Below are 129,617 nucleotides of genomic sequence, written 5' to 3' on the forward strand. Positions count from 1 at the left end.
CTGCAGTCCAAAACAAAGAAAAACCACCCATTCAGCACATAAAAGCCTCTGATCCTTCCTGCTTTCTCTCTCAGTGAGTGTAAATACACTGTCAACAAGCAAACACACACTCATTACCCCCTACAAAGACAAACACAGCCTATGTCTGGTACCGTTGTTATTATGGACGCTCACATGTTGAAACACTCAGACAACTATTCCTGTGTGTTTGTTTCTCTCTCTCTGTGTGTGTGTGTGTGTGTGTGTGTGTGTGTTTTGTTGTTTGCAGTGCTCTGTCTTTTCCTGCTGGTGGTGGAAGTGATTTGGAAAGAATGCAGTGGAAAGGGAGAGGCGTCGTGGCCATTAAACCAGCGGGATTGGGCCTCAAATGAAAGCGCGGTGCTAACGAGGGCGGATGCTAATTGAAGGGCCTCCTGCTGTGGGGGTCTCACACACACACACACACACACACACACACACACACACACACACACACACACACACAGCATTCCTTTCTACAGAATTCACAATATACATACATAAACTGTATAACCGTACACTGTTTTCCTTTCTTTCTTTCTTTTTTTGCAAAGAACTCATACTGGGATAGCAGAATGTAAACAGTTCCCTTTCAGTCGATTCACTCGGTACAACACATAAGTATGGGATATCACGCCCTCGCGTGTTCTGGCTAAAGAAACCTTTATTCACGCCTTTAAAGCAGATGACGTGTGATGACACGCGGACGGCCCCGCCTGCCCATATAGCCGCTGTCATCACAGTCATCCCTCAGTTCTTGCGCTCTTCACCTCGCTGAGAACACCTCTGCTGAGTTGGGCTAGCTAGCTGCTGCTAGTTAGCTCCGTTGTCTGCTGACTTGAACTTAGCTTAACTACCCTTGTTTGTGCATTGCCATGGTTACCGGTAAGTTGGCATGCGTTTACATGCATTGCCATGGTTACCGATCCGTTGGCATGCGTTTACATGCGTCGCCATGGTCACCGGCCTGTTTACATGTGTCGCCATGGTTACCGATCTGTTTACATGCATCGCCATGGTTACCGGTCCGTTGCCATGGTTACCGGTCCGTTGGCATGCGTTTACATGCCTCGCCATGGTTACCGGTCCGTTGCCATGGTTATCGACGCATTGCCATGGTTACCAACGTGTTGACATGCGTTTACATGCGTTGCCATCGTTACCTGCCCGTTGCCATGTTACCGGCCCAATGGCATGGTTTACATGCGTTGCCATGGTTACCGGCCCGTTGCCATGGTTACCGGCCCGTTGCCATGGCTACCGGCCCGTTGCCATGGTTTACATGCGTTGCCATGGTTACCGACGCATTGCCATCGTTACCGGTCCGTTGCCATGGTTATCGACGCATTGCCATGGTTACCAACGTGTTGACATGCGTTTACATGCGTTGCCATCATTACCTGCCCGTTGCCATGTTACCGGCCCAATGGCATGGTTTACATGCGTTGCCATGGTTACCGACACGTTGCCATGGTTACCGGCCCAATGGCATGGTTTACATGCGTTGCCATGGTTACCGACGCATTGCCATCGTTACCGGTCCGTTGCCATGGCTACCGGCCCGTCGCCATGGTTACTGGCCCGTTGCCATGGTTACTGCCCATTGCCGTGGTTACCAACGTGTCGCCATGGTTACCGACACGTTGCCATGGTTACCGACGTGTTGACATGCGTTTACATGCGTTGCCATCGTTACCGGCCCGTTGCGATGTTACCGGCCTGTTGCTATGGTTACCGGCCCAATGGCATGGTTATCGACGCATTGCCATGGTTACCAACGTGTTGACATGCGTTTACATGCGTTGCCATCGTTACCTGCCCGTTGCCATGTTACCGGCTCAATGGCATGGTTTACATGCGTTGCCATGGTTACCGACACGTTGCCATGGTTACCGGCCCAATGGCATGGTTTACATGCGTTGCCATGGTTACCGACGCATTGCCATCGTTACCGGTCCGTTGCCATGGCTACCGGCCCGTCGCCATGGTTACTGGCCCGTTGCCATGGTTACTGCCCGTTGCCGTGGTTACCAACGTGTCGCCATGGTTACCGACACGTTGCCATGGTTACCGACGTGTTGACATGCGTTTACATGTGTTGCCATCGTTACCGGCCCGTTGCGATGTTACCGGCCTGTTGCTATGGTTACCGGCCCAATGGCATGGTTTACATGCGTTGCCATGGTTACCGGCCCGTTGCCATGGTTACCGTCGCATTGCCATGGTTGGCGGCCCGTTGCCATGGTTACCGGCCCGTTGCCATGGTTACCGGTCCGTTGCCATCTTTAAATCTGCTCAATGATTGTTTTAGAAGTAAAGGGACACTTTTATTATTGTATTCTGGCAAGAATTTGATGTTTACAGCTAAAACATATTCCATTTATCTACTAATTATCAATGCATTTTCTTAAAAGGTTAATTTTAGTGGTGGCACTAGAGGTCAGTCAGTCAACAGCCAAATTCAGGCAGCCTGACTATGAAACTAAATTTTTTGAATCACCCAACTTTCTTGCATGTCTGTGACCATCTGTGTTTTTCTCATGACTGGCGTCTAAAGAAAGAAAGAAAGAAAAAAAAAAGGCTTTTCCCACAGAGAAGAAAAAAAATCCACTGTGGTACATTTGTGAATGTAATATTTGTGTATTGTTCAGTCTTCATTGAGACTGACAGAAGAAGGTATTGATTCAACTCTGCACTGGTGCTGTTGTCTGCAGTCCTGTATTGGATTGCACAGCTGTTGTTGCTTTTATTGTATCTAAGCCCTGTACATAGGGCATACACACTTCGACTTCAGGGAACACAAACACCATTTATCATGGTCACCACAGCTACAGACTGTAGAGTAGGAGAGAATTTGTGTGTGTGTGTGTGTGTGGCTCTCTTCAACCACACACACTCACACAAATAAAGGCCTGGCTTAGTTTCAAATGCTTAAACTGCTTTTTAAATATTCACTTTGTTCACAAAAAAAAAGACAAGATTTCTGTCTTTACACCTTAGCTCCTTCTAATAAGGAAATTTGCTAGCCAGAAGTTACTGTAGCAAGACTCTTCTGAGAGAATCTAGCACTTAGTTGAGTGGCTAAAACATTCAGGAGTTGCACCTCTGCAGTCCTCCAACAGCACGTACACACTTCTCAGCTATACTTAGACTTCAGCGCAGGATTTCCCCCTTAAAGGATGTAAGATATTAATGGGCAGGTGGCAATCTTTTCTGACTGCTGTAGTATGAAGAAAAGGCTATTCCTGTCATAATGCCCAATCAGGATACAGACCATATTTTATTTATCTATATATCTATATATATCTATATATATATATATATATATATATATATATATATATATATATATATATATATACACACAGGTTTTCTTTGTGAGGAAGGCATCAAACAGAGGGGATGAGAACAAGAAACCAAAGGCTCTCTCATCACTCCACTGTTGTGGACATTTTTGTATTGGATTACAGTCAACTGACAGCCTGAAGCAGTGAGAGAAAAGCGCATTGATGTTTCTCACACAGCTGCTTTGCTTTCACATTCCAGCACCGGCACCAACAAACTAAGACTTTAATCGAATGAGTCGAAGCCTGTCTGCCGTCATTCCCTTCTCAGCTGAAGGATTCAGCGCCTCTAGTGCCTCTTTGAGTTCCAAGTGGATTCAAACCAGACGCAGTCAGTCAGGCTCAGGTCTGCCAGGTACACTGTGAAATGTGCAAAACGTTTAACTCCACCAGAGGCTGGTCATCAAGCCCTGCTTTCATTTTTCTGCTATGGAAACCTTGAAGCAGTGCACTATAAAAAGGTTTGTGACTGAATATATTTCACCAGTTTTTTTCTTCTTAAAAGATACTTTATTTTGCATGGCTTTGAAAACAGCCAATCAGGCAAGCATGTGGATCAACTGTCCCAAAAGAGAAAAGCTGCCATTTATTTAATGCTTTCTTATATTCAATGATTTAGGACTGAACTTAGACGATCAAGCAAGTTACAAAAACTTTAACACAAGTTTAAAAGATTACAGTAAGAAGTAACTGAAATGTATATATTAATGTGGATGTGTGCAAGTAATGATTGTTTTCATTCTATGCCATGACTGCCTTATACTAAAAATGCCTTATTTTAACAAGTAATGGCTCCTGATTAACCTGTGAGTTAATTTATTGACAGTGCTGTCCAAAAGTCTTGAGCCACCCCTCATTTCTTTATATTTTGCTTCCACTGAGCCAGTCTTTCTTGACTTTTTTAACGCGTTCTTGCGCAATAGTGCTTTTGTCTTCCTGAAGGTCTTTCAAAGGTTTTATTTGGATATTGGCTTCTTCTTCACTAATTTTCTGTCCGTCTACTGTTCACTGAAGTCTCATCAGAAATGGTCTCAGTGCAAGGTAGAGAAACAGGGAGGAAAGGCAACATTACACAGGTTTTTATTCAAATCGTCGTGTTTTGGAGCTGTATTTGCAAAAGTATCATCAGACTGATCCACCATGCAGTTCCATCAGCTTTTTTAGCATGACATTGATCCCAAACACTCTGCCAAAGAACAAAAGGCATCGAATATCCAAAGAAGAGTTTTGAACGTCTATCAAGAAATCTGGAGAACTTTTGCTGAAGACAAAAGAAATTACAAGAAAGCTGGTCCCACGAAATATTGACTTTCAAGCTTATTAGAACTGTACAAACTCCTTTTTTTGCCTTATGAACTGTATGTTAACGCAGGCTTATAAATGTTTCAAAAAACTGCTGCACATATTTCCCATTTTCAAACAAAAACAAAGAAATGTGGGGTGGCTTAACACTTTTGCTCAGAACCTCTGAATGTAAAAATGTAAGATACAACCGATGGCTCTGCCTTTGAACCTCAATATCACTTTCTTGAATCTCTCTCCCACTTGTCATTAACTTTATAAATCCACTTTCCACGGGTAAAACACATAAAATGTAATAGATTATTATTATTATTATTATTATTATTGGAGCCTTGTGGTGGCATTACATTTATGCAGAAATGTTGATGAAGTTTCAAATAATAGAGTTTCAAAAATGTTCTAAATGAGCATCTTCTAGTGTCACACACTTTGTTGTACATACTGATATGAATAATTTATTAATTCACATTGTACAGCCCACAATTAACTATCCATCCCACTCCACCAATTAAAAACAACCATTCAGCTTAAAATCCTTCACCTGTGAAAAAAATAATAATAAATCCATCACACAATCTCAGTCTCTTTACACTTTCAGTGGCACAGAATTGCTCTCAAGGTGATTTATCAATATATATTTTTTATCTAGTCTTATTTGTAGTTTTGGTCTTCGTTCTCTTGTTGGCAGAAAACACCCAACCACCAACCCGCCATCTGTCCCCGCTGCTAAATACAGGTTCAGTAGAAAATGTTGGCCAAAATTTGCTCCTGTCCCAAAACTGGACCAACTTAATGTCCTTCTGCTCGGGAACCTCCAGGGTCCTCCAATCACTCAGCTCAGCCCCCAGAGAGTTTCCATGCTACAAAGAGCAGATGAATCCTGCCTCTTTAAAGACTGAGTTTCAGTGGAAGGCATAGAGCAGGAGGAGAATGGTGCAAACGCCAATCACCGCGCCAAGGATCAGAGAGTCCCTTCTCTTTCGCAGGTTGATTCGCTGAATGAGGTTGTTGATAGCTGGGAAACGGTCTGAAAGAGTGTAAATTAAGGAAAAATACACAAATATGGGATATAGTAACCTCAGTAACACTATTACTGGCTACATTTCTATAAATCCTAATAAGAAAGACCATTTTCTATCAAATATGTGAGCGCTAATTTTTGAATGTCCTATACTGATTTCAGTCTAGAAATCCTTTAAAGATAACTTTAAAGGAGGTCATTTGGTTCCCCGCATACAACACTGCACATGTGCAACATAAAGGATACTGGCCAGAGTATTGACCTTGCTCTGTATGGATTTCAGCATGCCCCTTTGGAAGGTTACGTTCTCCTTGGTCGCCATAGCAATGCTGAAGAAAAAGAAAGATGTAGCAAAACAGATGAGTAGAGAAAAGTGACAATCCTTCATGTCTTTGCTCTTTATTAGTAATGGAAAAGTACCTCTGACTGTAGGCGAGTTAGAAAATGTAATTTTTATCTTTTCTTTTTTTACTTTGGTTGTCTCCACCAAACATCGTGGTGCTGTAAATCCCCTGTGTCATTCAGTACTGTTTCTAAACCTTTTTTTTGTAAACCAAAACTACAGAAAAGGATTTAAAGGGTAAAACCTAAAATTGTGATCATTCCTGCTCATTCAAACACTATTCCTCCCTCCTACATGCAGTATCTTTATGAGATGGTTAGGCACCTATAAGGGCAGTACAGATGTGCTGTGGTATTGTGCTTCTTGTTCTAAAACTTGGGCCTCAGGAATCTTCAGAGCAGCAAAGTGCAGCTGAGCAGTTGGCAGGAAAAGTTTCAGGCTCTATGTTACACAAAATAATCAATACAAGCTTCAGAGCCCACCTTCAAGCACTTTGTTCAACTTTTAGTTGTAAGAACTAATCCCTAATAATCATTTATTTCTCTTACAGTAACCTCTCCACAGCTGTACCAAAAAAGATCCACAAACAGGTTCTATAAACAATAACTAATGGCTAGATGCCAGCAGCAGTGGCTGCGAGTGGTACTGGTTTGCTTATGCAAGGAGAGAAGTTACTTTAAAAAGACATGACATGCTGAGAAGCATCATTTAATCGGTTTAAAGATGATGTGACATCAGCCAATTATAAAAGCTTTTAGACCCGTTTAACGCCCCTTATATACGACACAATGAATAATATACTATTTGAACATATGTCATATTATAGAAAGGAAAATTTTTGATTCGAGCAAAAAATGTTCAATTATTCTAAATTTTCACTACATGTAGGATTATGCTAGTATTCAGACTGGTGACAAACAGAACTAGTCATAGGGGACCAATTCCTCCCATCTCAGAGTAAAAGATCCCCAGAGGATGCCGGTGAAAACAAAGTAAATGAAATCACCAGTTGTTTACTCTTTTGGCTGGTAAACATGATGAGCTGTGTGTGTGTGTGTGTGTGTGTGTGTGTGTGTGTGTGTGTGTGTGTGTGTGTGTGTGTGTGTGTGTGTGTGTGTGTTTCGACTGAGCACTGAGAGACTATGACCACTGTGTTCGTCTGAACGTGTTGTGCGTGTGATGTGTGAGCACGGGTGGGTGGGGTCTTAGCATCTCCTGTGGTTTGGAGGTTGCTGAGGGGACAATCTGCAGTCTTGGCCTGGAGCTGTGTTTTGGGGATCATGTTCTCCTCAGTCAGGAAGAATCACTTTGCTGATACCAGCAACCTCGACTAGTCAGTGTTAACCGGCTCATGAGAATCAGAGCTGGAGGACAGAAGTGCACTCTGATCAGTCAGTTTTTGTTTTTTGGTGACCTAAACGAGGAATGTTAAACTGTCCAGCAAACTGTTGAATAAAACCCCAGATCACAAATTATGATAGTGCCTCTTAATGCAATATGTGCAGCAAACAGTGCCTCTTCTCCTTGGACTGAGGTCATTAAGATTAAACTAACTACATCTACAAAACTTTTTAAAAGGATAGCCTGTAAACTACAGTTCATTATATTTAAGAAGATAACGTGTTATCTGTCACACCTGAGAGAACTGTAATTTTTAAACCCATTTTTTAACTATAGCCAGAAACCAGAACAATACTCATCTTAAGAGACTTTAAATTATATTGAAAAGAGCCAGCCACATTATAAAGGGGAAATCAATGCAAAGCAACAATGCTCTGTGAGCACATACTTAGCAACAACAAACAAGAAGAAATCTTTGTAAGAACCAGACACAGATGAATAAGGGAAAGAAGGGCTTACCTTATTGTGTCATCCATCAGTCGATCTGAGCTATAGACAGTGAGAAGGAGAGAAAAACGCAAGGGAAGGGCACTGGTTAGATATTGATACAAGCACTGCAGAATAAACAAGGAATCTGCATGCTTGATTTGGCAGAATTTGTATACTTCCTGACACAAAACCAAAGGCCATGCTACAGTATGGTTTGGTCTGGTCAAGCTGTTGGAAGACTGATATACTTTTTCACAAAAAAAAAAAAAAGAAAGAGTTGTGGTAGATTCTGTTAAATTAAAAAACAGAACAAAACTTGCACAGTTTTGAGTGTCTTTTAAGATCTCCTCCTGTACAATCTGTGAGTCTCTGAGCTTCTGTACTGATTTATCATTAAAATGGGAGCAAACGCCAGCAAATTGTACACTCATGCGCCAACTGCAACGGATCCGTTGATGTTTGCAAGGGCGACAACACCATTATATTTGGCCCATATAGCAGTGACTGAGTTGCACCAAAAAGGCATTAGTCTTTTTTTTTTTCTCTTTTTTATTTGTTTTGTTCATTTTCCCCTCATGGATAAATCAACTCAGATGCCCGGAGGTTAACGTTCTGCATCACTGCATAAAAGAGGGGAAAGTGGAAGGCACTGCTACACTCCTAATCCCACACAAACCTCTTATGCTGTAACACTTGTTTTGTGTCTCAGGTTGCTCATAAGCAAAAAAGCTTTCAGCGGTTTATCTTCTAATTGGAATCAATTTGGATAATGTTCCAGAGAACTAAAGTCAACCAAACAAACAAAACTGCAGGGATTGTATTTCATAGTTCAACAGTCATTCATCTTCCATTCAGCAGCTCCACATCCTCCACCTGCATGCTCAATGTGCGGTTTCCGTTAAGCTCTTAACAATGTTGAGATGAAGTAAGAGAAGGCGGTAAAAGATTTATACCTCACTTGCAAGATGCGAGATCTTCCTGATTGCATCACAGTTTTTGTGATTCTGTCATTCTCTCTGTTGATGGGCAAACATGAGAGGAAACCACCAAGAGCTGGAAAATGTGGCAAAAACTGTAGTTCCTCTAGGTTACTAGCAATTAGGGCAACTAAAGACTATTTTGGTAGCTGACTAATCTGCCAATTTTTCTTTGACTAGTGGATAGTCAGTTATCTTATAACTTTTATTTATGCTCCCTGTGGGCAAACCTCCCGTTCTAGGTTCCAGTACCTCACTTGCTCAAGTCTGCCCACCTGTGAATATCACTCTGTTGTCTTGTACCACAGCAAATCAAAATAATGACCTACGAAACATATCAGTTTACTCAGAATAAAAAGGAAAATGCACAGTTTGTGTTTGTGTGTGTGTGCACGCATGCATCTGCATCATAAACTTTTAGAGCGCTTTTATTTGAATAATATTATGGTTTGCTGCGAGGTCAAGTCAGTCTCAGATATCTGTGCTTCAGTTTTGATAAACTATTACTGGGTACCAATTAGCAGTCCATTTCTTCATCTGTGACTTGATAGAACTATTTTCTGCTCCAGCTGACTTTTATTTTGCTTTGCAGTGAGTGTTTACAGGAAAGGTGGTAAAGAAAGCCAAGCCCAGACATAACAAGGGACCTTTTTTCACTAGAGCTCCCTACTATCTGTGGTATTGAAAGGTAATATGTCTTATTTAACTTTTTGTCTTCTAGGCAGCGAGTGGGCAGGACCAATTGGACTATAATGCATATTCACAATGTGGGCTGTGCATCCTTCTGTTCTTGGATCACAGCTGCCCACACTGGCACCAACCTGCTTTTTTTGGCAGTAGTTTGTAAGATCGTAACTGCATTTGTCTGACTGAATGAAATCAGTTACAGGAGGTGAAATGATAACTGGCATCTAACTTCATTATGAGTTAGATGCCAGTTACCATTTCACTTAATAAATGTATTATGGGAGCTGGTGGGTGGACTGAAGAAGACTGCAATTAGGCAATTATGCAGTAGGAATAAGACTTTATAGCATTAGAAAAAGACCAGAAATTATATTCTAGGATCTGAGATTTTAAAACATATAAAAACTTGAAATAAGTATTTGGTTAATAAAATATTAAATTAATTGGTGCGAATAAACACTGTATGTCTGAAAGAGGCCAAAAAAGAAGAAGAACTTAAGAATGCAATATGGACAGAGACTGCTTAAAAGATGGAAGGAGGTGCGACAAAAAAACGAAGCCTTTAACTGTCCTTCACCTGACAGTGTTCTGCTGATAAATAATGAGCTGAAGAGGAAAAAGAGAAAGCTCGGGATCCGCCTTGATTTATGGAGTTTTTATGTGCAGAGATGAGATGTGGCAAAAGATTTATGCTTTATATCCTCCATAATCATTTTGCAGCTATAGTGGTGAGCTTGATTGTGCCATTTATGTATATTAGAATTTCTGTGGTTTCAGCTTTGAGTGGGGTTCTTTCTGTTTCCCTTGGTCAGTTGTTTTCCTGCCGTCATTAAGTCACTCATTAGCTTCCAGCTAATTGCCCTTTCCATTTTGATGAATCAACCCATACTGTCCATATGATCTGCTGCGATTCACAAACAAATGATCACACAGACAGAATGCTTATTGACAATTATGTACACTTTGGTTTCATCTGAACAGTATGTTAAAAAAAAATACTACATGCATTGCAAAATCATGGCTACAAGGATTAAAACAGTACTGCCCACAAGTCCTTTAACCCTTGTGTGGTGTTCGTATTTTTGTTACTCAGCCAGTGTTCATGGGTCTGGTGGACCCGCTAGAGTTTTGGCTTTCCAAATTAACACTATCAAACAATTTTATGTTAAATTACTCAACAGATGTTTACTTCATCCCAATTACAAGACATATGAACAGCAAACATGGTTAATTTTTTCCCTTTACCTTTGTTAGATCACATTTATGAATTAATGTGCTTCTCGTTTTTCTTTTATATAAAATGTTATAAATAAATCAGTTATAATCAAGTGGAGTGAGTGGAAAGACACAACACATTTACACGTGAAAAAATAATTAATTGTTTAATTTTTCTTTTGAAAAAAACTGAACACGGGTCTCACAGACCCGAACACCATACAAGGGTTAAAGTTGTCTCAAGCCAATAGTCCTTTAGGCTTTCTGAATGTCTTTCATAGTTTCTGTTTGGCTGCTTTTTCACTCATCTTCAGTCAAATCCTTGTACCTCACCCTTTTCAGAGGAAGGTTTTTTTTTTGTCTTTTAAGCCACTCAACTGAAAAAAGCACCTAACTAACCTAATATGAATCAGTATTGTGTATACACATAACAGTCGACTTAGCAAACCACTTTGTTTCTAGCAGCTTGTTGCAAATACACATTTGTTCAGCTCAGTCTATGAAAAATGCCAAAGATAACAAAGTTTGATACACACAACATTGTATTTTGCATCAACACGATGATTCCCAAAGAGCTCTTAGCCAAAAACCTGGCCTATGTCAGCATGGTGTGCCTCCCCAGAGCCTGTACCACAACATAATTGATGCAGCGTGGGATCGTCCTGACAGAGAAAAGAAGAAAAGGCAGCCAATATCCAAAGAAGGGCTTTGAATGACCTCCAAAGTTTACATCAAAGTTTAGTTGAAGGGCCAACAGATAACATAAACTGCATGCTCAGTCATCCTGGTAAGGAAATCCCAGAAAGTTCATTCTGTTCATCTGGATGTAGCGTTTCTGGTAGGAGAATCATTTGTCAATGAAGCTATGGTACACGTTTTGCTACTGAGAAGTCCCACTAAAACATTACCAACATTAAGTACTGAGAGGAAAATCAGAACATGCCAGTAAGCAGCTAAACACTTTCAACTCACTGAAATGAGTCTTCTCTCCCAAACCGTAAACAATCTTGATGTTTAAATTGCTTTCACAAGGAAATGGATATGAAATAGATCATAATGGACTGTTTTGTGTGAGCTAGTCAGTGAATATGGTTGATATGGATGATAGATTTAAAATAAGCTGTGGTATTGTCCTCATATCATTACAAAAGTGTGAAAAAACATAAATTAACTGACACAAATTGGTCCACAAACACTTTTGTTGGGTAAATCTATAATTAAATCTCTAAACGTCCTGAACTAGTTCTGTGGTAAGTTGTAATGTGATAGAAAAAATACGAGAAAGCACTTCACCATGTATCCATGGTGCAAACTTAAAAATCGGCAACAGGCTAGACAGACTAAATGCAGGCATCTTGAAGACAACAGAGTGACAGAGAGACTTTGAACACCTGTTTAAAATGCTAGGTGGAAAACCTGAAGAGTTCACCATGATCAAGACCTTGCAAAAAAATTATAAAAGAGATATTGGCATGATATACTGGCCACTACAGTTTTAGAAGTACCAGCCCTGGCTATTTGAGTATTTTCATTATTAAAATGGGCAATTAACTGTCCTTGTTAAAAGAAAACAGATTAACTGGACAACTGTGAAGATAACTAACCCACACAGCCTAAGCACTGTAGTTGTAAAATACCTAACTCTCACCAAATTACTATTGTGTACTTTGCTAAATTACCTAAGTAACTTAGCAAAGTACACAATTATTCAGCAACCATGCTGGCCTTAATGATTAGCAAACAGAAACATTCACAAATTGCAGGTTCTTTGCAGCTGTTGGATGTGGCTCATGGATCGTGCGATTTGATGCCCTTGTTCGTTATGCTGCACTAACTTTTTAATTTTTTATTTGTTATAAAAATGCACAATTTGAATATGTCTTGTTTGATATGTAGATGATATTTAGATGCTTTTTCACTTGAAGCAAAGCATCACATGCAATTCTCATGAGCCTGGGAAACAGAGCTTACACATTTAGAAACAGGCAGACTATAGAGCCTAAATGGACACAAAATGATGAGTTGTGACAGTATTTACTGAAATAAAGACTCAGAGCATATCTTAAAGCTTAATAACTCAACTTTGTGAGTGAAAAGAAAAGCATCCAGAGAATCATCATTGGATTTCCTTGTGAGTTTGAACTAGAAGTCCTTATGTGACCACTACCATTAAAGCTGTTGCAGCATGAACTTTTAATGGACTTACCCCTCCCTCCCTCCCTATCTCTTGTTTATTTATGAAGGCTAACCTCTATGGCAAAGAGAAATGGAAAAACAAATCTACAAGGATGGAGAAAGAACCAATGATGAGGCGAAATAACAGATCAGCAGCATTTATAGTAGCTTTAATTACTAAATGGCATCAAGTTACACTTGCCAAAGACTATTTACAGTGTATAAAACCTCACCACTAGATGTCAGTAGATTATAGACTGGATTCAACTTCATTCAAGTTTTTTTTCTTACACCTTCCAATTTAAGTACATAATCCTAGCTATAGTTGCAGCTTTAGTCAACCAAGAGAGATCGAAAACATTAAATTTAGACTGTACCCAGTAATAGTTGTGGCCAATCGGTGTGTTTCTACTACTGTTTGTGTGTTAAAAAAAACAAACAAACAAGCAAATAAACAAACAAACAAAAGAATATTCTTTCACTATTTGGTTTGCCATCCTGTCTTTAAGTCTGACGTCATTATCCATTTCCGGGTCCAAACTCCGCTTCAGGTCCCACAGTCAAACGGACAACGTGGCATCACTGAGAGTTAAAAATGGTCTAAATTCTTTCATCTTTAATAAAATGATGAGTGTGGCTGCTCTACCAGGTGTAACAATTAAATTTAACATCCAGGCATCCACGAAAACAGAATTTATGAAGTTTAACGGAGTTTGAAGTTAGCAGGGAGTTGGCTCGCTAGTTTCCATCTAAAGATAATATAGCATGTTCTGACTGAGGGATTTCAGAAAAAATTAATACATACCGCTCTGCTATCACTTCTGACATAAACAAAGACAAAAAACTAAACAGCAGTGACGTTTGTAGGGTTACTTAAGTTGAGCAAGCTGGTATATAATGATGTGGTAAGTGGTGGCTAGCTACACAGTTATGGTTAGCATAATATACTGTAAACACGGTAAAGCTGGAGGATGAACGCTAACTTTTTTCCACTTGATTCAAGTTAATGTGAGGGTTTCCAATGGTTAGGGACAAATGTAATTGCATGGCAGGATGCTGTAAACGGGCCAAACTTCAGTCAGGAGAACAACTGAGATAATCCATCCACAATACAAGGTTAGTGATTAATATTAGAGGTGGGAATCACCATACATCCCACGATACGATATTATCACAATACTTAACGCACGATACGATATTATTGCAATTTTTTAAAAATATTTTGCGATATTCAGATTCTGTACATAAAGGTAAGCTTTATCAATATTCATTTTATCTAATATCAAAGTCTCACACTCAGTCTTTCTCTCATTTCAGTCAGTTTTATTGTTGACAAACTGAACGGTTTGTATTACAGTCTAGTCCAACTTAACTGAATGCAACCATCTGGTACAATTATAGCTATTCTGAACTATGCAATTTATGAAAACTATGCAGCCCATTCAGCAACTGAAGAATTTGAAAGTAAATTAAAACAAAATATAATTTTACATTAAATAAAAAAGTTTTAAACTTAATTAAAATAAAACATGTCTTAAATTTAGTTTATCGCTGCCAAAAAAAAAAAAAAAAAGTTAAACACATTTGGACAGTGAAGGAATGTCAGGATTCTTGCTCAGAAAAAGGAGCTGATCAACATGCTCTGAAGTCAGAGCATGTTCCAGTCCACAAAAACTTTTTTTGTAACAAAATATCGATTTCTGCTGTCCCTGTATCGATACATTATTAGCAAACAAAATATCACGATACTACACAGTATCGATTTCCCCCCCCACCCCTAATTAATATGTTGTTGTATTTGCTGGTCTGTAGTTATACTGTAAGGTTTTAAAAACCAATCTTTAAAATGTGCTGCCGAGAGAGGCCAACAGTGATCACTTAATAAACGCAGAGTAGTTTGGACCTGGAAGCAGGGTTTATACATCATCACTTAACAACTGGATTTGGTTAAGAAAATCTAACCAGTCCACTGTTTATATGCCAGATGACAAGCTTATGTAACCATTTACAGGAGGCTGTAAATCTTTGTGAAAAGAATCCGATACAAGTCATGGAGTCAGAGAAGCTCACTTCTTCCTGAGGACAGCAATACTGAGGTGAGATGTTGAGGATACAATGAACTTTTCTGTCGGTTAGCACCGCTGTTAGCTATTGTTATCCACTGTTACCGAGCATTAATGAAACTTGTTTTTTTTAACTGGACTCAAATTATATTCTCACATGAGAACAAATACGAGAGTTAATTCGCAGAGTGTCAAACTGTCAGTGAGAAAATGTGATTTTTAAGACACTGAAGCCTAACGTTAGCTGGCATAATAGCTTACAACCAGCTACTGTTGTTAAAGCCGGCTCATTCGTAGCTGCTGAAAATGAGTAATTGCAACAATATCTAGAACACATAAACATGTTTATACACATTTTCATGTGTTAGAGGCTTGACTTCAGCTCAGGTGATGAATCTTGAGGTGAGGAGGAAGAGGATGATTTTTTTTTGTAGATGCTTGCCACATTGTCTCCTTTCTTTATATTTTCACTCCTATGGTAAAGCGGACCCCTTCTCAGATGATAAAACATAGGTATGAATCTTCATATCTGAAGGTGCAGTCATGAAATAAATAAAAGTTGCTCACTGATATTTGTTTCAGTGGGTTCTCTTAAGAATCAATAGAGATTTGCAAGCATTTCACTCACTGCAGTAGCTTGTAGATTAACTGCAAGAGAGCTGTTTTATAGGCTGCAAATTGATTAGTCTTAGCTGACCAGTTTGGAAGCCTCAAGCCATCATTTGCCAATTTATAAATGGTTCAAACACAGTCATTACACAAGGCCTCCTACTTACATTTTCCACGCTAAATTATTGGGGCAGCATGATGAAGCAAAAAAAGTTCAATAAATTAAAACAGATCATGCAGCTTTACATAAAAGAAACCTCATTATTCATGCTACTTTTCCATAAAAGTCACCTTTGACAAGAGATCATCACAGACTGCGCCAGGAAAGTAAGATTTTCACTCAAATCTCTCATATTTATCGGGTATCTGTGGATAACAGTGATACTCACCAACACATTACATCCCTTTTCTCTCTTTTCCCTTTCCTGTTTTATGGCTTTAATAGGATCAATCAAGTGTAACTCAATCCTCATCTCCAGTATCCACTTTCCCTCCCATCTATGCCAATGGTAAGGGGAAGCCCTATAGATAGTATGGGCTGTGGTTTAATAACAAAATTTAATTAACAATATCCTGATCAAATGCAAATGACAAGCAAAACAGCCTGACTGCTGAGAAAGCATCTCAAATGGTAATGTTTAGCTGTGTGTGTGTTTTTAAATAATCTTCATTTTAAAATAATTTATATTACATATTCAGTTAAGATGTTTGGAGCCAAAATATTCTTCGACCCACTCAAGCACTTGAAGCATTAACTTGTCTCCCTCATGTGCTAAAATGAGCACACCTAAATATTCATTTATCAGCCACGAAATAGAAGCCATCTCCAGCTATTATGTCACAGGAGTACTGTCTGGTACTGGGATGCTGTTAAAGCATCCATTGTGTTATATGGGTTGTATGATACATCCACTGAGCAGTTTCTGTGGTGTGGTAAGATACACTGTTCTCTGTGGGACGCCAACCCCATCAGGGGGTTGCTCGGTGTCCAATAACATGGGCAGTAATGCGTTAGAGTAGCATCCATATGAATGCTAGGACCAAATGTTTCCCACCTGAACAATTCATGGTAATGAAATGTCATGTTATACAGTTCAGCAGTCAGCAGTACCTATGTGATTCTTGAAAACCACTGAACTTACACAGGCTGAATTGTACTCCAATTAACCATCAAATATTGAGTGTTTTGTGAACGCTAGAATACCTCTGCTCATTTTTTATTCTGTTTAACTCAGCAATACCTTTGATTATATCCTTGAGCTCTAACAAATGTGTTGAATCCATTTCCTTCCTCTCAATTATTTACATCCATTTCTTTTGGCCTGCAGTCCTCTTCTTCTTCATCTTTATTTGCACATTGCTATATATCTTGGCATGTTGCTGCCACCTATAGGTCAGTATAGAAGAGTCACAGCATTTGTAGCACCGCATTCCATTTCCTTCTGGACAACACAAAAGAAATGGGGGACGACAAAGAGAAAAATAGACACAGCACACCAACCACTCATGGCAGATGGTCGTCTTCTCTGAGCCTGGTTCTGCTGGAGGTTTCTTCCTGTTAAAAGGGAGTTTGTCCTTCTCACTGTCGCCAAACCGCTTGATCATAGGGGTCATATGATTGTTGGGGTTTTCTTTGTTGTATTATTGTAGGGTATAGCTTACAACATAAAGCGCCTTGAGGTGACTGTTGTTGTAATTTGGCACTGTATTAAATAAAACTGACTACAGACCTACAGAATACAGAGATGAAGGAGCCATGGACACTTTCACTGCAGTATTAAATTTACTGATACTGTTTATCAGTACCATTAAATAGGTGCTATAAAGACATACCGTCAAAAAACAAACAAACAAACAAATAAACAAAAAACACAGAGACATATGGTACACCCTAGGCCACTTCCACTCCCAGCAGAGCTTCGACAACATTCCATTGGTAGACTAGGGACATTGAGTCATTGCTGAACCTGCTACACAGAGCTGTGGCTGCAAGGTAGTTGGTGTCTGGCATGGGTGTAACCCCTGAACCAAATGGTCGACACTGAAGGTGAAGAGCGTAATCGAACTAAAGAGGGAGTCCTAACCTAGCTTGGTTAGCCTGTGGGACTTTGGAGGCAGCCGATAGTTACCAACAGGCCAAGCAGAACACATCTCGGGCAGTGCCTGAAGCAAAAACTGGGCTGTGGGAGGAGTTTGGAGAGGCCATGGAAAAATACTTTTTGACTGCCTCGAATGGTTTCTGGAAAACAATCAGTTGACTCAGGAGGGGAAAGTGGTGGTCTACCTGCACTGTGTATAGTGTGGGTGGAGCACTGCTGACTTTAACTAAGAATTTTGTTGGACGGTAAAAGATCTTTGACAATCCAAAGGTCTGATTGGCAAACTGGGGTGGTTGTTCCCATCTTTAAAAAGGGGGACCAGAGGTTGTGCTCCAACTATAGGGTGATCACACTCCTCAGCCTCCCAAAAGCTATGTCAGGGTGCTGGAAAGTAGAGTATCTGAGGTTCGACTAACAGCTGGTTAGTCGAACCTCGGGATACAGGAGGAACAATGTGGTTTTTGTCCCAAATAACTGCCCTGGTCACGGAACACTGGACCAGCTCTTTATACTCTTGAGAATGATTGAGGGTTCATGGGAGGTAGCCCAAGCAATCTACATGTGTTTTGCGGACTTGCAGAAGCCATACCCTCTGAGTATTCTGTGTGAAATGCTTCGGGAGTATGCGTGGTCGGACCCGTTGCCAAGACCCATTCGATCCCACAGAAACTGTTGCTTTGTCCGCATAGCCAGCAATAAGTCAGACTCGTTCCCAGTGGGTTTTGGACTTTGCTAGTGCTGCCCTTTGTCACAGATTCTGTTCATTTTTTCTGGAGCAGTTTGCAGCCGAGTATGAAGCGACGGAATGAGAATCAGCACCTCCAAGTTTTACGCCATGGTCGTCAGCTAGAAAAAGATGGAGTGCCCACTCCGGGTCAGGGATGCGTTATTGTCCCACGGAAGAGTTTAAATATTTCAAGGTCTTGTTTAGGAGTGATGGGCAAGGGGAGTGGGAGATTGACTCAAAGCGAAAAAGCAAAGGTCTCGATTTACTGGTCGTCCAACGTCCCTACCCTCAACTATTGTAAAGAGCCTTGGGTAGTGACCAAAAGAATAAGGTTCTGGATCATATTCATATCCAGGACACGTTGGACAGATAATAGCTCTCGGCTGCCCTGGGAATCTCTTGGTGTTTCCTCAAACAAGCTGGAGGAGGTGGCTAGATTAACATTTAAGATACCTGTTAAATACAATTTAATGTTGTTGAAACAGGAGCGTTACTGACCTTCGTGCTAGTTGCTTCGTGTTAGTTACTAATTTAAATGCAAATTTATATTTAACTGAACATATAGTAAAAAAGTGTAACTGCTTTATTTCAAAGACATAAAAAAATCCATAAAATGCTATGCGATTAAAGTTATTTAACTAGACCACACTGTATTTTAAAGGGTCATTACATAAACATCAATTTCAGTATATAAATATTAGCCATGCATTGTGGGAGCAGGTAAAGCCTGTTAGAAAATGAATGGAGAGGTCTTTGAGAGGGAATAATTGCAGCATTATTCCTTTGAGAACTTGATATGGGAAACAAATGCAAATACTAATCAGTCACACTGCTATGTATTGGCCATGTAAATAGCTCTGTGGTAAATTTGTGTTTCGTTTCTTTGTGTGTGTGTGTGTGTGTGTGTGTGTGTGTGTGTGTGTGTGTGCCCTGCTGCTATCCAATTTTACTTTCCATGCAGTGTGCATCTAACACCTCTGGCACAAACACAGGGAAACGCATAAAAAAAGAACCACATGCTGTTCTGCAGGGGTTGAGAGTCAGCCAAAAGATTGTGGGATACTAAGGTTGCTAGAGATCAGGATTTGATCTTCTCTGTCATGCATGCTCATATAAGACCTTAAGTTATGAATTAACAGAAGAACTTCACATCTGCTATGAAGTAAACGCATGAAGAGAACAAATGAATGTGTCAGAAAAAGACATTTTTATTTGTTTTTCCCAAATCGTGGGCCTGCGCCATCAAGGTTATTCCAGCTTGCTTTCCTAAAAAAAAATATCGGACTATTTCACATTTAGGATGGCAACCTTATTCTACTTTTAACTGCTATGGTTAAATAATACAAATGCTTTGGGAACTTACTTTCTCAGATGCTCATGCTCCTTTAGGAACAGCTCTGTTCTTCTGTTGTTGACCCCAGAACCGCTCTTGTATGTCCTAAAAAGGCAGGCAGATACACTCGTGAATAATACTTTTTTTTTTTTTTTTTAAATGAATGGTAATTTTCAACATTTAGGCAATGTCAGATTTACTTGTGTGTCAAAATCAAGTTTTCAAAGTGTAGATAAGAAATAAATCTAAAATGACAGCCCAAGTTAACAGGCGACAGCCTTGATCCCAATTCTTGTCTCTGTAACTTTGCATACATCAGAATCAGAAGTCAATCAAAAAGGAGCAATCTGTAAGGCTGCCAATGTAATTTTCACAAGCAGATTGCCACAGGGTACCAAAGGCTGGCTAACTTTCAAAGTGAGGTGACAATCTGCGTTTTATCCTGCAGATCTCACTCTTCTTTGCAAGGACCACTAAAACACACAGCATATACAAGGAATATAAAAATGTAAAGGCCTTGTTCCTTAAACTGCACATTAGCAATGTGATAACAGCGTTAAAGGTGTTAATCGCTTTACTGGTATGGTAGCGCTTTACTAATTCACACAAACTGCTAATATTTGTAGCATATATGGCTATTGCATACAGTGATTATGTAATGATTAATTAATCAGAAAAGCCAGACAGAGAAGGTAAGCATTTTAAACTTTTTTTTAACGACTTGATTGTCTTTCATGGCTCTTTTTGTGTTTCTAACCCATTCTTTTTTTTAACACTGCATCAAATATCTAATTTCCTTTTTGTATTTTCACACCAAGGATGCCACCCTTTGCAATAATAATAATTCTTCAGACTAAATATTGCGTTTCCATAAAACTATAAGCCATGATTGGCCAACTGCCCAAGTAGGTCTGAGTCTGAGAAACTGCAGGGACATTTAAAAATAATGATTCCTTAAATGTGTCATTTTTGTCAGATCTTTTGAATTAAAGCTGCTGCAGTGAAAGCAAAATTCAAAGAACTGTTTTCCTAGAGAAAAAAAAAAGGAGAAAAAGAGATTTTTTTTATGGTTAATGAAGAAACGGAGAAAGAACCGTGCTCTCCTCTACTGAGCAGTCAGAAGTGATGAATGGGCGTTGCACCACTCACAAAGTAAACACAGCAAACCCATTCTTTTCTGTTTGATGAATCTCTAGCTATCAGCAGCCCTGAACTGCTGACTCCCATGCCTTCTTCGTTTCTGGTCATTTAACACTGCCCCACCCTCTCGTCGAGCAGGGGAGGAGGAAGGCTATGAGCACATATAGTACACCCCAGAGTGACTGCCTTGAGCCCAATCTGACCACCCTAGCAACTGGGCTGATGCTTCTGTGGGACCAGAATTCTTTGTACTGACAGACCGATTCATCACTCCGGCGAGGCTTTTTAAAAGGGCACCAATGTAAATCATAGAAAACTGTCATTTTTGTTGCTGACATTTAAAAATCAAAGCAGGAGAAGAAGGGTTGTTACATCTCAGCTCAGCTCTGCAGCATGCTATTACTATGAATGTGGTGTGTGTGTGCTTCAGTAGTCTGTAAGCACAATGCAAGTTATTGATTAGGTGTTTGATATATGCCTCACTGTTTCATTTGAGTGCTTGTATCAATTAGATAGTTTGGACTCCTTCTTGTTACCACATGGAAAACATATTCTGAAACGTGTGCTGGTCCATTTACTTCACAGCCAAGAGCTCTACTGCCCTCTGCCTGACAAAAGAGAAAATGCTTAGCTGCACCAGATATTCCATCACTGTATTAATGTCATGATATTTTACACATTTCTGTACTGACCCCAAAATTGTATTTTATAAAAGCATCTTGTAACTACGTTAGTGTTCAGATAGGCCAAGGCTTAAACTGTGCTGCCAAGAAGACAATGTAAAAACACAAAGTCCAGAATTCTGTGATCAGGAAATTGTTTTTGCTGTTTTCGACAACAGAATTTTGTCATATATTTTCAAGTCACATCTTATTGCTTTCTGTCTATTATTTGCCAGTATTGATACTTAGGATCATTCAGATAAGGGGTGGTCTCTTTAATTAAAAGTCATTTTCCGGTTGCTAGGCAATAAGTTGCCACATCATGCTAGAAAACTGTATGAAAATGCATCTTTTGCACTTAAAAGATCAGACAAAGGTGCTTTTAAAGTGGTGAAAAAGCAGAAAAAACATTAAAGTGGAAAAAAAACCAAAATAAAAACAATTGGCCAAAAAAAAAAAAAAAGCTCCACCGATGTCCTATGTAATGAAGTGGCTCCTAAAATAAAGAGATACATTTGCGTCCTTAAAAAAAATATTACTTTCAGTGATTTCAAATGTAATGAAAATCCTGATTAATACTTTATTAAGTAAAGATTCACACTATATTTGATAACCTCTCCCGTCCTCTGTTAAAACAGAGAGAATAAAATCATGCATTTGACTGCTCCTTTACTGCTGCTGGTGGTTAAGGCATCATTTTCTAGCAGTGTCTGATTCACTACAATATCTGTCATTTCATCGGTATTTTACCTTCTTCTTGTGCTGGACTCAAGACACACTCGAGGGTCCAATGACTTGATACAACATCTCGTGACACAAATTGGTATTACACAAAAGTCTGCTTAGTATCCTGTACCCTATCCTTAGTTTCATAATTTAAATGAAAAACTGCACCCAATGCTGTTTAATCTGTTGTTTTTTCACACTCAGGTCATTCTGGAAAAATGTAAACTATTTTAATTTATAGTAAGCTCCTTAAGAGCTTTATAAATTACTTAATGAATACTACATTTGTATATTTATACATAGTTAAGTGAGTGTATTCCTATTGAACATGTATGCCTGCCTGCAAGACGCCTCTGCATGAGAACTCTTCTCTTTGTACTCTAGATGGACAGGGAAGGATCAATAAGAATCCTGCAGTGCTCACTGTTTGCCATCATCAGTGCCTTCACAGATCAATAAGCCACTGCAAAAAGAAGACTCATGGTCTAGGGAGACCTTCGTTTCAATAAATTCCCTCAAACTGTGCAAATCTGAAGAGAGGATGCACTTCCTCAATGCAAGGCCAAAGTGAGCACGAATCTTCTATTTGTTCAAGAACATGCCAAATGGAAGTGAAGTTTCAATTACCGTATTCCTCTCAGGAATAAGGTCTACGACATAAGAGCAGTGCTTGACCGTTTTTATTGCTCAGCACCCTTTCAGATCAAAACACAAGAAAGCATGCGTGTGTAGGATCTTATCATTTACTATAATATAATATACAACAACAACAACGACATTAATAAAAATAATAATTAATTAATTAATTAAAACATTCCCACACTGCTATAAAAGCTAAATGAAATTAGAAGGTGCTGTGGCTGAGTACTCACTCAATGTCTTTCCTGACAGACCCTAGAAGGTCTTCCCTTTCCCGGATGGCCAAAAAGTTGCCTTTGGTTTTGTGGAATTCATGTGTGTAGTCCTTCGAGGAAAATAAAGGTTTTTTTGTTTTGTTTTTAAAAAAAAGGAATACAGGAAAGACAGACAAACAAACAAGTGGTAAACAGGACAAAACTGAACCACTAAGGCTAGGTTCACACTGCAGGTCTTATTACTCAATTCCAATTTTTTGATCAAATCCGATTTTTTTGTCTACTTCTTCATACTACAAATAAAATGTGACAGCAAACGCGCTTTAGTGTGAACCCTCAAAGCGGCCTGCATGCACAAAAGAAGACGTCACACACAACGCGCTCTGTTTAGACCCAGACCAAACAGTATTGTTTGACTGATGGCCGTTAATATAAAGACTTGTTTCAGACTTCACGTTTCTCAATTTTGCTTTAAGTTATAAAGTTATTTTGTTATTTACATATGGCCTAATAATTATCCTTATTGCTGTTTTAGAGGAGCGGTGCTTCAAAGGATAGTTGCAGATTTCTGTCAGAATCTGCAGATTATACAGTACAAATAAAATGTTCACGTTTCTCCAACGTTGTCTTCCCAACAGTTTCACTAACATCTGCAATGGACGGCCAGGAAGCGTTCGCGATGTCTTATCGGGCGCTTCTCCGGCACTGATAATTGGTGTCTGTCTTGTGTCAGTGACGTAGAAGACGGATTTAATGCGACCTGACCATTCAAGCAGCAGTCCCTTTCTAAAACATCAGATATGTATCGGATTCAGCACCACATACGAAAGTGACCCAGATCGGATTTGAAAATATCGGATTTGTGCCATTCACACTGTCACACCATGATTGGATATGGGTCGCACAGGGTCGAAAAAGTCAGATTTGATGTGCTTTCGCCTGCAGCGTGAACGTAGCCTAAGACTCAGTATGTGCTTTAGAAAGTAGTTCTTGGGCTCTTCATTGAGTTCAGTAACTATAACTGAGAAGAAGTCGCTATGAAAGAAAATGATTTCAATTAAATAAAAATGTTAAAAAAAACTATAGAAAACAGATGAGCGACAGGAAAAAAGGAACAAGACAGGAAACCTGTAGGATGTCCCTGTGCCTCTGGAGCGTGTGCATGAGAGCAGCGTTGAGAGCAGCTGCGCCCGGAGAGTTGGTGTACTCCGCCATCTTGTCATTCACTGCAGTCAGCTGAGAGAGAGAAGGAAACAGAGTGGACGGATGGATAGACACGAAGGACGAGGCATATTTCCATTTCTGTTCTTATTATATTCTTTTTGCCGTCCTTTTCCACTGACCTGAGACAATTTACTTACTTTGGCTAGCAACTGTTCAATCTCCACTGACATGGTGTCAAACATCCTGTCCTGGGTAGAGTTGTTTAGCAGAGGTGTGGTGTCTGACCTGAAAGGAAAAATAAGATGGAAGAATATTAAGAATTTTTATTTAAAGCAGCTTATTTGTAATTGGTTTTTAACTCACATAAAAAAAAATCTTGTACTGTTTTCTTGTGTTTAATGGATAAGAAATGTGCTTTATTTCATAGCAGAAATTACACATTCATCAAATAAAGAATTTAAAGCTGTTAGTAAAAAATAAATAACTGTAATCAAACAGAAGTAAGTAATCAAGTTTTTTTTTCTTGATTGGTAATGTTTCAAAAGCCTACTTGGTCTCAAAATCCTTAAGGTCTGCAATAAAGAAACATGTAGTTTTTGTGTTAGAATATTCCATTCAAGCTACTTTAGGGGTGGCTGTAGATTAGCTGATTAACAAATATGCATTTTAACAATTACAATTCAGGCTAGATATGAAAACTCTGAATGATGAATATAATTAAAAATAATAACATTTTGACTAGTAACCCATTTTCAACTCCAATAAAATAAAATAAAAAACATTAAGTTTAAGCTTTGGAACCAATCTTTGCTTTCATTATATCTTTATATCTTTTTACTATATCGTTGTTTTTAAGAATAATATTAAATATGTGATTAAATATGACAACAATAAAATACAATAAATACATCTTTACATTTGGTAAAGATTTATTGCTAAAAGAATATTAATTGTTTCAGCTTTTTAGTAGTTATTAACTCTGCGGTTGAGTGAGAAGCCTAAATCTTACGTGTCTCCTCGACGTCCATCTCTGGAGCTGCTGTAGCTGGTGCATAATTTACTGAAAGAGACCAACTTCAGGTCAAGTTCGTTCTCCAACTGTCTGGCCTGCTTTCGCAGATCTGTAACAGAAGCAATCAACCCAATGAAATACTTAAAAATAACTAAAACACCATCAATTAAGTATTGCCCCAGAGTAGATGATTGATTGATAGATAGAGAGAGATAGATAGATGGTCCATTCAACTTTTTTGTAATGCTATTTTCTTAATTAGCAACTCAACATGAAGACAACTTGACTCTACTGCTTAGCTGTGATGTCTATTTTGTCTGTTGCTGACTGTGCAGAGAGTGTATAGTAGAGTATGAGAGCTATGTAGAACAAAATTTCACCATGACAAGATTTTCAAAACTGAAAATCTTTTTGTGCATCTTCTATTAAAAATATTTTATATCAGATATCCAAAAAATGTAACACTGAAACCTATAAAGAGGAATAATTTATGTTAAACACTAGGGCTGGGCCCTATCATACCGTTCACGGTAATACCGGTATAATGTTGGGCAATGATAAGAAAATGAAATATCGCGATAGAATATGGGTAAAGCGTGCATGCGCAGTGCCTTTGTTTTCATACGCACCTGGCAGAAAAAGCATGGCGGCGACAGAGAATGAGAAGGGCGAAAGCAGATCGTTGAATGAAACAGATGAACCAGAATTGGTTTGTAAAAATGGTTCAGTGGTGTGGAACTGGTTTAGCTTTCGTCCGTCAGATACACACCAAAGCACTATTTTTGGTAGAGCATGCTAGCGGGCTGTCGTTATTACCGTGTTTTTTGGAAAATAAGTCGCTCTTAAAATCAATCCTTTGATTTTCTGAAAAATTGAAGTGCGCCGTATGTATGAATTCTGGTTGTGCTTACCGTCAGTTATATTGTTATTGCAAATTTCAAAATATATATCGTGATAAATATTTTTGGCCATATTGCCCTGCACTATTAAACACTTTCTAGCCAATTTGTTTAATACACACATCCAAATACTCATTAAAGCAAATATCATAATAAGAAGAATCAGAATCGTGTTTATTGGCCAAGTATATGTGCAAACACGGTTCCGGTAGATGGTGACACTCTCAGACAATCAATTAGATAAGATAAGATAAGATAAGATAAGATAAGATAAGATAAGATAAGATAAGATAAGACTTCATTGATCCCACAACGGGGAAATTTTTGCTTCAATTCAATGCATTTAGGCATAGTCAAGTCAAGACATAGTCAAGACAACCTGTTGAAGTTCAAATTGTCAAGGAAGGTTATTTGTGTGACTTGAATGTGGCATGGTTGTTGATGGCAGATAGGGTGGTCTGAGTATTTCACAAACTCACACTCAGGATTTTTCCACATGACCATTTCTAGGGGTTACAAAAAAATGGTCCAAAAACATAAAATATCAACATAAAATATCAAGTGAGCAACAATTCCCTGGCAGACAATGCCTTGTTGAAGACAGAGGAGAATGGGCAGACTACTTCAAGTTGACAGGAAGGCAACAAGAACTACTTAAATAGAAAACAAAAACAATTGTAAGAACCAAAGTATGGAGAAGAACATCACTGAATGCACTATACATCAAACCTTAAAGCAGATAACCTACCTACAGCACACTGGGTGTCATTTCTGACAGCTAAGGACAAAACAGGGTAGTAAGATTACAGTTCACAGGTTCACCAAAGATGGACAGTAGAGGATTGGAAAAACGTTGCCTGGTACATGTGTCTTAATTTCTGCTGCAACATTAAAATAGCAGGATCCTAAAAAAACAGGAAAACATGGCTCCATTTGGCCTTGAATCAATAGCTCAAGCTCATAGTGGTGTTATAATGGTCTGCTGGCTATTACCAGGTCCCTTATCTCCAAATGAGCATCAATTACTAAGTGTTTTATCCTATTGTAAAGTGTCCTTGGGTGACTTGAAAGGCGCTCATAAATAAAATTTATTATTATTATTATTAATTAAATGCAGCAGCCTACCAGAGTCTTGTTGCTGATCATATCCATCCCTTTATAACCACAGTTTTGATGGCTGTTTCCAGCAGGATAATACACCATTCCACAAACCTCAAATCACCTTAAACTGGTTTCCTGAACATGATAATGACTTTACTGTGCTCAAATGGCTACCACTGGCTTCAGATCTCAATAGAGCATTTTTGGGATGTAGTGGTACAGGAGATTCACAAATTGGCGCCAACTGTGTGATGTTTTCATGCGAATATAGACCAAAGTCTCTGACCAAAGTCGGGTCCAACATGGTACTACGAAGGTGAAATGTCCCATGAGCAATTTAGTTGTTTTAGTTGTGACTTGTTCAGGGAGTACCCCGCCTCTAATCCAGTGACAACTGATACAGTTGTATCAGTTGTCACCGGATTGGGGGGGGGGGCAATTTTAAAAAATATGCCATTTTGTTTTCTGCATTAAACATCAACAAAAAAAATCTCCTGTGCTACCGAAAGCTAAAGCAACAAGACCGTTATAGCAACAAAGCTCATTCTTTTAACACTACATTAACCAAGGGGGGGAAAATATGAAAACGCTATCTGCTCACTGCCGACAATTAACGAAGCAGCTGACACACTCGATGTGCCAGGCTGATAAGCTGTTTAGATCAACGACACGGCTTAAACCGCCGAAGGAACAGAGTTAAATGAACTTACACGGCGTCTAGTTCGCTAGCTTGTTGGGAGCTAACTTGGTATTGTAGTGGCATGTATGTTTTTAAACCATGTTTCTTACAGCCAGAGGTGGAGTGACAGGGGCAAATTGATTGCTGATATTATGAAAACGGTAAAAAAAAAAAAAAAGTGCTGTTATAATACTACTTGCTGTAAACAGGCTCGAGTGTTGCCTTACCTTCCCAGTACGTGCTGGTTCCTATTCCTGCCATCTTTGTTGTTCTGCGACGTCACCAAAATCCGGGTACTGTCACGTGTCAGCAGAAAACGTACAGGACGTACCGCACGACCGCGTCAGCCAATCAGCTACAACACAGCGTCACCTAGAGACCAGTAGCAGCCTGGGCAGAGTAAGGCTGTGTCCCAATTCAGGGTCTGCACGCTTGAAGTACGCATTTCAAGTGCGGTTACGTCACCGCCACGCGACGACGGCTGTCCCAATTCGAAGTGTACTTCAAATGCATACTCCAAATGCGCCGTCGATTTCACCAAATATCAAGCGTGGTCCGGTGCACGCTTCGTGGTCCCATATATCCAACAATTCATAGCGCGGCGGTGGGTGTGGATAATTTTGCCGCAAAATACGGCAGAAGGGAGCGGCCGAAGAGGGTTTTTTTTCCAAACTTTATTGAACTTATAAAGCGAACAGTCAGTCATTCCAGTTCAGTTTGTACAGTAGATATACAAGGCAAATAAGAGTAACAATATACAGTACAATGAAATAAGAAGGATAAATAAATAAAGGATAAAAAAAGACAAAAAAAGGGGGGGGGGGGATGTGACAGACTTCATAACAACTTTGTACTTGAAAGTTGTGACAGCATTAAACATTTCTGAATGAACTCCAATCAATGATAAACCTTTTTTATTGGAAGTTAATTTAAGAGAGTTTAAGTAATATTCAATTTCAATCAAAAACAAATTAATTGATGGGGTTGAGTTTTGAAATTTACAACCAGCAAGCCCTGATCACATGATCTCAGGGACCTGCTGGCGATGTATGGATATTAAAGATCTCTGATATATGTCGGTGCCTGTTCATCCAGAGCCCTTAATGTTAAAGTCATATTCTTAAAGTGGACTCTGAATTTAATGGGGAGCCAGTGCAGCTGGATCAACAGGTGTGTGACATGAGAGTACTTGGAAGACAAGGTCAGAAGCCTTGCAGCAGCATTCTGAACACCCTGCAGACGTTCCCAGGAGGCATTACATAAACAAGTGAACAAAGAATTACAATAGTCCGAACGAGATGAAGGAAATGCGTGTATGACAATTTCGAGTTCTGAGCATGACACAATGGATTCAGCTTTGCAATGTTTCTTAAAATATAATAACAGGAGCAAACCAGAGATTTAACATGAGCGTCCAAAGTCAGAGCTGAGTCAAAGTTTACTCCAAGATCCCTAGTAGAGGATTTGGCAAATGTAGCAAGAGGACCTACATTTTCCATAACCTTGGGCACAAATTTATCGGAAGCACAAAGAAGGACTTTGGTTTTCTCCTCATTAAGTTGAAGAAAGTTATCAGCCATCCAACCTCTAATGGAGTCTATGCGCCTATGCAAAGTAGTTTGGAAACATCTTGGGGCTTAAAGGAGATATATAACTGAATATCATCTGTATAGTAGTGATAAGAAATTCTTCTTAAGAGTGCTCAGAAGGTGCTGAAGAGAAAGCAATTACAACAACAACAATAAAGGTCCCAAACAGGACCCTTGTGGCACACCTGGCTGTAGCTCAGGCAGGTAGAGCAGGTCATCTACTGATCGGAAGGTTGGTGGCTTGATTCATGGCTTTCCGCTAGTCTACTTGCCAAATATCCTTGGGCAAGATATAAACCTTTTACATTACATTACGTTGGTGCATTCATGAATGCACTAACAGCTTGGGAAAAGTGCTTGTGTGAATGGGTGAGATTGAGTGAATGAATTAGTTGTATAAAGCACTTTGAGTGCTCAGAGAAGAAAAGCATAACCAAGTGAACAGTGTTGGGAAGGTTACTTTTAAAATGTATTCCATTACAGAATACAGATTACATGCCCCAAAATGTATTCTGTAACGTATTCCGTTACGTTACTCAATGACAGTAACGTATTCTGAATACTTTGGATTATTTAATATATTATCATGCTTTTTACAACAACGTGAATGTACTATTGCTGTGTGATTTATTACTGTTACTGAAGGTCAGCGACTTCGAACTGTAGTAAAGGGACCTCTGACTAATACGGCGGGGTCCCTGTCGGCTGGTAGCCGAAAAATAGCTTTACTTTGTTGTGTGGGTCAACTTTTCTTGCGAGAGACAGAGAGAGGCGTTGAAAGGCTGCTCCAACGGAACTTATTGTTTCGGAGGAAAACACGAACACGGTGTACAGTCGAGTCTTAATAGCTTACTTACAACTGGGCTCGTCAGGCTCTCTTCTTGGCTGCAGTGGTTATTATTATATTTACATGCTTCCAGCTCCCGTTTTTCCTCGATGACAACTCGTACCTTTCCACTCCCCTTTTTCTCCCTCCTTGCGCTCACAGACCCATAACGTGTATGGCAGTCCATTCTCCCTGCAACACGGACTACACTGCCCATGAGGCTACATTCTTTAGAGCTATGCTTGTAGCATTCTGCCTGTTAGCTTAGCACAACAACAACAACAACAAAAAGGCGCTCTCTCACCCAGGAAACACACAGTCGCAGAGAGAGAGAGAGCGTCGCCCTGTAACCATGGCAACCGTAACGCTGCCGCCTGGAACAACAGAACGTAGCTGTCAAACAAACCCAAACAGTCCTGACCCGCGACAATATCAAACAGGAAAGTACCGCAGTGTAATCCATTTATTTCAACAAAGTAACTGTATTCTGAATACCACCTTTTTAAACGGTAACTGTAATGGAATACAGTTACTCATATTTTGTATTTTAAATACGTAACGGCGGTACATGTATTCCGTTACTCCCCAACACTGCAAGTGAATCATGCACAAAACAGAGATTTGAATGGAAAACTGTTCTTGAAGTACACAGATAGAGAGAGGGTTGTGCAGGAAGTGCGATTTTATTGTGGTGGAAGCAAAACAGCGAAAGTAAGAGGGAATTCATGATGGTATTTATTAAATGTGAAGTGTAATTTTGATCTTCTTTTGCTGCTTGTTCAGTCAGTTTTGGTTGAAGAGTGACAAAACCTGCAGCTTCAGAATTTGTGAGATGTTGGCTTTCAGCCACAGCGGCATGTTGGGCGAGAAAGCCGACAACTCACAGATTTTGATGTGTTGGGGCCCGCACTTTGTGTTTACATGTTTGTGTGGAATCTGTTTGCCTGCTCTCATTTGCTGTTTTAGCTGTTTGGTGGTTGTTGAAATAGCTTTAACCTGAGATTCTGGCGATTCTTACAAAATACATATTTATTCAAAAATCGATTCAAGATTTAATGAATCAATATCGCATTATTTAAGCTATAATTGATTTGAACTGGAAAATCTTTTTTTTTTAACCCACTCCAATGAAATATTCACACCAGGCCATCTGACAACAACAGCCATGCCACATTTATTCATCATTCTTCCTCTGTTTGGTTTCAGCAGGCTGTCTTGAGGATGTTTGCATGTCTAAGTGCTTTGAGTTGCTGCAAAAGGATGATTAGATTTGTGGATTACTGCAATGAATAGTGGAACAGATGTACCTAATAAAGTGGTTGCTAATTACATGTAGCATGACTTTGCTGGTCTATACATCATGCTTTGTTCTCAGATTGCCTGATTGTATAAAGTTTTCAAAAAAAACTACTCTACATTAGGCCTGTGTAACCAAGGTAACATCTGACCCCACTTCCGGAAATCCCTTTATTGTGGCGGGAATGAACTCTGCATAAGTTTTGGATCAATCTGCTGCATCTCCCATGCTCTCATCACTGCTGCTGCTTCTGTGGTTGGTGTGCTTGTCAGATATTGGATTGGAGGAGCACAGCTAAAAACTTTTAAATATTACTCTTTCTGGGTCACAAAATAAACTTTTAAGTTATTTTCAAGCAGAGGCGGAGCCAGACATTTTATACACCCGGGGCTTAGCCCTAAAAGGTAGTATGCATGTGAGATGGGGGGGTGTTAGAAATGACTGAAAGATTTATTTGGCTGTGTTTTGAGTTTTGTTCAAAAAAGAATGACTTCATATAGGGAAAAAAAATCACATATGCAGGACACCTTAAACTAGTTTGTTAATCAAGCAGCAAGGCAGAACAAATCAAGACACGAGGACTAAACCCCAATTCAACCAGATCCAGAACTGATCGGGAATTAAAACAGGACTACAACAGTTCAAACTCAGGACTACTTTAGGACGTAACCAAAACAGAACCAGAATCAAAACTGTGAAAATCATCATAGACCTGCACTACACTTATTTTTTAATTCTACCAAAGAACACTATTTCGATTGAGAAGTTTATATAATTATTTAGCCTTGTTGTGCAAACAAGCCTGCATAAATTAATAAATATAGAATTTGAAAAATAACAAACCTAAAAAGAAACACTAGGTACGAGATACACGTTCTGTTGAGTTTTGGTAAACAACCATGTGACTAACATGTCTGTCTCACCTGCTCTTGTTCCATCTCTGTTCTGTCCTCATTCTCTCTCTCCCTCTCTCTCTCTCTGCTCCTCTCTCTCTTCCTCCCTCTCTCTCCCTCTTTGTGCTGACAATCAAGCCAAACACCAACATCATCAAATATGCAGTTGAAACCAGATATTTACATACTCTTCAGATAAAAACACAAATACTTTTTTAATTGTAACATCAAATCAGACTAAATGTTTATTTTTTTAGATGGATAAATATAAAAAACATATTTGTTAACTTTAAGAGTAAAGAGAGAAATTGTCTGTATTCCTTAATTGCAAATGGCACCAAATTGTATTCAAAATTGAGCCACACTTATGGAGCTCCACAATTCTTTTCCTGGTGTTTTGGTTGACATCTCTTGATTTTCCCATGTCAAAGAAACAGGCTCTGTGTTTTGCCTTATTCGCATCCACAGGTGTGCCACCAATTTACTCACATGGACTCTACTAACCTATCAGAAGCTTCTTCAGCTCAGAATGGAATCGTCTGCAGTTTTCTTATTAATTAACAATAAACTTAGTGTACATGTACTCCTAAATTTGATAAAAGTGATAAAAAAAAATAGCTCTCTCTCTTTATTCTGACATTTAACTAATTCAAAAGATATTTCAATATTTATTTATCTAAAACAAAAACGTTTACTCTAAATTGATGTTTAACAGTAAAAAAAAATCTTCTTGTTTTTTCCATAAAGTGTATGTAAATTTCTGGTTTCAACTGTGAATATACTGCTGTGTGTTGAAATTCCTCTTGTTTTGCATACAGATATACTGAACAACATACTACTGTATATAAAATAACAATAGAAATAAGGGGCTTCTTTCAAAGAAAAAACTCAGGTAAATGTTAAGTTCATCAGTAAATGGTAAATGGCCTGTATTTGTATAGTGCTTTTACTAGTCCCCCCTAGGCACCCCAAAGCACTTTACACACCCAGTCATCGACCCATTCACACACACATTCACACACTGGTGGAGGCAAGCTACAGTTGTAGCCACAGCTGCCCTGGGGCAGATTGACAGTACAGTACATAACTGAAACCAATTTAGAGTGCTTTATTAAGCCGTGGAGGGTAACAACTGAAAATATCAAATAAACACACATGTAAGCTAAGACTTTCTAAAAAAAACGGCATTGTTGTTCGGCTTTTCACTTCGCAATTTGTTGTTTCACTCGAGGAGCAAGTAACATAATATGGGTCAAGTGATCAGTTTGATATCAATCTTTTGTGATACACAGTCATATTTACATTATTTGTACAGTACGAATGATTTGCTTTAGTAACTGGTAGAGTTGGATGTCTTGAGACCGGTCTTGGTCTTGGTGTCTCAGATCGACATAGTGGTCGGGAGATTTGGAGTCAATAGTACACCTTAGACAGGTTGCCAGTCTGGCGAAGGGCTAACACAGAGACACAGACAACCATTCGCTCTCACATTCACACCTATGGGCAATTTAGATTAATCAATTAACCTATCCCCACTAACTGCATGTGTTTGGACTGTGGGAGGAAGCCAGAGTACCCAGGGAGGACCCACACAAACACGGGGAGAACATGCAAACTCCATACAGAAAGGCCCGGCCTGATGGTGGAATTGAACTCAGAACCTTCTTGCTGTGCAGCAACAGTGCTAACCAATACGGTCTGTAGCTTTTGTTTTATACAGTTGTCAGTCAGGCATCTAACTATGAAACAAATTATACTCCAAAAGGGGTTCTGAAAAAATTACCCAGGCTTAAGCCCAGTAACCCCCCGCCCATGCGTTCCATCGGTACAAGCTACCACCACGTGCAGGTATCTGGGAAATAAATTCCCTCATTCCTTTTTGGCTCAGTTTTCCTCGACAAGGGAATTTGACAAGTGAAAAATCCCCAGTTTCCTACTAATTTAGTGCAGCAAAAAAAACAAACAAAAAAAAACTGCCTCATGATTAAGTTACTCTCATTTCTCTATCATACAAGTAAACACAAAAGCAACGTGTTGTGAGAAGTTTTATTTGATTGTGTTCTGTGAGTTTTTGTGCACATCACAAAGAGGATTTTAAATGTTTTGTTGCATGTAGTTTCATGGTTAACATTTTACAATTACCAACATTATTTACAGTTGATTCCAGTTCATATAAAATGTTCACACAAAACTGCCCGACTGTGGCACGCACTTAACTTCAAAGGTGCCACTCTCTCTCACACACACAGTTTAAGAAAAATAATGTACAAAAGTGTCTCCCTACACAGATGTCAAGAAATCTCTTCTCAAACTGAAAATCAGGGCACATTCTTTAGAGAACACACCTGTATTGCTTCAAACTACTGCCATGTAAAGAAATCACAGCGTGAATTTCCAACCCAGGAGATACTTAACAGATCAAGGATCCAGCGCAGTGATTTGAAATGGTGCTGCTGGGGACTGGAGCCTGTTCCAGCTGTCACTGTTCCTCACACAGTGACAAAAGGGTCTCTGATGGACTACCAACACAAAAAACTTCAAACTCATAATTATCTCAATCACTGCAATTTAAAATAAGTCAGGAAAGATATAAGATTATAAAACCTTTATATGGTGTGGTATGGGTGTTTTAGACAGTCATGAATGGTCAAACCTGGTTTTCATTCTGTGATCAAAATATTTAGTACAAAAAAGGCAAAAAAGCCAAATATATTCAGATAAAAACTCAAATCATAAAGATTACACATAGTGATCTGTGATCAAAAGGTGATGGACACAAAAGTAGTAAGTTTCCATATACAGAAATTATCTTGCAAACAAACTTATTGTTAAAACAAAAAGGAAATAAAAATACATTCTTTTTATGATTACAGATTTAAAGATTCATTGTTTTTTGTGGCCAAAAATTAAGGGTGATTCTTTCCAATTTGTGCAAGTCCCTCCAACCCACATCACCCCCCACCGTACATATATCAAGTCCACACTCCACTTTCTGGTAAACATTTCATTCAAGCCTTGTAACATTCTCCCTGATGGTTCCACTCATCTTTGGAAGGGAGGGGGCGGCAGAAGAAGGAGGCAAGAAAAAAAAAAAAAGTTTCTCTTTCACTCCACCTGAGTATAAGATGGATCAAATTCCAGTATTATGGTATTATATTTCCAGTATGTTACTTTCAGCCACACATTACAGCCTGACTGAGACTGTAAACTTTATGGAAGCCAAGGCACAGAACTGGATTCAGTCTCCCAAAGGCTTGGACACAGAGAAATAACCTACTTTCTAATTCAAAGCCGTTATAAAAATAAATACATGGTGCTCACAGACATTAGTGAAGAGAAACAAGGAAAATAAACGCACTTTTATCTAAAGTTATTTGGACATTTCGGCTTGATGTCTCAGCCGGGCAGGATGTGTGGTCGTCTTACAGGATTCTTGGTTGGCTCGGATAACAACAACAACAACAAAAAACACAAAACAAAACAAAGAAGCAAGCTGCTGTAAGGGCTGGATGACGACAAAGGTGGAGTGAACCACTTTTTCCACCCTCCTTTTGTTAATTTCTTCCTTGCTCCATATGTTGAATAAGTTGATCAGAGAAATCTGCAAGGAAAAAGAAGAAAAGCAGCCCCTGCAGTCCAGACACTGACAGGATGACAGGGAGAGGGTCCTCAGAATATACTGGTGTAACAGAAATAGTCTCCATCCCCTTCATACTGGCCATAAAAAGAGATGGAGGTCAAGTTCATGGTGGTCCTCGTGGGTCAGGTGTTTGATCTTTGGGAGACAGCGAGGAGGGGGCTGAGCTTCAAATAAAACACTTAGCAAACAAAAACTTTTGCTGTGTTCCTCAGATTTTGTTGGCATACAACGTCTCCTCGTCGCTTTCGCTTTCGTCCTGAAACTCGTGGGCAAGCAGGGACTTTTTGGAGCCCATAGAGGTGAGCCGGACCTCGTCGTCATAATCGTCTCTGTGTTGGCGCAAACGGTGGAAGCCATCTTTTTGGCGATTAGACTTAGCGGCACACACGCACCAGATGATGCACGCTGTCACCACCAGTGCTGTCATGGTGGCGGCTGTGGGGAGGAACAGAATATTCATGCATGACTTGGCATTATGTATACTTTGTTCTTAATTTAATAAAATTACACTCTTTCTCAAAAGAGCTGAGATCTACAGTAACTGCCAGTGGATTTTACCACCATTAAGACTTAATTTGAAATACATAATCTACTGAAACACTGAAAATCTATCTTGTTCATGAACAAGGAGCATAATTCATGCGACGTCAGCTCTCAGCAGGTGACAAAAAGCTGCATTATAAGACATGCTTACCTGCACTGGCTACAACAAACTCTCTGGGAAGGCCAAAGATGTTGTTGTCCATGTCAAACTCTATGATGATGGAAGTAGCAGCTTCAAAGGAAGATACCACGACCTAAAAGATAGAAGAAATATTTAAAAGTTAGATAGCAGAAAGTTGTCAAACATAAGAATCACTTCTCTCCTGTAGTCATCAGAGGCTTCTTAAAAAAGTCAATGGTCATGTCAATCAAGGCTCTTCAAACAGATTTCCAGGATTTCACAAACAACTCAAAAGATATTTGAAGCATTTGGACCTCAAAGTTTCATTAGGGTTTTTTTTTGTTGCTTTTATTAAAGGACTTAAAACTTGCAACAAAAAGAAAACATCGAGCTGTTTTGTCAGAGAGGTAAAGTGTTTTTAAGCACTCTGCTGAAGCTCCTTGGAAGTTGGGCTTGTTAACTATCTAATCAGCAAGAGCTACTCGCAGGTGCGCCTGCTTTGTATAATCTGGTGCAGGTTGTGTCTGATGTCTGAAAAAGTGCTAAAAATCTCAATTTACTCACCCCAGAGGTAAATTACAAGAATCTCAGGACTTACTTTTTGCAACCTGCTTGATTGTTTTCAGCAGCAAAGAAGCGATTTCATGATCCAGTGTAAAGAAAAATGGGAAAGCTGTACTTAGTTAGGAATTAAGGATTAAAACCACATTTTCAGACCTTTTTTAGTGATGTTGACTGAAAATACACCAAGGAGTAAGTACCTTAATGGTTTCTTCCCCCCCCAGTAACCGTATATTTTTGTTGCAATATATATGATAAACACACAAAAGAACCTGAAGGGGCACAACCAAAACTGACACCACTCTTCTTTGCAGAGGTATGAGATGCGTCCCTATGGTCTAAGGCAGAGTATTCGGTGTCCTAAGAAATATGGCGAGACGATTAAGGAGAGAAAATATTTGCTGGCTCCAGCTTACGATTTGCACCTTGTGTGGGAGCAAAAAGAAACGGACCACAAAAAACCCTTGGATGACAGATATATAAGGAATGCCGCCGCTCTTCCAGATCTTTTAGACCTGCCACGGAGCAACAGAGTTGTCACTACTGAAGAGGGAAACTCCAGTGACGAGCTCATGATCCACGGTTTCACAGTGCGAGACTACCAGCAGATTTATCACTCGGTGGTGGATCCCTTGCTCTTTAAGCCATGCGGGAAGCTCGCAGCCTACAGTCTGGATCTTGGACACACCATCAAGGAAAATCTGTTTAGAGAGCTGGCCTACCCCATGCTTCAAATGGCAGAGCATCCAAAAGGAAAGGTGGAGGTGATGGAGAGATTTTGTCTACTACGTCCCACACCTTGCATAGATATAGACCATAAATGAGACCTGTAGTAGAGTTATTCTTATTTATGTGTCTTTATGTTGCTTCATTTTGTTCATCTGCAACCCTTGCGTGGGATGATTGTAATAATCATATTTCTAATGTTTTTGACTAAAAGCTTCAAATGTTTTAAATGAAGCTCCTCATGATAAACCTCTGAACAACAAATAATTACCGTGTGTGCGTCTGTGTGTACAGCAGTAAACTATTATATTATTCTTCCTGCGAGCGAGTACATTCTGTTGAAGACAGTACCTTCTGACGCTGGCGTTGGTAGCCTTCAGCAACTGCTTCAATATTGTGAGTGCCAGGAGCTAGCAGGGCATGGAAGTAGCCACCTTCCACAGTAAACAGTCTCACTCCTCCGTTCAGTATAACGATCGCCCCAACAATTGGTTTTCCACTCTTGTCTCTCACTATGCCTCGCACACCTTTATGGATCTGGAAGGAGCAGAAACAAAGAGAAATGCGTGGCTGTATGACAGTTCATTAAAATACAAACTATGTATTACAGCAGCCATAACTTGTAAAATAAATAAATGTCAATGTCGCTGCAGTTGCCTAATAAAATCATGCATCATACCTCTACCAACATGCTTAGCAGAGACTTCTTGTTCTCAGTCCAGAGTGTGGCCAGCTGCTCAGCGGGAGGAAACAGACAGCAGCCAGTGTACACTGTGATTTCTGGACAATGGCCAAAGTCCATATTGAAGTCCTGGAAAGGAGATGTGGACATAAGCTGATGCATTTCCTATGCTTTACTTCTCATTTTCACTTGATCAATAACTCCAAATGAACTTCAAGATTCTCAGAATTGTCAAGGAAGTTTTCAAAACAAACACTCTTGACTCCATTTCCAATTAAATATGAAGTAGTGCCTTTTGTTTTTAGATTGTACACAATGACATGATGGATGCCAACTTAATTACAGAAAATGACAGCACAGACACACACTTACCTTCATGCTTCCCAGATGACTTTGTCTCTCCGCTGCTCTCATAACTCCATCTGGGATGTTGCCTAATGAGTAAAGCAAAACTTGGCCATTAACCACTTATTTGCATGACCGACATGACAAGCATATGTAGCAGTCGTATGACTTACTCTGCCCATTATTTGAACATTCAGTGTTCCCAAGGTGCATTTTGGGGTGATTGCTGGCATAGACAGTTGCCAAATACTTCAAGGTGCCTTCATTGTCAACTGAAAAACAAAATAACTGATTCAATAATTAAACAGTGAAACCAGCGATTTTAAGGAAACTGTTTTCAAATGATTTATTTATCTGCCTGCAATGGGGAAAACATGGTTCTGCCATCAGCTCTACAGACCATCAGTTACATCTTTACTATCACCAGGGGGCAGTGTCACAAACAACTGGTCTGTGGGCTGCTCTCACTTGTGCGCTTGCTGGTCCTGCCAGCGACAGAGAGGAGCAAAGTTATGAGATAACAAAGAGCTGAAGTGAAACAGAGTGATAAAACAATGAAAAGTGTCCACTGCAGCAACAATCTGTGCTTCACCTTCTGTATTTTTTTTTACTTTGATATCTTAGTCTCCAAGGTGTCTTGACCACTTTCATTTTTCCAGCCTAGTTTTCAACCAGTCAGCATTCAACCTATACATAGGCCCACATACACTGACGTGCTTGTTTTTTTGTGACTGATACTGAAAGGCACTGACCACCCCCGTGTTTGGAAAACAGTGCATCTTTTGTAAATCACCCATAAAACTAACAACACCTATGAGCGCTATTTGGATATTGGGTCACATGCTATTTTTCCCTGTTTAGTAAATCTTGCCCACAGATGAGCTACAGCAAGCGTTGTTGGGTTTCTGAAAAGGCCCACAAGGGATGTTTGTCTCATTCACATGTCACTTTCTCCAAACTCAAACAATTTTATTTTAATGTTTCCTGAATCTCATATGTGTGAAAAAGTGGTGCCCAGTGTCACATTGCACTCATGCAGCATCAGCAAAGAGCTATCCTGGTGTTCTCAGATTTTTATACACAATATACTTTTGTTTCTTGTCATAGTGGTATTACCAGTCTGGACAGGCTTGTCATAAGGATAAGTGGCAACAAGGGCGCCTCCATCAAGGGCTACAGACAGAGTGAAGCGGTGGCTTTGAATGAAGTTCATCATCGCTCTGGTCTCAGGTTGGGGATCCACCAAACGCTGTGATGCGTTGCCTGTTAAAGAGGACAGACAGAATATCTTTTTTTTTCTTTTTTCTTTTGTAAATGGTACATGTAAACGTCAACCATTTCTTTTTTACATTCAAAAGAAATCTTGACTTGAAGAGCTGATCTTTTAAATCTGTTTTTCATTTCAGCTTCACACATGCAGAAATCAAGACAACTGACCAAAGAAGTCTGTGTCCAGGTCCTTGCCATGAGCGTTGGTCAAGCCCTGGGTAGATTTGCACTGCTTCTCAACAGCCTGTTCTCGTCCGTCAGGGTTTACAGAAGGAACAATGAATATGCGAGTCTCGTTGATCAGCTGGAGAAGGATAAGGAACAATTACAGTCATATATTCACAGGTACTAAATGTTCATTGAGAAATAAATCAAGCTTTGGCTCCCTTAAAGCCAAAACGAGCTGATAAAAATGCTGTTGTTATAATAATAAAGAGGTCTTAAGGCACACCTTGGTGATGGCTGGGTTTTTGCCATAGTTGATGCACAAGAAGGCAGCAAACTCCAGCAGCAGCTCTGTCCCCACTGGGGCATTACCATGGATCCCTGCTACAAAGCGAATATTTGGCTTGGACGGTTCAGATTCTCCTGGTTTGTTAGAGATTTCCAAAGCCCATATGGTCCTATACTCCACACTCTGGCCCAGGCTGGACATAGAAAAGAAAAAAAAGAAACAATATAGGTCACTGCAGTAAAATAAAGACTGGTTCAGACTCACAGTTTAGGGGAAAATAAAATCTTCTTACCTGTGTAAATATGTAATGTGGGGAAAGTTAAGCGTGAGGCCTCTCAAGAAAGCCGACATCTCTTTGGAGGGTCGGTAGCGGAAGTTGCTCTCGGTGGCTGTGTTTTTCACCAACTCATCTAAACCCTGGCCTACAGAGAGCTCCTTGATTAAGCTCTGAAACTCCTTCTCAGATGGGTTCTGTGTGGGTCGGGGGCCACTGGAAGAATGACGGTTACCCTCTGACCGCACAGATGTCAGTCTGAAGTCCACCACCTCCACTCGATCCTTTGAGACTGTGGCGTAGATCGTCACAGGCTTATAACTAGACAACATAACAGAATAACAGAAATAAAGGTCGCAATAAGACAAAAACATACTGAAACTAGATTTCATGTGGCTACTATGTTTTCCTTCTGAATAAAGCTGTTACCCATGAGCAGAGGCAGTGATAGCGTAAGTCCCAGGGACCAGCAATCTCCAGTAATCTCCAGTCTGAGCTGTAGTAATCTTGTGGTTTATCTTCTCGACACTAATGGTGGCATTGGGAATTCTCCTACCATCCCACATATCTGAAACTGTGCCCTTCACCCCAGTGTGAACCTAAAGACGCAAATGCCCACAAAAACATGAGTGAATGCAAAACTACGCTGAAGGTTCAGGATAATGTTGAGATCTATGTTTACTACCTGGTGTATAAACTGAAGCAAGGATCGCCGGTTTTGATCCCAGTATTTTGGGAGGTCCTTGGCCAGAGGATATTTGACACAACTCAGCTCAATTGTCACCTCGAAACAGTTTGTGTTTATGTAGTTCCAGTCTTGCATGCCACCTGGAAAAAACATTCACTCCTTTTTAGAGTCATATCAAGAAACTGTGTGGGTAAATAATCTGACAATTTCATAACAGAACATAAAAAAATAATTAAAAAAAAGTTATTGTGAAAAATATAAAAATTAGGGAATTCTTTTCTACATTAAAAATATACAATTTACACATTGATAGAATAAAAATCAAATTTTCTTTTATTCCGGTGAAGAGCCCAAAACCTACTTTAGAACTACAAGTCACCATAGTGCCTTTAGGCTGCACTGCGTTGTCTCAGGAACACTTTTTTCCCTGCCTTCTTGCCAGAAAACATAGTTTAACTACTACTGATGCAGTGCCAACACTCTCTCATGCAAATAGCTGACCACTCTGTTACTAAAGACATACTGAGGGCAAAGTAGAAAACTATCCCTCCGGTCTTACCAACAAAAAACTGAAATCTTCTCTGTAAAAACTGAAAGCTGAGTACCCCAGGCTAAGAAGGAGAAAGACCACCCAGCTTGGTATCAGCGCACATCTTAAGGGCGGCATACGTGACAGTATAGCAGCAGAAGTGCACATAACATGGGGTATATCTGTGAAGGCATCATTAATGCCTTTCTTTCTTTCCTTTCTTTCTTTGCCAGGAAGAATTCAAGTAGATCTTAATTAAGGCTAACCTCTTATATAAAAGGGTTGCGTGAATTTTTAAAAACATGGAGTATGCCAAAATTAATGAAAGGTGTAAGCATACCAGGAACACTATACCACTGGGCACCATTGGTTATGCCATCCTTAAAATAGTCATTAGGGTACAGGTCCTCACAAGGGTGTCCTTGGTGCATCAGAGGATTTTCCTGCATACAAGTAAAACCAAACAATGATCACTGTTGTTGTCAAGTTTTCAAACAGTCATTCCACAGATTTCAATGAGCTTCCATTAGTACTAAAAGTTGAAACTATAAGCATCAGGCTCAAACAGCTCCCACAGCAACGGTGTCCAGTTACCTGTGAGTAGGCTCTAGAGACCTGCTGAAAGACCTCGTCATCAGGCGACTTGCTGTAGTAACTATTCCCATCTTTGTCATCATCAAAGGGGTAGTTGACCACCAAGGACCCTGAATTGCACAACAAAAATAATACAGCGTAAAACACACACATACACACAAATAATAATATCTGAATGTGTGGGTAGGAAAGAAAATGTAGTCTGTGAACATAAAATTATTTTTTGTTACTAAAAACACTAATTATCATAACCATAAAATATAGAAAATATTTACAAATTTTAACAACACTTAGCAGATCACCACATTCAAAAGCTGGCCGCGACACTGAAACACCACTGTACAGTACGTGCCTCCGTGGAGGTTGGCTGACAGGACGAAAGGGATGCTCTTCAGCCATTTCATCGCAGCTTTAGTCTCTGGCTGTCTGGGTTCTGTGATGTTGGCGAACTGATCGGGAAAGTTGCGGTTCAGGTCAAAATTGTTGGTGTTGTTACGCCCTTTGTAGCCATTTGTATCACCTGTCAGGAAACAAACACCGGTGAGCAGCCATCTACATGCATCCATAACCACAGCATATGCACATCCTCGGCTCCTCCTCCACAACACTCCCTTACATAGGCAAACAACAGTAGCTGTTAGCAAACACAGGATATGCCCTGTCAAACTTTCCCTTAAGTCAGACACTTATGTATGACTTCATACACTTCCTTTTGTGGACACTTACGTGCTCACAAAGGGAAATGAAAGCTATTTTAACACAGACGGCATAGCATGGAAGGAGATAATATAATTCTGCCGAGAAGAACAGCTACTCCTCATATGTCTCTCTCCAGGGTCAATTGCTTCTTTCTTTGTGACCACTAAAGATATCAAGTATACACCAATGTGGTGCGGTCAGTTTGTAATGCAGTTTCATTAGCAAAGGCAGTAATTTAATAGTTGCCACAGACTCAAGGAACGCTTAGTCAAATTACTGTTTAAGGCCTGTAAGGTTACACCTTACGTATCAAAAAGCCATAAGTAAAGCCTGTAAAGAGCTCTACAGAATATGCACATGACCCTTTTACTTACCTTCCTCAGCTACCTCGTAGCCATCGGGATTCATCGAAGGCATGATGTGAATGCGGGTGTTGTTGACCAACTCGGTGACCTCTGGGTCAGTACCATAGTTACGACACAGGTACTCTATGAGGTTGAGCATTAACTCGCGACCCACCACTTCATTGCCGTGCATGTTGGCCACATATTTAAATTCTGGCTCACCTGGGAGAGTGTAACAGACAGAATGATGCTCTCTGGTTTGCATTTGATGTTTTTCAAGATTTACTGGTATAAAAAACAAAACATTAAATCAAATATCATCACATACCATGCTCATGAGTGACAGGGTTGTCTGAGATGACCATCACATACAGCTCACGCTTTTCTACAGACTGTCCAATAGAGTAAAGATGGGTAATAGAAGGAAACTCGCTGCTGTACTTCCGTAGAAACAGCTCCATGTCTGCATAGTTGTGATGACGGAATTCCTGTGGCTGGTTGGCCAGTTGGTGTGAAGTTGGAGAAACAGAAGTAACCACCGGAGTCTGGGTGGAGCCAGAAGAGCTGGTAGTGGAACTGTCTGGATGGCTGATGGACTGCACTGAGGTTGTAGCCACAGTGGTGCTGCTACCTGCTGCCTCACTGACCACAGGTGTCAAGGTAAAGTTAAGCTCTTTTGCCTTGCCCTCAGAGACCTCGACACTGCTGACTGTCACTGATATGTACCTGTACAGTGAAAGAAGCACATGTTGAAGAGATTTAATCTGTTATACAACACAACTTTCCACTGAGTGTACCAAAAGAAAACCATTTCTTTTAACCAAGTTTCGATCCAATTATGTACGTCAGGTATGTTTTTTTAGGAGTCATGTAGCTTGCTATGCAGGCAACGTGTGTAAACATAGATTATATTTAGTATTTGTTCTTGTATTAAAGACAATCACAGGAAAATATTAGAGACAGTAAAATGTTATGTTTAAGAATGTTTAAGATACACACTATCGGGACAAAAGTTCTGGCCCGCCTACATGTTACACCTACACGGCCTCCTTGGCAATAGAAACGCATGCAAGTCCCTGGCACACAGTTTTGTGCTGATGTTAATGACGCAGGAAGTTAACAGAAGGTTGGAGACTTAATTTTACGATTCAGTCACTCAGTGACCCTATTATGTAACTTTTTATCCCTAAAGTCTTAAGTAATAAATAATAATAATAATAATAATAATAGTAATAAAGTCTTAAAGTAATAATACCACTTCAATTATTCAAGAGGAAATAAATTTCACTAACTGGTTTGTTGCAACAGTTGTATCCAATTGTGGCTGGCTTAGAAGCTGTTTTTTAGAACGTACAACATAACCTGTGTTAGTGACCAAAACCACTACCAGCATTCATACTTTTGCGTGATGTTTTACATGTTATCCTGTAGTCACGTCTGGGCTTTTATATGCGGTACCAGATTGTTTTTGCCTCATATGAGCCCTTATATTGAGGATATGATTAACTTTCCTTATATTGAAGTGATGTGATTCTCTCAAAAAACTGCAGCAAAATAGCAGCTAGAAATGCATAAGACTATTCAAGAGCAATAAGCCAATCACAATAGCTGTGAGCTTCATCGACAAGAGGTGTAGTTACATTTCCAGGCAGGTACACTAAAGGCGTAGGGGTAGGGTTTCAGTGGGGTTTGCAGCTACCAGCATCATATATACAGGGTGGATTTAAAACAGAAGAACAAATTCTGTCTAGATAGCACACTATCATTCAGTCAACTCCTTAGACTAACTCATTAAAAAAAGCTGAATTCAAAAATACTTTTGTCCATGTAGGGTATGGTCGGTAGATGCCTCTGTTTTAGTGAATAAAAGTTGACCTGAGGCAACATAAAAAGACACACGTAACTTACTACACAATACTGGGTGTTAGTTAGCCCGAGATTAAGAAATCGTTTTGTTTTGCGGGGTTTTAACTTCACATTAGTCTAACTTGCATTACTCTTATATATACCGTATTTTTTGGCCCATACGGTGCACTGTTGATAAACTGGTCTGTTTTCATTCATAAGGCGCACCAGGGCCCTGTGCTTCGTACGTCGCTTACTACATCCAAGATCAAATGAAACATCCAAGACCAAATCATCGCGCTAACTCTGAGCTCGCTATTCCGGTTCCCCGAACACACCTGTTGTTGACGATTAGTATAGCTGGATGAAGTAATGTGAGATCACTGGGTGGCCCAACAGGGGCTACGCATCGATAGTAGAAACATTGATCGGCAACCCTTTGATTGGTCGGCGAAAATGTCGAAGGAGCGCGCTCGGTATTTTTCGGCAGCAGAGCAAGAACTCTTGAGTGAGGGATTTCAGGAGTTTCAGAGTTTAATTAAAACGCAAGGGAACACTGCAAAGGCTGCAAAAGCAAGGAGAGAGGGCTGGCAGAAAGTTGCTGACAAATCAAACTCGTAAGTAATTCAATAATAACAATAATAATGGAGTGGATTTATATAGCGCTTTTCAAGGCACCCAAAGCGCTTTACAATGCCACTATTCATTCACTCTCACATTCACACACTGGTGGAGGCAGCTACGGTTGTAGCCACAGCTGCCCTGGGGCAGACTGACAGAAGCCAGGCTGCCATATTGCGCCATCGGCCCCTCTGGCCAACACCAGTAGGCGGTAGGGTAGATTTATCATATCACACCATATTATCCAATATTATATTATATTATAATATGTTATATTATATCCCCTTTCACATTAGAGCCACAACAGGACCCACTAGAACATGGGAACAAGTAAAAGTGAAATATAAGAATATTCTACAGAATGGTAATATTTATCACTTATATTGCTTGTCGTCTCTTGGAAAGAGACCCTGGAATACTCTGTTTGCAACCAAGAAAAGGGCAGAGCAAAAAAAAAGACAGGTGGTGGTCCTGCACCCCCTCGTCAACAAGTTGGTTAAGTGAATAATACCCTCACGGGAAAATCGATATCTCTCTATGAGCACACTGTCGCGCTGAGCTAAAGGATCCTGTCTGTCCCGCAATATACGCTGAATTCTGAGGACTCTCCTTATCAATCTTGCACCTTCCGCAATGGGTGGCTCGCGTAAACGGACAGGACATGGCTGCGACAGGCTTCCCAAATCCACCTTCGCTTTTATAGCCGTGGTCTCTCATCTTGATTACACGAAGTAATTTACTATTACTACTCTAAAATATGAATTACATCTGTAATAATCACATACATGTAATAGAATGTTAAAAGTACATTTCCCTTTTTTAGGGAATGACCTGTATGTATCTGTGTGAAATCAATAAAAGGATCAAGTGCTGCATTATCTTTAGTTACATTGATGTTATTTATTTATGGTGAAACAGTGGTGGAATATCGCTGTTGCTTTCGTATGAATGACGCGGACATACCTGCGTGGCCGCGATCTAATCCTGTTTACATAAAGTAAACCTGCTCCCCAGCAGGTTTACGCTTACGGCTCTGTTGCTATGACAGCAAGTCCCGGATGGGCTTCGGGGAACCGAACGATCCAGGATCACGCGAAATCGTCAACAATCTCATCCAGCTAACTCACTTAGCGCGGTACGAAGAACAGGCCCCAGATTGTAAGGCGCATTAAGCGAAACAAGCAACAGCATTCGGCCTCCAGCTTCACTGTTTATTTTATGCTAACATAGCTTTGCTAGCGATCACGTAGCACATCATGATATATCAGCTAACCCAACTTCAGTAACCCTACAAATGTCACTGCTGTTTAGTTTTCTGTCTTCATTTATGTTGGAAGTGATAGCAGGCCTGTACGTTTTACTTTTTTCAGAAATCTTTCAGTCAGAACATGCTATATCATGTGTAGGTGGAAACTAGCGAGCTAAATTGCTGCTTCCAACTTCCAACTCTGTTAAATTTTATAAATTCTGTTTTCATGGATGCCTGGATGTTAAACTTAATTGTTACACCTGGTAAAGCAGCAACACTGATCATTTTATTGCAGATGAATGAATTTGGACAGTTTTTAGCTCTCAGTGATGCCGCAGTGTTCGTTTGACTTTGGAACCTGAAGCGGATGACCCAGATTACTCCGCGAGGCTCCTGACTATGGCAGCCGTAATGCTCAGACAATCCATCAAACAGTGCGGCTTCGTAGCTTACCAAAGTCGCAGTAAAACATTTTTTGACTGATTTTTGAGTGCCTTGTAAAATTTAAAAATCAGTTCGAGGTCAGTAGGCACAACCAGAATTCATATATAAGGCACACCGGCTTATAAGGCACACTGTCGATTTTTAAGAAAACTAAAGGATTTTAAGTGCGCCTTATAGTGCGGAAAATACAGTAAGCAAAATCAAGGTTGGTCTAACCCAGACCTTCCCAAAGTGTGGGGGGCGCAGAGCCATTGCAGGGGGGGCGCGGTATGAAAAGGGGGAGAAAAAACCGCCAAAAAAACCGCTTGGACACTGCTAGCAGGGGGCGCCCACACAAGCGCAAAGCAGGGGATGAAGCATAGCTGAATATGTTTCCAAACCAATTTCATTCTAAGCCAAAGACTAGAAAATATGGTGAAGCATATCTGCCCTTTGGTTTCACCTGCACAAGTGCCGAGGTAGGTCTCCCCTGCAGAATTGCTTTTCCCTGCGTCAGGAGCAGCGCTGGGCTCTTCAAATCACGGACAAACAGTATCCCACATTCTTCATTTTTAGTTCACAAACACTTCTCATAATGATTAACTACTCCTGTCATTTTGGAGATGTTAGGTCTTTATACAGTAAAGTTACAGCGGGATACAAATAACATCAGGCTGATCCTGCCACGATTTGTTTCCCCTGTCTAAATCACGTATTCCTCATCCACACATTAACACAAAAAAGAAGTTTTAAAAAAAAATCTCCATTTTCAGTGATTCGAAACACCGTTTACATGTGGACGAAAGCTCCAAACGCATAGAAACAGCTGCGTTTTCAAAAATACCCGTGTAGGTGTGGACGTAGCGTAACAGAGTTAGTAGTTTATTTTATTACTACCTGTAATTTATTGCAGTTTACTTGTATTTGCTTAATTGTTTACTAAATGTTTGAGGTGTGAAATAAACTGCAATAGAGCAAAATATGGGTGTGTATGGTTGGAGGATGTGTTTGTGCGCGTGCGTGCGCACGCGGGGGACATTTTTCTTGTAAAACAAAGGCGGCCCTAGCAAAAAAAGTTTGGGAACCACTGGTCTAACCCAACAAACGAGTCTAAACTCTATCAAAAAAAAACCCTTGGTAGCAATCAGCAGGGAGCAATCTGCAACCTCTGGGCCGTCACTGGTCACTGAACTGAAACTAGAGATCTGGCCCAGCATTAAGTGTTTCCACTAATGAATAACCTCTGTTTGTAAAAAACCTGTTATGTGCACTCACCCTGGAGCCACAGCTGTTATGTTGTATGTTCCTGGTAACAGAAGGCGGTAGTAGTCCCCATATTCCCCTGTCGTCAGGTTGTGGCGAACGCCTGCTACCACAATGCTGACATTGCTAGGGACAGCACCACTAACTGCATCTTTCACATAGCCACGAACACCGATGTGCACCTGGAAGACAGCAGTAATATGAGTGCAAAGAAACCCTCAGTGGTTATAAAATCACTGGTTTGACTGAAGTTGGTATTAATCTATAAAACACTTGTAATAACGTGATTTTTTTAATTCACTGAAAATACCATCTTTGTGGCTTTAGGCTAATTTTTTTTTTTTTTTTTTTTTTTTTTTTTTTTTTAAATTGTATGCATTTTCTTAAATGACCATTATGATTTTCAACAAAAGTTAAAGAACCTTACACTTGGCTTAAGTGGAGAAACTGCATGACAGAGATGTTGACTGTGCTATTATTCTTTTATATAAACAAACAAAAGACACATCTTATGGACAATTTATTTCTTATGTACCTGTTCTATGTAGGCTAGCAGGGATTCCTTGTTTAGATCCCATTCCCTTTGGAGCTCAGAAGCAAAAGGGTATTTGCAACAACTCAGCTCCATGGTGATTTCCAGACAGTTTCCATGAATGTAGTTGTAGTCCTGCATCCCTCCTGGATAAAAGAAAAAGAACATAAAAAAACATGTACATAAAAGCACAAGTTAGAAACAGCTAAATCGATATTAAAGTCACATTTAAAAAGATGCATGCAAATGATGCAAAAATTACATATTCTACATACTATGCTACCCTGAACGGTAATCCAGCAGTGCCAGAACTGTTTATTATACAAGAGGATCTGTCTGTAAAAGTTCAAGACTGTCTTTGTCCCCCTCAGTGCCAAAGTTTACAGAGGGAGTTAGTGTGGCAACAAGCCCCGACATCTGGGGTTTGCAAGGCACCTTGCAGTCCAGTAATGCAAACAGAAACACATACAGAAGGGCAGGCTGTTCATCCCTGTGGAACATGAGCAGGCAGTCAGATGCTTCCTGGCTGCAAGGTTTCCATGACTCCTGGCTTGGTGGCCCCGGGAACCAAATGCAACAGACACTTCTGCCCCCAATCCTGTATGCCAATGATGTGCGGCTGCTTGCCCTACCAAGTGCCGAGAGTTGTTGGTTTGTTGTTACACATTTCATTGTTTCTATATGGGCTTCGTTTCTCTTTTTCCCCCTCTGCCCTCATCCTACACAGTTGAGCCAGGGGGTCTGTCAAAATTTCTATAAACCAGCTTACACCAGCCTCAGTGAGGAAGATGCAAACCACAAGACAACAGAAAATGCTTGCACACAAAATTTGTGATGCACAACAAAGCCACATGCAAGTAAATCTGAGAAGGAAAATGTACAAAAAAAAAGCGTATGGAAAGCCCCTACCTTGTCACAATACTCACCACCACTTTAGTCTACACTACTTGCAATCATTTTCTTAAAAATACTACTTGCTTGTATAACCCACTGAGTATCTTCCAAATAGCCCTACTGCTGACCATTTTATAAACCTGGTCTGCTTGTCTGTTGTATTATTGGCTTTACTATGTTACAAAAAAAACACAGTAATGAAAATCTCAATGAATCTCTTCCACCCTAAAGACAGATGGTGATATGGTACACTCAACTCAGAGAGCAGCCTTGGAAAAATACAAGTTATTCTGAGTCATCCCTCGTGAAGCGACAGCTGTTTGGCTGCCCGAAACTCAGAGTGTCTGCCAGTTCACTCAATGGAAGCTGAAAAGGGACATACCAAAACAAATGCATTTTTACGGCTCTATAACCTTATGTTCGTACCAACCACTGAAAGATTCCCTTTCTAATACACAGTCATTGCATAAGATGAGGGTCAAAATATAGTCATCATTTGTGTGTCTACATGGTATAAACACAAAAGTTTATTTTGTAAAGGGGGTTCAACAGTCTAAATAAAGAATTCCAAAGACTCCAAAGCTAGTCTTTAATACAAAGCTTCCTTCTTGCTGCAGCTAAACAAGTAAACTATCTGAAACTGTGACTTTTAAAGCTACCAGCCAGATTTGACTTTTTAATAGGAAGCATGGCCTCTGGGCTTATTTGGAATATGGGTGGTGTATTTAGATGTGTCAGGGTAACGCTTTAATCACTGTGTTCACAACAGAGAGAGTAGGGGCATTGTCAACCAAGCAGCAAACAGGTCTTAAAATCTCTCACCTGTTAAAGTAGAATAATTGCAGTAAGTGGCATTCCCCTGTTTCAACTATGTCTAAATCCAACTGCCTACAACAACATGACAAAAATAAGAAGCTTGTCTTTGGTCATAAGATGTTAGCCAAGTCTCGCTGTCTTTCAGGCAAATCACTTAAAGCAAACATCCTGCATATGCAGGAGTTGGATAAACACACAAAAAGGCCTAGAGCAGCCCCAACCTTACATGTCCTGTCTGTACCGGATCCAGTGACACACCCTGAACTCAGAGTGCTGATTTAAGAAGCTGAGTCAAACATTTAAGATAGCAACCCAGGGCATAGAGTATAAATGTCAGGTGACTGGGTTTTTTAAAAGTGTGGTTATAAGAGGCGTGAGTGAACTCAGACACTGGCAGAGCAGTCAGATAATCGTGGCTGTGGAGCGGTATTTTCATGCAGTAAAATTAGATTCAGGACCTTGTTCTCTTGTAAGTGTCTATGCAGCGACGCGTTTCTTTCAGCACAGACAGCAACTAAATGAGCCAAAAATATTTCAAACAGATAAGACCCTGGAGACAGCAACGCACATCATCAATAACACCAGATCTGGTTACATGAACAAAACACAGTTCAAAAGTAAGAGCACGCGAACAATAGACCGTGTCAAACGATTATAGGTCATGATTACATGTTATGCACAATTATTATTTCAAGCTCTGACTCCCAAACAACAAATCCCTTGTACCTGATTCCTGGAGCTTTGCCTGGATGACTAATTACGTCACACAATGGCCTGACTGCTTCCATCATCTGCCATTAGTCCGGTTTTAGTCGTGACATTTCATCCACTGTGGCATGGCAGACAGATGAACCCATTGTCAATTCAAAGGTTGTTCTTGGCACCTCCTTCATCAGTGAGATATGAATACTATCGCTGCTAAGAGGTTCAATAAGTGTCTCATACTAACAATGTGAACCTCCACAGAGTAAATAGTGGATGTTTCAGTCAAGGATCCATAATATTTAACCTGAACATTAATTTTTCTTTCACTGTGTTTCTGATAAGTACGAGGATATACTGCCTGCTATTTAAGCCTTTAAGGTGATGATTTAGTGTTTCCTTTTCTCTAAGTGGTAAACAAATATTGTTCCATTTAATGACAAACTGAAACAAGAACAAATAGTGCTTACTTTTAAGCCATCTTTATATTCAGAGTTTCACTGCATAGACTATAAAATCAGCTGGGAAAATACAGGTGCATTCAGTCAGATGTATCTTAAGTATTTTTGCTCAAATAGCTGGCTGACAGACACTTTTATAAACATAACCTTCTGATTAGTAGATGACCTGGCTCTACCTACAGCCACCCAAGTAAAAAGAGTAAACGACACGCTAGTTACACAAAGCTTGAGTTTAATCAAAGCAGTTAATCTGGTTGAGGCAAATCCACCGCTAACCTGACATCTACTACAGCACAATACAGAGGAAGAGCAGTTTGGTAACCCGACGCTCCAGACACATCACCAACTCCCAACCCCTCAGACAAGCCAACAAAACAAAGGTTGAGAGGAGCATGCTGACTGAGTTTCTGGCCCTCAGGTTCAGAGAAGAGCTTGTTTTCAGCCTAAATTACACTGAAGTCAAGGAAACAAAACAAACTGCTTTTAGTTTGGTTCATGTAAGAAACTGATACATGCAGTGTATTGACAACTGAAAAGAGTCAGCCCACAGAGCCATAAGAGGCCTCCAGCTCTAAAATGTTGCATAATTACAGGCTTTGGCAGACACAAACACGATGAGCAGTGCACTTCTGGTTTTGGAGTAGGGTCAAAATCCCGAAGCACTGTAAGCACTTAAGCTCTTTGTGTTTCAAAAGCACTAAGCATAAGACCTCTATTCTGTTATATGTACATGTATTAAAGAGGCTGTGAACTGGCTATCATGTGTTAAACAATGCAGCGAAATAAATGAACCCTAGATGAACACTGCGTTATAATGTGTTTTACAAAGACGTCTTGCTACTAGAAATCAGGAAACAACTGTGGGAACTTTTGGAGGCAGTTATTGTGAAGTTTTATCTAAATTAATTTTAAACTCAATGATCACTGGGACAAAAAAAAAAGGAAGAAGAACAAAGAAAAAAAAGAAAAAGAACAAAAAAAGAAAAAAAAAAGCTTACCCCCCCACTGAAAATTATTTTTCAACCGCCATCTTTGCATGAATTGTTGCATGGATTTTGGAATGCCATGTCCCGCTATTATAACGGCTCTGTTTTAACCAAGCTTATATTTAATGAAGAAATAAAGAGCCTTAAAGAAGGTTTACTACGTGCCATTTCTGGAATGTGGCATAATGTTTTCTCTGATGCAAATGCAGATATTTTGCATGCAATCTATCATGGAAGAATCTTTAAAAAAATCTTTAAACTTCACAACATAAATAGTTTGTTTATCTGTTTTAAGTGATGGTGCTGCCTGGATACTCTATATCTGCACTATCCTTCACATCTCTAGAAGATTGCTTGCCTGCAGTGCATGTGTGAAGAAAACTGAAATAATCTCTAAGCCAGACCCTTCAAACAGCTTGCAGCCTACATACAATGCAAACAATGCAGCTGTAACAGAAAACATTCAGCTTGCAACCACACTCACCTGCTTGGCAAAGTAGACTTTCCAGAACAATGACTAAATAACCATCTTACACAACAATCAGCTTTCATTCAAAGAAACAACATACCGGTTCCACTGATCTCCATGCCTTCACACACACAAAGTGTCTCAGTTTGGACTGTTATGTCCTTGTCCAAAAACAAACAAGGACATCATACGTTTAGTTCTAGCAGAAACAAATATTATATGATTAACGAAGCTCAGTTTATTCAGCTGAATCCAGTGAGATAACCTCATTTACCCTGATAGATTATTGAGGGCGTTCTGCCCCGCACAGATCAATAAGAGCAAAGAAACTTGGCTGTCTTACCTGGCACGTCGTACCACGCCGCTCCATTAGTAATGCCATCTTTAAATGTTTCTTCTGGCATATCAGGACAGTGAGGCTTACCGGTCTTCATTACAGGGTGGTTCTGGGAATACACCAGGGCCAGGTGGCGAAACAGACCATCGTCCGCCGACGGGCTGTAGTGACCTTCTTGATCGTGGGAGGCTGAGTCATCAAAAGGGTAACTGGCAACCACAGTGCCACCATGCAGGTTCCCTGACAGCACAAATCTAAGGAGATAAAGACAGATTTATATCACTAGCTTTAAAGCATAAAATTCACAGTGCTCCAAACTCTTTGTTACCATAACATTCATGTCTCTACTTGCCATGAAGTAAAGAAAGAATCTAACACTAAAAAGACTGTCAGCCTGAGTTATGAACAATTGACTTGATCATGTTTGACTGCTGACACATCAAATTATTCTTGGCTGAATATCATGAACAACTATAAAGAATAAGGACTTTAACCAACCCCAGCTTTAACGCTAGAAAGGCTCAACATATGGACATGTACATTAAATTAGGATGAAACTGTGAACCTTTCTGTATAAAAAAGTGATGATGAGAGAAATGCCTATAATGTAGGATGACCTGAGGTGCATCCCCCCTTTGCAAAGAGCTGTGAAGCTAGTGTGACAACTTTTACTCTGTGAACCTTGCACTTCCTTGTGAATGATGGAGTTGCTCTTTGATCTCCACAACTAGCTAGACAATAACTGGAAACAGATTAGCTAAAGTATCAAAGCCACACGAGTCAAAACCTCAAATAGCTGGACAAAAACATCTGGTATCTGCGTGTTTAAAACAAATAACGCCAAAAATACTGACTTTTTCTCCTGGATCCATCTCATCACTGCCATCACCTCGGGGATATTAGCTGGATCCACGGTGGCTTTGTCGAACTGGTCAGGAAAGCTTCTGTTTAGGTCCTTATTTTTGGCGTTATTTCGACCGCCGTGATCACCACTGCAGTCCCCCTCTGTGGACTTCTCAAAGCCGTCGGGATTCATGCTGGGCATGATGTAAATATCCGTGCTGTTCACCAGTTCAGTGATGCGCTCTTCCTCCCCGTATTTGGTTAGCAGGTACTCCACTAGGTAAACCAGCACCTGTCTGGATATGGTTTCGTCGCCGTGCATGTTCCCAACGTATTTAAATTTAGGTTTCCCCAGTGACTTCCTGTCGGGGTCCCTGGTGATCCGCATCACCCACAGCTGCCTGCCCTCCACGGACTGCCCTACAGTCGACAGGTTAGCTATGTGAGGGTATTTCTGGGCTAACGACTGTAAACGTTTTGTTAGTTCATTATAATTGTAGTATATGTCGTAAGTTTCTACCGCTTCCTCCGTAGAGGCTCGGGCGCTTCTTGTGCCGAGCAGTCTGTCGTCGCCAAGAGACACGACAAAAAGGAAAAGAAAGGCGAAAAGTGACACCCGTAGTTTCAGCGTCATCGAGACATGTTCCCAGTTAGCCACCATGTTGACCTGTCTTCTACTTCTACACCATCCGGAACTGCTAACTGAACAACAAACACTACACTCAGATATTTTGGTATTTGGCTCCGCACGGACGGACGTCTTTCCGCTGCCACAGTTGTTCTGGCCTGCCTGTTTCCATCTACTTCCGTTCACCTCACAGGGTCGGAGCTTCGTGGTGACGTCAGATTTTAAGGTGGTCCGGAGTAGTTCCGCCTTTGATCCTTTAAAGCCCGAAATAATTGCCAGAAAAATCTATTTGTTGAAAACGGTGTTTATTGAACCTGGCCATTAAAAAAAATATTGAATAACAATTTATATATATTAGCTTTAATTTGTATCGTACTTGGTACATCCGTCTTTTTTGGTCATTTATTAAAATAAAAATGCTAAAAATGTAGAAGAAAATTCTGTATAAGTCCCAAAAGCACTCAACAACTCATCAAATATACTACATTTGGCTTTAAAAGGGTTAATTTTACTGGAATGGGGGACTGATATAAAACAGAATACCGTCTATTTTGTACAGTTTTAAAGCATTTTAAATTCATATGGTATTTTGATCTCTTAAGTATATTATTTCATACATTGAATTGTCTTTTTTATTTTTATATTATTACATATGGTTTTTAATTTATTATGTGGCCATTATGGGCCTCGACTAGACAAGAAGGAACTGCTAAAAGAAAGGGAGGTCTGTTGTCCATATGAACACTTTATCTGCAATCTCTTCACAAAACCAATGTTTAGAGCATAGAAATCAACGCTTTAGTGTCTGGAGAACAAAATTATCCCAATTTGTCAGCTGTTAAGCATGGGGGGGTAGGAATATCCTCCTGTGGGGTTGTATGACCACCACTAATGGGAAAGAATGGATGCTACCAATATTAGCAAATTCTGGAAAATTGCAATCCAAAGCATCTCTCAGAGCCTTCAGATTTCAAAAACACAAACTCTCCTCACATTTCCCAGGCTAGGATGTACATGCAGCCTGGAAATCTTTCAATACATGTATTTTTCACCTTTCAAAGGTTCTGAGGACACTTCAAAATGCTTTCAAAGTGCTTTGTTTTCCCTGAGCTGGTAGCAAGTTGTCAAAGTTTTTGAAACCCCCGAGGTGTTTAACTTCAGACAACTCTGGCTAAACTATAACTGCAGAGGTTAAAGCTGCAGCGGCAAACTAAACTAGATCTAATAGGTTTAGCATAAGGGATCTAAGAATTTCAATGTGTGGTTTACTTATCTGTGCTGTTGCTTCCTGCTGTTAGTCATTATAAGGAAGTCCCAATGTGTCCTGATTTTAAAAGCTGAATTTATTTTTCTAAGTAATTAGTCTCATTTCCACATTAAAAGATTCAAGAAGATGCTCGTGCTTTCCAATAATTAACCAGCTTTAGTACTGGCTAATGACACTCCTTAGGCAAAATACTAAACCTTGAGTTGCCCCTGATCCGAGTGTGAGTGCATGTTCATTCATTCATTCATTCATTCATTTATTTGTTCATTTCAGGCACAACAAGAATACATATATTGAACATAAAGTGCACAAAACAAAAACAAAAATTACCTGAAAAGGAGTGGGACGAAGAAAACTTATTAAATCCCACCCCTATACTCACTCATCAACAAAAAACAATAAGCTTCCCGCAGCTACGCCCATCGTTGCAACCAAACAAACCATCAACAGCCCCGGGCACATGCAAGCATCTCAACGGCAGCTCGCAAACAACAAATAGAACCTTCATAACTGAATACAGAATATATATTAATTATAAATTGCGTTACCACAGGTAACAGGCAATAATAATTACATAGTGACAAACACACATACATATACATACATACATATATATCTACACACACATGTACATATATGTACAATCATACGCACACACTTTTTTTTTTTTTTAAATTCATACCAGCAATGTTAAGAGAACAGACATTACAGAGCACAACAAAACCATCATTGAGTATACTGTGACCAGACCAACTGTTTGTAGAGGAATTTAAATCTATGAATATTTTTGCATTGTTTCAGTTGTAAACTCAGACTGTTCCAGATTTTCACACCACATACAGACACACAAAAACCTTTACAGGTTGTTCGAGTTCTGGGTAATTTGAATTCTCCGAAGCCTCTCACATTATAAACCCTTTCTCGAATTTCAAATATAATTTGTAAATTTGTAGGTAGAAGTTTATTAAAGGCTTTGTATAAGATTATAGATGTATTGTAATTAACCAGATCCTGGAATTTAAGTAACTTTGCCTGAAGGAAGAGTTTGTGAGTATGATCTAGATAACCAGCCTTGTGAATAATACGCAGTTCTCGTTTCTGTACTGTGACTAATGGATTAGTTGTATTTTTATATGTGTTTCCCCACACTTCCACACAATATGTAAAATATGGAAGAACCAGGGTACCAGGGTATGTGATTGGGTGACTTGTACTAGAAAGCACTTGTGAGTGCTCAAATGGAGTAGAAAGGTGTTATGTAAGTATAAGTCAATTTTGCTTCTATTAAGGCGTAAAACAAAACATGACTACCAATATACCTACTATCCTTTATGTGCTCCCAGCTTCTTTTCACTGCAAATAGTCACAGTTAAACAGAGAAGCCTAAAGCAAAGCTCGCTGTTTTAAAATAAATCACAACTGAGCACACCAGAGGTTAGCAGCAGACTCTTTATTTAAGTTGCCTTCTTCTGTCTTTATTGAACACTGGCAGCACCACAGTTATCCACAAATATGAGGAGCAATGACTCTGAGTGACATCACCACCCTGCTGCTGCCTTGAGGCCTGTTTTTAGCGTCCTCCTTTTCTTTCCTCAGCGGGGCATCAGTCAGGAGCTTCTCTACAGTGGCCTGTTTTTAACTTTCTTTTATTCTTCTCATGTTTTCTCTTTATTTTCATTTGGCAACAGACAAGAAAAGTGTCGTAAACATCTCGATGATAAAGCACCAGAAGGTGCTGGAATGATTGGGTTAAGGGTGGAAGAGGAGGAGCAGGAGGGAAGATCTGGAGGAGGTAAAGAGCGAGAGGCTGGGAGAGGAGGCCGCGGGGTCTCATTGCTGGATTCGACGCAGCGACTGCACCTGGAAGGACTGAGCGTGGGAGCCCCACTCTCTGTAATGTTTGTACTCGCCACCGTGATGGTCACACTCCATGATGTACTGGTAACCACGGTAACCTGGAAACTGGTAGCACACCCAGCTGGTGGTGGAGGAGGAGGAGAGGGGAATTTGTGGTTTAGACAGCAAGTGAAATGAAATGCATTTAGAAAAATATACGTGAAGCTACAGGAGGAAAAGACAACAGTTGTATGCCAGTGGATAAGCCTGGAAGCCACTATCAGCTACAGTTTTCTTCACTTGTTCCAATTTTAACATGTGTGAAGCCTGTAAAGAGTAATACGAGTTCCGATGTCGAGACTTACGCGCCGCTCTGAACTTGCATAGATCCGATCTCGTTGTTGCCCCAGCCCATAGCCTGCAGGGAAGGATAGTCATCGTTTATCTCCCACTGGCGCCCCATGAAGTTCTCCTTCTCAAATAGCACCATCTTGGACTCCTTGTGATTCTGTGCGAGCATGAGTCAGCCAGAGAAAACAGGCAAAAGAACACATGATGTTGGTGATAGGTGTAGTAATGAGGTAGCAACCTTCCAGGCATAAAAGAGTTGCATAATAATCATTAAAATTGTGTGAATTGGGCCCAAAATCTAATAATTTACAAGTTGCAAGTGCACTCCATTCTATTTTAGGCTGCACTCAGCGCCTTTATTAGTCACTCTATCGAGCTTTACACACACATGAGACCATTTCATGAGACAAATACTTTTTTTTTTTTTTACATTTTGTATAGATGGAGAAAAAGCAGAAGCTGCTGATTTAGGACAGAAACTCACAGCAGAGCAGATGGGGCGGAAAGACATCATCCTCTCAATGTGGTAGGCGTTGCTGCCGCTCCATGACTCCCAGTAAGGGTACTCTCCCCTCTCCAAAACAAACTGCTGGCCACAGAAGCTGGAGTGCTCATATCCTGCCCAGCTGCCACGAACAAACAGAGAGACACATGAATGCATCGCTGGATCACAGGAACACAGACCAATTAGAAGACATCAGGCAAATGTTTTGTATATTTTAAAAAAGCTTATAGTGAACTTTAAATAGTTATAAGTGAGGGCTATAAGTAATTTCAGATGTTATGTTTTGAGTTTAAATACTAACAGATCTTTCAGTATCTTTCTAATAAATGATAAATGTGTTTTAGGTCACACTCTGGTTTCGAGATTTTCTTTTCTCTGTGGGTGACTTACGCGCCACACTCCACCTTCAAGGATCGAATGTTGTCAACGCCACACTCCATGATGTTCTGGCAGGCTGAGGTAAACTCCAGACGCTTCCCCTGGAAGTTCTCCTGGTCATAAACTGTGATCTGGAGCGGACACAAATGCATACATGTAGCATGCACATGTTGCACGCACACACTGATGTGTGCACAGATGCACACGTCACACATTTATCAGGCCAGGCTTGATATTTAAAAGCATTATCTGCTTTTGTTGTTGATCCATGACAAGGGCGTCAGACTCACTTTCCATGGTCCCAGTGGGTTAGGGTTGTTTAGAGCCATGCTACTTTGTGTTTCCGACTTGATATACCTTCAGAATGAAGAGCAGGGAGTGTTGCATTTATTAAACATACAGCTTATCATTCACACCACTTAAAACAATAACGAGCGTTTCTGCAGTTTTTATGCAAAATATAAGAGGATCTTACAGACTGTCATCATTTTATGTGTCATGTTGGTGTGTCTTTTTTTGAATTTGACCAAATTTTATAACAAAATTTACAAAGTTCATTAATTAGAATGTTTTTGACATATATAACAATACTGCCTTTGTCATACATGTTTGGGCTTGAAACAGCTAACTATGGGAAATTCTCCACACTTGATGAAACCACGTTCAGATGTAGACACAGTGCATACATGTCCTCCCTGTGTGTCGTCAGTACACCTTTGCATATGCATGTCTGCTCTCTGTCTTTACATTCATGTGACTCAGCGAAATCCACAAAGAGGAAAAAAAAAATGCAAAAATGTAAGTGACAATAGTCTGCACAAGGTTGTATAGGCTGAATGGACTGAGATAGAGGGCTTACCTGACCGGCCCCAAAGAATAGCTGTTCAGTGCTCACAGGGGGCTCCACAAAAACGATGTCCTGACCTCAGAGTAAACGGACCTATTTATACATGTTGGTGCTGAAAAGCAGCTGGGCCTGTGGGTCGGGGCAGGAGTCAGCACATTGCTGCTCCGTGCATTGTTCGGCGCTGAGCTGCTGGGCTTTAGCTGCAGTAGGACTGGATGGAGGGCACGGTGCCCAGTGCAGATAAGCACAAGTTCCAAATGGTCCATGACCGGTGGGCCGGACCAAGTCCTGGCACGGCCTAGTCTGATAACAGATAACAGATGTTCACAGTCCTGGCAGAGACTGCCCTGCAAATAGGAAAAGCACCACAAGTAGAATTAAGTTAGAAAGCAAAAAAATTGAAAAAAGATAGGCAAGCTTAGACTTTTCATCAGTAAAGGTTTTTCAAAATCTAGGGGGACATAAAAATTTGTCTAATACAAAAGATAACTTGTCTCTTGTTTACTCACAAGGGCTTTCCAGAATGCGGTGTGCTCTGTCTCAGATTTGTACATCATGTCCGCTTCTACTGACCCCACGTCTCCGATCCTTTCACCTCTCCCCTCTCAAATCAATGTGCACGCATGCTCAGTCATGCAGGCAGACTGTCATGGACAGAGACAGACATGCAATGGCTTCATTCATGCACTCACACATGCATGCAGAGCTTACAAAGGACACACAGAGAGAAAACCATTTACACGGGAACAGCTGACCTTCCAGTGTACACTCATCTTCTCCTTGCATATTGCTATTACTACTGTTAATAATAATAATAATAATAATAATAATAATAATAATAATAATAATAATAATGATAATGAAAAGGAGCCAAAAATTGCTTTGCACTAAAAAGTCAAAGGCTGTCTGTGAATAGGTGGCATTTCACATGTTATTATTATGCACCCTAATATAATTTTGTCTTTAAGGCAGAAAAAATAAATAATAATTTCTGACTTAATTTCCTGCAAAGATATTCATACAGGCGGCATCAATTACACTCTTTTTGTGAAGATTAAAGCTTCACATCCTGCATATTGTGGGTCAGTGAGGAAAAACTAATGCTTTGAAGCAGAAAACCTGTTGGAGTTTTATCTAAGAAACTTTTGGTTTAGCATTTGAATAATTAACCACTTGATTAAACATGGACACTGTGAATTCTTTTTATTTTAAGTGAAGCTGTTGTGCTGATCTAACATTCAAGGCTGAAGAGGTAAACCATTGTGAAATTACTTTCTCAAATGTCAAAAAGATACAAGTACAGTGTTGAAATCAGTGTAACCCAAACTAAATGGAAAGAAATATGTCACCAATACAGAAAAGGCTTGGGATCACTGTCCTGTTGAATGACCAAGCTTCAGAGAAGTTTTATCTGTCTCACATTTGACTCTAGATCACTTTGATATACGGATGAGTTCATGGTTGACTCAGTGACTGCAAGATGCTCAGGTCCTGTGAGGGCAAAACAACCCCAAATCATCGCTCATCCACCACAGTGCTGGACAGTTGGTATGAAGTGTTTGTGCTGATAAGGTGTGGGGGATTGTCTCCAAACATGGTGCTGAGCATTACGGCCAAACTTCTTCATTTTGGTCTCTGTTGAAAGGAAATTGATCCAGAGGTTTTGTGGTTTGTTTTCTCCTGGTAGCCATACTGGTTCAGTCCTTTTCTGATAGTACTGTCATGAACTTTAACATTTAACATGCTAACTGAGGCCTTTAGTGTCTGAGATTTAACTCGTGGATTTTTCACAGTTACTCTGAGCATTGCACAGTCTAGTGCAAATTTGGCAGGACGTCTATTTCTTGGGAGATTTGCAACAATCTTGAATGTTTTCTTCATTTGAGTCGTTTTTCTTTCCTTCTTTTTTTCCTTACTGCAGAATGACTCATTTCTAATTCTTTGAAAATAGCCTTAATTTCACATTTATGGGCAGCAACAATTGCTTTAAGATCATTGTTGATGTATTTCCTCCTTGGCATTGTGTTAGCACACACCTGAATACTACAGACCACCAAACTGCTAAAAGTCCCACTTTTATAGAGTTGCTCACACTTGCTGTAGTTGTTCACTACAGCGAAATTGATTTGCAGTATGTCCATACAAACAAACAGACAACCAACACATCACATACACACACAAAAATAATATAATATAAGCCTGAGAAAACAGCCAGTATCAGGTCTGAGTTTTGTCAGTGTATGTTTCCATGTTCCACTTTGAAGGTTCATGTCTGATGTCAGTGTATTCAGTTTTGCTTCCCCTGTCTCGTCTTGTCAATTACTCCCAGCTGTGTTCCCCACCTGTTTGTAATCTCCCTGTGTTCTTCTGCGTGTATTTAAGTTGTGTCTACTCGTGTACCAGTTGCTGGTCTGTCTGTGTATCCACCGTGTGTTCACCCTGCTGTCCACCTTGATATGCCTCTGCTCACCCTTTGTCATGTTTGTGTTCATGTTTGATACTTTAGTTTCTTACACTTTAGGTTATCTTTAGTTCCATTCTGCCATTTTTCACCTTGTGTTTTATTTTTACAACAAACCTCCTTCGCACCTCCACAAGTGCCTGTGCTTGGATCCTCCTTTATTTTCTCCACACGGCTCATCCCATTCGCCGTGACACTGCTAAGGACTAGAATTATGTTTTCATTGTGTCCAGATACATAAAACCTTAAAATTGAAAGAGAGAGTGCACTTGCTTTTACCATGACTGTAAAAGAAAATGACACCGTGTTTTTATTTTAATATAGCAAACAAAAATACATTTAATGTTTCTGGTCTTTTGGTCATTTCACAAGTCATGTCAAGAAGCTGCCACTCTGCAAGTCTGCTGCTGTGCATGTAGAAAATAAAGCGTCTGTATGATACAATCATGGATGCATGTCTATCTGCATGACTATAGCCTGTCGACCACCCAAATGTTCCAAAGAGTGTCCGTTTGCCTGCCTATACAAAAGCTACTGCAGTCAGCATATTAGAGACGTGGGGCTCAAAAGCTTAGACTGCATGCACGAAGCATCAAAAAAAAGAGAAAAAATGAAAGTGAAAGCCAAAAAAATATATATCACAGAGCAAGAAGTGAAAATGAAATGAAAGACAGAAAAGAAAAAACATGAGGAAAAGAAAAAGCTTTTTAAAAGAAAGTCATGAAGAGAAGTGACAGCTTCACACACACAGGACAAACACCTAAGTGTGTGTGTGTGTGTGTGTGTGTGTGTGTGTGTGTGTGTGTGTGTGTGTGTGTGTGTGTGTGTGTGTGTGTGCAGACTTTCTGCTGATGGCAGTGACTGTCCCTGGTCCCCCACAATGGTCCAGGACAACAAAAGGAGCAGCTGAGTCATCATGACTTGTCCACGGATTAGCAGCGTGCCCTTTGACCCCACATTGTGAGCCAGCTCACAGCCAATGAGAAGCCGGAATCCTGCCTCTGTAGACTTGGTTTGGATGTGAATGTATATATATATCCCCTCTCATAAGGTCGGCGTCCATCACTTTCTCTAAAGGTCGGCCATTCCTTCAATTGTAACTGTAAGTTTTTCCTCTTTCTAACTTTTAAAGAACTGCTAGACTCGTTATTTGGAAATGTTGTGTTTGTTTTCCTGTCTACTGACACCTTGGACTCAAAGAACCAACTAGGGACTGCCTCTTCTCTTAAACCTTAACTCTGGCCTGAACAGGAGGAATATTGACACAGAATGCAGTTTACGTGTTCATTTGTCACCCTGAAGTTAACATGAATGAGAAAGATAAGAGACTGCGCCCAGTGCTTTTGTCCTTAAAAAGCCGCTCAGGCCACTATTGACAGATTTATGGATGATCATTGAATGTTCTTGCAGTCCTGGAATATTTACACAGTAAATACAACTTTAAGGTCAAAATCTGATAAAGTGAGTTATTATAACTAAGTTAAGCATTAAAAACTGATCAGCCTTAGATTTATGTTCACATAATAACGATGTGTCTAAAATGCTTGAATATAAAGACACCCATAGTTTATTTTTTTATTTTATAATGAGCTCAATCATTTTCAGAACGGATTTTTTTTTTATCCTTAATGAGCAGCTTGACTCTACTTAAACCCTGTTTTTGTTGTTGAACTGGTGTGGCTGAAGTTCTCACCTTGATCCCAACTGTGATGTCACTGCTGGATGTGCCAGAAGAAAAACTGACTTCAAATTATGTGTTTCAGTTTGCTTTGTGTTGACTCGTTTTATAGACTGCAAAAGTAAAACAAGCTATATCTGAAAACAGCCATTGGATAACTCTGAGAAAAACCTACTTTTAAATGAATAAGCATCAAGGATCTATCCAGCGAATCTTTAGAAAAAGAAAAGAATAGTAATCTTTGATTTTAAATGACCACTATTTTAATTTAATTGCCGTGCTGGAGTTTATGCCATGTTCCAGCAGTCGAGTGGAAGTAATTATCCTCTTCAGGATCTCTAAAAACAGCTGACTGACTTCATGCTTCTTCCCTCTAGAGCTGATCATGTCTCACTCAGGTGCTCAAGGCAGCATAGGCAGCCACTCTGCCATTGGGCTGCGCAATCACAAGGTACTACTACGGTTTTCTTTTTAACACCAAGAGCCCTAAAAAAAACATGAAAACAAGTAATTATGTATCTAAAGTACTGTACTTGAGAAACTAATGCTTTCAGTGTGTTTTTGCTTTCCAGATATACCTCTATGAATACGAGAACTTCCAGGGACGTAGAATGGACCTGTTTGGAGAGTCCCGTAACCTGTGCGAGAAGGGCATGGAGAGAATCGGCTCCATCCGGGTAGAGATCGGACCGTAAGTCACTGACCCCGTGTTAGACACACTGTGAGTGACAGCACACTTTAGGTTGCCCCTTTTCCTTATCTGTTTGTCCGCCTCTCCAGCTGGGTCGGGTATGAGCAGCAGAACATGACCGGTGAGATGTTCATACTGGAGAAAGGAGAGTACCCCCGCTGGGACACCTGGTCCAACAGCTACAGGTGCGACCGCATCATGTCAATCAGACCTCTCCGGATGGTAAGTTGTGGTGGACATTTTTCAGCCTGTCAATTTTTGGTTTAGTCTCTGGTGTCCGCCTCACGTTGCAGCTCGTGTCCATCTATTCTTTCTTTTGTCTTTTGCTGGCTCAAAGGAATTTATTTTTTTTTTGTGTGTGAGGGGAGGGGTTCACACGTGTATTTATAGTCTTCTTCCATTTTTGGATGAAAGGATTCATTAGATGTCTTTTTTTTGCAGCTGTTTCATTTTCAACTATAAAAAACCCCCAAACAACAAAAAGTATTCACTGTTGTTTTTCAAGGATTTGATTTTATCTTCTAAAACATTTATATTAAACAACCATTGTGTATTTATGCATACATCATTTATCCTCAGTAATCATAATAATGCTTTGGTTATGTTTTTTTTTGTTTGTTTTTGTTTTGTTTTGTTTTGTTTGTTAATCTAGAATAGAAATATGAACATTTACACAATCTGCGACAAACAATGTATTTCTCCAACAGGACCCGCAGGACCACAAGATCTGCCTGTATGAATGTGCAAATTTTGAGGGTCGTAAGATGGAAGTGTGCGACGAGGATGTTCCAAGTTTGTGGTCTTACGGCTTCCAGGATCGTGTTGCCAGCATTCAGGTCACCGGTGGAACGTAAGCCATTTCTAGTTATCTTTTTTGGCTAATTCGACTCAGGCTCAGTGGCAACTCCCCACTTGGTTTGAGCTCTCTGTTTAGGGCATGTTTTTTGGGGTGATCGAGGGGTACTGTTCACCCTGACTGGAGGGGGATTGGGCCATAACTGGTAGACTTGATGACCTCACTGAAGGCCGGAATCCAAAATGCCTCTGTCAGATAATATGGATGATTTATAGCTTTAGTGTATTTGGGCTCTTCAGATTCAAAGATTCCAGAATTAGTCAAAAGGCTCCTTTTCATCTGTAGTCTCACAGATCGGACAAAAATAATAACCAAGAAATATAACACACCATCAGACAGTGTACACCTGTATAGCCCATCAAATACTTAAAATTACAACATGGAAATCCACAGTGCAATAAGAAAAGACAGAACAAATAAATATGAAAACAGATGTAAAATACGAAGCACTGGGAGGTGTTGTCTTATACAGAAAATACCTTTGTCATTTGTATAGCAACGTAGCTGAAAACTGAAAGCTAAAGCATTGTAGTTAACCTCTGTTTCTGTCTTCTTCACATAGCTGGGTGGGTTACCAGTACCCTGGCTACCGTGGCTACCAATATATGCTTGAAATGGGTCCTTTCAAGCACTGGAATGAGTGGGGAGCCCACCACCCCCAGATCCAGTCCATCCGCCGCGTGAGAGACATGCAGACGCACCGCAGGGGCTGCTTCGAAATGACCGCATAGAGGAGTCCAGTTGACTAAAAAGGAGGGAATAGCAAGGGTGAAGTCATGCTGCTAAAAACATCCCCTGGAGATCCTTCAGCAGCCACATGGCCACACCAGCTAACAGCATTTTAATATTGTTTCCTGGTAGGATTTGGAAGTATGTGGCGGGGTGAACGATTCTGAATGGGATGAAAATTTCTTATTGTCACAGACTCTCAGAGTAACTGTAACACAGGTTTAAAAAAAAAAAACGTAGCAAAGCTCTCTGTCTACAGACCTCATGGAAAGATTATATGATTTATCTGAACAGGGGATTAAAGGGGATTAGTGGATTTAATGGTTTGTGTTTATTAGTTTGTTTCAATGCTATTTTTCCAATCATACCTGCAACTCTTTGATTTTATTTTTATTTACTCGATGATGTATTTCAAGCTGAAATGATGTCACTAAGCCTGTTCATCACGGAGCTCTCCTTCTCCTGGGATCCATAGTCTAGTCTAGAATAAAGGTACACATATCATATCTGCTTACAAAGTACTACCATGGACAGCTCTCAACCCAACACATGGCCTGCAGTTATTTCTCCAGGCAGAGGGAGGCACCATATCCTCATCGCAAAGCAACAGACTCAGAGCCTGGACGGCAATGCTGGTTAATCATTAAAATAGACTTAAAAGGAAGAAGAAGAAAAAAGAGCAGTGCAGAGCTGTGGGTTTGCTGATGTGAATATCTTTTGGCTGGCCTGTTTCACCTCACTGATGGGGCTGTCCAGAAGGTTTGCATTTTAAATGTTCTCAGGGATGCTGGCATCTGGAAAGCAACTTTCCAATGGAAAAATAAAAGAACTGTACCTGAAAGCAAGTCTCACTGGGCCTACTTTCTTTTCCCTCTTGTTGTTGTTTTTTTCTTCAGATGTTGCTGATGTTCGATGCTGCTCAGACTGGCTATGAAACAGCAGTCTGAAGTGCCTTGCTTTGTCATTCAGCTCGCTCTTTTGATTTTCCAGCCTGGAACTCAAGTTTTTTGTTTCTGGTTCACTCTCAACACATTCACTGGACCCTACCTGCTGACACACAAGCTTCAGACAAATGTGAACACGTGGATCTTCAAAGCAGACAGTGTCAAAGCACAATCTAGACCATATGGTCTAAATAGTTCTGTGACTATACCGTGACATTGTTTGGTTTGCCGGTCGCTCTGCATTTCTATCTTGATGACTCTCTTCAGCTGTGCAGTTCCAAGCCTCAGCACCGATTATATTTCGGAGGCTAAATAACTGCCCTAAAAAACAAAACAAAAACAGACAGCCTTGCGTTGTGTAGCTTGCACATTCGAGCTCCGCCGTGCACTTTAGCACCTCTGTCTCTTTCCACACGCACCATCCACAATACGCACCATCCACAATACGATTTCCAGCGGTTATTCCTGACCCCCACTAACTTCCACGCGGGAGGTGCCAGAGCTCATCTCGGAGGTGCGAAACTGTTATTGAGCAAAAAGCCAACCGCGCACGCACCGGCAGCGCATGACGAGGCGCGCAGACGGACAGCCACGCATCGCCGGTCGCTTTAAAGCCGCAGGATTTGGATTAAATAGCTGCGAGAGAGCCGATGAGGCTTGGAGGAGGAGGGAAGGAGGGAGGGAGCCGAGGGCTGATTTTTATCTTTTACCGGATCGAGAAGGGGAGGAGGCTCGGAGAATGAGTTATTCTTGTAACAGAGTAGAGCCTATTTGCTGTACGGCGTATTAGCCATCGCGTAACTAAAGGCGCAAGTAAATCGGCTCCTGCGGCGACGACGCCGAGAACATCAGAAAGCCTCAGTTCCTGCCAGGTCGCGTTCCGAACAACCCTCTCCTGCCGGACATGAAAGTGCAGCAAGGCTGCAACTCATCAGACATGGGCATCCCGGTTACAACCGAAGAAGAATTGCGCAAACACACCGTAATAACGCCCGAGGATGTGCTCGGGCTACAGAAGATCACCAAGAGTGAGTAACCCGCCGCAACTCGCACGATACGGGGGGATGAGTTCAGCCTTACTGTTAGATGGGATTAGTGCAGACCCATGTGCTCCTTCCTTGTTCGCGGTGTCTTTTTTTGTAAATGTGCTTTCCTTGTTGACAGATACCATGGACAGCGACTCTGACATAACCTCCGAGTGTTATAGCTTAAAAAAAAAAGATTAACCACTTGTAATCAGTGTGCGTTTCAGTCAGTGTGCAGTTGTAGATTAGATGTCTCGTCCAATTGCAGATGTATTTGCCGTGCAAAGTTTGACTGGTACTACTAATGCATCAGTGTGTGTGTGTGTGTGTGTGTGTGTGTGTGTGTGTGTGTGTGTGTGTGTGTGTGTGTGAATGCTTCCAGTTGTTTTGTTTTGTTTTTGTACCTCTGTGTTTGACTGTGTAGGCACTGAAAGAGACAGCAGGTGAGTGTAGGTGCTTCTAATGTGCGCCTCTCAACTCCCACTGCAGGGGAGGGGGGCCTGAGTGATGCTTACTACTCCCTCACCTCAAGATACCTGTGGCTCTGAGGTAACAGGTGGCCGGAGAGGTGATCCACTGATTATAGCTCCTCTCAGACAGTTGGAACAAAAACAAGACAGTGATACCATTAACTTGTTGTTTGTCATATATAACTGACACTTTCCACATTATGTAATGGAAGCAGGGAGGCCACAGAGGCTCTCCCCAGCACCAGGCCTGCTTTCCCAACACTTTAATAAACTTGTGCTGGAGAAGGGGAACAGTGAAAGCCTCTCTCACGTGTCTTCTTCTCACAAGGATGTTTCACGCAGGTGCTTTTAGTCCATCTATTGCATCTCTGTGGTGATCAAGGATGCACTATTATGAAACTGTACAATTTGTGGAGGTGGCTTGTGTGAAAACTTACAGTATAGTAACACTACTCGAGGCCTGCGACAGTTAGTGTGAGCAAAGAAATGTGATTAGCTGATTTTACTTTAGTTTTTTTGAGCCTCATCTTAACAACTTTAGGAGCAAATGTGACCAAACTGTTACTAATGACTGGAATATCCATATGCAGTATTAAAAGACTGTGTGATGAAGCACTAAATCACACCCCAACTCAATGAGAAAAAAAGATGCTAATCTAAACATTAGAGTTAAGATTTCCCAACTATTATCATGCAACAAGAAGGGATTTCAACAAGTGACTGATCTTTCGACAAAGTGAAAAGGCAAACAAATCCAATTTTTTTGCCTTTATTTTTATTTATTCAGTTCGGTTTAAGTCACGCTCTCATTCTTTTCTCAAACAGTCACATGGATTTTCATCCAGTAACCCCTCAGAAGAGGAGAGGCAGTGCTCGGCCTGCATCAGCCTGATAATTCCTAAATCACTCGTGATGGTGCGGTAATCTCCGCTCTCCACTGACATGTAATCTGGATTATGTCAGAATGGCTGTAACAGCATTCTGCAGTGGAGCCATACACCTCAGGTAATTAATGACCCTGGAGACTAGGAATAAGCTTACAAATGTGCTTGCCACTCATTCATTTATTGAGCTGCACCCTGTTATAGACACGCGGTGTGGCTGTAATCCTCGATGGTGAAAGATGACTTTTTCAACCTGTCGTCAAGCCCTATTTCACACCGAGGTGTCCAAAAGTGGTTCCAAGTCCTCACCATTTAACAAAAAACACACACACACATATCCCACAGATAAGCACAGTTTCATATAATTTTGGCTATTGTTTTCTGCTGCAAGGGAAAGAAAATCTTTTAGAGAAAAGGCGTCTGCAGAAAATACCGCAGCCTGCTGTGTAAATGACTTCTCCTTTTGTGCTTTTGGGAAGGAAATGCCACCATTTTGGGGCAGCCCATCTCCAGTCTGTCATGGTGGTTCAGTGCTGATAAGCAAGGCACAGCGCCTCATTGTCACACAGGCAGAACGGAGAAGCAATATAATCCAGGCAGATGAGAAACAGTGCTGTGACATGAAAAATGGCACATAATCAGTTCACTGTTTGCATTACAGATGATTTATGATATGGCTGCAGACGGACATACTGTAAGCAGGCTTACTGCTGACACTAAATTAATGTTGCGCTTGCAATCCTGTAACCTCATATCAAGAATTACTGATGGACAAGAGCGGTGTGAAATATGTTATTCTTGGTTATAATCAAACACAGATTTCTGAAAAAACGGGAGACTTAAATTTAAAATATTTGATCCTGTTACAGACATTTCTGGAAACATTCTATGTTTATTTAATTCTCTATTGTAGCCACTTTCCTGTCATCCACCATGTCTAACTATGTCTCCATGTAAGTGCACTTGAGTGCCGCAGAAAGGCAGTCAGGATTTCAGGAAAATTGTGCCTCTTGCTGAAAATGCATTTAAATTTCCAGCTGACAATTTAAAACATACAGTCCACAGTGAGATTACAGCTACCTGAGAGATCCAGATCCCTGAAATACTGCTGTTAGCAGGTGGATTCAGACAGAAATGACCCTTTGTTGGAACGCTATGGGAAGGGTTGTGACTGTGGGTGTGTTTGGTTTATGATATCAGTGTGCAGCAGTGGATGCATTCACTGTTGCACACCAAAACCATAAAAATACTGAATCAGTCATTCATTACACCTCAGTTGTTTAAACAAATTATAGCTGATTTGAAATGGTCTCTGTCAAAAGTGCTCATCCTCCACACCTGCACTGAATTAACTGTATTTAACGTTTACCTTTCCTTATATTCTGCTGTTGATACAACCAATATACATAGCCAAACTTTCAAACACTGAGGTCATGATCAAAGATGGGCTTACTGGTTTTGTTCTTCAGCCTGTTGTTGCACTGTACCTGATATGGATGAAAGAATGGAGTGCTAATTTATTAGCTAATGCTAGTTAGCGCAGTTAGCTGCAATCATAAACTGACAGCTACAATGCAAAGACACCCATACAGGCTAATTAGTGCTAATTTGAATGAATGAACATAATGATGGATACACTTCATGGATTTGCTTCATGGATTTGCTTGGATGACAGAGCAACCAAACAAATCCAACATAAATGCTCCAAAAGACACAAATACAGTAAAGAGGTTCAGTCTAATGACTGTTCGATGCTAGATGAGGCTGTAGGTGGTCTGGCGAGGAAGGAGCGGCTAGCAGGTCCAGCGGGCATGTGGTGTGGAGGTTTGCCGGACAACTTGGAGGCCAGTCAGTTAAACAGACTAACAGATCTTTATTTGGCTTTAACAGAACAAGACCAGACAAGCCAGGTCTCCACAGCTCTACCCTATTTGTACCTTAATGAGAATAAATACGTATTATTTTCTCTTAGTTTTTAGGTACAGCCATAAAGCTGAAAACCAGGCCAAAGAGACTTCAAAGCTATCACCACAGTGATTTTAAATTAGAAACATAAAATGGTAGAAACAAAGGCTTCAAACCTGATTGTCCATCACTGCTTTCATTACCTGTTGAAGATCAGGCTTTGGGTACTGGGCTGGGGTCAGCAAACATTCAGATTTAACATCATCCTGGGTTCTTTACTACACAGCAAAATCTCCAGTGTTAAATTAACACTTTTGACAGTGTTATATGTTTAAAAGTAACCTAGTCAGTTTTGAAGATTAACAATGGCTAACACTGAGCAGTGCTGATTTTCTAACACTGGAATATTTCTAACATTTTGAGTTATTTTCCAGTGTTAGAAAATCAGCACTGCTCAGTGTTAGCCATTGTTAATCTTCAAAACTGACTAGGTTACTTTTAAACATATAACACTGTCAAAAGTGTTAATTTAACACTCAACAGTGTTGTATTTAACACTCAGAGGTGTGGACCCATATAGACACTCTCCAGTGTTAATTTAACACTGGAGATTTTGCTGTGTAGCTTTGCATTAGCATGTTGTCTCTGCAGGTGCTTGTGAAGCAGTATAATGCATTTGTTTCTGTCTTGGATGCAGTTTGCACTTTACCTTCTCTCTCTTGCCCTTCTGGGAACTAAAAATAAAAGTAATGTCTGCTGTAGACTGCGCTGCTATTTTCCTCCTGCTACACATGAACTTTAAAAACTTTATCCAAGCGGCACGCAGATAAATGAAGACCTTTTGTAATGACACAATTGCAGCTAGTGTAATTACTGAATTTAGTACAGTATTGCATTACATTATTGCATTGCTGTAAGCTTTTAGACTTTGTAACCTGTTGGAGTCAGTCTTGAGCAGCACACAGAGGAAGTGAAGATTTAGCCACTTACATGCTGGCTTTATTTTTCAGAGACCAGAGACGGTCCAGTCAGACCCTTCTAACACAAGCTTTTAGAGTCCATGTTGTGTTGGCAGGTTAGCTATCAAAGCCATGACTTCGATCACATTTTATGGTGCTTAAGTTTCTGTTTTGTTTTCATAGAGAAATCATAATGTACCACAATTCTTCTTAACAACCATGACATCCACAAAACAGCTGAAGCAGACAACCAGATAACAGCACAACTTTTAGAACTGTTTCTTAAATATGATAAAACAGCGATCATTTAACACAATTTTTGCTGGGTACTTACATTCATCATGTTACCTGGTAATGTGAAACTGTCCAGACTGCTTATGCAATTCAAAAATGCCTCAGCCCAGATCTGAACCCAAGCCCTTTTTGGCTGTGAGGTAACAGTACTAATCACCATGCTGCTCTTAAAACCACAATGTCCATTATGAATAGAATGACCACTAGATTTTACCACTTTTCAAGGTGACAGCTATCTTTAGTTGAGACAAAAGCACACATGCACGCAGTAGAAGTTTAGTTTGTGTTGACTTTTTTGCTTTCGATGTTGTTTCATTCATGTCCTAATTAGCCTGAAAAAGGAGATTGGTCAGTTTAAATCAGTTCGTCTGTGCAGGTTTGAACATGGTAATCGCACTCGGTTGCAGACCAAAACAACCGCACCAAGACCACCTCCTCCAAAGAGTCTCAGTCTCCAGAGCGGTTTGTTTATGGTGTGAACATGATCCCACCCTGATACTACTACTGTGTACTATAGATGAGCACAGGTCCAGAATACAGAACCTTCTTCCTGTATTTACTTTTGTAGTTCCCGCCCCAGACACATCTGGCCAATGAGCGGAATGAACATTCTCACGTGGTTAGTTTGCTACAAGTTTACAAGTAGCTTTGGACCAAAGTAAGCAAACTATAGGTTTGAAAACACCCTTAGAGAGCTTTCATCCAGCTGTACCTGTTGTAATGGTCTCGTGAAGGATGGATGTAAAGTTTGGAACCTGACACTTCCCTTTTTCCAAAATACAGCCAGGTTTAAAAAAAAAGTTATCTTCAGTGTAAAAAATGACACCTTCGTGGGAAGAGAGGAGCATGACCACACTAGATGCTTTCTTAGACTGTGGGTCTTTTTACTCAAAGGATCACTTGTGTGTAATTTTGAATTATCCAGATGATTTACTCAAAGCGATCTTGCTCCTTTTACATTAATGGGCAATCAATTATTTGGCCTTAATAAGTCTGGGACACAGAGCAGCGCTTTATCTACATCGGGCGGGATTTCCACTCTGTGATGTGTGCCAGCACAATGGATACAGTTTTAATTAAAATTGATTGGTGCAGCCGGTTCTTAATCTCCCATGCACAGCTGTCGCAAGGTTATTCTTTCGGAGCGATCTGAAGCGCAGAGAGATGGCTTTTGAATCCACATCAGTCACCGGCACGGTCTCGTGAGGTGTCCCTCACATGAGTTTAGGCCTAATTTTTGCTTAAGCAATTGGATTATGGTAAACGTGCACTTGTGAGACGGCCATCACCCTGTATCGGGTCTAACATGGTTACTGATCAATAACCTATGACTCTGTGCTTACTGGCTGGTGCTGGTATTTGTGTTAAGTCATATAATCAATTCTGATTGCTTGTGGATGACAAACCGTGAGAGCTGAAATAGAAAAATTACCACAGGTCAGGGTTTGGTGCTGAATAATTTTAGTTCAGTTGTGTATGCGAAGATGCCACCAGAACCCTCGTAGTGTAATAAACCTTTAGTTTTACTTGAAGATGAATTTAGACTCCCCAGCATAGCTAAGCTAAATGACAATCATCAGTGGAGCATCTGAATAAGTAATTGGAAAATATTCTGCTTATTCAGTAACATTAATATTTTTTCATGCCCCTTACAAATTGCAATCAGCAGTCTAGAAAATTTACTGTGGCTTCAAGAGACTAAACATATGCTTGTAGCCATTCATGCTGGATCTCTGCTCATTTTCTCCTCCTGATAGGAAGAATTTTCTGAAAGAGCTACATCAGATTAAAAATGGGTGATCCTAAACAGGATGTAGTCAACTTTACTCTTTGCTTTTCTGCTGAGCTGGACGTCCTTTACAGATGAAACCTTCTTTCATCTGTTCCCTTTAGGGCTCGCCACAGAGGTGCGTGTCCTCCTTCATCCACAAACTTCTTCTGTGGTCTTCCTTTTTTTCTCCTCCATCTTTAACATTCGTTGTCCAATACTAGTAAAAAAATGGGCGTTTTCTTCTTTTTACACCATCACTAAAATAGGACACTGCACTACTTTCAACACAATCACATTAATATCAACAACAAGAGCTTTTAACTTTTAAACTGAAGAAGTTACTGTCCTTTTGATACACTCATTTCTAATTTTATCCATCCTGGTTGATCCCAATGAAAATCTTCACATCTTCAGCTCAGCCTCCTGTCTTGTTGTCAGTGCCTCCATCTCCAAACCATACAACAACACACAGCTCAAACCAGATATTCACATACACTTCAGAAAAAAACACAAAAACATTTTTTTCTTTACCATCAACAATCGAATGAGAGTAAACTTTTTTGTTTTAAATCAATAAATATTAACATATTTCCTGTATTTGTGAAACATCAAAATAAAAAGAGAGAAAATTGTTATGTATTTTTTACTTTCTTTAAAGCCAGAAGTATACATACACTAAGTTTATTGTGTCTTTAAAGAAAATGAAAACTCCAGATGATTCCATTCTGAGCTTGAGAAGTTCCTGATAGGTTAATTGAGTCCATTTGAGTTGGTGGCACATCTGTGGATGCATATAAAGGCATACCCCAATCACAGAGCCTTTCTTTGACATCATGGGAAAACAGGTCCACAAGTGTGGCTCATCTTTAGGTGCAATTTCCAGATGCCTGAAGGTCCAACGTTCATCTGTTAAGATATATAAAAAGCATGGGAACGTACAACCAATCATCTGGAGGGAGACGGATTCTGAGTCCAAGAGAGGAATGTTTCTTTGATGCGAAATGTGCGAATCACCCCCAGGACAACAGCAAAAGACCTTGTGAAGATGCTGGCTGAAACTGATACGTCAGTGTCACTATCCATAACAAAACAAGTCCCGTAATACCAAAAGCTGAACGGTTACTCTGGGAGGATAAAAGCCATTACTTCAAAACCACCATTAAAAAAGCCAGACTACAGTTTGTAACTGCACATGGGGACAAAAATCTTAATTTCTTGAGACATGTCCTCTGGTCTGACGAATCAAAATTGAACTGTTCGGCCGTAATGATGAAAAAGGGGGAAGCTTCGAAGCCTCAAAACACCATCCCAACTGTGAAGTATGGAGGTGGCAGCATCATGTTGTGGGGCTGTTTTGCTGCAGAAGGGACTGGTGCACTTCACAAAATAGAGGGCATCATGAGAAAAGAAAATTATGTGGACATATTAAAGCAACATCTGAAGACATCAGCCAGGAATTTAGAGCTTGGGTCTTCCAAATGGACAATGACCCCAAGCACTACCTCCAAATTAGTTACAAAGTGCCTTAAGGACAACAAAGTCAAGGTATTGGAGTGGCCATCATAAAGCTCAATCCCATCGAAAATTTGTGGGTGGCACTGAAAAGGCGAGTGCGAGCAAGAAGGCCTACAAACCTGTACCAGTTACACCAGTTCTGTCAAGAGGAGTGGGACGAGATTCCAGCAAGCTATTGTAGAAAGCTTGTGGAAGGATACCAAAAACGTTTGACCAAGTGAAACAGTTTCAGGGCAAACCAAACACAAAGGAAGTATATGTATACTTCTGACTTTGATGAAAGTAATAAAAAAAATACATAACAATTTTCTCTTTCTTCATTCAGACATTTCATAAATACAACAAACACGTTAATATTTATTGATCTAAAACAAGACCCGATTTCATCTTTGAGGGTAAAGAAAATGTTTTTGTGTTTTTTTAAGTGTATGTAAATATCTGGTTTCATTTGCAGCAGGCCTCACTACCATCTTGTAAATCTTCTTCAACTAAAGGAAAAATAAAAGTATTTACATTAAAGTAGTGTTAAATTTACACGCTGTGTATATTGGGAGAAACTAGAGCCCCACAGTGTTGACTTATGCAGGCTATTTGTTAGATGTTTGCTGTGCTGAACTTCACTTTTTACCTATTATAACGAAAGAATTTCCCAGCTTTGAGATAAAAAATAAATAAATAAATTTTTTCTAATGTTATCTTAACGGAGGGACACGGCTTGTTACATATAAATTAACCTACAGTAACATTGCTAACAGGTTTAAATAGTTAAAATCTTTCACCACATGTAATTACTCTGCAGTAGACTAGTTATAGTGATTATTTGGTACTCTGACGTTGCATTTCTTTTTCAGTGTTACCAAGATTTTGTTGCATTCATGAAATTCGAGACCTAAAATAACTAAAAGCGTTTAGTTTGCTTATGTTTTATTATCAACAAAACAGAACAATTTTAAAGAAAAACAAACCGTATAGACCCACTTTAAAACAGAGTTGAGCCATTATGAGTTCTTCCCATGCTTGTGCTAAGGAATTAAATTATAAGTAATGATAATAAGTTTGAGAAACAGATAAAAGTATTTGCTGAAATATAGGAAAATAGTAAAAGACACATTTCAAATTAATTCTGACAGAAGTCCAGCCACAGGTAAAGTATACCAGCAGCATCGGAGATTAAAGCAAACAAATCTGACCATCACTGTTAAGTTTCTTATGACACTTTTATTTTCAGTTCATAGCTAAGGACACTAAAACAGGACGTGTATAGATGTGCATCCATGCTAGCCACTGATACGGAGGTCTAGAGAATTTAAGAGGATCATTTTCTTAATCTAGTTTTCTTATCAGAGCCAAAGGGGGCCACTGGAGACAGGTGGAAGGGCCACATATGGATCCAAAGCCACAGGTTGGAGGCCCATACTATAAGAGTTCAAATATTCATATCAGTGTGCTGCTGAATCTGCTGCTTTAAGCAGTCTCTATCTATTTGCAAGGTGCAGTTTTACAAGTTACAATAAAAACATCAGTAGTTTTTTTAAATATGTTTTTATATTTTGAGCTGTTTTGTTCTGCAGTTTAATTTGAGCTATTTTATGCACTTTTTAAAATGGATGATGTCCATGAAGAGAGGTGGAGTGTGTGTGTTTACTACCAGGCAGAGGTTATATCATACTCCATACTGAAGTGGTTCCACCTGAAGAACAGATGACCTACATTCAGTATACATGTGTGCACTACCCTACAAATCAAACCTGCTGATCTTTGAGGATCTTTGCCTGCTATCAGCTGAAACACTCAGTTTATTTAAATGCAGGTTGAAGACTCACCTATTCTTAGCTGCATTTGAATAAAGCATCAAATCCACACTTTTAAGCTTAAATTTCAAAACTTACATTTTAACTACAGATTTTATCTACTGTTTTTTTAAATCAATTTTAAATCATGCTTTTTATTTGTTTTTGATTTTTTAATGTCTCTGTAAAGCACTTTGAATCACCTTGTTGTTGAATTGTGCTATATAAATAAACTTGCCTTGCTAGCAAAAAAGAGAAATTATATGTTTAATTTCAGCATTTGCAGTTTTTGTAGGGATTTTACTTTTTTATTCTCTGAAGGCTAGTTTAGGCATAAAAGCTACTCTCAGCTGTTCTGTTACCACAAGGGGTCGTTCCATTGGGTAGCACCGCATGTTTGCTCTGCATTGGCAGAGTTTTATGCCAGATTCCCTTCCTGAGGCAACCCCAGAAGGGATTTGTGCCTCCAGCTGGAACCAAACCAGCATGCTTGCAATTGCCAAGCAAATGTTTTAACCACTGCACCATAGCTAGGCATAAAGGGTGGAAAAGGAAAACAGCTGGCAGAGGTAACAACAATCACTCCTTGTAGTAAGCTAGGTGAATGCTATCATCTGTTTTCACTCCAACATCTTAAAAAGAAAACAATGGGAAAAAAATTCTCAAATTTTCATTGCTTTGTGTGCTTTTGTGTGTGTGTGTGTGTGTGTGTGTGTGTGTGTGTGTGTGTGTGTGTGTGTGTGTGTGTGTGTGTGTGTGTGTGTGTACATAAAGTGCAATCAACATACATAAAGTGCCATTTTTCAATATGCCAAAAACTGGAATGCTAATATATTTGTGGGGGCAAAATGCCCGTCCCCACGAGTTTAAAGGTATTTTTGAGACTCAAAATGTGGGTTTTGTGTCAGGGTTACAACTAGTTTATGGTTAGGTTAGAGTTAGGCATTCATTTCTGATGGTTAGGGCAAGTGGCTAGGGAAGGCATTATGTCAATTGTTTGTCCTCACTAAGATATGAAAACAAATGTCCACAAGATTATTTGTTATATCCACCCCTGAGAAGCTACAGACGACTCTGCTATTTTTATCCAAATCCGCCACGTGAACCAAAGTCAAGTGATTAGTGCACAAGCAAAAATTATGCAGGTAATTAAAGAACTTGCGTAACAAAATTGACATAAATATTTGATTAGTAACTAATGTGATTACTTAATTTAGGAACCATAGTGCATTGCAGACGAATGTAAAGAATTACCACCAGCACTGATCATAAGATACAGGAAGCCCCGGATCTTTTCCCCCCTCTTTTTTCTGGTTGGAGAAAGATAAGAGGAGAAAAATCTCATCTGCATTCAGCTGCTCAGAATGCAACCTCTCCATGAACCTCACCATTTGTCAGTTTGCCTGCAGGTTCTGTTAACTGAGAGACATGAAACAACCCGCCGCACTCAGGTGCACCATACATCATTACGTGAACTCCAACGTGTAATGCTAATGCCACAAGCAGCCAAAGGCTATGGATTTAAGGTGAAAACATGCAAACATGTTTTGCATTTTCCTTACTTGTGTTCTTAGATTTATTCAAAACAAGGTCTTAAAACTAATCAAAGGCCACGCAGTCAAAGAATGAGCCATGTGGAGTCAATCCCTGTGGCTGAAAGTCTGTAACTCCGGGCTAATCTCAGGGATTAGGGAGCTATAAGTGGCACCCGTCAGACAGGCTCTGGGAGTCTGAACGCAGGAGCACAGCATGACTCTTGACTTGGTGCTAATTTTACTCTCTGTAGAGGTGCTGCTGCCTCTTTTCAGGACTCTGTTGACAACTGAAAATTCATGTATTTAACAAAAGCCTGATGTTAGTCTAATAGCATGAGTCTGATTGTTATCCAAGAAATTAGATGTGTCGAGGTTAGAGTAAGATCCAAAAGGCAAAGGCAGAATTAAAGGCAGCCTACCTGAGCTGGAAGATAATGACATGTTTCAGCAAAATGACAAGTACAGTAAGGTCTCATGTCACAAGTGGAGTCACTGTTTTCACTGCCACAGGATGTCTAATTTCTCCTGCACTTCAGGCACATCCTGCACAAACCTCCATAGGAGGAGGCCTCAGGCATACCTCCATTGGATCCCAGACGTGGTGCATTTCGTTTGCATACGACTGATGTCAAATCCGAGATGCTTTCCTTTGATTTGCTGCTGCACCTTGTTGTTGTGGAGCAGGCAGGTGGAACAGGAGAAGGAAAAAGACTGGCTAATCGAGCTAGTGCTCTATCACAAGGAGCGTTGCTAGGTGACAGTGTTGAAGGAAGTGAAGTGCAGCACTTTGTGTGTGTGTGTGTGTGTGTGTGTGTGTGTGTGTGTGTGTGTGTGTGTGTGTGTGTGTGCAAAAAGGAAAGAAGAGCAAACTGACGAATAGAACCATCATTTTAACCACATTTTTATGGATGTCCTGTCTTTACAATGATGGACGGTTATTTTCTTGTACTTTTTTCCTTGTTAGTGAGATGCTGTGTACAGGTTTCCTTTTTACAGCACCAGTGAAGCTACGCGTTCAACAAGTTTTACTCTCTGGACAAAACTTACTGTGTGTAAAGCCTAAAATGTTCTATTTTAAGCTTATTCTTATTCCCCAGGTGTTAAATAATGCTGTTTTCTGAAAGTCACTTAGAGGTACATACAGTGCCCTTTAGCACTGTGTATTTGTGATGCGCTGATTGAAACAATAGTTAGACGACGGTCACTTCCCAATCCTCACATATGGATGCTTGCTCTAGACCTCTGTGTCACATTGACACAGAGCATAATTTTTTAAATGTGCAGGGGTAATCTTCATGGCTGGAATATGTTAAGATGCTGGCTTCAGCAGTAGTATTTTTCTTCCCATTAATCAGCAGTTACGTAACTTACAACAGACTCCTGAAACACCCCTCACAGGACACCTTAAAGAAAGCAGTCCAATGCCTTTAGACTGGTTGGGTAAACTCCCACACACCCTTAAATATCTTCCAAAGATACAACTGGTGGAGTAGCCCCCGAGCAGGATGAAAACCATCTAGAGCAGAGTTAACTCCTAACTTAATTGCTTTCACAGACGATATATAAATAATTCCAAATGTGCTATAGTAGGTAGATTTGCCCCAGCTACATGTTTTCAGAAACCAGTCTGAGACCTATTTGTTTATACTGTACTTCTCTGTCTTTTTTTATTTCTTTTTCTTTCTTTCTTTTTTGGTGTTCTAAATATGTTTCACAAACTGAAAATGACATTTTTCCTTCAGTTTGTGTGTTTTTCCCCTCACACCAAATTTTGTGTTCTCTAAACACCGAGCATGTGAAAGGGGTATATTTTATGACTACTACAAATCTCTGAAAGGCAGTCACCCATCATCAGTCAAGCTGCTCCATGTGCAGAGGCTGTGAAATCAAAGTGTGTTTTGTAGTGTGTAGTCTGGGCTTCATGCGACCGTAGGAGCACACAGAAGTGTGCAAATTCTTGCACTGCACTGGATGAAAGTGATTTCATTGGCTTTGCTATCAGATGAAACGCTCCATCTGTCTTTTTCATCAGGTTTGGCAAGAAGCCGTCTCTGATTCACCAAGTACATCTATCAGTCATCTGTCCACAAAGACAGCAAGTTTAGTAGCTGTTACAGAAAATAGACTTAGAGCACTCGTCAGACAGATTGTGAGAAAAGGAAGGGCTATTTCACCAAAAATGATGAGTTCAGTTTTCCTTGAGGTTGTAACATAAAAGATTCTTACTGGACAGAGGGAAAGAGCACTGACTTTGAGTTTTCAGTCAATGTTCGTTCGATCAAAACAGCCAAAGGCGTTCTAGCAATGTTATAATATACTGTGAGTAAACTGTGGGAATAGTTCTGACCTAATCTTTGATTTTGTATGTACAGTACTGTGCAAACGTTTTGAACCACCCGTCATTTCTTATATATTTTGCTTCCGAGGAGCGAGATATAGTTCTCCAGGTTTTCTGAAGTCCTTTCAGCGTTTCTTTGGACATTGGCTGCTTTTTCACATAATTTCAGTCCAGTCCTTGTACCTGACCATTTTCAGAAGAATGTTTGTCTTATGAAAAGTTTTGGTTCAAATCAAGGAAGGAGAGAGGCCATCTGTAAAACACGGTAAAGGCTGTTATGGTTTGGAGCTGCATTTCAGCCAGTGGTGTTAGAGATCTTGTAAATATCGATGTGACTATAAAAGCAGAAAAGTATCATCAAATTTTGATCCACGGTCCAGTATCATTTGGAAATCATCTGATGGCCAATAGCTTAATTATTCAGCATCACAAACATCCTAAACACACTGCCAGTGCAGTAAAAGCATACCTGTCAGAATAACACATAGATGAACACTATCAGTCATGGATTGGCCTCCCCAGAGCCCAGACCTGAACATTATTGAAGTAGTATGAGATCATCTTGACAAAGAACAGAACAAAAGGCAGACAACATCCAGAGAAGAGCTTTGAATATCCTTTAGGAAGCCTGGAGAACTATTCCTTAAAGAAATTACAAGAAAGTTTAACAGGAGAGTTCAGACTGTGCTAAAGAATAAAGGCGGCCTTACCAAATACTGACATTCAGGCCTATTAGCATGGTAACTATCTGTGCCTTATATGCAGTATTTCCATATATGTATGCTGATGTTTCAATAAGTCATTGCACCTATTTCCTGTTTTCATAGCAGAATATAAAGAAATCAAAGGTAGCTCAAGACTTTTGAATAGTGCAGTACGCATGCGAGAGTTTCCTTTTTAAGTTGATGGTTTAACCGTCGGAGCAGGGTAACACACCGATGGACTTCAGTGTAACATACCCAATACATCCTTCACTTTGAAAATAATGTCAAAGCTGCAATTACAGTAGCTATTTTAAGCTTTGGATCCTGAGTGTAAACACTTTCCTCTCTGACTCTGCTGCATCCCTGAAATAGTCATTTAGCTCAGGACCCTGACATGCTGTCATATTAAACATGAGCTGTAAATGGTTTGGGGGAGGTGAGAGAGGTTGTAGATACTTATGTTATTAGTGTGAGTAACCCAAACAAGCATCTAATCTCTGCAGCATGAAGAGCGTAGTTTTGCACTGTGTTAGATAACAGTATTTGATTCAGCTTTCAGCCAAGACGACGATTTCAGTTCTTGGGTTTATTTCAAAACGACTCCATGCTAATCGCGTCTAGGCCACATAGCATGCAGGCACTCTTTAAATCCTATGTGAAAGTTGCATTTGCAGCAGTAACATTAGGCTTATAGTAATGTTCCCAGTGCATATAAGCCCCTCACATTAAAAAACCACAGCACTAGAGGACGCTGCAAATAAACACACGCTATCTATACTCTCACTGTTTCAGAAAGTAACCGAAAAAAAAATTTTTTTTAAAGGCAAAAATCTCTTGATCACGCCGTTATTCACTATGAAAATGGAAAGTCACTCCAGTTTCAGAAAACACAAGCAATATAAAAATGCTGCAAAAACACACAAAAGTACAACAGACATAGAAAAAAAAACCTCATAGAAAGGGGAAGCATTACCATGACGGACCAGCTGCGGAAGTGACAAGCTAACGGTAACTGTTTTAGTGACTAAACCAGGGGGTTGCGTTCATTCAGCCATTCTGTTCATGGTTTAGTGTCAAAGTATCCACATTAATCTATTAATAGCAAATTCATTTTTTTAATGATCAAATATCCCAAATTGAATTACACTTAATGTTTAATGTGGTAACTGAATCCCCCTGGACTGTAGCTAACTCCGCATGACATTCCAGAAAGCTTGCACAGATTCCCAACCGAAAAACAAATGATGATTTACAGAATACACAACTGGGCTCCCAGCATCAAGTTTTTACAGCTGTCTTCTTCTTCTAAGTTTTTTTTTCTTTTCTTTTTTTACAGTGCAGTTCACGTCTGAAGCTGGTCCGTCACATAATTGTCTCCCAAAAACACTTCCGTTTTGTTTTGTCTGCTTTTTGTGGTGTTTTTCCATTTTTCTTAAGTTGCAGTTTGTTTGACTTCACAGGGCCACCGTAGAAAGATGACACGATCTCATTCACCTAAATATCAAAGCTCATAAAGTTTTTAACTCTATGCAAATTGTGAGTTAAAATACATGTCAGATGTTAGCATTGGTTGGAGTGTGAAAGAAACTCTAAAGAACCAAAGAGACTGTCCTTAGAAAAAATAATAAGGTCTGTTAAGTCATGGGTCTCACTTCACCACCTGTGTAAATCTCCATTAAAACCGTGCAAAATAAGGGATTTTCTTTAACTCCGGCATAACAGCATTCAGATTTCTTCTTTTTTAAGATTATTATTACTTTATCAATAAATTGATTGATTGATTATGATTATTATTGGTGTTCAGTAAATTTCACATTAAGTGTTGTGTGTTAACCTTTATGAAGAAGTCTATAAATACCTCAGAGCAGGTGGCTAAAGCCTGTGTGGCCCATCTGCTCCTTAACCCTCAGAAGGAAGGAGTCAAAGATGTAACTGTGCAGGTGTGTGTGTGTGTGTGTGTGTGTGTGTGTACAAATACATAGATCCGTTCAAGTCAGGTGATAACGCATTTAGTGTAACTTATGTTTGTCTTTCTTAATGTATCATATGAAAGGCTCAGAGAGAAAGACCCTTCAACACTTACGCAACGTAAACAGCTAATAATACTTGCCCTTACCATACCCTAATGAGATACAGTGTGTGCATTTGTGTCTGCGCTTCTCAAACAGTCAGTCCATGTGATGGTAAAACACAATAAGCCTCTTAGATCTAATCCTGCCCCGTTGGGAAGGCAGTGTCTCACACATGCCACGCACACATACGTGCACACATACGTGCACACATAGCGCCAACGTGGCCAAATCTGACAGTTCTTTGGTTTAATGCCATCAAAATCCTGAAAGAGAAAAGTGATAAAAAAAAACCATTTATTGTTATTGTCGGAAAGCAACCTGTTTGGTCAACAATATTACAGGACAGTAAAAAAGTCATCATCATCATCATCATCTTTATTCATTAAGCATTCTAAAACAACCACAGGTGATACAAAGTGCTGAACATTGGAACAAAATAATAAAATTATATAATACATTAATAAAAAAACAAATGAAAGCAAAAAGCAAAGTAATTAATTAATTAGTTAGTAGCTAATTTAATTACAAGAAAAGCTAAGTCTCGCTGAGGCTGAAAATCAAAGGATAAAATTGGGGTTAAGACGTGTTTTAAAAGTGGACAAAAATTCTTTATCGTAATTTAGATTTTCAGCACATGAGAGCAGCAAATGAAAGGTAACAGCATCCGAAATTATATGAGAATGAGAATGTTTGCTTTGACCCAATACAATGTTTCTTTAAAAAAAATAACAATAAAATAAAAATCAACAACACACAACAAAAAGGAGAAACTGAAGACATGTTAATGTAATGTGGCATATAAAGGCACAGGAAGAGAGGAGAACTGCTTTTTGCACCATGGGAGGTCTCCCACCAGCCTGAATTTACAGCAGGAAAAACCAAGTTGTGGTCCAGAGCCATCCATAAGCTTCAAAAACAGCCACAACGAGGCAAGATTTACAGTGCTGCTTTGGTGTCCGGTTGTAGATCCTAAGCAGGTATGCAACTGATGCAGTTCTCCAAACAATAACATGTAGCTTTGTTGTTGATGATGCCCTGCATAGGTCAAATACAGAATAGTTGAAAAGTGCAGTCCAGAGCAGGAAAGTGGAAGGCAGATGTGTTCCCCATGAAAGAGAAAACCTTTGGTTGGCTCTAAAAGGCCCCTGAAAAGTCTAGAGAGGAACAACTAGAGAGAGAAAGCGAGATCATATTTCTCATATATGCGCTTCTCTTTATTATTTCCCAGTGTAATCCAGAATTGAATCCTTCTCTTCACATACAAAGGCTTGAATGATTAGGCGACATTGTCTGTGCTGCTCATAGGGGACTGTCAGATTGTTTGGGGCTTTCAAGGTATAAAACCTGAAGCAACTGTTATTGTTAGCTGCCAATATGAAAACTAAATACAACTGAAATTAATTAAATTGAACTGAATTGGGTGACTGTGGGAAATTATTTTTGTTTGTAACACCGCTCCCAGGTGATTGTAGGATCCTTATCTTACAACACAAAGCACCTTTGCTTCTCTATATAAATGCATGTAGAAGTTGATCTGCAAAGCTGTCTGTAGGCTCTGCATAGAACCAGAGCAAAACTATGTTTAAGCCATTAAACTTCAACTTTAGTTAAAAGTTAAATAAAGAAAAGCTATTTCTAAACAACCCTAACATACAACTCATGCATACAATAATAGGATCACCATATTGTTTTCTGTATTGTTTTGTAAGATTTCTTTATCTGAAGGTAAGTATATGCATACTCAAACCAATCACAAAAACAATTCAATCACTCGCCAGAAATGAGACTACATAACTGCCGCTGTCAAACCTGACTCTGGGCGTATCTTCCGGTGCACATAAGTACAAACATATGAGAGATTAGTGAGTTGCTTTGAAAGTTAGAAACTTTGAGTAACGTGTTTAGCTTCTGCTTTGTGTGTCTATCCTTTTGAGCGACTCAGACAATTCCCTGAGCTCAGCGTGACCTGAACGTCTGTCTTGGCTTTCACTGAAGTAGCTGAAGTAGGGAGTTTTGTATTGTGACTTCTCTCGGCGCAGAGGAAGATAAAAACGTGCAAAAATGGCTTTCCTGGCACCGCTGTGATGTTACACCGGTGACTATTCTTCAGCGCAGAGCTGGCTTTTATGAATGTGAGACCGGTTCGGGCCTGCCTGTAACAACAGATATGACTGTTTCTTGGAGTGTAACAGAAGTCTGTGGTTAACTGACAGTTGGTTTTGTATCATGTACAAAACAACAGAAGAACCTAAGACACATTTTTTTCTTTTTTTCTGTCTTCAGATTACCTCTGCTCTCCAGAAGAAAACGTCCACATGATCGACTTCACCAGATTTAAGATCCGTGACATGGAAACGGGGACTGTCCTCTTTGAGATCACCAAACCTCCGACACCAGGTGAGCTCCAACGTGCAGAAACTAGATAACACATTATATGGCAGGTCCAAAAACCTTCCAGTATGTCAGATGGTTTATTGGTTCATCAGTTTAATAGGAAAAACCTGCACGCATATGTGCATAGCTCAAATAAGCCGAGCAAGGGCTGGAACTCAAAAAGCTGACTGCTTTTTGTTGTTTTTATTCATCTTGTCTTCAGCTGGTGGTAAAAAGCAGTGTGACCCCAATGCCGGCCGTTTTGTCCGATACCAGTTCACCCCGGCTTTCCTACAGCTGCGGCAGGTTGGAGCCACGTAAGTCCCCATGTGGTGTAATATCCGGTCAACCCTGCTGCTCCGACTGAGGGAACGTACCGGAAGTAGGATATGTGTAGGCTCTGGTGTCACAGGCAGCAGGCTGACAGCGATGAGTGTGAACAGAGTGGCCCAGCCCATCTGCTGAGTCGGGCACCAAGTAGCCAAAACTGCTCATCATGAGACTGAGTGCAGATTTCAAACCAACACATCAACTGACTAATCTAAACTGGGATTAGCCCTAAATTTGTATCATTATTATTGGTAGTAGTATTATCATCATCATTATTATTATTATTATTTGGATTATGTGTGTGTTAACCTGTAGAGTAAATGGTTTTAGTGCATTTGACAGCTGGATGGATGGACCCAAAATGTAGGCCTGAGAAAATGGAAAGTAAACTCAAAATCAGCTTTAATGCTGTGTTTTTACTAAAATACAAAATAATGCAGGTCAAGAACAAACTTGCCAAAACTACAACTCTTCTAAGAAAACACGCAAGGAGGAAAGACTGAGACAATAGATATACACCGGAGAGGAAACAGGTGGGAGGACAGCTGAAACCAATCAGAGATGGCGCGACAGGGGAAGTAGAATTAAATGCAAAGCACTAGTGACAGGAGACTATCAAAATAAGACAAGAAATAACTAACACTGAGACCAAGACTCAAATATACAATTATATAGTTAGGGCTGGATCCCTTTGTTAGTGTGCAATATGCTTAGGCTGCTGGGGACTTGGGACCATGATGCACTGGGTTTTTCTTCTTCATTCACCTTTTTTCACTCCGCATTTAATCATTAGTTATTCATCTCTGTGTTTCCTACAATGTGCCTTTTGTCCTGTCTTCTCCCCCTCGTCCTCAATTGGTCGCAGCAGATGGCTTCCCTTCCCTGAGCCTGAAGTTTCTTCCTGTTAAAAGGGAGTTTTTCCTTCCCACTTTCGCCAAGTACTTGCTCATGGAGGTAGTCTTTTTGTAGGTATATATAAAGCACCTTGAGGTGGCTGCTGTTGTAATTGCTGTTCTATATAAATGAAATTGAATTGAAAAGAGGTCAAAACATAAGATGGAAGGAACAGAATTTGGAATACAAAAGGGAATTTAAAAACCTATCGTCAGCTAAAACAAGCAGGGAACTAAAGGCACAGATAAGAAATCATAAACACAAGGAAAGTAAAACTAACAACATAAACAGAGAGCTCCTATCTGAAAACCAAAAGGAAGTCATAAACCCACAAAACACAGACCAAACCTAAAGGTCTTTGCAACAAAGGGTCAGAACTAAAGTCGTGAAAACAACAACCAAGATTGAAAAAAAGGTCCCATAAACACTAAGAAATACAGCAAGCTAAATATCAATATTATAGAGTATAGAAACATAAAACAAGATAAGAATACAAAATTATAGAAAACCCAAAACTCCCCAAAACTCAAAACCCCTGACAGTCTTCATTTTTTAATTTTATAACTTCGATTTATCCTTTTTATCATTTCTAATCACATTTAATTCACCAAACTATGTTTTTTTTAAGCCTCCTTTATGGGTGTGCTCCAGAGCAAGCTAAACAAAACCAGGCCTTCTTTGCATTACCGGGCTTAACAAAATGTGAAACCTCAGTCAGAGATAACAGGTATCACGACTATGATTATCGACTCTCTTATTTAACTCAGACTTTCTGCTTCAGGCTCACATAAAAGTTTGACGTGTTGTTTCGCTCTTCTTCCAAGCAAAAAGGGGATCGATGGCACATGGTCTGCTCCAATCAGAGACATTATCAGAGGAACAGGTGATGGAGATGTAAGCAGAATGTAAAAATATAACAGTAAAGAATAATTAAGACAAGAGAGCAGTGCAGTGTGTTGTAAGTAAAGTGATTTGCTCGTCACAACCGCATAAAAATAATAAAGCTAATGTGTTTATTTTTTCACTGCTATTTATTTCTAATGTGAAAGCTACTTGTTAGAGCTCTGAAGCAACCAATGCAATTAAACACTAAAGGCTACTCAGCGTGTTCAGATCTGACACTCTCCCATAACCTAATAAAGGAGACTTGCATCCTTTCTGCTTCCATAGGAATTAAGAGGCTTTAGTAGCAGCCAGGTGCTGCTTATCGGATGTCTGTGAACTTCAGGCCCTCAGACTGTGCTGCATTAAAAACAGACATGATTCTGTCAGGAATCAGGAACTCTTCCAGAAATCGTTTTCTTTGATCACAGTTTGTTGTGAATTCCACAAATCAGTCAAAAAAGACATATCCATCCATAATCTAGAAACACCACCATATTCTTCTCCTAAAAGTCCAGCAGCTGCTCTCCTCAGTTCCTACATTTTACAAACTGTTATAAGAAGAGGTGATGTTACACGGTGGTGAACACAAACCCTGTCCCAAATTTTTCCAGAGGTGCTGCTGCCATCAAATTCAAAACAAGCTTTTTCTTAAGATGTTACATTTTCTCAGGTTAAGTACTTGATATGTTTTCTGTGTTCTGCTGTGAGTAAAATATGGAATTTCTGAGATTTGCAAATAATTGCATTCAGTTTTATTCACGTTTTAAGCAGCCACCCTTTTGGAATTGGGTTTGCAGATAATCTAGATTGATTGTTACTAGGCTTTTCCCTTGTTGCGTTCTTACAACTGTTATCATAAGTGTCAAAAGCAGCGACAGCAGTTTGTATTTCCATTCCCTTACTCGTTGGTGGGTGTATTTTGTCCACTTTGTGTCTCTGCAGAGTGGAGTTCACGGTTGGTGACACCCCCATCAACAACTTCCGTATGATTGAGAGACACTACTTCCGCGATCAGCTGCTAAAGAGTTTTGATTTCGAGTTTGGCTTCTGCATGCCCAGCAGCAAGAACACGTGCGAGCACATTTATGAGTTCCCCACGCTGTCCGAGGAAATGAGTGAGTGTCACACACTCCGACGCACTCGAGACAAATACCCCCGCCCCATGTTTAGATGGATTTGATGTTTTAGAACGCTGTGTGCTGTCTCTCTCCCTCTCTCAGTGCGTGAGATGATCCTGCACCCTTACGAGACACAGTCTGACAGCTTCTACTTTGTGGACAACAAGCTGGTGATGCACAACAAGGCAGATTATTCCTACAGCGGAGGGCCGTAGGAAAGCCTCCATCCTGCAACCCTCCACCATTTCTCTCTTTCTCCTTCCCTGTTTTAGACATTTTCGATAATCCAGCTATCACTTCAGGACCAGAAACAGATGAACTGATGGACAAATCACTGGCATTAAATACTCATGTCTCCTTCCCTGTTAAGCTCCATGCATTTCCATTCAGGTACTGAGCTGCCCGGCCAATCAGATTTCTCCCTTTGCCTCTTTTTTTTTTTTTTTTTTGCAGAAACACTGAATTCTGCAAGTTTTATCCTCAGTTTGCATCAGCGTGCGTGAGTGAGTGTGTGGGCAGCAAACACATGCGGTGTCTGTACATAGTGTTGCTTTCTGTCTGTATATGTGGGTTCCAGTTTCTCATCAGGAAAACTTTTTTATTTTATTTTGTGTGTTTTGGAAGAGAAACCGAAGTCAAACAGACAAGGCGGAAACACAGAATGAGACAAAGGAGGAAATGAAATTGCCCTAAAAGCAGTAAGAATAAAAAAAATCAGATGTATATTTACAGTATATAGTTTGTATAGGAGTCTCACTGTATTTGTACTGCAGAGGTTCAGCAAAGTCTTTGTAGTGGCACACACATCTGAATGATTCGGTCCTCCTCCTGTGATCTGCCATCGTTCAGTTGAATGACGGCACTGTGTACTCTGTCTTTGTGAATGTGTCACTTGTTGTCATATATTTTCATGTCCGTAGTACTACTACTACTGTAGTGCGTGAGGAGTATTTTTTAAATAAATAGCCATTTTGGAAAAAGTGTCAGAGAGTTACACTAGCCCAAAGTCAGATACCAATTTTGATATCCAGTACGATCTCTGTAGTACTGAGCACTGTGTATACTTTAATTACAATAAATGTTTTAAGCAAAAAAATAAATAAAAGTATGTAAAAAAGTTTTGACAACCAAAATTCCATAACTGCAATAAATGTGGGATTTTTGTGGGACCTTGATATTTGCTGGGTTTTTTTCATTAACAGTGAGGTTCACTCCAAATACACCCACTAAAAAAGAAAAAAGACCTAAAGTTGAGGTACAGACGATACTATTGACTGAACTTGATTACCTTTAAATGGACTGCAGTGGTTTATAAATTCCCTAGACTGCAGACTTTCCATTTAACATCCTCTACACTTTAAGATCCGCAGGTCGTTTGTGTGCTTTTACTTGGAATTCTTCTTCCTTTGACTTATTTGATGTAGAAAACAGTCAAATGCACACAGAAAGTAAAGCATGTCCAAAGATTATTCCTAACACGCAACAAGCAAAACGTGTTTTTGTCGCCATCTTCTGTAGCAACAGTCTTACTGCACCGTTATTATTGCATCTCCCACTGTATCACTCATCAATCATCAGCATCTTTTCTTTCTTTTTTTCCCTCTCAGCACATACTGTGCATGGTTTGAGCCAGTGAGTACATGATACACAGACTCTGGTCAATGGTGTATAAACATGAAACAACAAGGGGTTTTTTGGACACCCAGAGGCAGTGGAAACCTTTCAGAGCAAAATTAGCAACCATGTAAGGTCATATTTCCAACCACCTGGTTTCATCCAAATATCTATCATCGACAGAATATTCTAACGGTTTCCAACTGTTTTCTTCTAATAGCAGGTAAAAGCAGGTGTAACTAATCACATTAATGAAGCTTGGTGCTGTTCTGCTTAGAAACTAAGCCTTCATTAACGTGATTAGTAACACCTGCCTTATCTTGCTGACTAGTTCAAGTCAAAAACAGCTGCTGTGAAGAAGGTTTGTTGTGTTTGTTTGCTGCTTGTTGCTGATCAGGGAGTGAGCCGCAGGAAGAAACAATGAACCAAAACACATGCACTTTGTAAACCTCTAATACTGAATAGTCTAATTCATCAGGAGCTATAAGAAGAAATGGAGGCGGAAAAATGTTTCAGACAATAACTATACACGAGCTCTTCTGTCCTATCAGCTGAACTGTGACTGCATGCAGTGAAAATCTCAACAACCAATTTCATCAGAGTCTGTTGCAGCGATGGCTTCAACAGTGGCGTGTCTAGAAAATTTTTGTTGGGGGGCCAGGTAGGGACACAGATTTGGAGAAGGGTGGCAGACGTAATTGGCAGATAATGTTAAAAAAAATTCTACCAACCGTTAACCATAATTCAGTAACCCTATAAACCTAATAACCAAATGCACTTTTAACTCTTATTAGAATGAGATTTTAACCACTACGGTGCAAAGTTTTTAGATACTCTGTTGATAAAGTACAAGAGATACAATCAGTGCTTTGTCAGTGCTTATTCAGCATTCAAGGACAGCAATATTTGCATAGTATTTTTACTGACATATAGTGCACATATGTTTTGGGCAAAAATATTTTTGAATATTAAAATACGAAAATTTTTAACATACAATTGGGAAATTAGCCAATGCAAAACTTTTTCTGCCTATTAAAAAAAGAAGATAATCTTCTCACAAACTGGTGTTTGATTTTGAAACAGGAAAAAAGTGGAGAAACAACTGAAAAGACTAACATTTGAATAAAACCTGAAAGCAAGTAAATACTTTCTATGCTGCCTTATGGTAAACTTTGGTAATACTGATGTATAAAGAACAACACTGGCTGATGATGAAATACAGTCAGCTGGCATGGTGACACTGCCAGTATTAACCTGCAGGGCTGGACTGGGACAAAAAATTGGGCATTTTGACTACAGACCAGCCCACCAGGTATTAAAGCCATAAAGCCTTTGACTGAAAACAAATGCTGTTGTGACAGTGATGTACAGTCTTGTTGGTATATGTATGATTTCTATACATTTTACGTCAGATAAAAACTTTGTTCGCAAGATTCAGATAATTATTTAATAAAAGCTAGATATTTTAAATGAGAATAAGAAATAAAAATATTTCTTTGTGCCTCCCTCTCCCTGTTAATGCCCTACCTGGCCCCCCTGGCAAAACTTTCCTAGACCCGCCCCTGCAGTTACCAGCTGTCAGCTGCTTAAAAAAGGAGCCTGGTGTTATTTGTCTCTCAGAAACAGTTCATAACTTCAACTCATTCATGTCACCTAAAAGGTAAACCTGTTTCTCCATCACCTGTTCAGCTCTGATGCTTCAGTAAGGACATCTCCTGGTTTCATCTTCATGTTTCCCTCTCACCAGATATACAAACTGATATCATGACCAGCAGGTTTACAGCTGTGGCTCCAGCAAACATCAGCTGATACTAGAAATTAATATTAAATAAATTCTAACAACAGCTGATCAAGCTTAAACGTGCTGCTGTTGTTTAGGGCGACATCCGCTGGTTTCCTCTTTCTGGCGCAAAGTGGGCGATAAACAAACAAGAGAGAAAAGCCGATCAGCTGATCATTGATCAGTTTCATGATTGAAGTAGAAACAGGAGAGGGAGGGTGAGAGGATGAGAGAAGAAGAGGCAGCTGTGCAGCCTAACGACAGAATAACTCCAGCTTTGTGTCTTTTTTTCATTCTAGCTGAAGTACGGGACAAACTGCGTCTCTTCTCAGCTCAATACGAAACGCGTAATATTTTCTCTGAATGAGGGACCATTCCATTTTTAAGGAGCCGTTGGCAACTCTACCAACTAACCTTATGAATACAATAAAGTTCACTATCAGTAACATCATAGCACCCACACAGCAGTATAGAAACTCCGTCATGCTAGCTCACGCAGTACGAGTTATTGTAACTGACTGTAAAAAGTCAGCACAACGAAAATAAACTCCACCTAAACTTGGTTTATATATGACCCAGAGAGACTGCAGGTCATAACTTCTTATCTGAAGTTCAGTTCACCTGACACTCGGACTGGCGGCCGCCTCGGGTCTCTCCTCCTCCTGCTTTCCCTCATCCACCTGTTGCCTCTGTGGAAGCTCCGCCATAGCCACCACCAAACAACTGAGTTATTTTTACACATCGGCCAGCATCTGGCCAATCCACCACCTCTCATTGTTCATGCCGTTACAAAATAAATAAATAAATAAGTCATCAGCCCACCGGACAAATGCCCGGTATGCCCGATGGCCAGTCCAGCTATGTTAACCTGCTAATCTTTCGCAGAAAAATTGTTTTCTGTGGTGCCGTCTTTCGTGCTTGGCTCTCCTACCTTTGCTAACATGATGCTCATAGTGCAGAAGCCGATGCTGCATTCAGTTACACTCGGATATCTGAGCTTCACTATGAAACATAATCATACATTTGATATTTAATTGAATTTTATTGTTTTAGCTTCGGGGTGGCCAGTCTGGTTTGGGGGGGCCCCCCAAGGCCACCCCGCTGGACACGCCACGGGGCTTAAATTACCACCAATCATACACTGTAGTGTGAAACTGCTTGAAACTATATTCCTCGTTCAGACTCACATGGTACATCAAATCCATAGAGCGAAGGTTTACATTAAAGAGATGGATGCAGTGCAGGAGGTCAGATACCCAGCCAAGCTTTCCACTCCTGAATATAATACGGGATTTAGTCCGTTAAAACAGCCATGCTGCTCCACATTTCGCCCTTCGTCCCCGTCCTCGTACTCCGCTTCACAACGACCGCTGGCAACCACAGCTGATGTCTGACTGATGGGAGGCACGACATGCAGGCCGCTGCTCTGGATGTGGTGGTTCTGAGGGACAAAGGTAGCGGACGAGCTTGTGCTAACTTGTGGTTCTGCCACCAGACTGTCGACTCTCAGCTCCTCCCACAGGTTACCTGCAAAAAAGGAACCACAGGTCATATTTTAGAGAGCAACACCAATCATTATTTAGCAGGGATGCTACACTCACACAACAGTTTGCTATTTTGTTATTTTTACAGTTAAAGCAGCCTGCAGAAATGCAGACTGATCTAAAGTTGTGTAAAAGATTATGATGGGCTTTGTCTACCAAGCAAGGAACTCAACTCTTCAGTGCTCTCTGGTGGGCAAACTATGCAACTAAGACACAGCTCCTAAATTCCCTTTTCTTTCCTATCAGCTTTTAAACCAGTTTGTCAGTATCAGTAATAAATATCTGCTGAAGCTTGCACAAGCAAATCTTGGTGCACTCATTTTCCCTCCGTATTGTCCCTGTCTTTCATACCTTGCAGCTGAAGGTCAGTCAGACTGGGGTTGAGCATGTCAATGTCATAAGTGGTGTCTCCCTCCAGCAGAAACTCCTGCATGGTGGTCCTGGGCTCAACACTGTAATCACACTGGAGAGCATTGTTATAAACAGGTGGTATCTTCCCAGCTACCGGTGAGTTGAGGCTTCCAGTGGATGATGGGATACCGGCTGCAGGCTGCTGTCCACAGGGTGAGAAGAGGGCGAATGAGTTGCTGGGGTGTGTGACAGCAGGGGGGAGGTAGAAGGGCTGCTGAGGCTGAAGGTGAGCATAATGTGACTGGCAAATGGGCTGGCATGCTGGGCGAAGCTCAGCTGGAGTACAAGTAAAAGCGGAGGGGTTGTAGACGGGGGTCGCTCTGGTTAATGTGCCTGATTTGGGGTTCGGTGGCACAGACCTGAGTCTTTCCGGTCTTTCTCCCAGTAGTCGATCAAGATCTTCTACAGGAAAAGTAAAACAAGCAAAATAAGTAGTAGAAAAGAATCTTCTGTATACCTTAATTTCTACTCTGCAATTTCTCAGGTTGGATACCTACGGGACTGACCTGGCTTTGCCATGCTCCTGCGAATAGTAACGGGGTCTTTCCGGCGCCACTTGTGCAGCTCCTCCTGCATTTTCTCCACCTTGGCTGGATTGAGCGCCCACAGGCAGCCTTTACGAGACGTGCTGCCATTCTTGTTCTCCACCTTCTCAAAGCACTTATTCAGGGACAGATTGTGCCGCACAGAGTTCTTCCATCCATCAGGAGCCGTCTGAACACAGGAAGAAAAAGATAAATGAAGAACATTTATGTTAAAAGTGAACCACTTGGCTGCCGGGACACCTCATATTACTTTAAACAAACTGGACAAATTCTCCTGATGGCTCATGAATGTTATTATGATTCATTGTTTCGGGGAACACCCTATACAGAATTCCAAACAGAACATTTTTCCATAGTTTCCACAGTTTTTTTTTTCCACATCTTGAGTATGACTTTGAAAGAAACTCGACCTCACTTGCCTGATTGTCTTCCGCTGCATGTGTTACATTCTTGTTAAAATATCTTGAGAGCAACTATAAATTAATTGTGAACCATCTAATAAAATCAGGGTACTCAGTCCACCCTGCAGGGAATATTACAACACACAGTATATTAATATTGCCACCATCTGCTCTGCCAGTAAATGGTATCTGCATGCCATAACAAGTGTCCACTGAACTGCACATAAGTGATGTGTTGATTGAAGCATTTAGATGTATCTAGAAACAGCTTTTACAAAGTGAACCCAACTTTTCTTCAAATATCATTTCATCTGTCTCATGTATATTCGAGCCCTGCAGCATATGTTTAACTTTTTTTTTTCATTCTTTTTTTTTTTTTAGGCAGCTGTTTGGAAAACAGCCATCTATAAGCCATCTTTAATATGAATGGCAGCAAGTCTTTCAGCTCCCTCCAGAAGTTACTCTGAACCTATTGAACTGATTCATAGATGGCTGGAAAATGTAAAATATTTGTCGTTTGCAGGGTTCAAGTCCAATAAAGGTATTTTATCCATCCATTTTCTTCCGCTTTATCCGGGGCCGGGTCGCAGGGGCAGCAGCCTAAGCAGAGAAGCCCAGACCTCCCTCTCCCCAGCCACTTCCTCCAGCTTATCCGGGGGAACACCAAGGCGTTCCCAGGCCAGCCGAGAGATATAATCTCTCCAGCGTGTCCTGGGTCTGCCCCGGGGCCTCCTTCCGGTGGGACATGCCCGGAACACCTCACCCAGGAGGCGCCTAGGAGGCATCCTTGTCAGATGCCCGAACCACCTCAGCTGGCTCCTTTAGATGTGGAGTATTTTATGAGCGTAACTAATCTAATCTAATCTGTTACTTAGAACTCCTCACCAAAAAAAGGATGCAATGCATTGATATGTATACCTCCCTCCAACAAAAAAGTGCATCACTGTTTTATTTGTAAATTAATACCGTGCGTGAGAACTGAGAGCAAATGATGTATAGCAGGGGTGTTAAACATAAGAAATGGGCCAGCAAAGTCCCCAATTCAGCCCACTGAACAGCTTTGGAAAGGAGGCATGGGTTTTCAGAAATGTTCCCAAGCCCATGAAGTGATTTCCATGGTTCCCAGAAAAAAATTGCAATATCAGTAAAACACTTAAAATCGCTTAATAATGAAAAATGCTCCATTTAAATATATGAGCTACTGTCTTACAACTATTTTCTGTTACGTTTGTTAACAATTGTATTTTTCTGTCCTTTACCCTGGAACAGCTGTTACAAAATTGCCCTTAAAAAACGTTTCTGAAGTACTGAAAGGTTTGTTTATTTAAACTACTATTAATTAATTAATCACTAAGGAAAATACGCTTGGTATAAACTGCACACATATCAATCAAGTTTTAATGGTAATTTATTATATTGAATCTTTTACACTTTAAATTCGCAAAAAGAAAAACCAAATCAGTTCGTTAATCAGCATTTTGGGCATAAAGATTTTTTTGAGTGTACACTCATGGTTCCACTTCGATTAAACACACAGAATAACATTTAGGAAGCCCATTACAATGAAGTCCCACATGTCAGTTCAGTGTCAAGAGACACTTGTATACTCAAGAACACAACAAAGAGCAAGGGAAGACTGGGACAGACACAGGAAGTTGAGACAGCTGTGAACACAGCAGCGACTAATCTGGAGTAAGGACTAGAGATGGCACGATACCACTTTTTTATGTCCGATACGATATCATAAATTTGGATATCTGCCGATACCGATATGAATCCGATATAGTGTTTTTTAATCAACAACTGTTTTTTTTTAATATCTTGCTGCATTTTGTATAAGTTCATACTCAAGTTTAAAACAACAACTACACTAAAGCTATTCTGTTATACCTGTATGCAAAAAAAAAATTTCATAGTTCAGCAATACTGTTCAATCTAATAAACTTAAACCTACACCATCCTCCCTATTCTGGTATTTTAAAGAGTACTTAGCGTAAATATTAAGCAACCTAACTAATAGGGTTCCAACTCCCAGCAACAACAAAAATAAATAAATAAAACATAGGGAACCACCCCTCACGCTCCACCTCATGATGCTTAATCGACGTAATCAACCTTAATTTGATGCAGTGTGAAAAAAAATGCACAGAAATCAATTATTTTTCAAGAAATATTAAATAGATTCAACATCTTTCTTCAACAAAATTGCAGACTGCACAGATGGTACCTTCCCAAAGGAAAAAGTACTATAGCTTACTAGGGTATATATATTAGACTTAATAGTTACTATATACAGTAATTGACTTCTATTCCTTTTACATCAAATTAAAACTTTGGGTGTCAGATAATTATTTATTAAAAGCTAGACATCTTAAATGAGAATAAGAAAGAAAAGTATGTCTTTGTGCCCCCTTTTCCCTGTTAATGCCCTATCGGCCCCCCTGGCTAAACTTTGCTAGATCCGCCCCTGCACAGTTACCAGCAGTCAGCTACGTAGAAAAAGATCCTCGAGTAGAAAGTAATAATAAATAAATTCTAACAACAGCTGATCAAGCTTAAACGTGCTGCTGTTGTTCAGCCCCTGGTTTCCTCTTTCTGGCACGAAGTGGGCCAAAAACAAACAAGAGACACGGACTGACAGAAAAGCCGATCAGCTGATCGTTAAGCAGTTTCATGATTGAAGTAGCAGCAAGAAGAGGCAGTCGCTCCATATATCGTTTGTTAAGCTTAACGCAGGAATGCTTTACAAACATTCAGAGATGGACTTACACACTTTTTTTACTTCTCTCGGGGATAACTTTGTCGGAGATAAAATGCCGGGTTGCTAGCGAAGCTCCAAATGCTATCCAGACCACCGACAGGTCCCGCATGCCACAGCCGCTCTATCACGTGATGCATACTGCTCCGACGTGCTAACGTTCTGAGGTGAGTTACGGCGTGTTGCAAGTTTTGTGAGGTGCTTTCGTGATATTTAATGGATCGGATTACATTTTTTATTTTTCTCCAATATCCGATCCAGTAATTTAGGTCAGTATCGGACCGATACCGATATGTAATATCGGATCTCTAGTAAGGACACAGAGGAAGAAAAACTGAATGCAATGCGTATGCGTATAAGGGATTATCAAAATAAAACAGGAAGTAACAAACACTGAGACCAAAATTGAGACACATGAATTTGACACAGGGACTGGAAATAAACAAACATGGAAATATGACTGACTGAAGAGACAAACCATAGAGACTAGACAGACTACAACAGGAGCTCTTGATGACAAGACACAGAGACGAGATTAGAAACAGACTGGTCACGAAAGGGAGCTAATGTAACAAAACAAGAATCAGGAACTAGAAATAATAAACTATGATGCACTAGAAAATACAAAACTCAGGACTAACTAATACAAAGCTAAAACTTAAATCCAAGAAAGAGAATCAAAAGTCAAAAATAAACTCAAAGCACTGGGTCATAGTGACTATGTCACATGCTTTGTTTCTATATCACGTGTCTGTATGTTTACCCTTAAAACAAAAATGTCTTTAGCACACAAATGTCTCTTGAAAAGAAACCTTGGTCTCAGTGAGCCAACATGCTTAAGTAAAGTATTTAATAATAACGTTGTGGTACCTTGAAATATGGGAAGTGTTCAGTCATGAAGCTGTAGATCTCGCTGACTGGGAGACTTCCTGTTTTGCTGTTCTTCAGAGCCATGAAAATCAAAATGCTGCCACAATAAAGAATTTTATTTATAATTATATATTTTAAAAAGCTACCCTGCTTGTGATAGCACGGACAGTATTAAATATTAGTAAGTAAAAAAAGGTAGACAAAAGATTTAGCTTCAGACCTGTATGAGTAAATGGGCTTAGGAAAGATGGACTGTGTGGTGTCGTCCTGGTGTGACTGGCTGGAGAGACTATATTTTGAGGTGCTGGACTGGTCCTTGTTAGGATACAGTCTAGAAGAGACCTTTTGAGAACAGAGAAGAAATCATGATCTGACCACTGTGTTATAGTCCAATGTGCACACCATATCATAAATGCAAATATTAGATATTACTCGTGTCCTAAACGTCATGTCCTCTAAAGCATTTCTGAGTGCCTGAAGCAGGACACTCACCTGTTGTTGAGGACTTGCTGAGCTGTAGGATGGATAGCTCTGAGATAGAAAACAGGGAGGATCCACAGGTATGCCTGGTAGCTCTGGATATGAGTTCTGCAAATGTAAGTAAATGAAGGAAAAATGTTTGGAGAAGCTTTCAAGACAGTGTTTTTTGCTGTGATGTGGTGGATCTTTTTTTTTTTTTTTGGCCTGTCTATCTTCCTGTGTCAAATCAATCAGGCTGCTTTTGGCTGTACAAAACTTTATTAATATGGAAGGATAAAATGAGAGTATCATAAGGATAGAAACCTGAATGCTGCCATTGTACTGGTCCCAGGATGGTGGCATATCGCTGCTGTGCGAATGACTGCCAGGACTGCACACCTCATGCAGACTGCTAAAGGAAGAAGAGCACTGTTGTAGGCACTCTGTCACTGCTCCGTCACTGAACTGTCGCTGATACGGGTGGAAACGGTCAGCGTCCAGGTCCCCTCGCCCTGACCGTGAACTGATCATTCCATCAGCGCTGTGCCTCCTGCTCACTGCTGCAGTTCTCAGACTCAAGGTGTTGCTCTTTTCCTGGGTGAAGCAGCTGCCTTCTTTGGTCTGTGGTGTGAAAACCATCATCACAGTGATTTGACACAGGCTGGATTTACTTGGAAATACAAATATGCTAACTGCTGCAAAACAGGTGGCACCCATCTCTCCACTTTAATTTTAAACAAAGAATTCAATAACAGTTTTTCCAGGGAATCCCCTAAGGTAAACAGAGAAGTGTGCCATCTTTATTTATTACTATTCTTATTTATTTTATTGTTATTTAGAGTGTGGCCACAAAATAAAATGTGTCAGAAGTCTTTTTGAAGGATTTAAGACGGGTTTATTTATCCTGACAGTAGTTTAAGTTCTATTTAATAAGCATTAAAGTGGCATAAGTTGTATCTGTCTGCAAGTGGGTAGCTGTACAATCCCCGCCCTCATATACTTTGTTCTTGTTATTTTTGAAAAACTCACTCAGTTTAATTCAGAAACACTACACAGAAATGCAGATAGCAGCTAGATGTGACTCAAAGCAGATTCAGAACTGGTTTATTTGCAGTGTTACATTAAAAAAAAAAAAGAAGGTCATTTTGGGTTAAAATAGCAATGCCAGAGGCGGCTGCCTCTGTTTCTACCATCTGTTGATGTGAGGCTCCAAAGGGTTCACAGGTGTGTAGACTCACCTGAGGGGGTGATGTTTGATGATGAGATTTGCTGCTCGGGGAAAATGTCAGTGACTGTGACATCCTGCACCAAAACCTGCTGCTGTGAAGACATTTGTGAAAACAAGCTAAATGAGAAACGTTTGGGTTGTTGTCAGGGGCTTTAGTCAAATTGAACGTTAAAAAAAGCTGTGAAAGTAATTTAGTAAAAACTTAAATGCTGCTGGACCAAAATAAGACAACGAGACTGACTCTGGTGTCATTTTTGTATGCTAAATATAATGATGTTGTATCTGGCAGCTGCTTAGCTTATCTTAGTTTAAGCTAGCAGTGCACAGCTTAAAGACTGCACTGCTTGCTAGGATGTGACAAAATTGGCAAAAGCTGTGCAGTTAAAGCTCACATTTGTTTATATTTTGCTAGGAAAATAGGAAATTGATGCAGTGCAACGCAAAAGCATCTTTAACGCAGCCTTAGGCAAGCTTTCTTGTAATTTCTTCAATTAGTCTTTAAGACATTTAAAGCTCTTCTTTGGATCTTGGCTGCATTTTGTCCTGTTCTCTGTCAAGATTAGTCCACACTGTCGATAATGTTGATCTTTGGGGAGGCCAATCCAAGGCTCATAGTGTTCCACTGTGTTTTAAAGATGGCTGTAGACCAGGGGTCTCCAACTCCAGTCCTCAAGATACAGGGGGTGTCCAAATTCATAGGCTGCACCCTCCTGATGCCGCGTTTGTAGGCCGATTACGTCACAGCGACGCGACAAATGCTGTCCAAATGCATTTAATGTTTTTGTTTGGCTTTTTTCAGTGTTTTATTAGTTCGTGAGTAAATCGGTTTGGCTGAGATTAAAGTTATAGTTTTCACACAGCTGAATAAACGTCAAAAAGAAAACTGATTAAACAGAAGTGTGAGATGATCAAGCATTTACGCCAGTGTCCTGTTATATTTTACATAGCAAGGAGCAGGTGGCTGAATTTATTAAACTCCATCGAGACAGCCATCTATACTCCAACACAGCTGAATTAAATAGCTGAATTACCTCTTCAACTTGCCATCAAGTTTGGCAAAGGATTGGTAACAAGCCATTCATTTGATTCCGATGTGTTGGAACAAGGATGCATCTAAACGCTGCAGGACAGTAGCTCTCAAGGACTGGACTTCTACAGATACTCACCGTGTACCTCTCTTTTGACATTCATAATGGATTTGTATACATCAATTAATAATATCTGTTGACACTGATTTTCAGTCCAGTTGTCCAGCTTTTTCCATTCTTCTCCCTGTTTCCCATCTTTTAAGAATTGTTTCTCGACAGCCATCCTTTCACTGAGAACATTTCCAATGACACTTGAGTAAACAGAACTGAAGAGCCAACTACATGTCTGAGGTAGTTGGTAAATTTTCATACATTTAAATGACATGATACTGATACTGTTCATCTGCTATAGAGTTTTCTAGGCCTGTGAATTCTCCTTTTCCCCCCTACCGATCCGGTTTCCCAAGTCTTTTAAAGACACACTGAACACTATACTGAGAAATGCCAAGTTTTCAGCTACTGTAATAACTCTTTTGGATTCACCTTGTTGGTGCTAAAATAACATTTCATGTCTGTCAAACTGTATTATCTTTGGCATTTCTCATAGATAAAACTAAAGATTGAAAACAACAACAATCAACTACTTGGAACAACAGGTTATAAGTAACAAATTGCCTAAACATGCGATTTAAAATCAGTTCTTTGCTAAGTTGTCTGTTATGTTTTGACACAACACTGGTTTATTCCTTGGGGTGGGTGCCCCTTTTGACCTCAAATGATTCACATTGTTAAATGGCTTAACAAACAAACTAAACATTCCTCTGAAAATGACCGGGTACAAGGACAGGGCTAAATTAAGTGAAAAAGCAGCCAATGTCCAAAGATAAAACCAATTGTTCAACTACTACTAAAAAATCTGGCTTAAAGAAATGAGGGGGTGGCTCAAGACTTTTGCACAGGACTGTAATTTGAAGTTGTTGTTTTACATTGGGTTTTGTGTTTTACCTGTGTCCAGTATCATGCTAAGCTAAGCTAAGCTAAGCGGCTGCTTACTGCACTCACTCAACTCTCTGCTAGAGACCAACACAATTCCCTTCATTCTGGAGTAAAACATGACAAGAAAACTCAAGTGGACGGTGGTGAAATCTGATTCATATTGCTGTTGCCACATAAGAGGAATCAACTCTGACATGTTTGGGGAAAGCACTTCTGTTCACTGATCCTTTGTGATAATATCGTGTGAGTCATTTCTCTACTGTAAATCTGACAGCACGAATGCAGGCGTGGGAACAGCTGAGTTCATTTTCACCACCAGAGCATTAAAACTCCAAAGTGCTGGTGGACGTATGTGGGTCAGGAGGGTTATCTGAAAGTGTTATGTGATCCCATCAGAGGTGTGAGACACGTGGCCCTGGTTCCAGTAAAGGTAACCTCAGCCTCCACATAAACCAAGCTCATTAAAACTGCCAACAAACCGTGGCGCTGGGTCACGTAAAGTAAAGTAATGCTGAGGCGGACAAAGTGCCTCTCTTAGAAAGTTTGTGTGTGGAAAAGAGAGAAGTAGCAATCGTAGCTCTTTCTGTTCACATCAAAGGAGGCTAAAGTGTCGAGGTGAAAGCTGAGAGATTGACGTTTTCATCACTGTGGCAACAAATCCTCTCATCTGCTTGACAGACACTGTCACCAGCCAGAACGGATGCACTTTTAGTAAGAAAAGAAGGAGCTGTAGCGGTGGCCATAATGTGTGTGTATGTGTGCTTATCTGTGTTTCCATAAATCAATACCTAAAAGTTGTGTAGTTTTTAAAAACTGCATCTATCTTAAAAAGAGAGGTTGTTCCTCTATCTCTTTGCTCATTTTGCACAAAAAAACAAAAAAAGTTTTGTAATGTTACAAAGATCAGTGTTCATGATTTCCATTTTATTTAAACATGAAAGTATACATGTATTAGGGCGGTTGAGAGGCTCCTACACTTGACATGACACTACCAAGACTTTGATGTGAAATTTACCCAAAATGAAAAAACGCATACCTGTTCAGTCTTAAAAATCTTTCTCATATATGAAAAGGATTTTTTATTTTGTCCATGCTTTTTATGGTACTTTTGGATGACTATTAATGCACAAGAGACAGAAATTTAAGTGACTAATCTTGTGTAAGTATTAAATCTGTAAATAGGTCAGCTGTGAGGATTCATCAGCAAGTCAGGATAAAATTGTGCGCTAATAGTTTCAAGGAGCTTCATGACTCTCATGTCTGCTATTTTATTCTATTCCTTTCTATTTCTTATGCTTTCTAAATGTTCCAACTCACATTCCCTTTTAACAATCAGCAATCTAGTGAGTTTTCTATTTTATTTTAGAAAATAATTCTTTAAACTTAACAGAGCATGTGATACTTGTAATACTCTACATGAACAAATAATGTATTGCATGTATGCATTTCCATTTTTGACACTTTCCTGGATTTTACACAGTTAGCCTCTTTTAACTAGCATTTAACTGTAAACCAGGCTTTTAACTACTGAGATAGTTTGTGTCATTTATTGTTAGATTATGACCACTTGGCTTCTTATGTTTAATACATAGAGGCAGAATAGTCCAAATTAAACACAAGATCAGAGTTTTGTGCTAAGAGTGAATGCTGCAACCCTTTGATCTTCAGTTCGGGGTTATTTGTTATGTAAATTATTCAAGCTAAATAATCTTGTTTTAAATTATTGGAAATTATTTTTTTATGGGTGTAGATTTTACCACAAAGTGTCACAATTTCTGTGGTTGCATCTACACATAAGTTTTAATCATGATATAGAAAATATTGTATAATATACTTTTTGACCTCTGCAAGCAGCAGTAGATGTAGGATGGTGGATGTTATGCATGAAAAAATTCAATTTGTGTACTTTTTAATGTGAATATTAAAATGGGTTTTGTTGTGCTATTATTTTGTTATATTTGATAAATTCAGTCAGGTGGTTCGGTTTGTATGTGCTTCAGTGGAACTGGACAAAGATGATGAAATTTTATGAGCATTTAACATCTATTCTTTATCATTATATGAGTCTTGCAATTGCAATTATTTTTAATGTACTGTGAAACAATAAGAATGAAAGTGACCATTTTATTCTATTAATTCTATTTGATAATATCAACAGTATTGTTTCTCCTCCAACTCAGCATGCTGTGTTACTTTCTGACGAAGATTGTAGCACTTTCCTCAATTACTTTGTAAATAAGGTGATGGACTTGAGATCCAAAATCTCCTCGAGTGCCTCCCCCTATGAAGATGCCCCTTGTTGTCCCGGGTCATTTACTTCTTTTTCTCCAATCACACTCAATGACTTAATTGCAGTAATATATGCTATACAAAACGCAGCAGCCAGACTACTAACTCGCTCTAACAAGCGAGCTCACATCACTCCTATTTTATGTTCTTTACATTGGCTCCCAATAGATTTTAGAATTTGTTTTAAAATTATTGTTTTAAGGTACAGAGCACTAAATGGCCAAGCCCCAGATTATTTATCCAAGCTTCTCACAAAATACACTACTGCTCGCCGTCTCCACTCACAGACTCAGAGTTTGTTGGGTGCTCCCAGAACACGTCTGAAGACGAAAGGGGACAGAGCCTTTCAGTCTGTGGCACCAAGGCTGTGGAACAGTCTGCCTCTACAACTACGTTTGGTTGACTCTGTGGAATCCTTTAAAAAACAGTTAAAAACTTTACTGTTTAAACAAGCTTTCTGTTGACCAATGCTTTTCATATTTTTATATTTTTTAATTTACATTTAAACTCTATATTGTGTATATTGTGCATTTTGCTATTTATTGTCTATTTATTGTACTGTTTATTTTAATCTCTGTGTGCAGCGCTTTGTGACTACCTGTCTATGAAAAGCGCTTAATAAATAAACTTTACCCTTACCTTTATGCAATGCTAATGAAAACATTTTGACTTAAAGAACCTTCAACAGTAACATGTCAGATTCTGCCCTGCCCTATGGTGACAAATTGAGCTTATAATATGCAAATTCTTCTCTAATGATTGTGTCACAGAAACAACACCGATGGCTGTCAGTGGAATGAATAATAAATAAATCACATGTGAAAGCTGACAAGCTGTGGACAAGATGCTGTACCTGATTCAAATGTATGAATGTGCCCGCGGCACATTTCCAGCTACAGTGGCTTGCAAAAGTATTCAGCCCACTTGTACTTTCCCACATTTTGTCACATTAAAGCCACAAACATGAATCAATTTTATTGGAATTTCACGTGAAAGACCAACACAAAGTGGTGTACACGTGAGAAGTGGAACGAAAATCAGACATGATTCCAAACATTTTTTTTTATAAATAAATAACTGAAAAGTGGGGTGTGCGTAATTATTCAGCCCCCTTTGGTCTGAGTGCAGTCAGTTGCCCATAGACATTGCCTGATGAGTGCTAATGACTAAATAGAGTGCACCTGTGTGTAATCTAATGTCAGTACAAATACAGCTGCCCTGTGACGGCCTCAGAGGTTGTCTAAGAGAATATTGGGAGCAACAACACCATGAAGTCCAAAGAACACACCAGACACATCAGGGATAAAGTTATTGAGAAATTTAAAGCAGGCTTAGGCTACAAAAAGATTTCCCAAGCCTTGAACATCTCACGGAGCACTGTTCAAGCGATCATTCAGAAATGGAAGGAGTATGGCACAACTGTAAACCTACCAAGACGAAGCCGTCCACCTAAACTCACAGGCCGAACAAGGAGAACGCTGATGAGAAATGCAGCCAAGAGGCCCATGGTGACTCTGGACGAGCTGCAGAGATCTACAGCTCAGGTGGGGGAATCTGTCCATAGGACAACTATTAGTCGTGCACTGCACAAAGTTGGCCTTTATGGAAGAGTGGCAAGGAGAATGCCATTGTTAACAGAAAACCATAAGAAGTCCCGTTTGCAGTTTGCCACAAACTAGAAGGGGACACAGCAAACATGTGGAAGAAGGTGCTCTGGTCAGATGAGACCAAAATGGAACTTTTTGGCCAAAGTGCAAAACGCTATGTGTGGCTGAAAACTAATACTGCACATCACTCTGAACACACCATCCCCACTGTCAAATATGGTGGTGGCAGCATCATGCTCTGGGGGTGCTTCTCTTCAGCAGGGACAGGGAAGCTGGTCAGAGTTGATGGGAAGATGGATGGAGCCACATACAGGGCAATCTTGGAAGAAAACCTCTTGGAGTCTGCAAAAGACTTGAGACTGGGGCGGAGGTTCGCCTTCCAGCAGGACAACGACCCTAAACATAAAGCCATATCCATGTGTTAGAATGGCCCAGTCAAAGTCCAGATCTTAATCCAATCGAGAATCTGTGGCAAGATCTGAAAACTGCTGTTCACAAACGCTGTCCATCTAATCTGACTGAGCTGGAGCTGTTTTGCAAAGAATGGGCAAGAATTTCAGAAGATGATGGACTTATTTTAAATCACTTACACTGGCCAGCTATCACATTTAAAACATGGGCAGTTGTATTAACAATAAAACCCTATGATGGGAAACCTTAGGTTTTGGGATCCATATGGATGCTTCTTTGACACATAACCAATGATGTAGACAACAAGGACTAGCCATGCAGGTGCCACCCCTCAACCGCTGCCAGTTTCACAGGATCATACAGGACACGCCCAGAAATTAATGTGGAAGATTTGGTATGTAGGTCAGTAGTATTTATTTTTGTGTTAGTAGAAGGCAGATAAATTTTCATTTGTGTCAAGTTGAATAATTATTCCCTCTAAACTCAGTGATTCAGCGTTTCAAGAACTCCCATCCCACTCTTCACATATTTCTCAGCCCATTATGAAATCCTAATATGCAAATCTCATGATCTGAGGCAGTGCCAGTAACCGCAAACAGCTAAATGACAGGTAAGCTGAAGACGAGATACCAATTGTCTGGCTAGCTGAGTTGCTTTTCAGTTACGTCTTCACAGACCGGATGATTTTAAAGTTTGTGGTCTGGTGAGCAGGAAGTGGGTGGTACATTTATGGTTGTTGTATTGAATCAGTATCTGGCCTGAATTCATGTGGGATTTGACTGCTGCATAATGTGTCATTTGTATTTGCATTTCATGGGGGTGTGCAAATTAAGGTAATGTTCCAAGACAACCACATCTAGCTGGACTATTTACTGTTTTCATTTTAGTCAACTACTTTAAACCCTTAATTTGAGGATAGGGCATATGATCCCTCATTAGATCACATGTCAGTTGTTTTAATGGAAACAAATCTGGTGGCTGTCACTAAGGTATCAAGTAAAATGTGTTCATTTTCTCATGAATGCTTTTCTTGCTGCAGGCTGAAATTCTCTCTGGGTGATGTTGTGAGGATTACATAATGTATAGGGGTTCTTTTTAACTACTTGCTATCATGCAATTTGTTTGGAATAGATGCCTCCTTACGCCAACATTTTCTACAAAACACGAGGAAGCTTGATGCATATGTCAGCAGTCAACTGTCAGAATAAGCAAAGCTAAATTATTACTGTTTCTCCCCACAAGCTAAGTCTTACGCGCACGATTGTGAAGGTGGGTAATTCACCTCGAAGTCTGTTGTTATTGGGGGGGGAAAAAAGAGCAGGCAGATCTGTTAATGGCCTGGATGATACCGATGACAGTTGTGTTGGCATGAGAACGTTGCCACTCAAAGTTCAGAGGTTAATGAGGATTCCTCTCCTGCACCCATGCCAGCAGCAATACTGCAGTGCTGCAACTTTGCCATTAATAGAAGGATAATAAACTAACTCACTCATGGTAAGCATAAAAATAACAATGTCAGAAAATATCAAAGAAAGCTTACAAAAATTTACCACAACTATTCATTTCACTTTTATTTACATAGCGCCAAATCACAAGAACACTCTCCTATATTGTAAGGTAAAGATCCTACAATGATACAACAACTAGTAATTTAACTCACCTAGTTTTTGGATTCAGTGGCTGCTCTTTCTTGTCCCAGTTAGGTTCTCTCACTCAGCCCTCTAACCTCTGTTGACAGCTTAAGTCTATTTCTCCTGTGGACCTGTGCACCTCCCACTTCCTTATACCTGATAGTGAGGTACTTCGATTAGATTGACTGTTTAAATGTGTATGGAAATGGTTGATGGGTTGGTTTCAGATTTTGGCAGCTCGGAATATCATCCTCGTGTGTGTGTGTGTGTGGTGTGGGTGGGGGGGTGTGGGGCACTCGTCCAAGCTAGCCCAGCAATAAGAAAGAAAAACCTGCTGGAACAGGTTTCAAAAGATCTACTTGGTGCAGTCACTGGCAGCTGGCAGCCCTCTCTTCCTCCTTCCATCAGTCTTTTCTCTGAATGTTTGGCTGTCTGTACGGGACATAAAATACAGCACCGCTCACAGCACAGAACGGGCATCTTGCCCTGCTTTCTGAGCTTGCCCATGGCAAAGGCTGCCTTCACTATGATCTGTTTTCATTTAACTATTGAGTGTTCAAACAAACATGTGCACAGGTGAATGCAGGCAACACCGTTTGTGCATTTGAAGCCTGCAAGAATACAAACGCGCCACTGCTGCTGTTTCTAGTGAACAGAAGCAGTCATTCTGGAAATGTTAGTTTCTGATGTAACCAGTAACAGTAAATGTCATACCTCGTGGACATATCCACCAGTTGTTTCTTACGGGCTGCAGAATCTGAAGTCAAACTGATCTTAGGACCACCAGGCAGCTCCCACGTACATTTTAAGATCCCTGATATTTTTAGGAACTAGTGTTTAAAAATCAGCTGTTAAGCTTGAAAAGAAACTGAGGTAGATATTTACCGAAGAATGTGAGAGAGGGAGTAAAGGTATGTCAATACAGGTAGATTCCTATCCTATCCTCCCAATGAACCAGGAACAACAGCAGCCTTAGCTCGTAGCTATACCTTGAACAAACCCTGTCCTCAATGAGAGGGTGAGGCCGAATGACAGAGAAAGACTGAGGATTAGTTACAGACTGAATAAACTCTTGTGTTACAATGCAAGGCCTCTGCAGAGTGAAGATGGTGCCCAAGGCCTTTTCTGCCAAAGATGAAGATCTTGAGGAGGGAGTAATGTGGGAACAGACTCTGGTGGGGCTCTTTAGTCAAAGTCTCAATGTCTTCTGGAAAATAATTGCTCTGGTGCTGTTCTCAGTTGCAATATCATGTTTTCTAGAGCTGGAGCAACAAAACAATGCCTCTGACAGCAAGTCAGAGCACAGTTTGTACGGTTTTGAACTTGACATATCTTTAGAATTACATAACACGTAAGCCAGATCTAAAATCATGACAGGTGAGTGAATGTTTAGAGTGAATGTTGTTTTCTTTGAGGGCTTTTGCATATAATTTACTCTCTGCTATATGCAAATAAAAATCCTGCAGAAAAACAAATGCACACTAACTTGCACATCCAGTTTAGTTGTTTGATCAGGTCAGTGATCAGCCTCTAACCTACATTGTAAGCCATTATGAAAATGAATGGGTTAAACAATAAATTAAAAGGATGACATTTTCATGTCTGTTTCTTCTCTGACCGTCCCCTCCATGTCACCACAGACTCGCTAATAGCAGATATGGCAAAATGGTATGTACCTTAAATAGATAAATATCTCTGCTGACACGCTGTCGACAGGCATGTACTTGTTAAATTGCTTCCTGATCTTTATTTAGCAGCTGTCGGCTGGATTACTCCCTCATAAATTTTTTTTTAAACTTTCTTTTTTATCTTTTATCCGCAAAAACTAAAGTCATTCCTGGAAATTAAAAAAAGACCCCAAAATGATCAACATAAAAATGGAAATTTGCTAAACGTGTTAGCATTATTAGCCTGCTAACTTTGCTTTTCAGCTCAAAGCAGAGCTGTGCTGTAATATGTTAGCACACCACTCATATGCAGTACCTGCTTCATGACATACTTTACAATGTGAAACAGACGTCATGTTTGTGATTTGTTGGCTAATATTTGAATTTTGACCTGGTGTTGTTTTCTTGTTCTTTAAAGATATTAGTTTTATGTGTTGTTACCCAAAACATCACTAACAAATTCTACCATCATCACTAGTCCAGTCGACAGTTATCCATCCATTATGTTAATTTAACTAGTTTAGGGTCGTCTGAGTGTCTGGAGCCTATCCTAGCGCTCAATGGGCAAAAACTGGCATTCACCCTGGTTAACTAGCGGGTCTCTCATTGTGTTAGTTATTGATTAAAAGTCACGCATGTATATGTCTACCTTTCCGTTCAATAAAATTTTAATGGTGTTTAAAGCTGGAGTAATAAGACTAGGTACCAGCTAATAAATGAAGCAGTTTTTTTTTTTTGTTTTTTTTTTTTGGGGGGGGGGGGGTTTGTTTGGGGGTTTCTTTTGGGGGGGGGGGGGGGGTGTTTGGTTTCTTTTGGGGGGGGGGGTTGCAATGATTGGCTGATCTCATAAACCCTTATTTTACTCATATCAAATGTTTACACTGGGGAAATGTATCATTTTAAGAAAAATGCTCATTTATTTTGAAATCAATGGCAAAAACACATCTCAAAAAGTTTGGCCAGTTTAGTATTAAAGCTTTCAAGTTTTCCCAAAATATTTTGCTGCTGTGGTTCAGAGAAGACAGCAGCATTTCTGGATCACGTTTACATATCGACAGTCATTTCTGAACGTGTTCATGTGTCCATCAGGTGATTTCCATGACAGAATCATGTCGGTTTTTAATTCAGTGCGGTCCGAGGACCTGAAAATTACATAGATGTAATCTTCATCTTTATCCCTTGCACACAGATTTCTCCCGATTCCACTGAATCTTTTCATTTTATGATAATATTGGGCACTGTCTCTACAGACTGGTGAATCTCTGCCCATTTTTAATTGGGAGAAACTCTGCCTCTCTAAGATTGTTTTTAATACCAAACCATGTTACTGACCTGTTGCCAATATAACAAGTAGGTAAAAATGGTTTCTTTGTTCTTTTACAGGATTTTGTTGTCATCTCCCTTCTTTTGTGAGACATAATCCTGTCATCCAATTTAAAATGAGTTAATGTTTCTTAAAATGATCAATTTTTAACATGTTTGTTCTATTGTGAATAAAATATGAGCATCTGAGATTTGCCAATCACTGCATTCTGTTTTTATTTACACTGTATGCAGCGTTTGACGGCCCATCTTTTTCATTTTTTCTTTTTCTTTTTTTTTTGTCTCTTCTTTGTATACATATGACAAAATGTAAACCTTTTTAAGAGGGATGGATTTCCTGTGGCCATCAGATCACATAAATTGTCAATCAAATATCACCTGAAGGCAAACATGCTTTTTTTTTTTAAACCAGCTGGTTAAATTAAACATTGATTTGTTTTGTTTTGCATGGCCTCAAACTGACAAATTGGGCATTTGACTCTTTATTCACAAACGATAAAGAGAGATAAGGAATGTTGGGGGAAAGTGGCTGAAACGTGAAAACCATAGTGTATCTACATGTGCTGAGAGTAATCCTTAAAGCTACAAGAACAATGTATACAGCTAAATCTAAGCAGAACTTTACCTGATAGCAGACCTCCTTTATTACAGTAAGCATGAAATATGTGTGATCATTAACAAATCAGGACTATTATAGGGTGGACCTTTAATGGTGTGGCTGCACGTGCTCTTCCCAAAGTGGACGTTATGACACCAGGCCATCGACTATATTTTCTTCCTCAGATCCACAGCTTAGCCATCCTGTTTAATTTAAGCATTTGAAGCTACACACGTGTCAGTACACAGTACACAGCACTTTATCGCACACAGGGGTGTGTGCGATAAAGTGAGAATAGAGCTGAAATTCCACATTAGAAATAATGATTTATGAATGGCCTTTAAAAACTCAGGAAAACATTCATTCAGAGTGCCTGAGGCAGCGAGCTTTATCACAGAGTACTTCACATTTATGGCTCAGTGTGCACTTAAATGAATTCAGTAATTACAGTTGGTATCCCAGGGATATTGAATAATAAAATGTGCAGCTGTTTCTCCAAATGACTGTTCTTGGTATCCCATTTGAAAGAAATTACCATTTCATGACCAGTTATTAAAAATCAGAGGTGCATTAAAGCAGTAAAGCTTTCCACTTGCATTTCAGATCATTATGCATCATATTGATTCTCTTCTCACTTATTATTACATGATCAGCTCCCAGAACACGTCTGAAGACGAAAGGGGACAGAGCCTTTCAGTCTGTGGCACCAAGGCTGTGGAACAGTCTGCCTCTACAACTACGTTTGGTTGACTCTGTGGAATCCTTTAAAAAACAGTTAAAAACTTTACTGTTTAAACAAGCTTTCTGTTGACCAATGCTTTTCATATTTTTAGATTTTTTAATTTACATTTAAACTCTATATTGTGTATATTGTGCATTTTGCTATTTATTGTCTATTTATTGTACTGTTTATTTTAATCTCTGTGTGCAGCGCTTTGTGACTACCTGTCTATGAAAAGCGCTTAATAAATAAACTTTACCCTTACCTTTATGCAATGCTAATGAAAACATTTTGACTTAAAGAACCTTCAACAGTCACATGTCAGATTCTGCCCTGCCCTATGGTGACAAATTGAGCTTATAATATGCAAATTCTTCTCTAATGATTGTGTCACAGAAACAACACCGATGGCTGTCAGTGGAATGAATAATAAATAAATCACATGTGAAAGCTGACAAGCTGTGGACAAGACGCTATAGCTGATTCAAATGTATGAATGTGCCCGCGGCACATTTCCAGCTACAGTGGCTTGCAAAAGTATTCAGCCCACTTGTACTTTCCCACATTTTGTCACATTAAAGCCACAAACATGAATCAATTTTATTGGAATTTCACGTGAAAGACCAACACAAAGTGGTGTACACGTGAGAAGTGGAACGAAAATCAGACATGATTCCAAACATTTTTTTTTATAAATAAATAACTGAAAAGTGGGGTGTGCGTAATTATTCAGCCCCCTTTGGTCTGAGTGCAGTCAGTTGCCCATAGACATTGCCTGATGAGTGCTAATGACTAAATAGAGTGCACCTGTGTGTAATCTAATGTCAGTACAAATACAGCTGCCCTGTGACGGCCTCAGAGGTTGTCTAAGAGAATATTGGGAGCAACAACACCATGAAGTCCAAAGAACACACCAGACACGTCAGGGATAAAGTTATTGAGAAATTTAAAGCAGGCTTAGGCTACAAAAAGATTTCCCAAGCCTTGAACATCTCACGGAGCACTGTTCAAGCGATCATTCAGAAATGGAAGGAGTATGGCACAACTGTAAACCTACCAAGACGAAGCCGTCCACCTAAACTCACAGGCCGAACAAGGAGAACGCTGATGAGAAATGCAGCCAAGAGGCCCATGGTGACTCTGGACGAGCTGCAGAGATCTACAGCTCAGGTGGGGGAATCTGTCCATAGGACAACTATTAGTCGTGCACTGCACAAAGTTGGCCTTTATGGAAGAGTGGCAAGAAGAATGCCATTGTTAACAGAAAACCATAAGAAGTCCCGTTTGCAGTTTGCCACAAACTAGAAGGGGACACAGCAAACATGTGGAAGAAGGTGCTCTGGTCAGATGAGACCAAAATGGAACTTTTTGGCCAAAGTGCAAAACGCTATGTGTGGCTGAAAACTAATACTGCACATCACTCTGAACACACCATCCCCACTGTCAAATATGGTGGTGGCAGCATCATGCTCTGGGGGTGCTTCTCTTCAGCAGGGACAGGGAAGCTGGTCAGAGTTGATGGGAAGATGGATGGAGCCACATACAGGGCAATCTTGGAAGAAAACCTCTTGGAGTCTGCAAAAGACTTGAGACTGGGGCGGAGGTTCGCCTTCCAGCAGGACAACGACCCTAAACATAAAGCCATATCCATGTGTTAGAATGGCCCAGTCAAAGTCCAGATCTTAATCCAATCGAGAATCTGTGGCAAGATCTGAAAACCGCTGTTCACAAACGCTGTCCATCTAATCTGACTGAGCTGGAGCTGTTTTGCAAAGAATGGGCAAGAATTTCAGAAGATGATGGACTTATTTTAAATCACTTACACTGGCCAGCTATCACATTTAAAACATGGGCAGTTGTATTAACAATAAAACCCTATGATGGGAAACCTTAGGTTTTGGGATCCATATGGATGCTTCTTTGACACATAACCAATGATGTAGACAACAAGGACTAGCCATGCAGGTGCCACCCCTCAACCCACAAGATCCAAAGGGTCCGCTGCCAGTTTCACAGGATCATACAGGACACGCCCAGAAATTAATGTGGAAGATTTAGTATGTAGGTCAGTAGTATTTATTTTTGTGTTAGTAGAAGGCAGATAAATTTTCATTTGTGTCAAGTTGAATAATTATTCCCTCTAAACTCAGTGATTCAGCGTTTCAAGAACCCCCATCCCACTCTTCACATATTTCTCAGCCCATTATGAAATCCTAATATGCAAATCTCATGATCTGAGGCAGTGCCAGTAACCGCAAACAGCTAAATGACAGGTAAGCTATTACATGATCAGTAGATTGAGTCTTGGGATAACCCAGCTGTACTGCAGCATTACAGGGCACAAAACACAACACTGGGATGTGAGTGGTGTAATAACCCCTCACATCCTATATAAAGGCATAAATGTTGAGTCTTACCTCTGATAGCTGACATCAGTTGGACCTTCTTGAACCTCCATAACTGTGAGAATCAAATCCCTGAGAGCGAGTGATAGATTTTCCTTTGTGTGATGCTGTCGTCCAGCCTTTACCAGGAGCATGGTCTGTAGATTAAATAAAAATCTTCTGGGCTTCATACCTGCTTACTCCTTTGACCCTTTGAGTTTTCTGCTTCCACCATTTTAAAGTCCTTTTTGCCCCATGCCTTCACATACAGCAGATATACGGCCCCCTGCCAAGAGGTTCAATGAAATGTTTTCAATCAGCGTCATATAATAGATTTTTCTGACCTTCAATCATTTTGAATTTCTCCCACTTGACCCCTTGAAAGGATTTGCCTCCTGTTCCCATGGCTCTCCTTAAATCAGCCGAGGGGTCAGTGGTCATAATCCTATAGATGGCAATGAGATTTGAGCCCATCATTAGATTTAAAAGTAACTACAACTCTTGGATCTGCAGTGTCGCTATTGTAAAGATGTGCTTTCTTTAAGTAAGTTAAATATTCTACCTTTGATCAAATAATCAAAAGTTTGATTATCACATTTCTGTGCACTACCATGTGCACAATCTAACCATACTGACAGAATTGCAGTTTCACATGTATGCTTAATACCAAAAACACAATTTGTACTGAGGTTGAACAGAGGAACAGCAATCCCCACGAAGCCATTTTTATGTAGATATCCTGTCAGTAGACCTAATGTGAACCATTATGTAAGATGTATAAAATGCAAACACAATAAAATATCCATCCATCTATTCATTCTGTTCTGCTCATCCAATTAAGGGTCAATAAAGTATCATTAAATCAAAATAAACTAAAACGATGCTGCTTGGGAATCAAGTGCAAAATCATATCGATGTTGTGGACATTGAAAGAGCCAATCTAAAATACAGCCAACATAACATTTCAAAAAGCATTTCAATATTGAGTGAATTAAGATATTTTACGGGCCACATTTTGCTCCATGTTCTCTATTTTTCACTGATTTCACCGTGCTTAAATTGGGGCTAACCCTAAAATCATTATCTATATTGCAAAAAAAGGGGGATTGTTCATAATATGAGTAATAAAGATTATACAAATCCCCTATATCTAAAATCAAAAACATTAAAATTAACAATCTACTTCATTTTCATATATATATCAACTATATCAAAACCATGTTTACCAGGTTAGGCAAATAACAAACTGAATGCAGTTTTATACCTGCACAACTAAAACTATTTTTTCTGCTCAGAAATACAAGTAAAGAACTGTTTGTTATTTACTTTGTAAGTTTGTAACCTGCTTGTTGTAAAACAGAAAATTTGAAAATTGATTGAGTGTTGTCACTCAGTAAGAGGCCTCAGTGGCTATCAGGCCACATGAAGGAGCTTTGATTAGAACTACAAAGACAGCTGCAAGCCTCGTTGTTGCAGTCCTGCAAAAGTAGGAGATGTTTTTCAAATAATTAGTACTGCTATTAGCCCAGCTTGGAAATACACTCAGCTGAAACGTGGCTATGTTCCCCGCGTTAGTGGTTATGATGGCTGTTATGACTCCAGCGGGATGATTGCTGCCTTCGCTCAAAGAAAACAAATTATGTCTAGTGCTTGACCCGAGACAATGCAATGTTTTGTTAACACCATCAGCTTTCTAATAAGATCGATGGCAATTTATCAAACCACGGAGGCACGTTCACATTGCATTTGCTGCTTAAGCTTCCTGAGATCAGTTTCCATGGTAATATTCAGGATATTATGGCCATGCAATTAGATAATAAAGATCAGATATATGAGGATTAATATAAGCTGCTTATCAAAAAATTGGATATAATCTTTATCCAAAACCCTGTGTGCATATCAACATGCTCACTTATAGAGCTTTGTATGTAAATCTATACAAACATTAAAATACTATCACAGCCAAATGATGTGCATGGCCAGGCTGTAAAGCTTTTTGTTTTGCAATACATTTTTTTTAAGTCACAAATGACCAAAACCAAGATGAACTTATTGAAGTTTTAATACATTTAAAGGTTAAAGATATAAGAGATTTGTATCTCTGCCTCTGAGGGTGATATTCACCATGTTGTGGGCTTGTTTGAAAGGTTTTCATGATATTCTTCTTCTTATTGTTCTTGTTAGTGTCATGTTGTGTCTCACCATGAAGGCCAGTATTAGTACAAAGACCTTGGTGGAAACAACACTGCTGGAACGTTCAGTGAATGTGGCCACCAGCACACACACAGCAATGTAGAAATGCCAAAGCGATTAATCTCTTTCTTTTTCTTCTTTCTTCAATCCACAGTGGAATTTCAGACTTCTTGATCCCAACATCCAAATATTAATAGACTGCATTATCTTTATAAAAATATGGTCTTGCTGAACATCTGGCAAATGCAAATCATCTTCAGCGGAGCATAAAGGATGCTCCGTGGAACCACGACAAGAACAAGGAGACAAAGAAATACAATAACATCAAAAGCACCTCGATAGCTGTTTATTTTCTGTCCGAAAGCCTTCCTCTATATTGTCTCCAGATAATGAATGTATTTCGCAAAGATGAAACACAAGAATGCTTTAATGTGTTGTTGTAACTTGGTTTGTACTTCAACAGGTTTTTCCACTTTCCCAAAGTGACTAATGGACTATTGGCACCCGAAAGTCTGCATCACACCTTTTAAACCAAGTGTGTGTTAATCATTATGTCACCCTTCTGTGTGCAAAACACACTGATGTTTCAGCTTTTTGAGGAGCACCACGGCCTTGTTGCTCATAAGCAGGAGCAAGACATGCTCAACTTAAGTTACCAAGGAAGAAAAATTAATCTTTGACACTGAAGTAGTTTGACTGATGAACAGCACAGCAGGAACTGCTGCACAGGCTTGACCTTGAGGCTATCAGGCTACATCTCTGCAAGGAGTTGGTATAAAGTTAATTAGAAACCACTGAATCAGCGAGATGAGTTGTCACAGGCGGTAAAAGTAACTGACTGTATCTTTGGCTGTTACAGAAAACAGCATAAAATCGTAAAAAAGCTGTGTTTTTATCTTTAAGAGAGAAGTTACAGAGGTTAAACTGTGACGCAACAGTGAAAAGCACACTTTCCTTTGTGCTGCATGTATAATCACAGTATGAAAAGTCTTTTTACTTTAGCATCCCTCCTCTTATCCTCCTAAAACAAGCTGACTTGTGCTTTTGTTTCTTCATCATGACCGTGTCAGTGTGACTCTGCAAATGAAAGCACAAATGTAAAGATGGTTCCATTTCAAGTGAACAGGAAGACTCATATAAAATAGAGCCGATAAACCTTCAGTGTCAGATTTCATACCTTCAAAATCTGATCCTGAAAAAGTGCCAGTCATCTTTTTTTCATAAAAGTGTTAATAACTTTATACCTGTTATAAACAACTATACTGATCTCATTAGGTGACCTCTGGACTTCCCACAGCAGCAGAGCAACAATGATGGTCTTATTCTGGCCACAGAACATCATATGCCTAATTTCCTATATTAAATTAAAAAATCACGATTCTATTTCAGCAAATGGGTCTAAAAATAAAGCTCCTAGAAACGTGTTAATAAACCCAAAAGATTAGAGAAGCAATTATTACCAGGTTAATACAATAACAGCCCGCACTGATACAAGATGTCACTATTTGGTGATCGGTACACATCCAAAGCTGTGTAATAAACAACTACTGTACCAAGAGTTTGTCTTTGTTAAAAGGAGCACAGTGGTTTCAGCCAAGTATGAACTCAGACAAAACCAGAAATGTGACTATAACAAGCGCACAGCCCTCTGCGAAGCTCATGCTCCATGCTTTTATATTCATCTTTCATTCAATTTTAAATCATGCTTTTTATTTGTTCTTGTTTCTAATGTCTCTGTAAAGCACTTTGAATCACCTTGTTGTTGAATTGTGCTATACAAATAAACTTGCCTTGCCTTGCCTTGATCGCTCCGTTGATTGTTTGGTATGTCTTGTTGCCTTCATAATCCTTTCTGTTCTTTCAGAGTTCCACAGAGTAAAATCCACAGAACCCAATATAATGAACTGCAGGCATAACAAAGAAAGGGCGAGCAGTAAAAGGATTTCGGGAGAAACAATTATCAGTCTCTGACAAATACATATAAATGCACACAGACATTACAACAGTTTAAATATATAGCAGCTAAAAACGTGCCTGCTATATGGCACTGCTATATTCCATGATGCCCATCAATGGGAAAAGGATAACATGCAGTGGGGTACTCACAAGCAAAGGTATGCACTGTATCCCAGTACAGCACAACTGACACAACACCACTTTGTCTCCTGTGAAGGTAAATAAGGACATTGCTTCATGCATGCTTTATTACCTGAATATGATCCCACATGTCAGTTTGGTCAGAGATTACACGATGCCAAGGGTCAGTGATGTAGGCCTGAACATGTTATAACAAAGAAGACAACATAGAACAATAATATAAATCCAGACAAATGTCTTTTTTGATTACCTCTCAATCTGATATATATTAGGTTGCAAAGTTTGGATACAGATGTAGACTGTTCTGATTTTCAGCCATTCCTTGTAGGATATTCATTGAAAAACATAAGAAGAGGCAGAAATGTAATTTAGATCAAAACACAGTCTGTCTCTACACGTGTATTATTCCCGGTAAGCTACATGTTACTATGTATTGGGAAAATCCATAGTGACATATAACACTATACACTGTAAGAAGTAAAAGAGGACCGTAAGCTCCTCTTAATAAATGTAGGACCAACCTGCAGAGGACCTCCAGAGACCTACTACAGTTTCTAAGGTAGAAATTAAATTTGCATTTTAAGATGTGGTCATTACAACAGTCACATTATCTTGTATATTAGGTCAACTGATTTGGTAGTGGGAAGAATAATGCCCAGTCGGTCGTTATTAAAGTGAGCACAGCACATTGTAAGCAGGTATTCATGTAACAGCATGAATGTTGGACGTCATCCCACCTAACCCCAAAATAGCCCAAGAATAAATCCCTGAATGTGGTTGATTAAAAGAGTTGAAAGATTGGTTATGTCTCAATGCTGCAGCAGGATCATCTGTAAAAACAGGTTTTAGTCGCCGATGGGTGTAACTTACCAAGAAGACCAATGTTATGATTCCAGTGTAAAACCTTTCATGAAATTAAAATGTTGACAATCCAGAGCATTCTCCCGTGTGTGTGTGTGTGTGTGTGTGTGCGTGTGTGAGTACATAAAGTCAAATCAGTTCTGCAGAAAAGAGCGATCAGTGTTATTGCCTGAGGCAAACATGAGTTGTGTAAAAAATAAAAGCCTCTGATATCTGCAAAGATAAAGGTATTTTCAAAGTTTTAAAAAAAAAAAGGATATCAGTGAGTAAACTTTTGCTTTAGAGATAATATCTTAGGTTGTGATGACATTTCGGTTTTACTGGCATTGTGCTGATGGGTGGTGAGATTCCTATAAGGCCATTGCTCAGGAATAGCATACAGAGAGTTTGTGCATATGTCAGAAAATCAGAAAGCCTGATACAAACACAAACTCGGAAAAAAAAACTTTACATTTCAGATTAATGAGAAATATATTTTAGATAAATGATAAAAACACAATTACGTACACTCACTGTCGACTTCAGTGGACACACCTTGCAAGTACTGAGTTGGGCCCCTTTCATAGTCAGAGCTGCTTTAATTCTTTGTGGCATAAATTCAACTAGATGCTGGAAACATTCCTCGGATAGTTGCTGCAGATTTGACAGCTGCACATCCTTGATGTGAATCTCTTCTACCCGTTCATCCCAAAGGTGTTCTATTGGATTGAGATCTGATGACTGTGGAGGCCATGTGAGTACATAAAACATCCTTCTGGAAGCAGCCACCAGAACATGGTACACTGTGGTCATAAAGGGATGGACACGATACTCAGGTAGGTAGCTCACTGGACATTTTCTCTTTTTCAGACTGTTCTCTGTAAACCTTTAAGAAGGTTGTGTGGCAAAATACCTGAAATACTCAAACCAGCCCTTCTGGCACCAACAACCGCGCCACGTTCAAACTCACTTAAATTATCTTTTTTCCTCATTCTGATCCTCAGAATCAACTTTGGCAGGTCGTCTTGACCATGTCTACATGCATAAATGCATTGAGTTGCTGCTATATGACTGTCTGGTTAGATATTTGCGTTATCCAGTGGTTGGTAATAAAGTACCTGGTGCGTGTTTCTGTATTGAATACACTATAAATAACAGCTCTTGCTTTCTTTCTTGTAGTGCCATGGCTACAGGCTGCCAACCTTAATAACCACCCACTGAACCTTCTCAGTTTTTTAATTAAACAATTGAATGACAGAAAACGACAACAAGGGCGGCACCTTTTTGTTTTTTCCACACCCAATTGCACCTACACATTAGTGTGTGGGTGAAATGAAAGCCAGCAAACATTTTACAGGTGTTATAATTGGCATGTGGTCGAAACTTTAAATAACCTACTGTCACTGTATGTAATAACAAAAAGAAATTACATTAAAATTAATCAGAAAAGCATGTTGTTCCAGCCCCCAAGCTTTTCTTACTGTGACTTATAAATTACTGTCAGATAGATGTTGATAGGAACCTGAGGGCTAATATAAAAATCTATATTATAGTTTGCGCATTATTAAGCGCTATATAAATTTTACCATCAATTAAAACTAACAATGGCAAAAATAATAGTGACAGCAATGTATTTTGGTAGATGTGTAATTATTTTAAGTATCTTAAATGTCCTCTGTGCAGCATAAAGAAACTGAAATTTGCTTGTGAAGAAGAAAGATCTGCATGCTGCTGTTGATCACTACCTGAAGGAGTGGAGCTTAAAAAAGGAAAGCACCCATCTGAATGAAATAAAATCTGCCTAGAATCACAGAGTACTGATGTGTGCTTTCATTTTCAGCATTGCTCTGTCACCATTTCTGCCAACTGACCTGAACCGCCGCTTGTGATTCAGCAAACAGAAGTGAAATTAGATTTTATTTGGTCTCAAAATAACTCAGAACCATTTTAGCAGCCTAATCGTGCAATTATTTAAAAGAACTTAGATCTTATATTTATTAATGCTCAGTTATTCAGGGGTGAGGAAATGTTTTATTATTAGTGTTCTATTTTATTGCTGCTTGAGGGTAGATTTCTAAGAGAAGTGCCAAACTTTTACAGCCAGTGTCTTTTAATGTTCTCTTCATGTCTGTCCTTGACTCCTCTGTTTTATTCTCTTTTTAGCAGATTATCTCATCAGGCCAGCAAATACAGATGTTCTCTGTGCCTTTTATACTGACTTTGAGCAGAAGAAAAAAACATGTGTGCCCACATGACTCGAATCATGTTAAAATCAGGAAGGATTTTTCAACTGATAGTGCAGTATTTTTGCAAGGCTGTAAATAAGTGCTCTAAAGTTGGCTTCTCGTTTGAGTCTTAATTTTAGACCTCTTTTTAAAAACTACAATTACAGAATCAAGTTATGTAGAAAGTAGGCAAGTAAGCATCAATACTTTTTCTGAGTCTGAGAAAGTACTTCGTGCAATGATGTTAACAAGCAAGCACACTAAGGTTAACCAACTAGGTGTAACTTATCTATACTGCATGAATCCAGCCACATTTAGTTTGATTTACCAGCCAGATCAGCCCCAGGGGTTTAGATGAATGAATTACTCATAATTATATTAATAACACTTATCAAATTACCAAAATCACCATGTTCTTACCCTATTATTGTATTCATGCACTGTCTTGCCCTGTCATTCCCTAAAGATTCCTGATATTTGGATTCTCTGTCTGTCCTGCGATTGTTCTGGACTTCTTTATATTATTATGAGCATTAAAGCTTTTTGTGTCTCCCAAGTCCTGCATCCGGGTCCATAGTTTGCCTTCCACACAGTTCATGGAATAAAAATTCTTCCAAAATAGGTCATTTCTTTATTTTACATATAACCCCTTCATAATGCCTGTTTACTGTAGGCTATTTATCAATTCAGGCAAATATACTTACACATAATATAAATATATTTTTTTGCAAAACACAGCTGCTAGCAAGGTGTAAGTATTGAAGTGGCCAGTGAGTGTATGTAAATATCTAGATATATAGTTATACAAACACACAAATAATAATAAGAAAAATAAATGTTTCGTTAATATTTTCCTTATGTTTCGTTTACGTGTTTGTATCATTTCAACATTTTAATTTTTTAAATAAACTCTTATGTCATCATCATTGTCATGAAAAAAATGAAAGAAAGGCTGTAAGAGTACAATCTAAATATTAGGGGTGCAACGATACTCGTATCGATATTGAACCGTTCGATACAGGGCTTTCGGTTCGGTACGCATATGTATCGAACAATACAACATTTGTAATTTATTTTATCAACTTTCCTTCTGACGATGCTGTCTGCGTTGAGCGCTCAGTGAATCTGCGTTCGACTATTCCATCTAGGCTGCACTGTCGAGCGCAGATCCACTGAGCGTTCAACACAGACAGCATAGTCAGAAGGAAGAGCGCAGGGCAAGCTAGCGAGACAGAAGTTAAGCTCCTCTTGCAACATGGCAAATTGAACCTCCCCCACCCTCATTCAGATCTGGCGTTTGCAATTATTTTGGTTTTCATGTGACATATGACCCTGAAGGTAAGCGCGTCATGGACTAAAGTAAAACAGTATGTTGGATGTGCCACGCAATGCTCAATTACATGGGTGGGAACTAGTGTGTTAGCGCAGTTAGCTCGTTAATGTGTTGGCCGTCTAGCCCCATGCACGGGGTGATCAGGGGTAGCTCGTTAACGGAGATTTGCCGTGTTGTGGCGTTAAGGTCATTTCAACGAGATTAACGCTGACAGCACTAGTGGGAACACAACGAATATGACTGCACATTTACGCCGACATCATCCTAGTGCAAAGACAAGTGGAAGCAGACAAAAACAACAAGCATACATGCTACAAACCCAAGTCATTTAGACAGCCGTTAGCACATGATTCTCCTTATGGGGACCTGATATGTTTAATATTGTGGCGAGCTCAGACAAGGAGGAGACGGAGGTGTCGTTTGGTCTTGCTTCCCGTGAGCTAGCCAGGGAGCACAGCCGTTTATTGACATCTGCAGAAGAACACTGCCACTAGCTAACTGCTCAGCGCGGCAACCGCACAGCAACAACAACACACGGGCGCCCTCTGACCCCGGAAGGACACATCGTCGCACCGAGAGGGCGTCACCCGTCACTATGGCAACATAAACAAAACATAACTGTACAAACAGAACCCCGAACAGCCCTGACCTGCTACATAGCCCCCACCTAAGGGGTCAGTCGTCCCCGACGACCCCATTACCGCACACAAAGTCCTGCAAATGTCCAGGTGCCTTCTTTTGGCGCACCGGCCGGTCCCGACCGGCGGGGGAAAAGTCACTCGGGTCAGAACATGGGGTGCCACCATCATCCCACTTCTGACACCAATGTGGCGAGCTCAGACAAGGAGGAGATGGAGGTGTCGTTTGGTCTAGCTTCCCGTGAACTAGCCAGGGAGCACAGCCGTTTATTGACATCTGCAGAAGAACACTGCCCCTAGCTAACTGCTCAGCGCGGCAACCGCACAGCAACAACAACACACAGGGCGCCCTCTGATCCCGGAAGGACACACCGTCGCGGCGAGTGGGTGTCACCCGTCACTATGGCAACATAAACAAAACATAACTGTACAAACAGAACCCCGAACAGCCCTGACCCGCTACAATATGCTGCTGAGAATATAGCCCAGAAGAAGCGTATAGTATTGCTTTTATTTTGGAAAGAGCCCTTTCTCTGTAATAAACTCTCTTTTCCAAAGATGAGTGATTCCTCAATCAGATAAAGGGCTTGCAAAATCGCTAGCCCGACGTCCCTGGGCTAGCGATTTTTCCAGTTGGGCTACCAAAATCTATCTCTGCCCTGCCCGTCGGGCTATCGTAGGAAGGAAAAATATATGTCAATGCTTTTGCATTCTTTCGGAAATGTAGCTGGGTAATTATGTCATTGGCATCGGTGAGCCACTGTCAATATGTGACATATTGAAATCGCGTTTGAATTTGCGCTTGTTTTTTGGTTTCACTTTGCAATCGCCCAAACTGTGTATAGAGAGTGATAGTACTGATTGGTGAGTGATGATAATTTGCGCACCAATTCCTCTGACATCGTCTTATCAATCGTTAGCTTACTATGCAAACATGACAAGTGAAATCTCCCGCAGCAAGCTTAAACATATGAGAGGTTGATCGCGCAGAGAATCGCTGACCGTTATGTGTGTGTGTGTGTGTGTGTAAAAGCAGCAGGATATATATTTTAGTTCTGCTGAGCCAAATAAGACAGGTCAGGGTGAAGAAGTGACAGCCAAAGAAAAGCTTACCACAAAACGGAAAAGTTACGACAAATCAGACTATAAGGCAAAAAGAAAGTGCAGCTTTATGGTTTCATGGACAAAAGAATTTCTGTGGCTGCAATATGACGAGCTATATAACCGGGGCTGCACATAAGTGGTCCGCAGGTGCGCATTCGCTGTCAAAATAAAAACAAAAAAAACGCGCACAAGATATGAAGTTGCAACGCGTGTTTGCATACATAAGATTTTCTGGAGGAGGACAGACATTTGTTTAGAACTCTTAAAGATGTCGAAGAAGCAAGCTCCTTTAAGCAATTACTTTGGTGTTCCTCCACCTCCAAACAAATGTCAGAAGGAGTCCGAACCACAAAAGAAGCGCGTATTCTCGGAAAAGTGGTTGCAGGAGGTGAGTTGGCTTCAAACAAATGATGAATGCACAGAGATGTGGTGCGGAATGTGCCGTGAAAATCCCACTCTAGCGGACAAAAACAGCGCTTTTTATATGGACACAAACGCGCGTTGCAACTTCTTATCTGGTGCGCGTCTTTTATTTTGACAGCGAATGCGCACATGCGGACCACTTATGTGCACCCGTGTAAATAACATAATGTTCTGCCGGGTGTGTTGGTGGTTTTCTCTCGATTTCTGAGTCGACAAGCGCCTTTGTTACTGGGACCAGTCATTTTAAGAAAGGCCCCCATTAGAACCCATGAGAAATGCAAGAAATGCATTATTGCTCAGTCTGCAATAGCTTTCCCAGAACAAACACCAATTGCAAATAACATACTAAAAATAAACTTGAAAAATCTGTTTAGAACAGCGTACTATGTTGCAAAGAGTGAACTACCACTGGCAAAATTTAGCAGTCTTTGCAAACTTCAAAAAGCAAATGGCCTCGATCTTGGTTCCACTTGCCTCTTACCCGTGACTTCAGTGGAAATTTCAAATTCAGGATCTGACACAGACTGATTCATGTCCTACACAGTTCTTACAAGTTCATAGAAATTTCTGTTCAATTAGAACCAAGTATTTGAGTTGATGATTGTAATTTTTATACAATGTTGTAATTTGTTTTTCAACAATTTTTTGATTAATGTTTTGTTTCCTTTACAATATTATACTTTAATGTATAATATTGTAAAGGAAACAAAACATGAATCAAAAAATTGCTCTCTTTTTTATTCGGGCTACTTACATTTATTTTGGGCTACCAAAAACTGAAGAGTCCCTGCCTGAAGGGCTACCAGGGATTTTGAAATTTTGAGAGCCCTGAGATATATTTATTTTTTTAATTACTTTTGTTTCAGCAACATTAAATTTAAAAACTGTACTTTTGAGTTAAAATATATATTTATAATTTTAATAAATGACAAATTAAAAAGGCATGAATATTTTTTTGTATCGAAAAAATA

At 39.9% G+C, this 129,617-nt stretch overlaps 7 protein-coding genes and 1 long non-coding RNA gene across 12 annotated transcripts; 4 read left to right on the forward strand and 4 right to left on the reverse strand.

Annotated features, from left to right (window-relative positions):
• Positions 1-3,925: 3,925 nt before the first annotated feature.
• On the reverse strand, positions 3,926-28,389 carry gosr1 (golgi SNAP receptor complex member 1). The gene is made up of 9 exons (XM_085429966.1): positions 28,208-28,389; positions 25,299-25,410; positions 24,487-24,574; positions 24,254-24,361; positions 23,144-23,235; positions 19,774-19,848; positions 7,889-7,918; positions 5,932-6,014; positions 3,926-5,691 (listed from the first exon to the last, which is right to left on the reverse strand). Exons 1-9 carry the CDS (start codon positions 28,239-28,241, stop codon positions 5,567-5,569), a joined length of 747 nt encoding a protein of 248 aa, XP_085286092.1. The 5' UTR covers positions 28,242-28,389; the 3' UTR covers positions 3,926-5,566.
• A 6,228-nt stretch (positions 28,390-34,617) lies between these two features.
• Positions 34,618-56,280, reverse strand: cpda (carboxypeptidase D, a). Of its 2 annotated transcripts, XM_085429967.1 has the most exons (21): positions 55,507-56,273; positions 54,659-54,906; positions 49,991-50,133; positions 49,468-49,637; positions 44,383-44,780; positions 44,085-44,276; positions 43,364-43,531; positions 43,012-43,121; positions 42,758-42,860; positions 41,886-42,028; positions 41,630-41,799; positions 41,219-41,521; positions 40,924-41,119; positions 40,641-40,776; positions 40,320-40,466; positions 39,377-39,475; positions 39,231-39,292; positions 38,856-38,987; positions 38,528-38,713; positions 36,920-37,022; positions 34,618-36,660 (listed from the first exon to the last, which is right to left on the reverse strand). In XM_085429967.1, the coding sequence occupies exons 1-21, from the start codon at positions 56,154-56,156 to the stop codon at positions 36,434-36,436; spliced, it is 4,086 nt and encodes a 1,361-aa protein (XP_085286093.1). In that variant the 5' UTR covers positions 56,157-56,273; the 3' UTR covers positions 34,618-36,433. The 2 variants fall into 2 exon arrangements, with proteins under 2 accessions (XP_085286093.1, XP_085286094.1); XM_085429968.1 differs by lacking the exons at positions 34,618-36,660; positions 36,920-37,022; positions 38,528-38,713; ... (1 more) ...; positions 39,231-39,292; positions 39,377-39,475 and adding an exon at positions 39,482-39,688 and having other exon boundaries at positions 55,507-56,280.
• On the forward strand, positions 37,774-38,283 carry LOC146693953 (uncharacterized protein C22orf31-like). Its single transcript, XM_085429971.1, is given in 1 exon segment — positions 37,774-38,283. A coding segment is annotated over 1 exon segment (510 nt).
• Positions 56,281-56,289: 9 nt separating the features above from the next.
• On the forward strand, positions 56,290-60,145 carry LOC146693954 (uncharacterized). The gene is made up of 2 exons (XR_014914841.1): positions 56,290-56,349; positions 60,019-60,145. It is a non-coding gene; the product is annotated as an uncharacterized LOC146693954 (long non-coding RNA).
• Positions 58,826-61,887, reverse strand: cryba1a (crystallin, beta A1a). The gene is made up of 7 exons (XM_085429970.1): positions 61,817-61,887; positions 61,320-61,654; positions 60,751-60,817; positions 60,473-60,591; positions 60,062-60,203; positions 59,592-59,734; positions 58,826-59,368 (listed from the first exon to the last, which is right to left on the reverse strand). The coding sequence occupies exons 3-7, from the start codon at positions 60,787-60,789 to the stop codon at positions 59,221-59,223; spliced, it is 591 nt and encodes a 196-aa protein (XP_085286096.1). The 5' UTR covers positions 60,790-60,817; positions 61,320-61,654; positions 61,817-61,887; the 3' UTR covers positions 58,826-59,220.
• On the forward strand, positions 60,481-68,556 carry crybb1l3 (crystallin, beta B1, like 3). The gene is made up of 7 exons (XM_085429969.1): positions 60,481-60,541; positions 64,609-64,870; positions 65,824-65,897; positions 66,019-66,137; positions 66,227-66,359; positions 66,845-66,987; positions 67,556-68,556. Exons 3-7 carry the CDS (start codon positions 65,832-65,834, stop codon positions 67,722-67,724), a joined length of 630 nt encoding a protein of 209 aa, XP_085286095.1. The 5' UTR covers positions 60,481-60,541; positions 64,609-64,870; positions 65,824-65,831; the 3' UTR covers positions 67,725-68,556.
• A 573-nt stretch (positions 68,557-69,129) lies between these two features.
• On the forward strand, positions 69,130-92,697 carry unc119a1 (unc-119 lipid binding chaperone a1). The gene is made up of 5 exons (XM_085429977.1): positions 69,130-69,694; positions 88,212-88,325; positions 88,525-88,618; positions 91,353-91,525; positions 91,631-92,697. The coding sequence occupies exons 1-5, from the start codon at positions 69,571-69,573 to the stop codon at positions 91,741-91,743; spliced, it is 618 nt and encodes a 205-aa protein (XP_085286103.1). The 5' UTR covers positions 69,130-69,570; the 3' UTR covers positions 91,744-92,697.
• A 1,951-nt stretch (positions 92,698-94,648) lies between these two features.
• On the reverse strand, positions 94,649-118,138 carry foxn1 (forkhead box N1). 4 transcript variants are annotated; one of them, XM_085429974.1, is made up of 9 exons: positions 117,827-118,138; positions 103,149-103,230; positions 102,235-102,531; positions 101,944-102,039; positions 101,672-101,793; positions 101,452-101,548; positions 97,384-97,591; positions 96,818-97,279; positions 94,649-96,449 (listed from the first exon to the last, which is right to left on the reverse strand). In XM_085429974.1, exons 1-9 carry the CDS (start codon positions 117,982-117,984, stop codon positions 96,139-96,141), a joined length of 1,833 nt encoding a protein of 610 aa, XP_085286100.1. In that variant the 5' UTR covers positions 117,985-118,138; the 3' UTR covers positions 94,649-96,138. The 4 variants fall into 4 exon arrangements, with proteins under 4 accessions (XP_085286100.1, XP_085286099.1, XP_085286102.1 ...); XM_085429973.1 differs by having other exon boundaries at positions 97,375-97,591; XM_085429976.1 differs by lacking the exon at positions 117,827-118,138 and adding an exon at positions 111,130-111,277 and having other exon boundaries at positions 97,375-97,591; positions 103,149-103,227.
• Between the last annotated feature and the right edge of the window lie 11,479 nt (positions 118,139-129,617).

The sequence above is a fragment of the Copadichromis virginalis genome, linkage group LG14, assembly GCF_057382275.1.
Source record: "Copadichromis virginalis isolate Kocher_CV1m ecotype Utaka linkage group LG14, C_Virginalis_male_GT1.1, whole genome shotgun sequence".
NCBI lineage: Eukaryota > Metazoa > Chordata > Actinopteri > Cichliformes > Cichlidae > Copadichromis > Copadichromis virginalis.

Bases quoted from the DNA above. Each gene is read 5' to 3' on its own strand.
- gosr1 (XM_085429966.1), bottom strand. From the start codon at position 28,241: ATGGCAGGAATAGGAACCAGCACGTACTGGGAAG. The intron at 24,362-24,486 runs GTAAGTAAATTG...TCTCTCTCTCAG, and splicing joins TTGAACAGTTGCTAGCCAAA to CTGACTGCAGTGAATGACAA. The intron at 23,236-24,253 runs GTTTCCTGTCTT...TTTTCCTCGAAG, and splicing joins GGCACAGGGACATCCTACAG to GACTACACACATGAATTCCA.
- unc119a1 (XM_085429977.1), top strand. From the start codon at position 69,571: ATGAAAGTGCAGCAAGGCTGCAACTCATCAGACATGGGCATCCCGGTT. The intron at 88,619-91,352 runs GTAAGTCCCCAT...GTGTCTCTGCAG, and splicing joins CTGCGGCAGGTTGGAGCCAC to AGTGGAGTTCACGGTTGGTG. The intron at 91,526-91,630 runs GTGAGTGTCACA...TCCCTCTCTCAG, and splicing joins CACGCTGTCCGAGGAAATGA to TGCGTGAGATGATCCTGCAC.
- cryba1a (XM_085429970.1), bottom strand. From the start codon at position 60,789: ATGGCTCTAAACAACCCTAACCCACTGGGACCATGGAAA. The intron at 60,204-60,472 runs GTAAGTCACCCA...TGTTCGTGGCAG, and splicing joins TTGAAGGTGGAGTGTGGCGC to CTGGGCAGGATATGAGCACT. The intron at 59,369-59,591 runs GTAAGTCTCGAC...CTCCACCACCAG, and splicing joins ATGCAAGTTCAGAGCGGCGC to CTGGGTGTGCTACCAGTTTC.
- foxn1 (XM_085429973.1), bottom strand. From the start codon at position 117,984: ATGAAGCCCAGAAGATTTTTATTTAATCTACAGACCATGCTCCTGGTA. The intron at 102,532-103,148 runs GTGAGTCTACAC...TTCACACCACAG, and splicing joins ATCAAACATCACCCCCTCAG to ACCAAAGAAGGCAGCTGCTT. The intron at 97,280-97,374 runs GTAGGTATCCAA...CTTTTCCTGTAG, and splicing joins GGCAAAGCCAGGTCAGTCCC to AAGATCTTGATCGACTACTG.
- crybb1l3 (XM_085429969.1), top strand. From the start codon at position 65,832: ATGTCTCACTCAGGTGCTCAAGGCAGCATAGGCAGCCACTCTGCCATT. The intron at 66,360-66,844 runs GTAAGTTGTGGT...TTTCTCCAACAG, and splicing joins CAATCAGACCTCTCCGGATG to GACCCGCAGGACCACAAGAT. The intron at 66,988-67,555 runs GTAAGCCATTTC...TTCTTCACATAG, and splicing joins ATTCAGGTCACCGGTGGAAC to CTGGGTGGGTTACCAGTACC.
- cpda (XM_085429967.1), bottom strand. From the start codon at position 56,156: ATGGTGGCTAACTGGGAACATGTCTCGATGACGCTGAAACTACGGGTG. The intron at 49,638-49,990 runs GTACATAAGAAA...GCTGTCTTCCAG, and splicing joins TGCTAGCCTACATAGAACAG to GTGCACATCGGTGTTCGTGG. The intron at 39,476-40,319 runs GTAATACCACTA...TTTGTTTTTCAG, and splicing joins TGACAAGCCTGTCCAGACTG to TTGACAATGAAGGCACCTTG.